Below are 103183 nucleotides of genomic sequence, written 5' to 3'. Positions count from 1 at the left end.
TAACGCGGCCTGCATGTTCGATAAAATGCCTAATAGAATAGAATTTCATGATTTGTTGCTTGTATCCGTTCATATAGATGTATAGTTGATTTATTAATGTTATTGATTAACTGTAGCTATTTAGTTAATCGGGTTGGCCAATAAATCATAAATTTACGAGGGTAACCCTATTTGCGTTAGCCGCCCCAGACTAGTTTGATTGATCTGAGCCGAACACGGATAACTGACAGTAGTTGGACTACACGGGAAGCTTGCACTCAATGCTAATTACGCCGGAGTTAATTCGAGTCTACCGAATTAGCCTAATAGCCGAGCAACCATGTGTGCCCACCATGTATCTTCACGTCTGCTTGAATCTGGAGCACCCTATACCCTGGAAAAGCCTACTGATAACCGTTAACGATATAATCCCCAAGTCTTGGGAGTCGAGCATGGTGGTATGGGACACTGTGTCCATGTTGTTGGCTTATGTTAGGGTGACAAGCTTCCTCGTAGTGACCAGTGAGCACAAAAGATGATAGATCTTTATTCGAACAACCCCCGTCAAATTACTCAGTCGATGGTTCCGTGCCAGAGTACCGTTCGAACGACTCGGGCATTAGCAGAATTGGGTGACGAGCCCTTTTCCTTGTGGTGATTTGGTTATGCGATGAGCTCACACCTTAGAATTGAGTGATCATACTCAGTGTTTGGGTGATGACTCTTACCGGGTTGATTCTCATACCTTTGGGTATCATGCCTTACCTTTGAAATTAGTGATTTGTGAGATAAATGGATGATACCTAAATTTGGATTATGGATCACAAGCTCAAAGCCGCTATGGCTGCCATAGGCCAAGTGATTTGGATAGAGCCATTGATTAAATGGAGGTGTTTCAGCTTCCATAATCTTACTAGATGAATGGACTTAATTAAATAATCAGCTAACATAAATATTCATAATATTACATTAACATAGGTTGGCGACTCGGCAGTCGAAGTCGCATTAAGGGAGTTGGTCATATGTGAACGTATAGATGGAGTCACTTGAGGGAGTGTTGGATGATGAGGGTATGCATCATATCATAATACCATACATGTGCATTAACAAGAGTGTATAGAGATTATATGCTTAAGTTGTTTTTCATTAATTATGCATGTGGATATGATAACATATGTAACTTAGAGTTCATGGAACCACTGAGTTGATCACTCACTCCTACTCTGAGACGGTGTTTTAAAACACCAATCAGACACTTTTATAGATACAGGTACTATGGAGTCTGATGGGTTGGAGGAGGTGCACAAAGACTCGAAGGAGTCCTTATACTTCCAGTTGTTAGGTGAGCCGATGTAGGACACTCTTAGGATATCAATGAGATTTTTGAGTCGATACATTTTGTATTTTTGAAACTGTATATTTTGCTCAGTTGTAATCCTGTACTCTGGATAAACACATTTTACTTGTTAGATGATTTACTTGCGTTAAAATTTACATTTATTTTAATGTACATTGCATAGTCTAATTTAATTTTATGAACTGCTCAAATGCTAGGTAAAACGAACTATAGAACCACACTTCTGCAAAGCATAAGTGACACCCGGGATATCGAGAGTTGAGTATCTACTCGGCCCCCGAAATCTGGGGCGTTACAAGATCTTTTGCCATATGGCTATGGAGATACATGGACCTTTAAGGTCTCGCTGGACCCGATTAAGTCAACGACCATTTTCAGATCTCCTCCTATCGCGAATATGAAGATCTATAAATCCGATGGGACCAATCCTATTGGATCCTGATCAAGACTTAATCCATTGGTTCCCATCTTCTTAGATATTTGTTCGATTTTTGAATCTTCGTAATCAATGCGAGAAATTTAAATGTTTCTGAGAAAATCTTCCATTTTGAAAAGATTGTGAGAGACAGCCTTATTGAGCATATCGGAATCTATAATAAGATCCTTGCCTCGGTGGGTATTTTATAAACTTACTAGGCACGTCGCTTCGGTTACATGCAATAGGGCTGTGTAGTTTGTCACTTCATTTCCTCTCCAAACGTAAGTATGGTTCTACGCCATTACTTTTGGCAAGTAATGTGTCACTAAAGGATAAAAATGCAAAAGAAATATTTAGGCGCATGTATGATTATATCATTATTAAGCTCATAGTACTAACATGTGGCGGCATCTTATTAGTTTAGGAGGGCATGTAAAAAATTAGTGTAAATAAATTGCACACCAATTGTATAGTTTCTTAGTGTGTGTATATCATCCATCACACTCTACCGAGTATTGAACTTTCCTCTTTACTCTTTTAAAGTTTTCTCATTACTCTTTCTAAATGCCTGCATGAAAGGCCGTATTTGCAAGATTCCTTTGTTTTCTTTCTTTTTGACCTTTATAAGGATGTGTCAATTCATTAGCACGTTCAGTCGCTTCTATAATTTATTTGTGAAATTGGGACCTTACTTTTAATCAATAGCCTAATTTCCCTAATAACAAAATGAGAAATGATCCAACGGTTCAGTGTACGGAAGCCTTCCGATGCACGTAGTTGCGTTTGGACTTTCCCCTTGACCGTCCATTAGGTCGGGTTCGCTCTTCTTCAGCTGTTATGCAAAACATATGTGAATGAACCTGAGCTATCTTGTTCGTCCACCTTCGTATGCCACTGAATGGGCGGCCTGGATCATCTGGTAAGTATTAATTTTTCAAGGCAACCTATATATATATGAAGAGAGAGGATTGAACTCGACAGATGGTCATGATATGTGATGTAGATACAGACCAATCCAAAGCAAATGTGTATGGAAAGGATCACATTATGCTGTTTGTATTTCAGTTTTACAAGTGGGGCCTTGTTCAGTGATCCAAACTGTTAATTCTAAGGTCCTCAGCTTCAATCATCACCTGAAATTGAGAATGTGTAGTATATCAATGAGAATCACTTTGATACACTGGATAAATGTGATGGATGATACGCAGCGCTTAGAAATTACATATCCGTCGTACAAGAGAATGGATGATACGCAGCGCTTAGAAATTACATATCCGTCGTACAAGAGAATGGATGAAACCATCTAAGTATTGGTTCCAGTTTAGATGTATTGTGAACTAAAAATTAAGATTGTCTGATTATCCGACCATTTGGTGGACATTTTAACGGATACAAATGAAAGTATCTTCCCCCATTTTATTTCAGCACAAGTGTACAAGAATCAGGAGTGTGTGGGGGTGTGTGTGCGTGTGGTAGACTCTCAGGAGTTTCAAAACCCAGTCAAGGGTTCGAGTATCCATAGGTGGTGAAATTCCACCAGCATGAGTGTGTGGGGGGTGTGTGTGCGTGTGTAAAAAAAAAAAGAAGTGTACAAGAATCAGAGGTTAAGATAGTTCAAACAATCCGATTTAGCCGAGTGGTTTCCAAAATTTAGCCAGTTTAGTTTGAGTTATATGCCTCTTGTATCATTTATGAGTTCCGGTCTATCAGGTGTCATACACAACCAGAGCATCAAATAACTCCTCCAAATAACATGGGGTTTTGGTCCAGATGGCCCGCACTGGGACATTGGGACATGGTCATGGCAGGAGCCTGTACGGGTGAGACTTAAGGATTTGTAATCATGAATATATTTTTTATTTCTTAGAGGATAAAAATGCCCCTATGTGATAGCTGCACCTCGTGAAACAAGCTCTCGTCTTGAAAAATGAAACGCCTTTTGGAAAGGCACATGGGCCCTACCAAAAAATGAAATTTGGCCCACCCCTTGGCTGATCTGATCTGTTTATTTTAATCGGACAATCCTAAACCTGAATGAGGGTTTTTCCTTTTTGAAGTTCTTTATGGCACACAACTACACTAATGTTCTGCATTAATTCTAAACTATTTTTTTGTGGTCCATCCTTCAAACCTAGGTTGAGAACATGAAATTGAAACTCCTCACATGTGGAAGGGATGAATTTACTTCAAGACAACCCAATGGGCCCCATAACAACCTTAGCGCACATTTTTCATCTTTTTAAAGACAAAATACACCTTTGTGACAGCTACTCCTTGTATGGCGCTACTTGTCTCGAAAAGAGAAGATAGGTTTGGAATGGGCATTTTCAGTCCTACCAAACAAGAAGAAGAAGGCCTGCTCCTTAGTTGATTTGATATGTTCATATGATTCGAGACTCCCTGGGTCATTAGAGGGCGTTGATTTCATCTTCATCCGAGACTGTCATGGTCATCAATAGAGATAATAGTGGCCTTTCCTCTCGGAGTTGTTTCTCTGATGTGGTCAACTTATGATGTCTTATTTCCTCATTTCTAGAGCCATGCCTTGAAATTCTCCCCCGGTTAATGGTCGTACTTGATTTCAAAGGAGATGAACCGTGAATCTCAAAGAAAGGGTCCAAAAAACTACATGGATTCCAAAAAGTCCAATTTTGGTGGCATTTGAATTTATTTTTGGTAGTTATGTTGGAGAGAGGGGAGTACAAACCTTTAAGGTAGTTAAGACCGTTGTGCCACCTCATGAGACCGTTAATATCTGCAATTTATAGTGAATATCACTATATTCGTGATCCAAGCGGTACAACGATTCATACAACCAAAAAGAGGGGACCCCCACATTATCCTCCCTTTCACAATCTCACGTCATTCGGACAATAATAAAAACCAACAACATTTATAAAAGAACCACAACATCCTTGTCCCTTCCACAAACTCCCACCATACCCTCCTCTCTTTCACAAACTCTTACTATTCATGCCCACCAGCAAAGACAAAACAAAGAAACACAAAAAAACTTACCTCTGCTCACAATAGCTTTCACTTTGGAGATTGTAGCCGAAAAACTAAAAAATAAAAAACTTCTTTTTTTGCCAGAGAGTAGTCTGAATTTCACTGGAACTTGACCGAAGATTTTCGTTATTGTCCGGAGAGCATAGACTCTGGCCATATAACTGGCAACTGTCGTAAAACCTTTGGCTTCATGTGGCCCCAAGAAGTTAAAAAAAATAAAAATGTAGAAAGCTGGAAAAAGAAAACCAAATGGTCTTATGCGGCTTGGGCCTCTTGTTTTCAATCCATCCATATCTTTAATGGGGCCTGTTGGGTTATCTTAAAGCAAATCCATCCCTTCTCCATAAAGGGAATTTTAATTTCACGTCGTTGACCCAAGTTTGAGGGCAAAACTCATCACAGATGGATCACATATGAGAAAATAGTTCATAATTAATGCAAAACATTGGGGTAGTTGTGGGGCACAAAGAACTTCAATCAAAAAATAAGAACAAAAAAAATAATAATCCTGTCAGGTTCATGATTGTCCGATTAAAATGAACAAATTAGATCGTCCAATGGGTGAGCCAAATTTTAGTTTTTGGTGGGGCTCACATGCCTTTTCAAAATGCTTTTCATTTTTTAAAATGAGAGCATGCCGCATGAGCCGTAATTGTGGCAAAGGGACATTTTTGTCTTAAAAAAATAAAAAAGTAGATTCATTACCAGAATTCCTTAAGTTTCATCTGCACGGACTCATACCGTGGCCACGTCACAGTGCGGGGCCATAGGGACCGAAACCCCCCGTGATAGGGATCTTAGTTTAATCCATACATGTCATTCAAATCCAAATGCATCACATTTAATTAGGGGTGTAGACGAATCGAGCTAGCTCGGATAGCTCGCTTGACTCGACTCGAAAAGGCTCGATTCGATTCGGTTCGAAGTTGAGTTCGAGCCGAGTCGAGCTAATTTTTTGAGCTCGAAAATGAGTTCAATGTTGAGGGTCAAATATTGCATATCAGACCCAGTTGTTGCATAGATTTACACGCATGATACCGCTTAATGGCCTGATTAATCGTGTTTGTAATGCAGAGTGTATGTACGAGCCTGGACCGAAAAGGGTGCTTAAAGCATGGACTTAACGCTCTAATGACACCAAAGCATGGGACGGACTCTAGAGACCCAAGATCAACAGAATTACACATCAGGGACCTGGAAAAATCGAGAAACCGAAGCTCAAACGGCCTGAAAGTCAGCCAGAATGCAAGATCACAGGGTTCCCACCATCCGATCAGTTCGAAACTTCATACATGGCCTGAGGACCATAAATTAACCGTACACATCGAAAATCAGCCATTGGATCTCTTTGGAAATGTCCCAACGGACAGATCAGCCCACAACTTATCAATCTGGGGCCCGCCTGATATCTTGAAATACTTCAATTTTGGTGTCAACCATTTAAATCATATGGCAACCAGGATGGACGGAGCTGATCTCTCATATACATCAGCATGGGACCTACATGTGCATCGCACTTGTACAGCATGGGTGCACCAGGCGTGCAAGGAAACTCCAGGACGGTTTGACCGTCCTGGACTCGAACTGTTTCACAAACAGAGAAGGAAACCTTCTCTGTTTTTCTTTCATGCGCAGCCGACCGCGGGAAGTAGCAGTGGGCCACCATCAGCATGGATTTAGATGATCCACACCGTTCATTCGTACAGTGGGGTAGCTATAACCCTCATCTAGGTGACCTTTTGGCCCCATGCAGATGCAAACACTAAGATCGATGCACAACATAGGATGAACGGTGAATTGAGTGAGTACAATGGGCCGCACAAGAACCTACGAAAACTACTCCTCCCCGACTGGTTTTTCACAAGGATTTCAATGGAGGGTGGGGATTTCTCAACCGATTTCGATCATGGCCTTCACCAACGTCCCAGCGCAAGAAGCGCCAAGCTCTATTGCGTGCAACCGGGATTTTCGGGCCGTTCCGTGATCAAGATGCTAATCTGATCAGCAATCCAGTCCGTTCAAATGATAGAGTAAGCGATCTTGAACCCCACCAAGAAGTCCGATTCTAATTCTGGACGATCAGTCGTCCAAAATCTCAAGCCAAATGGAGGTGTGTTTACGCATTCCGTCTGCTGCGCACGTTGACGCACACGCCTATGGACTGCGTATTTCACAGCAGCTGTTTCGGACCCGTGGATATATAAAATAAAGGGAGTTTGGCTGCTGCAGGAGAGAGGGAGGAAGGTTTTGGAGGGCTGGCACCTGAGGAGGATTGGGGCTGGAACGGGAGGTCGGTTTTGGTTTGTGCTCGGTGAGGAAAACATTGGCTGCTGGACGTAGGCTGCTGCTGAACGTGGGTTGCTGCTGCACGTGGGAAGCAGCAGGTGGTTTTTGAAGATTGGGAGCAGCGGCTCGGTTTTCTCTCTCTTTCCTTCTTGTTCTTTTCTTTTCCTTTTTATTTTTATTTTGTTGTTTAATCAGCCCATCCATGTGTGGCTAATCCTCTTAGCTAGGGCTAAGAGGTGAAGCTGTAGCGAGATGGGAGACTACTCTATGCTTTTAATGTGAATGCATGAACTGAATTTGTTCTTTGATGATTATGAAAGGACTATTATTTCAGTCTTTAATGGTCTGTTGTGACTGAAATTACAATGGGTTTGCAATGGCTTTGAATATTTCTTTTTCTCTTTTGATGTTTATGACGTCAGGAGGCCCTGTTGTTCATCATTGTTCCATAGACATGGTAGGATGATAGTACCCTTCCTGATCTTCATACATTGTTGATTGGTTGGTAATTAGTTTAATCATGTTGTTTGCTTTGTCTCCTGGGCATGGTTAGATGATGGAATCCATTCTAATTCATATACCTTTCATCTCTCAAAAACCAGATCAAGTAAGTTCAGTTTGAGTTCCATAATCCTTGATGCAGGTATAAGATCTCCCTGATCTCTACAAGTGGATCCTCTGAAACCCTAGTTTCCTTCCTCTGAATTCCTTAAAGTTTTAGATAATTATTCCACAATTATTCCTTAAACTCTATTTGGTTTAGATCACATCTTAGTCTAGTTCTAGTTCTACTTGGTTTCAGATAACGTACAGGTATCAGTCCCTGTGGATTCGACCTCGGTCTTACCGAGTTTATTACTACATCACAACCCTGCACTTGGGGTGTGAACATTCAAGCCGAGTTCGAGCAGGCCCCGGCTCGAATCTAGCTCGAATCGAACTCAGATTGAACCAGTTTGGTGACTCGGTTACTTTGCCATTAATGTTGCTCACCAAATGTTTAATAAAATGACTCAACGAAGTGTGGCCTGTGGCAAGAAAGGTATGTACATGATATGTATGTGTATCACACATGAATGATAGGCTGTATGGGTTCATATGGGCCTGAAAAAGCCTATTATTGGGGCGATAGCACCGACACTATATAAAGATAGAAGAGGACCGTTGTATCTCATATCGAGTCTCTTTGGCTACAGGAGAGGACTGCTTTAAATCAAGGTCTTAGCCAAGCACCCCTGTATCCCATATCGAGTCTCTTTGGCTACAGAAGAGAAGAGGGTTGCTGCATCATTGAGTTGCTTTACAACTAAGCAATGTTCGGCTATCTCAATAAATGGTGTTTGCCTACATTGGAAGTGGATTGGCTGGTGTACCACATAGCAGCTATGTAGCTACTGTATTGATTTTATGTTGTTTAGAAGGTATTTTGTATCGATTTTATGTTGTTTAGAAGGTATTTGATAAAATACCTATAAAACCATTGCTTTTGTTTCACATACAGAGGAATTTTGAAGGTACATCTAGGTGTTTGTGGAAATGCCTCAATGGCGAACTCGGCTCGATCTTGGCTCGAACTCAGCCTGAGTTGTTGACCGAACCGAGCCGAGCTGGTCAGGGTCGAGGACCGAGCAGAGCTGAGTTCGAGCCGAGGTCAGCCAGTCAGCTCGATTCATTCGACTTGATGTACACCCCTACATTTAATAGTCCATGTTGTGTGAGGGCATACCCAACCAGAAATTGGCGTTTTAAAACGAGAAATTTATCACTGTAGACAAAACCTTTTATCCAACGATTTTTATGAAGCAATACAAACTTAAGTGACCAACTTCGACTAGCACGTGCGGACAGTGAATTTAATTGAGGATGAAAATACCCCTGCTTTTTAAGTAAGCCGGTCTATGGCTACAGATTTGTGGCCCTTTATGGCTACGGATTATAACCATAGCCATAGGCATTGTAGCCGATCTCACAGCCGACCTTAACATTAGGACAAGACATTGAAACAGGGTCGATCGGGTCAGTGGGACAGTGACTCGGGGTTGACCGGGTCAGTGGGATGTGGCTTTTTGGACCATGCTCCATCCACATTAAGTTGATTCAAGTAGCATTTTTCTACTGCAATATGAAAGTGGCAGTTGCGATTTGAATAACATTTTTCTAATGCAAGATGAAAACAACATGAATTTGTGAATCTTTTCTTTCAAAATCATGCATCATGATGCATTCTTCTTGCATTTGGGCATCAAATACAATGGGGCAAATTTCACATGCATCATTTATCGAATCACCTATGAATCTAAACACGTATTGAACAATCATTCCTGTAAAAGAAATAAATTAGAGAGGCAAAGAACAAGAAGCGATCAATTTCTTAGAGAAGAAAATGAAAAATGATCCAACATTCTCATATGATGGTTAAATGATTTAACATGCATAAAATCTATCCCATCCCTCAGGTAGACCATTCCTTGTTTGGCCTTGATCCAAAAATCAACTGATTCAACAATCGCCCTGTTCAAAAGTATATAGAACGTCGGAAACCACTAAATTCTCATGGCATGGCCAATATTGGAATCGCAAAAGAATATGAAGAAGAAGAGACTTCTCTATCCATGACACTCTCATTCTAGAAACTCAGATTCCATTGAACTTAAGTGGGGAGTTCCACACATCCAAACAACTCCTAAGATACTTCATCGAAACCAACTAACCATGTGAGACACTGAAGAAAGGAATTGATGGCAGGTTAGGCATACTCATTCAACTAAACAAAGAGAATAAGAAAACCTAGTGATCATGGATACAGATTGTATAAATGAAAGATAAGGAAACATAAGATTTACTAAATAATGAGAGCAACAACATGCAAAGTATGTATTTTAGTACTAGTTAAAGTATGCTTTTTAATTAGTGGTAGTTAAAAATCATGTCTTTGCCTAAAGTTAGAACAGCCAGTAGTTGGGCATAAACAACCATCCACCTGTGAGATAACTCAGATTCCAATATGACTTGCTAAAAGTCAGTGCAACCAGAGCCATCACGGTGGAAGCAGCCTTCCAACAAAAGGTTAGGTTCAAATTGGCACAACAACTTAACCCATTCGATTAGTTTGCAATAGCTTTAAAAAATTGCTGAAATAACAGTATTCCAAGCATGCTACGAATTGGACTAAGCCGTGTGGCATATTGACTATTATCTTAAAGCTTAGAACAGTCCAAAAGGGTCATACCCTAGCCAAAGGTGCATCTAAAATCTTATCCAAAATCAGGACCACACACTCCTAGGAATTGAGTGAGGCAACCTAGGAATTGAACGAGGCAAGGTAAAAATTGAGCGAGGGAACCTCACAATTGAGCGAGACAACCTAGGAATTGAGTGAGGCAACCTAGGAATTAAGCGAAGGAACCTAGGAATTGAGCGAAGCAAGCTAAAAATTGAGAGAGGGAACCTAGGAATTGAGCGAAGGAAGCTAGAATTTGAGCGAGGGAACTTATAACTTGAGCGAGACAACCTAAGAATTGAGCAAGGGAAGCTAGAAATTCAGTAAGGCAAGCTAAAAATTGAGCGAGAGAACCTAGGAATTAAGCGAGGCAACCTAGGAATTGAGTGAGGGAAGCTAGAAATTGAGCGAGGGAACATAGGATTTGAGCGAGGCAACCTACAAATTGAATGAGGTAACCTAAGAATTGAGCGAGGGAAGCTAGAAATTGAGCGAGGCAACCTATAAATTGAGAACGGCAACCTAGGAATTGAGCAAGGCACGCTAAAAATTGAGCGAGCGAACCTAGGAATTGAGCGAGGGAAGCTAGGAAATGAGCGAGGCAACCTAAGAATTGAGTAAGGGAACATAGGATTTGAGCAAGGCAATATACAAATTGAGCAAGGCAACCTAAGAATTGAGGGAAGCTAGAAATTGAGCGAGGGAAGCTAGAAATTGAGGGTGAAGTCCATCTCGATAAAGATTCTACATACTTTGAATCTCGATATGCCTTTAGAGTCTACATACTAGTTTGAAGGCATGCCTATTACAAACGTAATCAAAGATCAATACAAGTAGAAAAAATATGAATTAATAGAAAAAACAAATTAGCGATAATCCGAAGTAAAACGACAATTGGGTCTATTGATGGATATGTGTGGCAACAACTCTCCTAACTTGAGCTTGATGGTTGTGGCTTTTGTTCAGTGCTGCAAAGATGCTACCAATAGATGACATCCGATAAACCTCATGTTTTCGTAATATCGGAAGATTATCCCAAGGAAGCATTTGTATTCAGCAAACCTTGGTACAAGCCTCAAACTTAACACTTCCTCTCAAGCCAGAGTATCCAAATGTTGCCCAGCTTGGTATAAGCCTACACAATCAAAACTCACATAATCAAAACTCAGTGGACTCGGTTGACCCTGCTTATCTAAAAAATCAGTGGGCCCGGTCAACCCCGAATATCTGTTCACTTACCCGGTCAACCGGGGCCCAACTCGGTCGACCCCGTTTGGATACCACTAAATAAGTTACTTTTTCTACTTGCAGCAGTAGATAAGTAACTTATTTGAGATAAGTAAGTTTAGTTTATGATATGGTCTTAATCTTTAACTTAGACAGTTGGTTGGTTTAGGTCTTCAACCTGGATGGTTGGATCTTAATTCATTATTCATATATTCAACTTGGATGGTTTGATCTTTAGTCAGGACCCTCATATGGGCTTAATCTTTATTTGCTTAGAAATGATAGTCCTTGTGGTCTCCCATTAGATGATTTAATCGTCTTTCGTTAAGTCAATATGATCATTTCACTTATGGTTGTAGCCCATGGGTGGGCTTAATAAAACCATCTATAAACTTCACCATCAATTTAACAGTGTGCGAGGGAACCTAGGAATTGAGTAAGGCAACGTAGGAATTGAGTGAGGCAAGCTAAAAATTGAGCGAGAGAACCTAGGAATTGAGCGAGGCAACTTAGAAATTGAGTGAGGGAACCTAGGAATTGAGCAAGGGAACCTAGGAATTGAGCGAGACAACCTACAAATTAAGCGAGGGAACCTAGAAATTGAGCGAGGGAAGGTAGAACTTGAGTGATGGAACATAGGAATTGAGCGAGGCAACATAGGAATTGAGCGAGAGAAGCTAGAAATTCAGCGAGGCAAGCTAAAAATTAAGCGAGAGAACCTAGGAATTGAGCGAGGCAACCTAGGAATGTATGTAATGTTTGACATAATGTTTATATTAAACCCATGAAAGTATATATTTTACCTCAAAATGAAGAAATTTCAAGTCTTGGATATGCCATAAGCAAATGATCACATCCGAGTGACTTACTAACGATATTTATCTATTAATTTACATGAATAATATTTAGACTGCGCAAATTATTGAGTGAGGGAACCTAAAAGTTAAGCAAGGCAATCAAGGAATTGAGCAGGGCAAGCATGAATTCAACGGGGTAAACTGAAAATTGAGCGGAGCAAGCATGAAATTTAGCAGGGCAAACTGAAAATTGAGTGGAGCAAGCATGAAATTTAGTGGGGCAAACATGAAATTCAGTGGGGCAAATTGAAAGTTAAGCGGGGCAAGCATGAAATTGAGCGGGGCAAACACAAAATTGAGGGGGGCAAGTATGATATTCAGCAGAGCAAGCATGAAATTCAGCGGGGCAAATTGAAAGTTGAGCGGGGCAAGCATGAAATTCATTGTTAATCAATGGTAGGTTAATATCATTCATTGCCTCTACAACTGAACCATACAAGTAATAGGCAAAACTTAGGAAAATTTCACTATTTGGTGTTTTAAAATTAAGGTATTTGTCACAGATACACATAGTTCCGACACTTGGATCATCTTCGAAACACAGAATACAATGCCAGTCTCTGATTCTCTAGCCTTGGTGAATAGATATCTAGAAGAGATTCTAGTTATTGGAAATCCCATATAATTGATGTGGAAATTGCCATTAATGACCTTAATTCTGATATATAATAGCAGATGAGAAAATAAAAATGTGGAGTAGCTGGACATTGAACGATTAAAAGCATTAACTACTTCTGTTACTTTTCTACATATATACACAAGATTCATAGGTTGAAAATTTTCCATTGAGTTTGTGTTTTATGTTCGGTTAGTACGTAGAGAAGGATAAGCTCTTTATAGCAAATGACCTACGACTGAAGAAAATTTTCAAGTAAATTGTACGAGGTTTACAGTAATCTTATAGTGCAGAAAATTTTCAAGCATGTGTATTTCAATCCGAGTTCTTTCTCTAATCACGATAGCCTTGAGAGGGTTGATCTAAGGGATGGGTTGATTGCAAAAGGGTTGATTAAAACTATATTGGGTTATCTTGCTAACATAATGATTTCAAGACTAGCAAGATAACCCAATATAGTTTAACCAGCTCTTTTGCAGTCAACCCATCCCTCGGATCTACCCTCCCAAGGTTATCGTGATTAAAGAAGGAACTCGGACTGAAATGCACAAACTTGAAAATTTTTTACACTCTAAGATTACTGTAAACCTCATACAATGTATATTCAACGATGTATATAATACAATGTATATAACATGAAATGGTACATGAGTGGGACAATAATGTACAATGTATATTCAACAATAAAATTAATACAATGTATATAATACAACATCTCTCCAAAATTTCTCCCATGCCATTGACAAATATCATCTACAGACTAAAGACAAACAATCATATGCTATTGACGTTCTCCAATCGGTGGTGAATTTTTGCGTGTCTGTTCCTACCAAGGTGAGACCGCTACACAAAATGTCAATGAATTCCATTACGAATATGCCGCAGTCATAACCATTGTCCTGCTTCGACGCCGATTCATCAACTCTGATGGTCCATTTATTCCCTTCAAGCGCAGTGCTGTCTCCAGTGACATGGAAGAGAATGGAGAATGCATCAGTCATTTTCTTCATCTTTTACTTGTACTTTAATAATGGATTTGTGCATCAACTATCCATAATAACGATTTCTTTTACTTTAGGATAGATGACTAGCAAAAACTAATGTGAATTTTCATAATTTATGGGCGCATACACCTGTCTATGATTCAAAAAATAATATATTAGTCAAAATATGATAGAACACATAATAGTCAGATATGATGTTATGTGACGAGTGCATTATCCGTTCATAACACCAAATCGCTTTGGCGTATAGTTTATCTCGCTGCTTGGCAATTGCGTAGGCCGTGGTCAGGCATATTAAGTGCATAAGCATGCGAGTAATTTTTCGTTACATTACATGAATCCGTGGAAATTCCCTATCATATTTTTATAATATCTCTGTCAAATTTATGAATTGCTCGGGAAATTTCACCAATCATGAACCGAGAAGTAGGTCAAATGGACCAAAACCTCTCGCAAATTGGATTTATAGTTTGCTCAGTACGCTCTTATAGTACTGAGTTAACTAAGTTGGGCTAGCCTTGAATGTATGTAGACTATCCACGATGTTCATCCATTTTTCCATCTAAAGTAAGGGTTTCAACCCAAAATGGTGGTGGCATATCGAAATATCAAGTGGATCATACCACAAGAAACAGTGGTTCCACCGTAGAAACCTTGTCATGCCCCCATAATGATGTTTTATTTGTAATTCATTATGTTCATAGGATGATTTTTACATGGATGAATTGAAAACCAAGATACGAGCTTCATCCAGCAGTTCAATGGCCCACAAAAAATTTACACCGTTTAGGTAAATGTACTACATTATACCTGTGGTGCGTGCTTTCTTCTATGAAGGGACCATTTTCAAAAAAATAAGAGAATGCTGATGACTGGAGAACGTGGGATCCGACTAGAGGATGGTGCGATCCAAGCAACGGAAGTCGTGCAGGATTTTTTCTTCTTTCTTTTTTTTTTAAAAAAAGAAAAAATTTAAGTGGAGCGAGCGAAGGGAGGGAGAGGAAACGCAGCAGCGGTGAAATGGAGGGGTAGTTTCGTTCTCAAATTTGTTGTCCACACTTGCTAGTCTAAGTTGGTCACTTAAGTTTGTATTGCTTCGCAAAAACCGCAGATAAAAGGTTTTGTGTACGGTGGTAAATTTCTCTTTTAAAACCATGTGCAACTTTCAAATGAGTTATTTGACATATGTTGGCAGAACACGACGATGCACTCAGCCACCGAACATGTGGTGGACATGAACTTAAATCCAAACCTTTCAAATATTGGGATCCACTGTAGATGGGACATACCCTCTGATCAATGGATGTTTTCTAAATTGCTACGGGGATAGATATATCTTTCAGTTTAACCATCCATTAAAGATTCACCAATCAACCACTTAGAATCATATGACATGTGCACTTCTGAGCCATGAGTCATCTATGGTGGGCCCCACTAATCTCGTGATTATTTCGATGTAACGTGTGTGCCTGAATATGGATTATCATCCTCTGCAAGAGTACCAAAGTATTTTTTCATCCTCCCTTCTACCAATTCAAACGGAAGCCACTACTTACACGGCACCCCAATCCTATGGAAAACAATTGTCTTGGTACAAATGTGTGCTATTTGATTCCAAAAGTGGTGAGGAAAAGGGTATCTATAAATTACAGAGCGGGTGTAAATATCAAGAATAGTTATTTGATGCTCAGGCTATGTACGACCCTTGATACGCAGGCACAATGAAACTGTGTACACGGCATCCATCAACTAAAATTGAACCGACTGAATTGTTGAAATCACTATGCCTATTTCATATTTCCAAAATCAGATTGTTTGAATAATCCTAACCTCTGATTTATGCAAACTCGTTTTTGAAATAGGTCCCACTCGATAGTTTTTATCATTAGCCGTCTAGTAAATGGCCACCAATCGGATGGTCACATATTCAAATGAGCATAGTCTTTTTGTTCACGACAGATCTAAACTGGGACACATTAATTTGGACAGTTTAGTTCAACTTACTTTCATTGCACATAGTAATTTCTAAGTGCATGCGCATTGTCCATCACACTATACCGGAGTATCAAAGATTTTTTTTGTTTTTTTTTTCTCAAATATCAATTCTCTTTCTTTACTTGAAGTCTTAAGCACCTGGAATGAAGAAAAGAAAACAAAAACGCTTGCGTGCGTAGTTTAGGTACCTACGGGGGCTACTTTCTCTAAGGTGGGGAAACAGCTTATCGTGCATGAAATCCATTCCGTCCATCAGGTGCACCAATACTTTTTTCTCTTGATCCGAAAAATAAGGATAATTCAACTCTCAGGTGGGCCAACCCATAATATTATACCCGAAACCTCTAAAATCACGTGGAATGGCCCACCTTATTTTTTATCCTGTTATTTTTGGGTAGTTCTTTAATCCTTAAGAGGAGGATCAGATGAATGGATGGATTTCATATAAAACCACCGTGGGCCTTTTACAGTACTAATGGTGGGTGTGCCATTCCAACTATTTCCTATCTTGTGGTATATATAAATTTTGGATCATCTTTATTTTTGGTTCCATTCGTTAAAATGAGGAAAATTACATGATGGACAGTGTGGATTTCATGAAAGTTACACCCATGTGGGTCTCAGTAACCGAAATTACCCCTGGCAGGTACCTAGTGCGAGGTACACTAGCATCGCTTGGAAAAGGAAGGAGCATTCCAAAGTGGGAGACAATGTCTTTTTAGGAAGGTCAAAAGGGAGGAACAAAGAGGGGTCATGAAGTACGAAAAGATCCAGATAAGACCCATCCAAGACATTACCAAAATACCCTTTTGTTAATATTAAAAAGGAAGCTGAAAATTGTATTTATAATACTATATAATACATGTTACTACACCTACAAATTGTTAAATGATGTATTATAGTGATTGATCTGGACCGTCCAACTAGTGGACCTGATCTTGGATGAGAAATAACTTAAACGATGAGATGACTGGAAGTCATTTTGTCCATTCACTATCAATAAAAGTTTAGAGAAATAATCCACAAGAAATTCCGCATGGGGAACGGTTAGAAGAAGAAAATTGCTGCCACGTTTGATTGTCGTCACAGCTTTGAGTTGGCCCATCAATTTAACAGTCCAGATTAAATAGTGATTGTTTGAGTTATAGGTTTGGTAGCATTTATTTAATGTACCCGACGTGCTCGTACCGGGCCTAGAATAATGATGATTGATGCGAAATTCTATGGCTATACTCTCACGGTTGAGATCGAGGGTTTGATTGGGGTTAAATGTACAAACGATGGACAGGATCACGAGATCCTGTCCATTCATCAGATGAATAACATCACTAGAATTCACTGATAATAAAACTCAGGCCCACCCACTCATCTTCTGAGCAATAAATTCACATTGAATGTGGACCCATGACTATGTTTCTCTAACAGCCCACTTTTCACATTACATGTGGGCCACTTGATTGCTATACCAGCATAGTTTTTAGATATGTAGTTATAAATAGAGGAGTCTCGTGATTAATGTACAGATTCCATACACACGTGCCACATGAGTCCGTGCGGAGAGAGTAGGATTCATATGGCTACTCTCGCGTGTATCATTGAACGGCAAAATAATAATTACTTAAATAGTAAACGGCCAAAAGAAAAGAAAGGAAAGGAAAGAAAGAAAGGCGGTATAATAAAAAGGATATAGAAGGAGACGTTTTGACTAACCTTTGCATTCAAGAGATGATGGGCTCTGGACCCGAGGAGACAGTAAAAATACTCGGGTTCTGATCTTGCACAAGGGGTCATGGATCAATGATCTACACCGTTGATCCTTTCTATAGCACATGAATGGAGCATACCCAGAAAAGGTTCCACACAAGAAGATCTTAGCCACTGATCAACTTGGACCGTTGTTCATTAAATGTACATTGTCTCTATTTCTCATCTTAACCATCAATTAAGAGGCCAAAAAGATCCGATCGCATAAAATTGAGGAAGATGGTCCATCAAAATATGGCCCAAAAGATCCAATTGTCTGGATAAAACAAAGCAAGAGTCCACGTGATTAAACTGAAAACCCGAGTACTTTGTAGATATCCTTGGGTGGAGGCTTCATTCATATAAAGAAGGTGTTGATATATGTATGTATATAAAAGAAGATGTAGGATCGTCGTTACAATCTCTTCTTCACCTTTCCTTCTCACACTAAAAAGCAAATGCATCACCCCTTAAACCCTAATTCAAATGGGCTTAAATCACAACCTGGGCTTATGGGCCTTTCTCTTCTTCTTCTTCCTTGTCTTGCTCATCTCCTCCCTCCCTTCTCCTGCCATGTCCCATCAAATCCGAGCCAATGCGAATGCTCCTTCGCATTTGTCAAGGAGATTCCAAGTGTACAAGATCAAGAACACAACGCCTTACTTGTTGGATGAAGATCTCAACAAGAACAGCAACAGGAGGAAGAGGAGGAAGAAGAAGAAGATCAAGCCCTTTGAAACGAGGACTTTCTCAGCCATGCTTCCTAAGGGTTTCGTCCCTCCGTCGGGATCGTCGCCGTGCCATAACGACATGCCTGACTCGATCAACTTCTATTGTGACTATTCGACAACGAATCCATAGATCTCTCTCTCTCTCTCTCTCTCTCTCTCTCTCTCACATGAGATTTTCTACATTTAAGAAAGATTAGAAGGAGATGGTGTTTTAGATCATGGGTTTTGTTTCTCTTTTCTCCTTTTTCTTTTCTTTTCTTTTCTTTTCTTGAGTTAGGTTGGTGATAAAGGGTTTGTGGTGAGGGCTTTTACCGTTGTTCTTTGTTGTTCTTCTTTGATTATGTAAAGGAAAATTTGTTCTTCTTGTAGCTATTGAAAATAACAGAGATGGTGTTGTGAAAATTAATGAAGATATACTTTTATCGAATCCTCTCTCTCTCTCTCTCTCTCTCTCTCTCTCTCTCTCTCTCTCTCTCTCTCTCTCTCATTTTCTTATTATCAGTTCTTTATCTTCCATCATCTTCTTGTTCTCATAAAAAAAAATAACATGAGTTTTGTGTCTTGATATGATCCGATGTCCAAAACATTGAATGGGATTGTTTAGAATACGAACGGAGTATCGAATGAATCAGAAGCATTTAACCATTCATTTTTTCACCATTTTAGCAGTGTTTCATAACCTTTAAAATCATTTCAATCATGAAATTCTATTTTTATTCAGGAAAAATTTTATCAATTAACAATCCTAGAAATTTACATTTTCCTCACATATTGTCTGGATTTTTAATTTACAAAGAAAAACCCATATCAAAGTTTCGAAGGAATTATAGAATGTAATGATAGATCATATCAACGGTATGGATCAATGGATAGAAATGCCCAATGGGGCTGGTAGGACATGCAAAAACGATATTTCCGAGACTCAATCAAAATGATCAAATGATATGAAAACTGAGCTGTTTTCATTTTTGGGTTTTTCTTTTTCTTTTTCTTTTATTATAATTATAATAATTATAATGGTTTTTATAGATGTGTGCCATGGTACATTGATGTATTGCATGTGGGTTTGCATCGTTTGAGGTTTTTACTTTTGTGGGTCTTGGACATTTACGTAGCGTATACTCCATGCATGCAAATGGGCTCTCTCAACGATGTACTTGAGGAACCGGATTCTCTACAACACCCGTTGTACGCCGTGGAACAAAACCCGAGATCTGTGGGGCCCATCATTTTGTGTTTATTACATCCACTCTGTCTATCAGGTGCGCCCCTACATTTTAGTCACTAAGACGAAGAAAAAAAAAGAAAAAAGAAAAGAGAGAGCTCGATCTGCAATCCTGGTGGGGTACACCACAGGGGATAATGGGAGGGGACGCCAACCACATGTTTGTGTATTCGGCCGACTGTGGTGTTTATACTCCATCCAACCCGTTCATCATGTTATAATTACGAGGATTACGAGACAACCGAATATTCATCCTGATCCAAATTCAAACGGGCCATGCTAGATGATATTAGAGATTTTAGTCGTGATTTTATATTGTTTCCTTGGTGTGGTCCAACGGAGTTTAGGATCAATCTATTTTTTTCTACGTACGGTGAAGATGAGAAGCACGACATGATGGACAAAGTGGATTATGATACAATCAATACAGTGGCCCGAAAAAGCTGGGATGTTTTGCCCGCTGATGTGCAATTGGTGTTGTAGAGGGTTCCGGACCTCCGGTCCGTATTTGTCTCTCGGGGTTTTCAAAGCCCACACGCGTGTGCAGTACAGCTAATGTACACCCATACATGTGCCAACATGACATGTCGGTCCAAAATCCAAACCATCCATCAGAAGGGAACTACCGTATTGATGCCCTGGCCCGATAATCAGATTGATTCACCAGTCATTTAGGCAACAGTTTGCAAAAAAATAAAAATGTACGGTCTTGAAAACTTGACTAACCAGTCCACCTGTTTTCAATATTGGGCCCACTTGCTCAGATGACCATTTTATGAAAATATTTAGAATTTCGGACCAATCTGATGGATGGATTGGATCTCAGACCTACATGCATGCCCAGTATGGTGTGCACATGAGCTGCATTGCACACGGGTGGGCTTGCAAAGCTCTTGAATCTCTTTCTGTCTTTGCAGGTATGGTGTACATTACGAAATTCTCTTTCGCATGTATTAAGAGATGTTTTCTTTACAGGGATTCAGAAAGTAGCTTTTTTGATCATATGGTCCACAGTATAATTACTAGAAACTTCACACGAAGATACCATTAAAGAAAGTCTCTTTTGATTGCATGCTCTGGAAAGGTCTTGGCTTTGATACTCTGTAGAGTGTGATGTATGATAATTAGGCAAGTAAAAACTACTTAGAAATTGCTCAAGTAAGTAATTCAAATCAAAGAGTCCGAATTTTGGGTGCCCATATAGATGTATCATGAGCCATAAAACAAGATCATTTCGTTATCCGAATACTGGATTGGTGGGCATTTATTGGACGGTTAAAAATGAAAATAGCGTGCTCCGCACTTTACTCGGTCTAATTTGAGTTAATCTCTGCCACTATTACGACATTCAAGTGTCTGTGTATCAAGCGCCAGATGCTGCCAGAGTATCAATAATTCCTCTATAACTCATCAGTGAGTTGCTTATTCGCGTACAAGTGGTGATTCCTTATGAGATCCGAACCGACCGTCGGGTAGGAAATGCATTAGATGGGACCTACCCAAAAGTTACACAGAATCGACTAAGAAAATAGTTTATCATAGGAAAAGTCAACCGATGTAACTTTTCTGAGAGTCCTTTTTTCTTACTAGAGAATAATCTCCGAACCCAGTGTGAGGATTGTCCAGTTGGGGTGACCCATTCGTGATAGGGCAACCTGATGACTGGGTCAGATCTGGTACACATCTACCACATGTAGAAAAAGCAATTCACCGGATTCTAGGTTTTATAACAGAGATACAAGCCTTGGTAAGCTCGGAAACATGTACAAGAACACCCTTCTACAAGCTACCCATGCACGTACCAAAATGGCATACACGTGCGAGATCCAAGCCCTCCATCAGATGGATCCCACCATGAAAATAGTGTCTGTTCACTGATTAGTTGGGCTATATTCTACAAAACAAATGGACGGCCGAAAATATTTTGCCCAAGCCATCCTTCTATTTCTAACATCATGGCCTGATTGAGGCACTGGACTGACTGGATCTTTAGGCAGGGCATCTACACTGTGATGTGAGACCCACCTGACGGATTGCTTTGATCTCAACTACATTTTCCCCGCTGGCACATGGAGTGGCGTATATATGGGTTCTCTTGTACATACGAATGGGCTTAGCAAGCCTACGAAAATAAAAACTAAAGACTCTTCTTTTATTGTGTAGTCATGGAATATGATTCCTACCTTAACCAAGACTCTTCTTTTACTAAAGTCCCACTTGGGACTCTATGGTTTTCATAGACTTGGGGAAGAAAATCATTATATTTGGCGTATCTTTTTTTTATTTATTTTTTATTTTTTATTTTAATCTTATGCATATCAAGAAGCATTATCAATGCCTAAGTTTTCAAATTACATGATCTTATTTGAATGTTATTTGAGTGGGATTTTGATTATGTGTGCTTTATCCATGCTTATGATTAAACCTAATTGTTAAAGTGTTTGGGGAGGAGATGCTCATATCCACCTAGTTGACAATAATTTACTGCACAACCAATGGATAAGTTCCAAACAGTCATGTGTACGCGATACCCAACCATCCAATTGGTTGGGCCACCATGAAAATCATATAGTGAAAAAATCATCCCTATTCACTCATTAGGTGGGCCATAAAATTGAAAACGACGAATAGCTACTGATATAATATAAAAATGTGAGTGTGGCCCAGTTGATGAGTGGATCAAACTAATTTTTTGTACGAAGTGATTCTCATGGTAGGACCAACCTTTTGGATGGGCTGGATGCTACACACATATGACAGGTTGAAAATTATTCACTGGTTGGAAGATTGTTTAGCTATCCAACCCGTTGGATATGAGCAGTAAGCATCTCTCCTGAATAGGGACCCATTTGAAGATTTTTATACTACACCTTGCAGCTATAGTAAAGCTGTGCATTCATCCGAAGAATGGCAAGGGCAGACGCGCGCTTGAGAAAAGTCAAGGCATGCGTGTCTTGATTGGTCCACCTGAGCAACGTGCATCTGGTATTGATCGAGAGATCCTAGTCATCTGGGTTACGCGGGTCCCTTGCTTACGTGGACCAATAGCTTTGCGTGCTCGGGTTGCTATTTTCACAAGCTCGAGGAGCTTGTTAGGATTCCTCCCAATCGATTGTTAAACGTTCTTAAATCCCTAATTATAGTTTGACTAGTGACCAAGGAGTCCAAGTTTCGAGAAACGGACCCGAATTTCCGGAGCCCGTGCAACAAAAGCTCTGTGGGGCCCACCGCGATGAACTGGAATCGTCTACAACAACTGGTTTCCAGAGCTGCATAATTCTATGGAGCCCACCATGTTTTATATGTAAATCCGTCCGTTCACCGGCTGAGAACCATTATTTTAACCATAAGTAGAAAAAATCATCCCGATAAAATATCGGGTGGGACACACTAATGGAAATAATTTAAAACTTCTCCTAAAACCTCTAAAGTCCACATGGTGTGGCCCGCCTGATATTTGTATTTGGCTGACATTTTTAATATTTTTACTTCATCATCATGAGTTAGACCTTATTTACAAGAGGTTTGATGAAAGATATATACCATAGTGTCCCTACATGCAAACCTATGGTTGGCATCCTATCCCAATTGCTCCCTGTAGAGTGGTCCTCCTGGGTTTTTGAACTTCTGATTTTTCCATATGTCTTTACATTGAGGGCGCAACCTGATGGACGGAGTGGATTTTACACATACAACACGGTGGGCCTAGCAAACTTGTGTTTTGGGCAGTGCATATGTAGAGGATTCCGGTCCCAAGTTAATTTGTCGTGACGATTAAAAACTCAAGTGGGCCACACTACAGGGAAAAGTCAGAACGGGAACATTGATACATTCTAGTGGCCCACTGGAGTTTTGGATGAGCTGATTTTTTGCTTTTGCCTTAGTGGAACTCACTCTATGAACGTGTTGGATCGTGTATAAACATCAAGGTGAGGCCCTCGATGATTTTGATTATTGGCATGCTTGTGGTGTGGCCCACTTAAGTTTTATATCGATCTTATTTTTGGGCTCATGAATTGAGCTGGTGCTGATGATGGAGTGAATATCACACATATCATAGATGCTTGGCGCAAAGGAGCTTTATGTTTCATGGGCTCCGGAAAATTTTCCAATTTAGACCGTGTTTTAACTTTATGATGGCCAATTGGCATTAACATCATCTCCGTATACAACACATGCAGTGTTGGGTCAATCTTATTTAGCTGGGGTAATATTCTCTTCCAATTACATTGATGCAGGTATAGCCCACTCCCACTTTCCTCACTTTCCTCTTATTTAGCTGATCATAAGCATAATAGTAGGGATATCATGCAAGAAAAGGCTCTTTGGACCCGTCATGATGACTGTATGACATCTATTACATTTATTGTGCTGGTCATGTTAGTATGTCTGCGGAAAAACTAAGTAGATCTAAAACTGGACTAGATTATGGCATTGGAAAAAGTGAAAATGGGTTGCCCACCATTGTATATTGCATTTTGACTTATCCCTCTCTCTCTTTGCGAGTAACTCAGATGAATGTAAGCATAGCCACATCCTTTCCCTCCATCGCTCCCCCCTTTCTCCTATTCTCACTGTGTATGTGTTGCAACAGCGAAATTAGTGGCTGTAATACATTTTTTTCATCATAGCACTATAAGTTATAATGCTCCTAGTTGTATTGGACACTTAGATTGTCCAATCCATTTAACAAAACGTTCATTATGTCCAATGCACATTTCATACTACATACAAACATCGCACCAATATGACAAATAATAACCATTTGATTATCGGCCTTTAATATGGACAATGAAGATCATTTACATAAAAATAGGATCCACGGGCATTTCGATCCTTCCTTTTGTTAGGGTTGAAAACGGACCTACGATTCTGAAACTCACTTTTATTAGTAGTTATAGCCATCTCATCCTTGGCTTAGAAAATAGATGGCTATAGAAAATTAATTCAAATCAAGGATAGATAGGATCTTCTAATTATTGCAATTTTTGCTCGATAATATTCCAGCAATGTATTGAGATTGGTTGATTTTACTGTCCAAATGATGTGGACCCCCCTGACATGATCCAATGAAAACGTGTCACATATGTATTTCAAGTGAACTCCCTCTGATGAAAATGTGCCACATACGTTATAGGCAATTCGTATACATATCCATGAGAGACAACCTTTCATTGTAAGTTTGTAATGATAACCCATATAGAGTAGCATCTAGAACATGAACATGTGGACCCCAACAGCGCAACACATTATTTTTTATTTTTTTTTCTTCCCATTTTTGACTTGTTTTGAGCATGAAATTTTGGAAACTACAAGTAAACTCCAATCCATATTTCTTGATATAAATCATCTCATAAACTAAACTATAATCCATATTTATTGATATAAATCATCCCATAAAGTGTTAAATAAGTACCAAAACCGAAGTAATTTAGATACAATATAAGTGTACTTTAATGGACTTCTCTTTAGATTGCATTAACATCTTCCATATCAACCATCATCCATATCTCATTCACTCTATTTTTGAACTCGAATGGCGAATTATACTGCGCGACTGTGTAAGTCGATGTGGGATCCGCAGCCAGGGCTTTGTCGATGAGAGTCGACCATCCAGACTCAACGAGACTATTATACAACGCAGCCGCTTCCTGGCCAACGCCGTAATCAGACGCGAATCCACTGAATTGCCTCACCGCTACGTATTTGAGGCCCCATTTTTGGACATGGAGGTTTTCGGCGGGCGGTGGGTCAGCCTGGTTCTTTTGAGGCAAGTAGAAGCTAACGACGAACATCGACGAACAGAAGGGTCCGTCGCTTGGGACGACCTGAGTGATCACAGGAGCAGTCATCTCTATCTTCTCTTTGTAGTCGTTATTCCCTTGAATGTAGTTGAATAGCCTGAGAGAAAAACGTTACAATGGTTTTATATGTGCACGTCTGAAACCGGAGTAGACTCCATTTGATTGGAGCCATGTAGTAGGGCTACGTCAATCTACAAAGTTTTGTTGGTTAGGTTTAATCTATAATGAAATACGTGGGGCCCACCATGATATTTTCATGACATCTAATCCGTCCATCATGTGCACCTCTTCATGTTCTCCTTGATGCCTCAAGATCAGGCTGATCTAGAACTCGAGTGAATCACAATATAGGAAACAGTTGGGGTGTGGACAGCAGCTATTAAAAAACCTTCCAGACTGTGTGTAGGCCCACTGTGTTTTGTATACTCCGTCCAGTCCATTCGGGAGATGAGACCTACCAGGACGAATAGATACTCAAAAAACTAGGCATTCTCAAAGTCAGGAGTGCTTGAGGTGTGGCCCACCTGAGTTTTGGATTGGACAGATTGTTGGGAAGCAAGGAGAAGATGAGGGGGTGCACATGATGGACGGATTGGATGTAATGCACACATCAAGCATTCCTGACTAGGCTTACCCATATATAGAATTAGCAATGGGCTGGATCAGTGTCAATGTGAACCCAGCCCATGTAGTAATGAGGCTAAAACTCGGGCCCAGGCCAGCGCATGTACTAACTGGGCTTTTGATTGGCCATAAGCCTGCCCGTTAGATGATAAAAGCCTGTTTTTAGGTTGAGGTCTGTCCTCAACAGAAAATTCTGCAAAAATCGACTCCTGGAATGACCCTGGCCTATTTATTAATTGGGTTTCAAAAACCTAGGAATGGGCCTCAATGGTGCGTCCAACCCAACCCATATCTGGCTGATAAACCGATTGTGGCAACTCATCGTTCATGCATGTTAAATGTGTAAGCCTATCTGGACCATCGGATTGTTGGTACATTTGGATGGAGAATATCTTGAAAATCATACTGATCAACCAATTCTAACCATCCTACTAAGGTCAGGTTTGGGGGTCTCAGCCCACACCAGACCGACGGCCCAATTATCCCAAGGCCCTACTGGACCCATTTAAAATTATAAGCCCAAGTCTGACCTGACCCAACCTGGCGTGACCATTACCCAGGTTTAAGAATGGGATATTGGGCTAAAGGTATGCTTTGGGGATACACACAAACATACATTTATGTATCATGTCTATGTATCTGTACTCACTGCCTATTAATGTATGTTGGGTTTTGAGCTGGGTCATCTGGGCTAGCCCTTTGATAAGCTACATGGACGGGCTGCCTTGGGTATGGTTCAACCCAGCCCAACCCATTTATTTTAACGGGCCAACAATTTATAACTTGAGCCCAACCCACTACTGTTTAGATTAGCCCATATCCACCTAAGAAACGGGTTGGACTACTGGACCTATGGGCCTGACCAGTTGCCTCACCCTAGCCATAATGGTCCCCATTTTCTAAGCCATCTTTACCTATAATCGGTGAACATGCCCATCAATCTGGACCATTCAATCAATCACCATCTTGATGAGCCACGGCATAAAATGGCAGGGATCTGACCTAAAGCATAGGTCCAACTCTTGAACGGTCATCCAAATTGAGTGGAAGCCCAAATGAGAGCATTGATTGAGTTACAATAATTTGATCGTTGTGATTTTTAAGTGATGGCCCACTTAGAATGTTCCATTTATTGCACTGTCCTGATCAATGGGCAGAGCCCTGGCATTTTGGTGCTTCCATGTCAATTCGGAAAAAGGCATCCATGGATGAGATCGAAACCAGAACTTTCCAGTTTTGGATGATTATAACCCTCCACTAAAGGTGCCTAAGTTACCTAAGTTACTTATGCCTCGAGTCTCTTATTTTAGTTTCTACTTATTAAGTAAATAAGTATGTTTGGTAAACAACATACTTACAAATGGGCCCTTAGTGACTTACAAGTAAACACTTTTTTTTAATAAAAAAAGAAGAAGCAATGTCTCCCATTTAGTGAGGGAAGGCCTACTAATTAGACTAATTAGATGGATAAGAAAGCTCTTTCAAAGCTGATGTATGACAGGGCTAAGGAAAATCATAGGGCCCACTAGAATTGAAGGAGACTGGGTTACAAAGCAAAATCCAAGTATTTATTGTGCACTATAGCCTCTAACGGCCATAACTTTATAATTGATTACCTGTTTCTCATGTATACTATGTTGTTGGAAAGCTATTAATGAATTCTTACGCACCGGCCAACAATGCCAAAGGCTACCGTTAATGATTTTTGAAAAATATATTGTTTTTGGTGTTAATTTTGAATTTGAAGTGAAATCTAGTACTAGTTTTAGTAAGTTATAATTTTTACTTTTTTTACTCTATTTTTATAGATAAAGAATCTTAAATCCTTGTGAAAAATAGTTTTAATTAATTTAAAAGTTGTTTATCATTTTTAAAAAATTTATTATTTTAAAAAAGCTTATTATTATTACAAGAAAATTACAAATTAAGCAATTAGAACTTATATAAGTTGAAAAAACTTGTAAACTAACTTTCATCAATATTATTAATTTTATTTTTTATTTAGGATATTTTTAAGAGATGAGCTTGAAATTTTGGTGGTAATCTCTTCTTTCTCCATCGGCCCACCACGCTAAAACTGAATTTTGACTACGTGTAATAAATAGCAGAGCTCTTCAGGATACATGGTTTGGATGATCATCATACATATGTGGCCGATGTCTGCTACCAAATCAAGAGGCATGAAAATGCCTTGGCAGGCAATCCTCCATATTAGATTGGGTAGGGACTCTGTGGCACAAATGCCAACGTGGTACCCTTGTGCGAGATTTAAGCCATTCCTCAAATGGGGCCATGCCAAACACATCAAGTTAGTCCACTGAAAATTCATAGAGCTTTGAGCTTTCCATGCATCCATGAAAATAAAAATAAAAGGCATGAAATCCTTACTGTAAAAAGCCTGTTCTGGTCGCCTCTACCAATGAGATGTCTTGAATCGGCGACGTCGAAGTCCACATAGTCAAGTTGTATCGCCGGATTTCGAATCCATTTCCTACGAGAATCACCTCGAATTTTGGACATTCGATGCGGTTACAAGTAGGAGGAAAGATTCCAACGCTCTTTCGACCATCCAACGGTCCCGATGTCGACGAACTGCGCCATGATAGTGTCCCAAAGGCAAAGGTTGAGATGAGCAGAATGAGAAAGGGTAGCTTGAGAGTGGGGGACATGGTGAATACAGGATGTTTGCCAAACACTATGCCGAGGATGTATTTCAAGAGATATGGAATAATGAGAATTGGGTGATTTTTGGGTGTGGCTGCTAGGGTTCCACGTCGCCATAACGTTATCTACTTTGAATTACAGCCATTAGTTACAAAAAGCATATTCTCATACGTGAAATTTCATCAACATCACATATGGGAGGTTTGCGTGGGAAATCAATGCCGTGCATGAGGTGGACCCTACCACGAAGGTGGTGTAGTACAAAAATCTGGCTGGACTACTCGCCAGTAAGGACACACGTTTGGATGTATCTGAGTGATCCATATGGATGAGTACAGCCAAACGTGTGTGTCCATTCAAAAACTCAAGTGGTGGGTCACACCACATGAATTTAGAGGTTTTAAGGGTGATTTTACATTGTTCATGGGTGTGTCCTACCTGAGCCATGGATCGACCTGATTTTTGTCTTGGAGAGTAAACATGAGGTGGGTCAATTGATGAACGGAGTGGATATCACATACACAAAAATGTGGGCCGCACAGAGCTCGGCGAGTGTTGAAGAGGATGACGGTTTAAAAGAAGGATGATGCCATTCGCATGGACAGGAGCCTCTATACGCAAGCAGTACTTTTTAGTTTTAGATTCCACGGTTGATAGCTCAGGTAGATGGCTCAGGTAGATGTGATCCTCATGTGGGCCACTCGTTATTATCCCAATGGGGACTGTCAGATGAGTGGCTCTGATCACTCCCACATGTTCTTCATCTTCTAGCATGAGGGGTGTGCAATTTGGAAGGGAATTCAAGGGAGTATATTTTATGGTCGTTGATCTGGACCATTAATCATTTAAACCCTACTTTTGTTCAACCGTAGGAATCCCTTAATAGAGTGATTCTATCATGCAGGGCCTCGCATATGATTGATGGTCCTGGGAAAGATCTTACCACTGATCTGGACCGTCTATCACATTGGCCCATCCTCTAATTCACAGTAACTCTCAAGAATCACGTGAAAAGGTAACGAACGTTAATCTGGATCATCACCATCTAGGGTCTACCTTCAATTGATTGTGTCCGTCAAGATCCACTTTCATCTGGATCATCCTAACCACCACTAATAGCAGGTAGTTGGATACTCGGGTCGATAATTCTATGAAAGATCAAATCATTAATTGAACCGTCTATCATGTGGGTCCGCCTTTAATCACCCATGAGTCTCAATAGTGACCTTGATCAGATGGTTAGAACCATTCCATCAATGGCCAAGAAAATGACCTGTGTAAACTGGTTAGATTTAGGTGCCTTTCTGTAAACCGTCTGAAAATTAATTTCAGTGATAAAAACTTAATGCGCTGAATTTTAGTATGTTTAGTTACTACCAAATTTGTTTGGTAAAAAAATACTGATATACGAAATTTAGTACTTTTTCACAAAATTTATTTGATAAATACAAGTTATAAATGTTTGAAAATTGATAATTTATCATATTTTCATTTATTGTCTCAATTTCTATCTTCTGTAAAATATGAGATAAAGTTTCTTTCACAAATTTCACACACCATGCCTAATTCATATATATCCCTCAAGAATAAATTTTCGATTGATGTACTCCGTATCATATCTTTCTTAATAAAATAATTATAACTTTTCAATTGATATCTTTAAATTGGACAGCTAATAAGAGAAGCACAACCTTTCATATTTAACTGATACTTGAAAGGTAGGATCATTTAATATTTATTTATTTATTTATTACTATTATTTTGCATGATCCATTCACTTTGGGGGCCATGTCAATAGTATCGTTGATCATGAAACCAAAGGGTTCACTAGTAGGAATAAAATTCAAGATATGACCGGTATTAGGAAGTTTTTAATGGTGACAGTTCAATCACTACTTTTCATGTTGGAAAGCAAGCAAGAAAAAAAGAACTCTCTTATCATTATTCAATCGCCAAAAGCCTGAAGTGAATAGAAGCAAAAAAGAATTTAAAAACAGAAAGGAGGAGAGACGCTAGAAAGAGAAAGAGAGAAAAAAACTATTCAGACCTTAAATTTGAGAGGAAGAAGAAGAAGAAGAAAGGGGAACCCACATACCGAGACAAGGATGGAAGCTCACGCCAAGGATGAAGGAATGAGAAAAATGAATATCAAATAAAGTAAGGTAGCTCACTAATGAGAATAATACAATTGTCACAACATGTAAAGGAGTAGTTGCCAATTTGAGACTAAGGGCATTGTGTTGTATCCCAATTACACGAACTTGATACCCAACACTTGGTGAGCAAAAAGACAATCTTTCATAAGGACTATCTCGGATTGGCACCCGAAATATGGACAGGGTTAAGGTTAGAGATGCCAAGGAGAATAGAGGTTTTTGTCCCAGGGAGATGCATGTCCATTGTCAAAAAACATATATTCCCTCGGTAGCTTTTGCGGGAAGCAATGAGGCACCTCTAGACTTACTAATCTCACTGTATGAGATTCCAGGCTAATGAGATGGAATGACAATCACGTCAAAGGTGAACCATTCACATTAAAAGTAGCCCCACATGATGGAGGACTCACAATGAAGGTGGGGCCTACATTATGAAAAATCCACATTAAATGTGAGCTCTACATGATGAGCAGTGGACATTGAAGATGGGCCCCATATGATGGACAATTAACATTAACTGCGGGTCAACATGATGGATGACCCATATCAAGGTGGGTGCCACATAACGGGTGGTCCACATCGAAGGTCGACCCCAATGATGAATGACCTACATCGAAGGCTAGGTTTGCATGATGGACAACCCACATTGAAGGTGGGCCCCACATGATGGATGACCACATCAAGGTGGTGGCTCCACATAATGGACTGTCTACACTAAAGATTTGGCCCCTAATGACGAATGGCTCGCATCAAAGGTGGGCAACTCATGATGGACGATCTACATCGAAAGTGGGCCCACCATTGATGTTAACTGACCATCATGTGGGCCCACCTTCAATGTCCATCATCCATCATGTGGGGCCCACTTGATGTGGATGGTCCGTCATGTTGGGCCGCACTTTGATGTGGGCCATCCATCATGTGGGGCCCACCTTTGATGTGAACTGTGTGTTGTGTGGGCTAAATTTGATTTGGACTACTTCATATGGGGTGCCACCTTCAAAATGGGCCATTCATCATGCAAGCCCACCTTTGATGTCTACCATCCATCATGTGAATCTTACCTTTGTTGTGGACCATCTATCATGTGGGGCCCACTTGATGTGGATAGTCCGTCATATGGGGCCACATTTTGATTCAAGTCATCCATCATGTTGGACCCACCTTTGATGTATATCACCTATCATGTGGGTCCTACATTTGTTGTGGACCGTCCATCATATGGGGCAAACTTGATGCAGATGGTCCATCACGTGGGGCCACATTTTGATCTGGGCCTTCCATCATGTGGGACCCACCTTTGATGTCTATCATCCATCATGTAGGTACCACCTTTACTATGGACCATCTATCATGTGGGGCCTAACCTTCAATATGGGTTATTCATCATGTGGGCCCACCTTTAATGTCAACCTTCCATCATGTGGTCTCATGTTCAAAGTCCACCATCCATCATGTGGGTCCCACCTTTGATGTGGACCATCCATGGGGTAGGGCCTGCCTGATGTGAATCATATATCATTTGAGCTCACATTTTGACGTGGGCCATCCATTATATGGGCCAACCTTTGATGTGACCGTACATTATGTGAGCCTACCTTAATACGGAGTATTCATTATGTGGGCTCCACATTTAATATGAGTAGTTCATCATGTAAACCTTAAAAATGAGCTAATAATATTTATCCACTTAAACTAAATAAGCTCTTTCAAAATAAGTGACCTTCACATTACTTAACCGGAGCATCTTCACTCGTTGCAATCAAAGGATGATGCTTGACCATCCAATCTGTGGCCAACCGAAATGCATTCTCAACCGATCCTTACCATCCATTTGGTGGGACATACCGCTGTAACAATTCTAGCGGTTTGATTCTACCCCCTTGAACATGAACAATTATTTATTTCCATCTCCTAACCCTGATTTGATTCGCTGTTGATCACAGGGACAGATTTGAGTCCGACCAATGCTGTCCATATATCAGGGGCAGATGGACAGCTCAGATCATTCCACCCGTTCACGTGGACCGGCCATCATCGATGGGCCAAGCAATTCTGCAAAACATCCTGGATGGGTGAATACACAAAAGAGAGTAAAAAGACCAACGGTCTGTATTCAAAGCAAACACGTGTGGCCCATCAGACCTTTGCCTTCATTCTATTCACAAAAGCGCGCTCCAATCTCTCTCTCTTTCTCTCTCTCTCTCTCCAAACAACAGAATGCCTCTTTCCAAACCCCTTCCCTTTCTCTCCAACACCCTCCATTCCCTCTTCAGACCCATCACCTTTCTCTCCTCCTTTCTCACTCCTCTCCCAAATTCCCCAAAACACCCACAACGAGAACGACAACAACACCCACAACAACAGAAGCAGCAGCAGCAACAACAAGACCCCTACTCTCTGATTAAAGAAGACCCCATCCAGGTATGCTCCAACCTCTGGCTTCGAACCTTTTCCAACCCCAACACCCAATTCTCAAACCTCACTGGATTCCTCAAGAAATTCGACCTCTGGATCCTCGCCTACCAGCGCTCCTGCGCTCACCACACCGGTTCCTTCCCCCCCAAGAACGCCATCCAAATCCACGTCCTCCGCAACCTCCTTTCCCTCCAATCTGCTGTCCTCGACGGCCGATTCCTCTGGAACACAAAGGCTCACCTCTACATCCGCTCCCCCAGTGAACACCCCATCAGCCGATTGCTCTCCAAACGCAAGCTCAAAGCAATGCTAGAATCCGACGACACCCCTTTCCAGGACCTCGTCGTTCAAGAGGTCTTGCTATTGATTCTGGAGCCCATTTTTGAGGCTCGCTTCTCACCCAAGTCCCATGCATTCCGCCCCGGTCGGAACGCACATACTGTTATCCGGACCATTCGGAGTAATTTCGCTGGGTACCTTTGGTTCTTGAAGGGGGACTTGAGTGACATTTTCGAGAATGTCCATACGGATGTTTTGATGGGTTGTTTGGAGAAGGGTGTTACGGATAAGAAGGTCTTGGGTCTGATCAAATTGGCCATTAGAGCTCCAGCTAGATCACGACCGTTGGATGATGAAAATGCTGATGTTAATGGATTCAATAAAAGGAAGAAGAAGAAGAAAAAGAAGAAAGGTGGTAGGAAGAAAATATTGAATGAGAACGAACCAAAACCCGACCCGTATTGGTTACGTACTTTCTTTAACTTCGCGCCTGAAGAAGCCGCAAGGGTCCCTTGCTACGGTCACTGCGGGATTCTTAGTCCTTTGATTGCCAATGTATGTCTTAATGAGTTGGATGCTATGATGGATGATAAGATTGTGAAGTTCTTTCGCCCGTCTAAGCTTGACTCTATATGGAAAGAGTCGATTACAGATGGCTGCCATAATCCCTCTTGGCCAGAGTTTGTTCCATCAAGCGGGAGAGAGAAGACGAGGAAAATGGACTATATCCGGTATGGGGCCCATATCTTGATCGGAATACGTGGGCCCAGAGAGGATGCTGTTGAAGTTAGGAAGGATTTGATCGAATTTTGCGAAAGCAGATATGGGTTACGATTGGACAATTCAAAGGTACAGATTGAGCACATCTGTAGGGGCATTCAATTCTTGGATCATATAATATGTCGGAGGGTGATACGTCCCACCTTGCGTTATACAGCCACAGGTGGGACAATCGTGAGTGAGAGAGGTGTTGGGACACTGCTTTCAGTCACTGCTAGCTTACAGCAGTGTATTCGGCATTTCAGGAGGCTCGATTTTGTCAAAGGTGATAGAGACCCTGAGCCGCTGCCTTGCACTCCAATGCTCTATGCGGGCCAGGCTCACACCAATGCTCAGATGAACAAGCTTCTTGAGACAATGGCAGATTGGTATAGATATGCGGATAACCGCAAGAAAGTGGTTGGGTTTTGTGCTTATGTGATACGGAGCTCTCTGGCCAAGCTCTATGCTGCAAGATACAGGCTGAAGTCCCGTGCGAAGGTATACAAGATTGCATCCCGTGATCTCAGCCATCCATTACGAGAGAGCAGTAGAAATAACGCCCCGGAGTACTCAGATCTTTTAAGAATGGGACTTGTTGATGTCATCGATGGTGTCCAGTTCTCTCACATGTCATCAATTCCTTCTTGTGATTATACACCATTCCCTAGAAACTGGTCACCCGATCATGAACGAGTATTGCGTGAATATATTAGGATTCAGGACCCAAAATTTTTTTGTGAACTGCATAAGTCAGTGAAACGGGAGGGATTGAGTTTGCCTCAGGACGACATATCAAAGATTGTATGGGACTATAAGGTTCATGGGGTTCGGGGCGATCGTCCCCGTGGCAATGTTAATCAACTTGGGAGCTTTGGCAAGAGTGATAACGACATTGGAAATTCTGATATTGGACAAGTATTTTGAGATTCTCTAATGTGCTGTCATTGTGCTATTTATCATTGTAACCAATATACAGAACAGTAACTGCATGGTTTTGATCGTCCGTGGTCATTTAGGTAGAAGAATGTCAGGTCATAAAAGGATTGAGAAAAGACCTGCCAAGTGCCAACACAACTTGCTTTTGTTCAAACAAGCGTCAAGTGCAATTCAACTATCTGAAATAGAAAGGTAATGAGAATCTTTGTATGTGGTAACAATTCCTTGTTTAATATAGTGTTAGTCACTCCTTTGATTGATGGTTGGTTCTGAGCTAAGCTCCTTTAAGTTTTTTCTTCTACGTTGGTGGTTGAGTTTATCTGACTGCCAATAAGCACTCTGAAACTATATAGTTTCATGTAGTTGTCAAAAAATCTCATAATTTATATTATTTCAGATGGTTAAACATTCTATCTGACATTCAATTATTTAGTCTAGAATACTTCTACATCCTTGCTGAATTAGAGCTTTAAACATCTGTTGGAGTTTTAATAACTAACCCCCCCCCCCCCCCCCCAAAAAAAAAAAAGTATCTTTTGCTTTTTGGTTAGAGCATCCTATTGTTGCTTCAGCCATATCCACTCATCAAGTGCACTGTACTTGTATTTTTCTATTTACTGATGGCTAGAAATTGTTTTCTATGGTGTGGCCCACTTGATGAGTAGACAGGATTGATTTTTTGCACTAGGTGATCTCATGGTAGGGGCCAACCTATTGGAAAGGTTGGATGTCACGTGAACTTAATAGGTTTGGAAGTTATCTGCTGGGTGGACCATACCTTGTGTTCCAATCAGCTGGACTTGGACCTTCTCATTTTGTAAAGTGCAAGATTAATGCTTCAGGGTTACACAAAACTAGTGGTACTGAACCACAAGTATAGTTGATCGGGTGCTGCCCATTTTCTATATATGAATATTACTAGGGGTAGAAAAGCTGAGCTGCTTATCAATGAACAGGAATGGTCAGCTGGACATTGGTGGTTGGAGCTACCGTGGGAATCTATTCTTGCTAGGGGATCATTTTGCTAGACTTCCAAAGGACATGTGAATGGAATTTGAGGTGCCTCTTTCAATGAAGTAGAGCATGCAACTTCTAGCTTTTACAACTGTAAGGCTTTTAAGCTTTATGTGGATTTGTTATAGAATTTTTAAGTATACCTTAGGGCTTGTTTGGTTTTCTGATTTCCTATGAAATGCAAAGTAAATGAGCCATCATTATCATTTCTAGGTGTTTGTTTAAACAGGAATGATGGCTCGTAAATCGAGATTCAAATACACTTGTAAAGGAAATAGGTAAAGTGTAATAATTACATTTTCACATTATAAAACTACCCATTTTATAGTGATTTCTGGGTGAAACAAACAATGTAGCAAAATCCTCATTGTAGTCAAATGTATGTGATGTCACCACACAATTACAAGAGTAAATAATTATTTCCCATTTCCAACCATTTACCATTGTAATTGAAAAACCAAACAGGCCTACAGATATTACTTTTTAATTCTGCCTTTTAGCGATCGTGCCAGCTGATCTCCAGCTCGGGTAAAGGAGAAGGGTTTGATGTAAGGTGGCAATCATTCGTCAAGCTTTTGCCAATCAATCATGAGAATTCTTGTTTTGATTTGCAAAGTGACGCGAAATAGCTGGGACAGGCTATGATGATGATGAGAGATGAATAATTTTGGCATCGTGAATCTGCTATGATATTGGGATACTTTGTTATAAGCCATATTTGCTGCTTGCGGTCTAGAGCAGCAGCTCTGTCAATTTGTTGAGTATCTTTTATCATGGTTTCGATATTGCTGTCTTTTATTTGATGGTTGGGTTGCACCACGTTGTATTTCCTGACATTTGTAGTCCATCCAACAATCCTTCAAGATTTTAACAGATTTTCCATCCTTGACCAGCATAGAATTGCCTAGGGTGTCAGGCTCCCTATATGTAAATGTTTCTTTCTTTGGAAAAAAATAAAATGAAATGGGCCTAAAGTGACGAGAAGATAATAATGTTTACTGCCAATTCCATTCAATAAGCTTTGCCGTCACCAGTTTGATGAAAAGGACATCAGTTTTCAAAGGATACATACAGGAAAAGAAATCAGTTTTTGAAGGATAGCTTAGAGCCACACAGGAAAAGAATATGGGTCTTAGTTGCATGAACAGTTCATCTTTACCTCTGTTTATAACCTGGTTGAAGTTTCAAGAACAGAGTTGCACTCTTTTCTTTGGTTATTGTTGAGCATGTTTTGTTCCTGTGAAGTTTTTAATAGTATATTATGATAGAACTGATTGCCTACAAATGGTCTACAACCCTTTTTTCTATTAGCATTCTGCCCTTGTCCAAGGGCAAATTGGAAATGGAAATTCTGCTGGCACAAAAGATAGATTGTAGCATACAACAAGTTGTAGTTATATATAAGATGTCTGACCCATATGTAAAGTTGACTGCAAAAAGCTGCGTACTGGGACATTGGTTGATGTTAAATTGAAATGTTATGGATAAATACTGATTGAAAAAATAAAGGGGTACAGATAACGCAATTGTGGGGAAGCTTTGATGGCATGTTAGAATACCTATATTGTGTTGAATTTAGCCTCTGGACAAGGACATACTTTCTCACTCAAGTATGTGGTAGAATGTACGTGCAAGCTAAGAATGATTGATTTCTAGCTCTAGGGGAGCATTAGGGACTAAAGTCACGTGAAGCCCAGACTGGACCCTGACCTGTTTTAAGTTAAAATGGGTGGTTCCACCAGTCCAAGTGTTCAGACCCGTTTTGACCCATGATGTCTACATAATATAAAATAGAAAGAAAAAATCAAGCACCTGCGTGCGGCACGACAGTTTGGACTATGCTTGGGTAGCAGAAGTTTACAGGTATGACCTAGAACATGATTCATATTTTACTTTATTCACAAAAGGAGTCAACCATCAGTCGAGCAGGCTTTTAAGGGACCAACCCATTTTAGTGTCTCTGATCCAAACCAGAATTTTTCATAAAGGGAGTTTTCCCACTTACGATACTGATGTACTAACTCTCTTTATTGGACCCAAGTGTAGTGTATCCATCCCCACAAGTGCTTGGAACTGAGATCTACTTTTCATATATTGATATGATTCTTTGTTTGCATTTTGGTTTCGATTATGGTTTCAGTTTGTAGTTTGTTTTATAACTTAATGCTTGCTCTTCTCTTTTCCCATCACTTTAAATTCTGCAAAGAGTCTTGTGACCTTTGATTTGCGAATCATGAACCCTTGCATTCTGTTGACGGTAGGCCTTTGATATGCGTATTTAGTTGTAAATGAAACTCCTTTACATTGAACCATTCTATTGATATATTTTCCCCTTTGGAAGTTGTTACTTTCTTAAAGCAAACTACTCAGATTTTGAAGTTGGCTCAATGGGGTTTGAAGATAGCTCCATCTGGAAACTCATTGACTCCTTATCAACTTTCCAGTTTTTGAACCTTGGTTGAGTCTATTAAATGCAATTAAATTGTCCTTAAAAGAAGATCGATTCCATTCTATTTAGAGGGTTAAGGTCAGGATGCTTACTGGAGGACCTTCGTTCCTAGATACACTCCTTCGAGCCTAGTTGAACGATGACTGAATCACATCTGTACCTGAACTAAGGTATTGCTCAGAGTATAAACAGGTACTGTTTGAACTCTTTTACTGAAAACTTGAAGAAGAATATGGTGATCTTTACCATGTGATCCAGCTCCTCTCCTTAGTGGTCAGATTTCTCAACATATTACTGGTTTCATTATGAAGGCTAAAAAGTTTTGGTATGGAGATTGAAGGTGATTGCTATAAATTCTAAGCTGAATGCCTAGCTGCTGCAAGAATTCTACAATGGGTCTCTTGAGTATAGAATCAGTTTGGGTAGCTGTTTGCTACTTCAATGCCACGGGCAGCTGTTGCAGGAATGACTGCATGAAGATTTCTGGTGCTTATTTTGGGGAGTGGAGCCTGTGTGCTGAAAAGTCTGTATCTCAGTGGCTGTCCATGACCGGGCTTGCACTGCTGAATATGATTTTTGCTCATGGTTGGCTATTGCTCAATGACATTTTGGGCAGATGAGTCAGTTCTGTGATCCATAGGGTAATATAGAGCGTTTTAGGCTGTGCTACCTCCATGCATAAGTCGGGAGCTGTCAGATGTGTTGTGTCTAGACGCAAGAGGCTCATGGCATGGCTTTTGGCAGAAATGAAACTAACTACTGTGGGCAGATTATATTTGTTAATCCCTGCGGCTTGAATCCTTTTAGCTGCCAATTTCCTCCCTTTGCATAGATGTGTTGGGGTTCAGAACTCGATCTGGTCCCAGCTTGTTTTTCATCTCAATGGATAACAGATGTATATATTTTAGGTGTGAATCCCTGGGGAATCAGAGAAATCTCAGGCACCAGTTGATCACACATTATCTGTCATGATTGTTTGGTTTCCAGATTCGAAGCCTTTCTGAATCAACCCTACTGCTCTATGTTCTGGTCATGTGTCAGGCAGATTAGGGTGGGATTGTGCTGATTTGGATGGGGTTGAGGATTGCGAACTCAGATTGCAGCCAGGCAGCTATATGGTTTTGCTGATGCTTTAGGAGGATATGCCAGGAATTTTTCTGTACACTCGCTGCTGGTTGAGAGTATTGTTAATCAATGATCATTGCCATGGAAAATTGGGATTGGTGAAGGATTTGGCTTCTGTGTTTACTGTTTCATTGTCATTGGTATGGGTTTTTGGGGTACAGTGGATGTCGTATCAGTTTGATAATTAGCTGTTGCCAGATTATCTGCGGCAGAGCTATTGGGAATTATCTTGGGACCTGGTACTTATTTGTGTTGCTGTCCGCTTTTACCATTTGATTGCTAGCTGAGTCAAGAAGTTGGTTGGCATGGAGTTGTTGGTCCAGGATCTTGAAATTGGATTTTTGGGATTCAATGAAAGATTGGACTGCTATTCATGAATCCAGATTGAGGTCAGTATGCAGCAGCTGCTTCCTGGCGTCAATGGTTGACCTTTCAGGTGTGGGTTGTTGGGGTTCCAAAATAGCATCAACTGAAGATTGCTTTCTCAGTTGAAGCTTGGCTGCCTGCACTCATGGAATTGTTGGTCCTGCTGTCTATGCTGTCAGCTTGATGCCAGGCCAATTCATGGGGTTTATTGCATTGAGCTTACTTTCATGCGTGTTCCAGATTCTGCATCGTTTCTGAGAGTTTTTAATTCAGGTCATGATATTATCATTTGGTCCTTGTGCTTTGATCTGTATTCTCTCTGGGGTCAAGAAGCGTGAATGGGCCACATTTTGCTCTCTCAGTGTGTATGTCATCCTTATCTGCTTGGTGGCTTTGGTTGTAAGGGTAACTGGGTTTTGGCTGTCAGCCTTGTATTCCATGGTTGTGGTTGATGCGGGAGCATGTTGGTGTGATTCCAAGGATGCACTGTATCTCTACGTTGGCGCAGGGTGGCCCACGAGGTGGGGTTTGTGAGATGCAGAATGGCCATGAGGTGGGGCCCATTGTGAGACCGTGCGATTCGGGGACCCGTGCGAAGCGGGGGTTGCCCACGGGGAGGTCTCGCCTGGGTTTGCTTGACAGAGCTTGCATATAGGAATAAACCGGTCCTTCCCCATCAGCTCTAGAGCTTTTAGTGCATTGGTCGGCTGTCTACTATCAAAATGGTATCAGAGCAGGAGACCAGTGTTCGAGTCACTTCACCAGCGTGGGTGGATGATGTGGGTGTGATTCCGGGTAAGGTGGCCCACGAGGTGAGGTCCGTGAGATGCAGAATCCCCACGATGTGGGGCCCACTGTGGGATCATGTGATTCGGGGACCCGTGCGAAGCAGGGTTTGCCCACGGGGAGGTTTCGTTTGGGTTTGCCTGGGAGAGCCTGGAGCTTTTGATGTGTTGGTCGGTTGTCTGCTATCAGTAGTTGTGTGGGGTAATCTGGTTTAGCCATTGGTTTTGGCCTTTGGACCTTTTATATGCTGGCTTTTGTCTTTGTTCTAATTCTAGTGGGCTTTCTCTTTGTTTTTTTGTTTTTTTTCTTATCAATAAAAGGATGTCTCAACATTAATCGACATAATTCAAGAAACTTGCATTTTTTTATTAGTTTTCATAGTGAGCATATGATCTAAATCTAAAGTCTGATAGTATAGTATTGGGAATACGACAACATAGAAATTCCCTCTCTCTGGAACCCACCTGCTGGACAAGATGGATCTGATTTCAGAAATACAAAAAGTATTACTCCAAGGGCCATTTTCATCATTGAAGGCCCTTGGTTGCGCGAGTCTCATTTGATGGCTAAAACTCCTTGAAAAGCCACAACAACACATAGCCCTTCTCTTAGGGCCACAATCTCCACCACATTAGATCCATGCCACAATTACTGGAAAAAGCCATTAAGATATCACCTTTGCATTTTTAAAAGCATATCTCTACTCTAGACAAACCAGGTTCCCAAGTGAAGAAAACCATCAAAGTTTAGCTTTAGGTGACCCGTGGGAGGCAGTTTCCATGTGCCAGGATTGCAACTTGGGCTTGGGTCAACAAGAACCTGACGGACCTAACCCATAGGTTTGGAAAACTCCAACCCGATTTGAAATCAGGTTGGGTTCAAGTTGAGCAAATTTGAGTCAGGTTAGATCGGGTCGGATGGAGCTGGGTTGGGTTGGTTTAGTGTTGATTATAGAGGAGTCCAGGTTTGGCACCTCGTGTTGGAATTCAGGTCGGGTCAGTTTGTGGGTTGGGTCATCTTGAGGTCAGGTTGGGCTAAGGTTAACCCTCTACCTGACCCAACCTACCTGAGTTTCACCCTTACATGTGACTTTACTGGTCGAGTGCTTCGACATAGTTGTCTTCCAATTACAGGTGAAATCTGCTCCATCCCCCACAATTCAGGGCCTACATCCCCCACCCTGACAAACAAAAAACAATTCTTCTTTCAATAGTTTCTGCCGAAGCCATTTTGCCATGAAAAATTATTCCATTTCTTTTGTTTCCATTAGCCTTAAAAATTGCATTGGGAGCCATTTTCAATAATAACTTTGCTCCTTGGAGAAAACTACCCTGTTGACCACATAGTTTAAAGAAGTTCCACACAGCCATTGCAGAATTCGTAGACAACAATACTTTCTCTTGCTTATTTGACTTGGGTTTTTTCTTGAAACACTATTCTTTCAGTGCCCATGGCCTTAACTGCACCATAGTATAAGATGCTGTTCAAGCTCTAGGGCAAGTGCTTGTGATCTATATGCTATTGTTGGGTATATTTGGATCATTGAATGCATTGTTCTTGGAATTATGTCATACTTCAAGCAGATATTCAAGTGATTCAGTATAGTTCTCTCCTTAACCAATGTTTTTGTCATCATAGCAATGCGATGATGTGCTGTGTGTTGTGCATTGAAAACTCGCATGCATGCATCTGAGTTTCAATGTGCTAAAAAGACACTTCCTGCTTTCACTGGACATTTAACAATTTTCATTGCATGGTTGTTTGATACTCATAGACTGCAATGTGTTTTAGACTTTTAGCAAAGAAAATCTAAAAGATTGCTGCAGTCTTATTTGGATCTTTTAACATATTTCTCTAGATAGGGTTCTATTTTACTTATTTATTTATTCAATTTTTGGTAATAAATCTTTATTTGTTTGGGTCCTTACTCTTACTCCGGTGGTAGACTTTCAGGAGTTTCAACACCTAGTTAAGGGTTCGAGTACCCATAGGTGGTGAAATCCCACTAAGGCGTGAGTGTGTGGTGGTGTGTGCGCATGTGTTTAAAAAAAAATAAAAAATAAAAAAATCTTTATTTGTTTTGGTTCTTTTGCACTTTGCTTGCTTAGCTCACTGTCAACCTTTTCCGTAGATGCCCCATGATATTGATATTGAATTTGTTTCAAGAAGCTGGCAGCTATTGGGGGGGGGGGGGATTGGGCGTGTTTTTTAACCTGTTGCAAGTGCCACATAGCTTTTTTGTTGTCATTATGCTTGCTGAATCCATTAATGAGATGGGGAAACATCTATGGAAGTTGTTATACCTCATCATCTTTTTCAATTTGGACATTCGATTGATTGTCGAACTCCAAAATTACCATTGATATTTTGCATGGGTTGGCATTTCATCATGTTGTTTTTTAACTTGTTGCAAGTGCCACATAGCTTTTTTGTTGTCATTACGCTTGCTGAATCCATTAATGAGATGGGGAAACATCTATGGAAGTTGTTATACCTCATCATCTTTTTCAATTTGGACATTCGATTGATTGTCGAACTTCAAAATTACCATAGATATTTTGCATTTACTGATATGAAATGCATGGTTATGTCATTTAACATTCTAACCAATACCCAATTCATTTAATTTCTGTTTCTAATTAGTTGCTTCTTGGCAGCTTGGATGCTCAAATTATTTAAAATCTTTGCCCAATGAGTTGGGTGGGCCGTCAATTCACATGATGGTTGTTTGACAACTGTGGGTGTTAGGTATGGGAAACCGTTCGTTCTACAAGGTAAAGATCTTTAACTTCCCACTGACACTCTGTGCAAGATCCTTAGCAGATTGATCCAGGCTGGTTATCTGGCGGGTTCCATGCGCCATACACAAAAATCAGGCCTGTCCGGTAGTGGGCCGTATGCATATTTCAAATATGGATCATTTATGCAATTCTTGGCAACCATTCGTTTGTTTGGTTCATGTGTGGCCCACCTCATGGATGGGAAGACCTGATTTTTTAGATGCGGACATACACTGTGGGTCCTACCACAGGAAGTGATGCTTATCAGTTTTTGGCTATGTATTTATTCTCCCATCTGTGCTTTTCAAGATCAAATGTTTCTGCTTGGTGTGGTGCCTACATTTTTACCGAATGTATGAGATCACGGCCATTTTGCTGATGGATTCAAGACCAGTTTGGTAGACTTGAATTTTATTTATGTTACTTGTTCCATTCGTATAAACAAAATGGGCCCTCATTCAGTCGGGACTGCAGGTTTGAATTGTTTCAGTGAAGCTGCAATCTAATCAATGCCATTCTATTATTTTTCTAACATTTTTCACCCAGCTTGCTGTAGGTGGGACCTGCCTTTTGGCTATCGTAAGTGCTGATCCGATGAGCAATGACGTAGGAGATTTCCCAACGTGTACTTTATCAGATGATCCCAGCAATCCGATGAAAATGGACACCTACAACAGGGGGTCCTCATGTGACAGGAACCAGATTATCTTATGGTAGGATCATTTGATGCTGGTGATTTTGGGGCATCTTCCATCCTGCATTGGGCTCATCTGTGTAACCACTGGAAGTTGCACAATCAATGGTCTGTATATAGTATGATGGGAAAGATTTTGTGGGCATAAGATGATCCTGGCCACCCAATGGAAATGGACAACGAGGGCAGCCAATGGTCCACATAGTAAGGGATCAAATCCAACGGTTGGGATCATCTGATGGAGGAGATTTTGGCAGTTAAACCAAATGAACTGCATTTATATGAGGCCCGTTCTATTGGGCTGAGTGAAATCTCCTCTTCAATAAAAGAGGTAGCATATGAACGCAGGCGGGCATGATCTATCAATGGGAATTTAGATTGCAATAAATACAAGCCAAAGAAAACGCAAGGAACTCCCCGTACTTTATGAATGTTGGTCAGTTGTATCACGTGTATGGCCATTTAATATCTGTAGCTGACCACGCGCATAATCCAATCCGGGCCGTTGGATGTGGTTGGTGGCAGTGTACAGTTTGTTGATGAAAACCGGTGTAATTTAAGAGGAATTGTACAAACGTGCATGTGGGGCCCACTACGGATACTGGCTTGCGTGAATCCAAGCAAAAGATAGGGTAAAGAACTGCTCAATAAATACGACAATGACCCGTAAACCGAAACCAGCCTTTTCTAGAAAGCGTCTGCGGTGTCCTATGCCTCCGTTATGACGATGGGTATCCATGCCGGGAAACGAATTGCGTCTTACCTTCGCGCGTCTGTAGCCAGGAACGGGTAGATCTGTGTGGTGGGCACCGTGATGCATCGCAGTCCATCTCTTTTTCTCATGTCATTTTAAGGTATAAGCCCAAAAATGAGGCAGATCCAGGGCTCAAGTGGACCACACCAAATAGTAAGCTTGGGTTGCATTAAATGCAAGAGTCATATATGGTACGGTTCGCTTAAGCGCCGGATGTGCCTCATTTTTGGGCTCATGCTTTGAAATGATGTAAGAAAAAGGATGGATGGCACGGATAAACAGATACATCACAGTAGGCCCCACATAGATCTGCCCGTTCCTGGCCAGAGGTAGGACGCAATCCGCTTCCTCTTGCCTTTTCATCGCGCGTTATAATGGTTGGGGCCAGCTGTTATGATGGCCTCTCGTCCATTTTTGTATGGTCCAAAATTCATAACCTAGTAGGATTGCATGATCCGTGAGGATTGAGTTGCTTATCCATCTGTCGGTTAGCTCACTCGACTCAAAAAAGCTCGGTTTGAAATTGAATTTGAGCCGAGTCGAGCTGATTTTTTAAGTTCGAATAATTTCGAACCAAGATCAAGCTTGACTAGACTCGGATTGAACCTAACTTGAATCGAACCAGTTTGGTGACTCGGTTACTTTGATATTGATGTTGCTCACCAAGTATTTGATGAAATGACTTAAAGAAGTGTGGCCAGTGGCAAGGTATTTACTTTAATATGAAACAAATGTCCTTTTTTAAAATTTTTATACTGCTTACAAGGTGTTTTGTAACATCTTGAAATTTCATTGTTTTGGATTTCAAAAATCCTTGAAATTTTTTTTATGTAATTAACTTATAATGTCACTTACTAACCATTAACACTTAATGTTAGTTTATACATGCGTGGAATCAGTAAAGAACCACACAAGTTCGTTTAATCAACCGTAGGAAGCCGACGAATCCGTCCGATCATTTGAACATCAAGTTTAGCCTTATGATTTACTTACATAGGGCTCAAATTTAACCGACTCATCGCTAACAAATCAAGACAATCATAACTAAATTAAAGATTTAACTGAAGCCGAGTCAGATAAGGCCCGGATCTTGGCTAATAGACCAAATCAACCTTGTTACTCTTTTAGCCTAAAACCGACGGCTTAGAGTAGTCATGACCAAATCTCCACTTTCACTAGTTATAGATAGGTCACACTATGAACATAATTAATCCAAACCTTAATCATTGCCCACGAGAAATCTCACGACAAAATTTATTCCAGAAATGTCCCGATTTTTCGAATAAGCTCTAGACCGCTCATTGGCAGGCCACTAGTTCCAAAATTATAGAGAAATGTCTGTCTTATTGAGCTCGACGTCCATCGTGGGAGTCGGACATGGGAACGGTCCAAAACCGCTCAACTTGAGCCAAAGGACGAGTGCATGAGAAGTGCAAATACCTTAAAAGAAGAAGCTGAAACTTAAGTGAATTGAGTCATCCACTCTTATGCAAAGTTGAGAATTTCAGACTATCGATTTATGACCAAACTTCACACGTAGAGTAAAGATATTTCCCTACTCATATCCGTATAGCCGCGGCCCCAATCAACCATCGGTGACCATTGAATAGACTTCTAATCATATTTGTTGATCGGCGCATTCAAATGGTAGGCCAATCATGTCCATACGTAGATCATCATTAGGGCTAACTATCCTACGGTGTATATCAATATGTACACCCCATAGTGGGCCCTAGATGCTAGAAAAACTCTCCCATAGGGCTAGTATAATAAAAATTCAACACTTGGGGCCATTTGCACCAAATCTAGCATTATAAAAGGGGCTTCTTTTGGGCACGTCTCTCCCCATACGAATTTGCCCTAGAGAAAAGAAAGAGAGAAGAGAGAAAAGGGAGAAAGAAGAAATGAAGAAGAGAGGAAGGGAGAGTGAAGAATGGAGAGAAAGTGGGTCATAGTTGAAGTGGGGCCCAAGGGAGCTTAATCTTACAACTCTTTACCCCTCCCTCTTCTTCAAGAAAATCCTCCACCCCTCACTCTTCTTCAAGAAAATCCTCCACCATAACTGCAAGAACCGTTTCCGTTGATTGTATAGGTAAATCTCTCATCCATTTTTCTTAAAACCCTTGTGTAAGAGAGGATTTGCATGAGATTCTAACATGCAAGTATATGGTCATAGGATTTCGGCCGATCAACACCAAGTTCGGCACTTCTAGGTCGTTTTCCAAGACCTCAGCGATCCATAGGTGCGGACTATTGTTCTTAGGCGGCCTAGCATCAATTTTTATATGAGTCTAATGATTTTGCTTAGTTGGTGATGTACTTTGATAAATCTAGAAAACCTAGACAAGACCTTACACCTTAGATCCCCCCCTCAAATTAATGTGGAATAATGATGAAATGCTTGATATTTTCTCAACATGATTGGGTATGCAATTGATGATTGCTTGTGCATTCCTTGCTTGAACCCTGTATGATGTTTCCTTATAACTTGCTCGATGCACTATCCTTTTGTGAATATTTTGGTATTAGGAGATATATGAAATGTTTGGCTTCCTCACTAACCTACACAACACACATGCACATTCATTTCATAATATTGTTAGTACTTATATTTATAGAAAAATTTGAATTTTATGTTAGAAATATGTATGCATGATATTACTTATGCTAGTCGATAACCCTGATTGTTGACATGTTATGGATTACCATCAAAACCCTTGGCCTGGTCAGGAATCCGAGGAGAGAGACGATGGTCCCGTTGGTAGGACTATCCTGAGACCAAATCCGTGAATTTGGGTGGGTGCGTATGGGCGACAGTAGTTAGACTACATGGGTTGCTTGTACCCAATGTCGTTTGTCATGTACTCGCCTAAGCCCGTGCGATCTCGACTACTTACTGACCAACCTTGTTTGTTAACCCTGTCTGCTCACATATGTATGGAACCTGAAATACCCTTCAACCGCTGTAACCCATCGACAACCAAATTGAAACTGATCCACCGACTCGTGAGCCGGGCATGGTGGAATGGGACACTGTGTCCGAGCTGTCGGCCTACGCTGGGGTGATGAGCTTCCCCGTAGTGACCCCGAGCGATCCCTTTTCTCAGCACTCCTCATGTGCTTGAAGTCGGGGATGGGGAACCCGACAGGATCAATAATCGCGGGGTCCTGGCCTCGCACGTTGAAGGATCTTAGCCTTGCAACTAGTTGAGGATATTGATACGTGGGGTGTACCAGTTTCTCCAAATCTGCTGGATGAACAGAACTAATTAAATATTCGGTTAACATTGTTTATGCATTGCATTAGATAGGATTTGGCGACTCGGCAGTTGAGGTCGCAATGAGGGAGTGCTGGTCATGCGCGATCGTTAGATGAAGTCGCTCGAGAGAGTGTTGTTGCGAGGGCATGCATTATATCATAATACATGCACATGCATTAACAAGACTAGTTAGGATTTTATGAATATATTGTCTTTCATTAAATTCATAATATAATTGATGTTTGTTACAACTTAAGACTAATAGCACCCACTGAGTTGATCACTTACTCCCACTCTGGGACGGTGTTTTAAAATACCAACTAGACTCTTCAATAGTTGAAGGTGACGCTGAGTTCGAGGAGCCTGGCGGTGTGAGTCTTGAGGAGGAGGATGAGTTGTTGTACTTCCAACTATTGGACGGTCCTTCATCAGCCTAGCGGACGGGTTTTGGATTGCTAAGTGGTGGACTCAGCGCACTATTTTTTTGGACTTATCATTTTTTTGTGATTTTGTTGAGCAACGCCTTAAAACGACCCATTTACATTCTTTTGGACTTGTATATATATATTTGACCTCTTTCATTTCAGTAGACTAGTCGTAATTATGTTTCATGTTCCAAGAAATTCCATGCTGTGCATTTAAACCTGATTAAACGCAAATTAATAAAATCGGTTATAAGTGATATTCGGGAACTTAGGAGTTGAGTATATGCACGACTCCCAATTTTCAGGGCATTACATGTTTGATGAAATATTTGTAAAACTACCGATGTTGTTTTACATAAGTGAGATTTTGAAGGAACAATTCACGTATTTGTGAAAATATTGCACAGGCAAACTTGGCTTGATCTTGACTCACTCGCCTAATCTGCTGGAGTCAGCAAGTGGCTGAGCCAATCCGAGCTGTGCCAAGCTCGACTCAGTTGGATTAGTGTACACCTCTATCTATCTGGACCAGGAAATTGGTGTCAATATTCCGAGCTGTGCCCACCAGTTTCTATAAATAAATCAATGTCATTATCTTGATAATGACCGAAAAAGAGCGTTTGATTGGATAGTGCATGATGTCCCACCACCCAATTTGACGAATTTACGAATGGGCGTGTAAAGCATCACGTGTAACCACAAGTGTCCCATCCATTGAATGGTCTAGATGAGCGAGCATGTGCATTCATCGCGTCAACGGGACTATATCATGAGAACTGGTCACCAACACGAGCCTGGCGTGGCTAGAAAAAAGCTCAAATAGGGGTGCATGTGCTGTAGGTGATCTGTTCTCCTGTAATACAAATTAAGGTCCGTCCAAAAGGCTCGCATGTGCTACCATATCTGTAATAACCATTCATCAAGTTCATGATGGCCCTCTATTAAACTGCTATAACGACTAATTCATCTTTACCATTGATTTTTTTTAAATTTTTTTATATTAAAATTTATTTTCTTGCTTCACTACATGCCAACCTGGACTACAAATTATGGACCGCGTATCAGATGGTCCCAAATGGGGCCCAGCAACTCCAATGTGGGTACAAATTTATGCTACGTGTACGCTGGGATTCACACGATCATCTCCTTTACCTAAAAAGTAAAAAAAGAAAATTAAAGCAACATCTAATTACCATTTATTTAATATGATCTAATCCGAATATTACTAATTACTGTCATCACCGTCCATTCATCCCTGAATATCAAAAAACTAAAAGTACTACTACACCCAAAACGCAGGCCCCAATTTACGGTTTTACCCTTTCTCGTTTCTTCAGTTCTTCCCTTTGTCTTCCTTCTTCTCCTCTTCGGGCTCGAAGGCGGAGACGGGAAAAGTCCTCCCGAGGCCAGACGGCGTCTTGAACGTGATCTTGCCGGACGAGGGGTCGTCGATGTACATGTCGGAGAGAGTCACCCAGATCAGGAGCTCCTTGCTCTTGACGCCGGTCATCTTCTTCATCCGATAGTTCTCGACGAAGGCCGTGACCTCGGGGGCGTACGACACGGTCCGTCCGATCTTGCGGAAGACGTGATCGCGCTTCTTCTTCTGGCGGAGCCATACGAAGCCGGCGGCTCTATTGTAGCCGACTTCGAGGATGTCTTCGAGGGGCAGAAGGCCCTTCGGCAGGTGGAGCTCTTCCAGCAGCTCCATGGATTTCTCCTTGCAGAGGACGTCTCCGTGGTAGATTTCCGCGTTCTGTCGGTGATGTTCGATGGACTGAGATGCCATTCTTCTTTTCTGTGGATAGAATATGAAAAAGGGTTTGAAGAGGAGGGATAGGAAGACGATGGAGAGAGGGGTATTTTTTTTTATAGAGGCGGAGAGGATCTTAAATTACTGGAATGCCACTCGAATTAGGAATTAGGTGGTGTTGTATATTGATAAGGAAGTCGCGCGAAGGTCGGGTTTTGATATGATCAGGCGCTGGCTTCCCTAGTGCCGTACGGAGGTGAGTTTTCACCCCGATTGCATTTTTAGATGATAATCTGAACCGTTCATGTTCTAAGTAATGCCTTGTAGGGGACGCGGATTTCCTGCGAAAGGTTTCGCTGGAAGTTCCTGCGCAAGTATGCTGGGTGGGACCCTCCGCCATGTTTGTGAGAAATCCACCCCGTACATCCGTTTTATGAGCTCATTTTAGGACTTTCGACCAAAAATGAGGTGTATCCAACGCTCAAATGGGCCACACAAGAGGAAACAGTGTAGATTCAATGAGCACCGTTGAAGCATTCTCATGGCCATAAAATTTTGTCTTAGGCTAAATTTTTTGTGTTTTCACTTAATCCTACTGGGAATGACCTTATAAACGGTTTGGATAGCATATAAACATCAAGGTGGAGCCCAGGAAGGTTTCAACATTAGGAATTTCTTTTCCCAATTTTCCTTCTCGTGTGACCCACTTGAGTTTTGGATTCACCTGTTTTTTAATCTAACGTTCCAAAATGAGCTCGAAAAACGGATGGACGGAGTTGATTTCTCACATACATTGCAGTGGGCCCCACCTAGCATCCTTGCGCGGGAACTTGCAGCAAATCCGCGTCCCCTTAATAGGAGCTATAATCTTCTAATTATATTTAATCTTTAACACTTAGATTTGAAAATGAGCCGTTGAATATTTCGTTTTCAATGCTCCGATGTTGATCTTCGTAAATAATCAATAATCATCCGTTCAACAAATCTGTCGTTGGATGGCACCTGTAGCGTAGAATTTAGAATATGAACGGTCCAGATCATCATCCAGTTGCAACGCGGGGTAGAAAACCCAGCCCTATGGTCACTGTATGGTAGGCACCCCGTAATCTATCCGGCAGTGTCATACGTGTGATGACCAAAGGTCATTGATCATGCATAGCCTACTGTGGACATACTCTTTCCGGAGATTAGGCCTGTTCTCTCTGTGGGCTGCAGGTCGCAACTGCATCAGAAAAATGGACGGTCGAAAATTAAAGAGTGATGATCTGGACTAATGGGCCCATTGTTTGTTAATCTAGACAACCGTTATCTTCTGTCACGCTGTGGATGGACCATTCCAAAATAAACGGTTAAGGTGAGAACTCCTCGTTGAACATGTACGTATGGCCCACCCGACGAGAGGACATGTTTTATATTTTCTTTCAATGGATGGGCCCCCGTGATGAATGGCCAGGATATCGTATCGTGTCGTGTTGACTCCGCGAAGTCATCCGCTCATCTCATGCGAGCGAGTAGTCAGTATTCCTGTGAGTGAGATTACAAGCTGGGCGTTGAAGCGGTGAGGGTTAAGATGGGAATAATGAGGGGTTCTTTACGTCGGTACGGGGCGAGTGTCCGCTTTAAGTAAAGTTTGAGAAAGATTAAAAAAAAAAAAAAAAAAACATTGTTACTCTTTCAAAGTATGATGCTTGATACTTAGGCACTAAGAATTGTACACGTGGCATACAACTAACTCAAATGGAACCCATTCAAATTGTGAACCACAACTGAGATAGGATGCAATCGAGAAATCAATCTGATACCCTGACCAACCTAGCCGATGGGTGCACAATTAATAGATATTTGAAAGAAAAATATCCAATGGTCAGTATTCAGTGGACATGTCTCTAACCAGACGTTACAATCGTTCAATTAGTATGATTTTTAGACGGTTGACGGTGGGCCCCATGATTGGACGCTTTAGTTTGAGTTAACGCGTACCACGTTGACACTTGATGAACTCCCACGTAACCAGGTTCAGACTCCGCCAAGTATAATTTACAAGCAAAAGACTCGCTAACCTCGTGCGTCCTTGGATCCGTCGATCAACTGCATTCGGACGCAGATTTCCTGCCAAAGGCTTTCCCACGAAGTTTAACATTTAATGTTGTACTAAACTTTTGTTGCCATACAAATGTTTAAACGGTGGTCGTCCCATCTCCACTACTTTTTACTCGGTAGATATCCTTAATTTTTCGGTTTGCTTTATTTTTGGTCTAATGTTATAAAATGATATGAAAAAAAAAAACAAAAGAAAGAAATGATTTTTCATAAACACCATGGTTAGCCTCACGTAACATCCAGCGCAGGATTTCTTGTGAGACTCTTTAAGGAGTAAATATGCATCCACTGTATGTTGCAATATTTGGTTGAATTAAATAAACTATAGAAAATTGAGGGCTAAAAAAGAAAATAAAATTTTGAGAAAGAATATTTATTGAATTGAGTTGAAGCGTGATTGAGTCACTCGGTTTGAAATCGAATTTGCTCCCCTTGGAGAGTGTCCATAGTGCAATAGGTTTTCAGAGCAATTGACCTTTAGGATACAACGACTATAACCCGGTCCCAGCAGTGCACTCACTGTACACGGGCTCAAACCACTTGCAGTTTAAGCCAAAAGTGTTGAGTTGACTTAGCGACAAACTTAAAAATCAAAATGTTTAAAATAGAATATTAGAAAGTGTTTTATAAGAGAAAATGATTTTCGTATTTGCAAACATAAATCGAAAGTCTTTATATAGACTCTGAAGTGGTGCATAAGCACCCTTTACAAAGGGTTAGGTCCGTTGGGTTTAAACCAAATAGATGCGATCAGCTGAAATTCACAAATAAAGTCCTGCGAGTACCCATACACACACTCACGCGAGTACACCCACACTCGTGCCCACGCCCAGCCCAGGTCATCCCGTCGCGTCGCGCACATGCACATGCACACGAACTCAGATTCGGACTCGGACTCAGACTTGGCTCAGCACTGTTCGGCTTAGCGTGCACGCGTGTGTGGTCAATGACATAGATTAGAGCTATTGGCATAGCCCCCCATAGGACCAAATTCACATGCCCCCTGAATGGGGCTCAAGCCCAAGGCAAAAGGTCTATCTTATATACAAAATATATTTCTTTGTCAAATCTGATATGGGGTAAAATCCACAATTCAAAAACACCAATAATTCCAAAAGCAGAGGGAAACCAAAAATTTTAAAATCAAATTTTAGTATTTATTTTAAAACAAAATACAACAATTTCCCACATGTTTTAAAATAAAACTCTTTCGGGTTAAAGCGTAATAGTTGTACAATGGTACCGATGTCACCATAAACCTGAACCGACATTAGAGTAAAGAAGATAGGTCTACAAGAATCAAGTGACACCATAGTCTTGAACTTGAATCTTTTTAATATAAATCGCAAATACATGTCACTCACACAACTCTTCTTCTGCAAGTGATTATACAGTTCGGTGCATTTCGGTCATACACCATTGTCTGGATTTCATGAGTACTTTATAGAATTCGCCTAGATTCTCATAAAAGCAGCCTCCACCTCCACACCCATATAGGTGAATTTCATCAAGTGTATGCAGCAACTGTATACACCAAATATATGGTCATGGATCCATTAAGAGTTCTAAAAACACATCCTTCTGTGTTGTTGCTCGCACTGTATACCATATAAGGGGCTCATATAACTCAATGCAATTATCTATCTCGTGTCTTGTTGTTTAACCATTGAACATATCTCATAGGATCTCCACTTATATAGGTTGGATTGCCGACACTGGCAGCTCATATATTAGGCTCAGCCCATTCCCTTCGATATATCATTGACTAACCTTTTAAATAGTCCTTTGGTCAGAGAATCTGTCAGATTATTTTCTGACCTCACAAAATCAATAAATATGACTCCATCACGCAACATGTGTTTCACTATGTTGTGTTTGAGTCTAATATGCCTGCTCTTTCCATTATATATTTTACGCTTTACTTTTGCTATAGTTGCTTGACAGTCATAATGAATAAACACGACCGATACAAGCTCTAACCACAATGGAATATCAGTTGAGAAATTTCTAAGCCACTCAACTTCTGATACAACATTTTCTAAGGCAATAAACTCGGATTCCATAGTATACCGAGCGATATATGTCTGCTTGGTAGACTTTCATGAGATTACTCCTCCACCCAAAGTGAAGACATATCCACTAGTAGATTTTGTCTCATTTAAATCACTAATCCAGTTAACATCACTGTATTCTTCTAATACAGCAGAAAAACCATTATAATGTAAACCATAGGCCATACTACCTTTTAGGTATCTCAAAATCCTAGACAAAGCATTACAATGCTCTTTTCCAGGGTTATATGTGTATCTACTTAGCCTTTCCACTGCAAAAGTTATGTCTGGTCTAGTGCAGTTTGTTAGATACATGAGGCTACCAATTATTCTGAAATACTCTAATTGATACATACTATTTCATGTATTCTTCATTAGAGTCACACTGTAATCATAAGGAGTACTGTCAAGTAAACAGTCAAAATGGTTAAACTTTCTCTATAACTTCTCAACGTAATGAGATTGTGATAATACAATAACACCATCTTTCTTGATTACTTCAATACCCAAGATTATACTAGCCTCTCTTAAGTTTTTCATGTCAAATTTAGATGACAAGAATTTCTTAATTGTAATAACGAATTTAATATTAGTTTCAAAAATAAGCATGTCATCAATATAAATGCATATAATAATATAATCATTTCCAGAAATTTTATTATATAATATATATATATATATATATATATATATATATATATATATATATATATATATATATATCTACATCATTTATATAATAATCATTTGATTTTAAAACACCATCAAAATTTTCATGCCATTGTTAGGAGCTTGTTTTAAACCATATAGTGATTTAATAAGTCTATGTACTTTATTTTCTTTACCTAATATCTAATAATCCTCAGGTTGCTCCATATATATTTCTTCTTCTAAATCTCCATGTAGGAAAGTTGTTTTAACGTTCATCTGGTGTACCATCAGTTTATATATAGAGGCTATTACTATTAAGACCCTAATAGTTGTAATCCTAGTTACAGGATAATATGTATCAAAGTAATCTATTTATTCATTTTGTTTAAAGTCTTTCGCTAGCAACCTAGCCTTAAACTTATCAATAGTCTCATTTGGTTTTAGTTTATTTCTAAATACCCATTTACAACCTATTGGTTTGTTTCCAAGTGGTAGGTTTACAAGTTCCCAAGTGTTATTAGATATAATAAATTTCAGCTCATCATTTATTGCTTCCTTTCAAAAGGTTGCATCTGGAGAATTAATTGCTTATGTATAGTTTGTAGGATCATCTTCTACTAAGAAGGTGAAAAAATCATCTCCTAAGTTAGTTTCTGTTCACTCCCCAAGTATAGGGTTGTGATGTAGTAATAAACTTGGTAAGACCGAGGTCGAATCCACAGGGACTGAAACTTGTACGTTTCCTGAAACTAGGCAGAAATAGAACTATCTTAAGATGCAATCAAAATCAAATGTAAATTGATGAATAATGGTGAGAGATTAATCTAAACTTAAGGAATTAAGAAGAAGGGAAACTAGGGATTCAGAGGATCCACTTGTAGAGATCAGGGAGATCTTATGCCTGTTCCAAAAATCATGGAAATGAAACTGAACTTCTTCTGTTATAATTTTAAAGAGATGAAAGGTATGTGAATTAGAATGGATTCCATCATCAAACCATGCCCAGGAGACAGAGTAAACAACAAAATTAGACTAATTACCAACCAATCAACAATTCATGAAAGTTAGGAAGGATTCCGCCATCCGACCATGTCTAGGAGACTATGGTGAACAACAGAGCTTCCTGACATCATAAACATAAAAAGGAGAAAGAAATACTCAAAACCATCGCAGATTCATTGTAATTTCAGTCACAACAAACCCTTAAAAATAACTGAAAGTATTCCTTTTAATTTAAACAAAAATCAACATCAGTCCATCTACACAATAGGCACAAGCTAAGTTTCTCCCATCTCGCTACAGGCTTCACCTCTTAGCCCTAGCTAATAGGTTTAGCCTAGCATGATTAGCCTGAACCCAAAGCAAATTAGAATAGAAAGAAAACGAAATAAAACAAAAATACCAAACTCTACTGATTGTTGCTCACGTCCCTGCCAAGCTCTTCACGGCGGCTCAAGATCCCCCCCCCCCCCCCCTTGAATGCTTCCTCCCTTCTCTTTATAGGATTCCGGCAGTGGTGGCTGAGTCGAGCACCGACTTCTCCTTCGCAGTCTGTTTACAACGGAGCCGAACTCCCTGTTTACGCCAAAAAGAAATAAGGCCTTGCATCTGTGATGACTGGTGGGCCTAGGATTGATGTTGGACGAAAAATTCGACCCGTCCATTAGTTTCCCCTCGAAAAACCAGTGAAACCTGATTGGTTTTGGATCTGCTTCGTGGTGAACCACGAATTAGTTCAATTCACCGTCAGTCTTCCGATTGGACGATCGAAATCCAATTAAAGCTCTCTTCTGCAATTCCACCACCTAGGCGAGGGAGGTAGGGGGAGTCCACTGGACGGTCCAGATCGGACCGATCACTTCAAAGGGTGGCCCACAACAATCCACCGCAGGCTCTGTTGTGAAACAGAGCCTGCGCGTTGTGGCGCTGTGATGGTCGGCGGACCACTTTTTGAAGCCCGGTGTAGAATTCACTCCGACCATTCGATTCTTGTCGAAAAACCACTAAGATTGGGCTGGCTTCATGTTGGATTCGGTGTGGCCCATACGATCTTTGCTCCCACCATCCATACCTGCGTTTTCATGCAATCTGCGTGTGTTTGCGTGCATGGGACTAGAAGGACATCTAGGTGAGGGCTACGGCCCACCTATTGATCGAATGGATGGTCCAGATTGTCCGAATACCTGATGGGTGGGGCCCACAATCATAGCCCGGACGACACGTCGAAGACGCTGTTGCGTCTTTGAAAAATTTTTTGAAATTCATCGGTCAGCGCAATGCTGACCGATTTGAATTCTTGTGGTGCGCGACGGTGCATGTACAAGCTGTGCACATGCACCGCGTGTGTGGGTCCTATGGTGATGTATTCCAGAGATCCGATCCATCCAATCGTTGTTCCATCTCATTTTAACCGTGGGGACCAAATTTGAAGTGTATCCTGATAGCAGGTGGGCCCCATATCACTGTTTTGGTGGCTGATCTGTCAGTTGGGCCACTTTCACAGAGATCCAGGAGCTGCAATTTGACATGTACGGTTTATTTATGGTCCTCAGGCCACGTATGGAGTTTCGAACTGATCAGATGGTGGGAACCCTATGATCTTGCATTCAGGACACTTTTCAGGCCACTTGAGCTTCAATTTCTCGATTTTCTTGGATCCCTGGCATGCAAATCTGTCGATCTTGGTCTCCTAGGGTTCGTCGCTTGCCTTGGTGACTTCAGACCGTTAAATTCATGCTTTTAGTACCTTTTCCCAGTCCAGGCTCGTGAATACTTTCTGCATCACAAACATGATTAAATCAGGCCGATAAATAGTACTATGTTTGTAAATCCTGGTAATAACTGGGGTCTGATATGTAATATTCGACCCTCAACACAACCCCCAACCAGCATCTTGCTAGTCCCGAGCAAGGTATGCGAAAAAATAAATTGAGAATTACAGGACAATTTCTACAAACTCAAGAGATTTATGAAAAACAATTCAGATACTCGAATTCTAAGATTCATAAATGTTGGCATTACTTTCTCCTGAAATCAAGCTCACAGTAAACTTCATAATCAAGCTCAAATATTAATCCATTAATTAGAACAATTCTAAATATTGAGTTCCATGGGTGTATCGTGTAATCTCGGTTTATCATTAAGGTTCACTTCTTAATTTCATGACATTATCGGTAAACATTAAGATAATTCATAATAACTAAAACTTTCCTCACGGATCATCTTTTCATTAACCGACCTTTGATATATTTTTTTCATTAAAATACTACCAATGGGAGGAATTAAATCTTCACCTATAAGGAGCAAACCTATGATGAAGACCATTGCCCACCCATTTCCGCCGGCTACTTTTGGAAATTGAACCTTCACCTATAGGGAGCAAACCTACGGTGTAGATTATTCACCCAATCCTTTCAATTTTCTCAGGTCGGTTCCTTTCATGCTTAGTGAGTACCAAGTAAATCCTTCAATATCAAACTGAAACCTTAATATGAAAGCGAGATGTGACATGTGAGATCATAACTCAATCAATGTGTACAACTTCTAATTATGGATTAACAATTCAAACTTAATTATGCAATCCAATCGATACTGAATCCAAGCGTCTTAAATTTCCAACATCATGTATCTTGAAATTCCAAGTGCCCTAGATGGCTGTCAAAATTCCTTCGAATTCACTAGAAAGTCCCGAAAAATTAAAATTTTTCACAATTTTTGTTCAAGACCAAGAAAATGCTGATTAGTAAACCTAATCTTTCACCCCCAACCTAAAATCTACATTGTCATCAATGTAAAAGAAATAAGCATGCAATGCACATGGAACAACGGAAATATAAGAGGAGCGATGGAAAGATATTACCTGGATGAAAGAATCAAGAGGCTTTCCAAAGATATCTACGTAAGAGCGGGTCAGCACAAAAGAAAAACCAATAGAAGTAAAATAAAATAACAAAAATAAAATCCTACCTATACAACTTTCGTAAGTGCTCTCGATTGCATTTAGCGTATGCAACAAGCCTTTAAACCCCTAAGTTGCCCCTAGTGGACGAGTTGTAGTCTCGTGAGGGTTTGCAGTAATGTTACCCACAAACATTAAACTAACTAACGAAATGAAATGAAGAGCTGGGTTGCCTCCCAGGAGTGCTAAGTTTACCGTCTTCAGCCAGACAAATAAAGCAACTACCCTAGTCCTATGAAAACGATAAACCTACTTATACCTCCATCAGACTAGGAGATCAATCCTGGTAAACAGGAGCAGTTAGGGACATGGACATGTCCTCTGAATCAAATTTCTCGACAAATAGTTTCAATCGATGTCCATTTACTTTAAACTCCTTGCCATTGTCGGGATCTTTTATCTCAACAGCCCCATGAGGAAAAACAGTAACAACAATGTAAGAGTCGGTCCAACGAGATCGAAGCTTACCCAGAAAGAGATGTAATCGAGAATTGTACAAAAGGACCTTCTGACCAGGCGTGAATGATTTTTGCAAAATGTGTTGGTCATGAAATGCTTTCATCTTGTCCTTGTAAATTCTCGAATTGTCGTATGCATCATTCCGGATTTCCTCAAGTTCATTCAATTGAAGTTTGCGTAGCGAGCCAGCGTTGTCCAGATTGAAATTAAGATTTTTGATCGCCCAGTACGCTTTATGTTCCAGCTCCACAGGCAAGTGACAAGCTTTCCCATAAACAAGTCTAAAGGGAGACATTCCAATAGGGGTTTTAAAGGCAGTACGGTGTGCCCATAAGGCATCGGTCAATCGGATTGACTAATCCTTACGATCAGGGTTAACCGTTTTCTCCAAAATGTGTTTAATTTTTCTATTAGAAATCTCGGCTTGCCCACTTGTCTGTGGGTGGTACGGGGTGCTCACCTTATGAGAGATACCGTATTTCTTCATTAAGCTCTCAAATGGTTTATTGCAAAAGTGTAAGCCCTCATCACTAATGATGGCTCGAGGCGTTCCGAATCGAGAAAGGATGTTTTCTTTTAGGAATTTAATGACCGTGCGATGGTCATTAGTTCGAAATGGAATCACTTCGACCCATTTAGTGACATAATCCACAGCGAGCAAAATATACTGATTTCCAAACGATTGGGGGAATGGTCCCATGAAATCGATGCCCCAGCAATCAAATGCTTCAATGATAAGAATGGGATTCAAATGCATCATATTTCGACGGGACAATGCTCCCAATTTCTGACAACGCTCACAGGTTTTGCAAAACTCATGAGTGTCCCTAAACATAGTGGGCCAGTAAAAGCCATACTGCAGAATCTTAGCCGTGGTCTTTTTAGCAGAAAAGTGACCACCACAGGCTTGTGAGTGACAGAAGGAGATGACGCTCTGATGCTTATCGTCTGGTACACATCTCCTTAGAATTTGGTCTGGGCAATATTTAAATAAATAAGGATTATCCCAGAAAAAGTTGTACACCTCGGTGAAAAATTTCTTCTTATCTTGCGCATTCCACTGTGTCGGTATGGTACCTGTAGCAAGATAATTAGCAATATCAGCGAACCAAGGTGAATGGGAGACTCTGAACAGTTGTTCATCAGGGAACATGTCGTTGATGTGGGGCGTCTCAAGGGAATCAGAGGTATTAAGGCAAGAAAGGTGATCGGCCACAACGTTTTCTACTCCATTTTTATCTTTAATTTCCAAATCGAATTCTTGGAGTAGAAGGATGTATCGTATCAAACGAGGCTTAGAATCATTCTTAGAAAGAAGATACTTAAGTGCCGCATGATCTGTGTAGATAATAATCTTGGATCCGATCAAGTAGGACCTAAATTTGTTCAAGGTGAACACTACAGCTAGGAGTTCCTTTTCCGTAGTCGAGTAGTTCACCTGGGCAGAATTTAAAGTTCTACTTACGTAATGAATGACGTAGGGCCTCTTATCTTTTCTCTGGCCTAGGATCGCCCCAAAAGCATAATTAGAAGCGTCGCACATAAGCTCAAAAGGAAGGCTCAGTCGAGTGGCTGCATGATAGGTGCAGTGGTTAACGTGTCCTTAAGCTTGGTGAAAGCTTCTTGGCATTGCTCAGTCCACTCGTACGAAGCATCCTTTTCAAGAAGATTACATAAAGGACGAGAGAGAAGACTAAAGTCCTTTATGAATCACCTGTAAAATCCTGCATGTCCTAAGAAGGATCGCACGTCTCTGATGTTCTTGGGTGGAGGTAGGTTAGAGATAAAATCGATTTTTGCCTTATCTACCTCGATTCCCTTGGACGAGATGATATGCCCAAGGACAATTCCCTTCTGAACCATGAAATGACACTTCTCCCAATTAAGTACCAAGTTCTTTTCTTCACATCTTTTCAGCACATATTTAAGACTTTCCAAGCACTTGCTGAAAGATGGACCGTAAACAGAGAAATCATCCATGAAGACCTCTAGATATTGCCCCACCATATCAGAAAAGATACTAAGCATACATCGCTGAAAGGTGGCAGGGGCATTACATAGTCTGAATGGCATCCTTCGATAAGCAAAGGTGCCGTAGGGACATGTAAATGTGGTCTTTTCCTGGTCTTCAGGGGCTATCTCTATCTGGTTGTAGCCCGAATACCCTTCAAGGAAACTGTAATAGGAATGACCAGCTAACCTTTCCAGGATCTGATCAATGAATGGTAAAGGAAAGTGGTCTTTCCTTGTGACGGTATTCAACTTCCTGTAGTTAATGCACATTCTCCAACCAGTAGTGACTCTAGTTGGCACGAGTTTATTATTAGCATTGGCTACGATGGTGATTCCGGACTTCTTAGGGACCACTTGAGTTGGACTCACCCATGGACTATCAGATATAGGGTATATGATACCAACGTCTAATAGTTTAAGAACCTCGGCCTTAACCACTTCCTTCATGTTTGGATTTAGTCTACGTTGTGGTTGCCGAGCGGTTTTTGCATTATCTTCAAGATATATGCGGTGAGTACAAATCGAGGGATCGATTCCTTTGAGGTCCGCTATCGTCCATCCCAGGGCTCCTTTATGCTCAATGAGAGTAGAAATGAGCATACTCTCTTGTTCTTTCTTCAGGTGGGCAGAGATCACCACCGGGTATGTCTCATCTTGACCTAAATAGGCATATTTCAAATCAGAGGGCAAAGGTTTTAGGTCAAGCTTCGGCGGCTTGAGATTAGACAGTAGAGGCACTACATTGGTTTGTGGCAATTCTTCAAATTGTGGCCTCCACCGGTTAACTTCAAGTACCGGTGCAGTATCAAGCAAGGCGCACGTCTCCCTAATCATGTCATCATCAAAATCATGGGAGTGGGCCAGGCACGTCTCTAGATGGTCGGAGGATAAGGTTAGAGGTGTCGTATCTTCCACGAAAGAGTTAATCATGTTAATGTCGTGGAAATCGTCATCCTCCTCTAAGTTTCTGCCGTTATTAAAAAAGATGTTTGACTCCAATGTCATATTCCCAAAGGACATAGTCATGACACCATTCCTGCAATTGATAATTACATTTGAAGTAGCAAGGAATGGGCGGCCAAGAATGACGGGGATCTGAGTGCTTATGTTATTGATGGGTTCGGTGTCGAGGATGATAAAATCTACAGGGTAGTAAAATCTATCAACTTGGACCAACACATCCTCGATTATCCCTCTTGGTACACGAACAGAGCGATCAGCGAGTTGTAGTGTGGTTAGGGTGGGTTTTAATTCACCCAAACCCAACTGTTTGTATACCGCGTAGGGAATCAGATTGACGCTCGCTCCTAAGTCAAGAAGTGCATGATCAATTCGATGGTCCCCGATTACACATGATATGGTTGGGCTACCAGGATCCTTGAATTTCTGTGGCACGTCTTGCTTAGGATGACACTCACTTTCTCAGTCAAGAAGATCTTCTTTTGAATACTCTGCCATCGTTTGGTCGTGCATAAGTCTTTCAGGAATTTGGCATATGAAGGTATCTGTTTAACGACATCAAGTAGAGGAATGTTGACTTTCACTTGTTTCAACACGTCTACGATATCCTGAGAGTTAGAGAGAGGTTTTGGTGAAACCAACCGTTGGGGGAACAGAGCAACTGGCTTCTCTAGAAGTTTCGGTTCTAATTTTTGTGGGGCATCACTGGATCCATCGTTGCTGTCCTCTTCTGGTTCTTGAGGCTTTTCGGGAATAACCGGAAGAGTTTTATCAATGATCTTTCCACTCCTAAGAGTGGTGATGGATTTAGCGTGCCCCATCTGATTTGAAGAGCTGGGATCATTAATCTCGTACTGTGGTTTAGGATTGGGGAGAGGTTGTGCAGGAAGCATCCCCTTTTCTATAACCATCATACGAGAATCTATCTTTTGCATAAAATCTGTAAATCCCCGCATGGCCTGAGCCAGCTCTTGTATGGAATTTTGAACCGGTTCCTCTTGAGGTTTCACTTGATTTGGATTTTGATTGAAGAAACCTTAAGGGGTAGCCGTTTGTCCATTCCTCCAACTAATGTTTGGATAACTTTTCTAACCAGGATTGTACATATTGGAGTTAGGTCCAGTAAAAGGTCTTTGATAGTTGTTTACGGCATTAGCTTGTTCATTCAACACTCCTCGAAAGGCGGGTATTGTAGGACAATTTTTAGTTGTATGAATGTTGCAATCACAGATGCCGCAAACAATTTCATTAACCTTATCCTTCTTTCCTTTCATGGCCTCAACTTTCCTCATGAGCGTAGTCACTTTACACTTGAGATCATCCTCTTCTTTTAAGAGATATAATCCACCTTTCTCCTTTAATTGAGTCGGCCTAGACGTGGTGTTCGCCATTGGGTAATAGTCCCATGATTGTGTTTTTTCAGCAAGACTATCGAGGTAATCCCATACCTCGTCAACATCTTTATTAATGAACTCTCCATTACACATTGTCTCGACCATTTGGCGCATGGAAGATGTCAGTCCATCATAGAAAAAATTTGTAATGCGCCACGTTTCAAATCCGTGTTGTGGGCATGAACTGACCAAATCTTTGAATCTTTCCCAACATTGGAAGAATGTTTCATCTTCCTTTTGGGCAAAGTTCATGATTGCTTTTCTGAGGGTAATCGTTTTATGATGTGGGAAGAATTTTTTTATGAATTCCCTCTGCATGTCATTCCATGTGCCAATGGATCTAGGACGCAGTGAATGTAACCACGTCTTAGCTTTCTCTTTTAAGGAAAAAGGAAAGAGTTTCAGCCTGATTGTATCCTCAGATACATTAGGAAAACATAATGTAGCCATAATCTCATCGAACTCTTTCAAATGCAAATATGGACTTTCTGATTCAAGTCCATGGAATTTGGGAAGGAGTTGGATAACTCCTGGCTTGATGTCCATTTGTCCTGTGTTTTCAGGAAAAATCATGCATGAGGGCGTACTCACTCCCGCCGGTTGTAGATAATCTCGTAAAGTACGAGGCAGGGGTGCCTGATGCACCTCATTCTCATCTTGGGTATCCTCCACCCTGGGTGGAAGTAGAGGAGGTTGGTCTTCAGCCATAACTTCAATTAACTCAGGGGATTTCGAGTGGTGTCTAGTCCTGCGATGGATAGTCAACCCCTCAACCAATCCTCCTTCAGTCAAGAGACGTCGAGTGTTGTCACGGGCCCACTTGGGCATGAAACACTCGTAGCCCTCAATCAAATTCAAAGCCTAATCCTAAGAAGGAAAAGAAAATCTAGAAAGAAGGAGAGAGAATTGGAAAGAAATTACCAAATTGAAGCCCCTAAGTTAAGGACTTGCAAAAGAAAACAAACAAGTCAGTTCTTAAAGAGAATGTCTAGAATTAGAAAACCCTTAAAAAGGAAGAAAGTCCTAAACTAGGAAGTAAATTAAAAAGAGATACGAAAAATAGAAAGTAGAGAGGAAGCTTACTGAATTGGAAATTTCTATTTTAAAGGCCTACAAAATAGGAAGGTTAATTTCTAAACAAAAAATTTTAAAACTAAATTAGGAAACAAAATTCGATTCTAAAAGAGTTAAAATTAGAAAGTAACAAGAGAGGAAAGTTTCTAAAAATAAACTACTTCCTAAAAATAGAAAAATACTAGAATTAAAAATTTTTAAAAATTAAACCCTAATTCTAAAAAGTTGAAAAAGTAGAGAGATTAGGAAGGAATTACCAATTGAGAAACTTTATGTCAGGATCCTATAAAACAGGAAAACAGGTTAGTTCTAGAAATCAAATAAAAGTCTACAACTAAAGTTAGTCAAATTCTAATCTTAAATTAATTCTAAACCTAATTAATTTCAGAAAATCGCAACCGTCAGTCCCCGGCAACGGCGCTAAAAACTTGTTCACTCCCCAAGTATAGGATTGTGATGTAGTAATAAACTCGGTAAGACCGAGGTCGAATCCACAGGGACTGAAACTTGTACATTTCCTGAAACTAGGTAGAAATAGAACTAGCCTAATATGCAATCAAAATCAAATGTAAATTGATGAATAATGGTGAGAGATTAATCTAAACTTAAGGAATTCAGAGGAAGAGAAACTAGGGATTCAGAGGATCCACTTGTAGAGATCAGGGAGATCTTATGCCTGTTCCAAAAATCATGGAAATGAAACTGAACTTCTTCTGTTATAATTTTAAAGAGATGAAAGATATGTGAATTAGAATGGATTCCATCATCAAACCATGCCCAGGAGACAGAGCAAACAACAGAATTAGACTAATTACCAACCAATCAACAATTCATGAAAGTTAGGAAGGATTCCGCCATCCGACCATGCCTAGGAGACTATGGTGAACAACAGGGCTTCCTGACGTCATAAACATAAAAAGGAGAAAGAAATACTCAAAACCATCGCAGATCCATTGTAATTTCAGTCACAACAAACCCTTAAAAATAACTGAAAGTATTCCTTTTAATTTAAACAAAAATCAACATCAGTCCATCTACACAATAGGCACAAGCTAAGTTTCTCCCATCTCGCTACAGGCTTCACCTCTTAGCCCTAGCTAAGAGGTTTAGCCTAGCATGATTGGCCTGAACCCAAAGCAAATTAGAATAGAAAGAAAACGAAATAAAACAAAAATACCAAACTCTACCGATTGTTGCTCACGTACCTGCCAAGCTCTTCACGGCGGCTCAAGATCCCCCCCCCCCCCCCCTTAAATGCTTCCTCCCTTCTCTTTATAGGATTCCGGCAGTGGTGGCTGAGTCGAGCACCGACTTCTCCTTCGCAGTCTGTTTGCAACGGAGCCGGACTCCTTATTTACGCCAAAAAGAAATAAGGCCTTGCATCTGTGATGACTGGTGGGCCTAGGATTGATGTTGGATGAGAAATCCGACCCGTCCATTAGTTTCCCCTCGAAAAACCAGTGAAACCTGATTGGTTTTGGATCTGCTTCGTGGTGAACCACGAATTAGTTCAATTCACCGTCAGTCTTCCGATTGGACGGTCGAAATCTAATTAAAGCTCTCTTCTGCAATTCCACCACCTAGGCGAGGGAGGTAGGGCCCGTGGGAGTCCACTGGACGGTCCAGATCGGACCGATCACTTCAAAGGGTGGCCCACAACAATCCACCACAGGCTCTATTGCGAAACAGAGCCTGCGCGTTGTGGCGCTGTGATGGTCGGCGGACCACTTTTTGAAGCCCGGTGTAGAATCCACTCCGACCATTCGATTCTCGTCGAAAAATCGATCTTTGCTCCCACCGTCCATACCTACGTTTTCATGCAATCTGCGTGTGTTTGCGTGCATGGGACTAGAAGGACATCTAGGTGAGGGCTACGGCCCACCTATTGATCGAATGGATGGTCCAGATTGTCCGAATACCTGATGGGTGGGGCCCACAATCACAGCCCGGACGACACGTCGAATAAGCTGTTGCGTCTTTAAAAATTTTTTCGGAATTCATCGGTCAGCGCAATGCTGACCGATTTGAATTCTTGTGGTGCGCGACAGTGCCTGTACAAGCTGTGCACATGCACCGCGTGTGTGGGTCCTATGGTGATGTATTCCAGAGATCCGATCCATCCAATCGTTGTTCCATCTCATTTTAACCGTGGGGACCAAATTTGAAGTGTATCCTGATAGCAGGTGGGCCCCATATCACTGTTTTGGTGGCTGATCTGTCAGTTGGGCCACTTTCACAGAGATCCAGGAGCTGCAATTTGACATGTACGGTTTATTTATGGTCCTCAGGCCACGTATGGAGTTTCGAACTGATCAGATGGTGGGAACCCTATGATCTTGCATTCTGGACACTTTTCAGGCCACTTGAGCTTCAATTTCTCGATTTTCTTGGATCCCTGGCATGCAAATCTGTCGATCTTGGTCTCCTAGGGTCCGTCGCTTGCCTTGGTGACTTCAGACCGTTAAATCCATGCTTTTAGTACCCTTTCCCAGTCCAAGCTCGTGAATACTTTCTGCATCACAAACATGATTAAATCAGGCCGATAAATAGTACTATATTTGTAAATCCTGGCAATAACTGGGGTCTGATATGCAATATTCGACCCTCAACAGTTTCTCTTTTGAGTCTAGAACTTTTTCTTGGTTGTATCTCTTTTACTATCTGCTCGTAAGCACTTTTACTAGTAGACGCGATATCTGATTCATCAACTTCCTTTATTCCTATAGATTTAGATTTCATAGGGAATACGTTCTCAAAGAATTCTGCATCCCTAGCTTCTATAATTGTATTAAGATCTACAATATTATCCTTAGTTTTTAAAACTAGAAACCTGTATGCTGCACTGTTTTGTGCATAATCTATAAATACATAGTCGGTCGTTTTAGGACCTAATTTTCTTTTCTTAGTTTCAGGTAATCCTACTTTAGCAAGACACCCCTACACTTTAATATTTTATAACTAGAAACATGATTCTTATAAGGTTCATAATGTGTTTGTTTAAAAGATTTAGAAAGAATTCTATTTAGGATATAACAAGCAGATAAAATTGCTTCTCCCCACATATTTGAAGGTAAGCTTGAACTATTTAATATAACATTCATCATCTCCTTAAGAGTTCTATTCTTATGTTCTGCTATTCCGTTTTGTTCTGGTGTATAAGGAATTATATTTTCATGAACTATTCCACTCTTTTCACATAATTCTCTAAATTGAGAAGATTCGTATTTATCTCTTCTATCCGTTCTAAGTCTTTTAATTTTTATATTTAATTGATTTTCAACTTTAATTTTGTATTTAGAAAAAGTATGTAAAGCTTTATCTTTGTTTCTTAACAGATAGACTTTAGTAAGCATAGAGTAGTCATCTACAAAAGTTATGTAATATCTTTTTCCACCTCTAGATATGTGATTTCTAAAATCACCTAAGTCACTGTGTATCAATTCTAATTATCACGCGCCAAACTCGGAAAATGGGCTCACAAAATTTTCTATCGCCGAATCCGGCGCCGACAGCTTCCGTAGTACCCCATTCTCAGATTCCGACACTTACATGCCAGATTCCGATCCTGGGATCCTACAAGGAGGATTTTCAGTATGAATTTTTTTTTTGTAATGGAGCATAACTACAAGCATAACCAAGTCACAAAACAACATCACCACATATCCACTATATCAAAAACTTTTAAGTACAAATGGAAAAGGGAAATACAAGGTGATAAAAAAAACTCCAAAATAATCAGATGCGCGCTCCTGCCTCAACGCTGCTGCTGTCCAACGACACCTGTACGCAATGGTCGTGCATAAGCTTACAAAAGCTTAGAGGGTGGTGTAAGTGTGTGTGCATGGTAAGCGCCAAGTGTACAATATCAGAGTAATGTGGAAGTATGTGGTAAGTCCATGAATGCTATCACTTGTACCAAAGCTATATGATGCAGGACATGAATGCTATCGGCCATACCAAGGCCATGTGATGCGAGGCCTATGTAGCCAAATGTCATATGCGAGATGCAAAGCAAGCGTGCAAGTACTCGTCAAGTACACATATCAGTACAGTTCCTCTCTGGATATCACCGGGGTCTAATACACCTCACACTGACTGCCTCCTCCCTAGTTGCACAGTCAAGCAAGTGGAAGAGACCACACTATCCGCCTGACCAGTAGTCTGCCAATACCTACCCGGCTCGTCGATAGCGGACTCATTTGCGAGCTGGTCAAACTCAGCCTAGCTTATAGCCCCTCACTCGGGCGGATAAGGCCACACCCCCTTCCAACCGACCACGACACAGTGGGAGACGCGGCTTACTGGTATTCGGTACTCGGGCGTTCGGGAATCCACTCGATCTCGACGTTGGAGCATCTCCTGCTACCAAAAAGGTTCTGAGATTTTCACCCAAGGACATCCTAAGTGCCTACAATGCTAGAGCCAATATTTTCGGTATCCGATACGACCATCCACGATGTGCCTGTGGAGGCCACGGCCCTGATGTCGCTAGGGCATGCAGTGATCAAGTCACACATATGCAGAATGCATGAATCACATCATCAAATCATGCAGTAATCTTGTGCGTACCACGCACTCATGTGGGGGCACTCCATTTCATAAGGAATCTCGTAAATGCCTCAGTCCAACGGCTAATGCTATGATCAAACATTCCTCATATCAAGCATACATATGATGCGTATGGGCATGTATCATGGAGCTGTACTAAGCATGTTATAAAGTGATGAATTATCCTTACAATGCAGACGGCCTAGACGGCCTACACACAACAAGTACGACCTATCAAAGGGCCCTAGGGAGAGTCGTAATGCGGACATTTAACCAACATTATACTTACAATGTGGACGTCAAACCAACATTGCTCCTAAGGCATAGCCTGCCACAAACCATGGAGAAATCACGCATTGCAATGGACCCTAAGGACAACCCATTGGGCCTCGACCCATGGGCCTCAGGTACATCAAATGGGCCATATCACATGGGCCTTACATTCGTCAAATGGACTGTATTAATGGGCCTCACCAACGGGCTTTATGTACATTGCAATGTGCCATAACCCATGGGCCTTAGAATACACCAAAATGGGCCTAATCACATGGGCTTTATGTACATCAGATGGGCTACCCCAATTAGGCCCCATGTCTATACTCAAGTGGGCCCCAACAACGGGCCATAATACATCAAGATGGGCCTAATCCTATGGCCTTATATATATACCAAGGTGGGGTCCACTTAGACTATAGATTGAGCTTTCAAAATGGTTAGACAATTTGGATGCAACACAAGTATCATGGTGGGGGTCCACATGAAGGCCCACCATCCTTTATACCATATATAATATAATATATAGTTTATAATATATCAATATATATATATATACAATACTGTATATAATATTATATATATACACACACACGCGCGCACACACGTGCACACGCATGCACACACACGCACACCACACGCACACACCGTCCCTGGACGGACGGTGTGAATGAACCCATACATCACTGTGGGTCCCACGTGGGGCCCACCATAATGCTTATATGTCATCCGATCCGTTCATAAGGTCACACCTACCTGGGTGAAAAGGGAGAACAAATTTCGTCTTGATCCAAAACTTCTGTGGCCCAGAAAAGGAATTTCAAGGGTAAACGTACAATCCCACTGTTTCCCATGACGTGGGCCACCTGAGTCTTGGATGTGGCTGAAATTTTGAGGGGGCCCACTGATGGAGGTGGCCCACCATATGAACGGGTTCGATGACAAATATACATCAGGGTGGGGCCCACGGTAGGGGCCGTGGGTCAATGCTGTCTGCCAGCCCGCCTGGCGCTGTCAGCGCCTCTGACGCCACAGCAGCAGCAACGCTGCTGCTGGTTTAATTTATTTTTATTTTTTTTGAAAAACCTTTGTTCTCAAGGTTTTGCGTACGTGGGGCCCGCATCAGGGAAATCCGACCTCGCCATCGATCTCCATAGCTCAAGACAAGTAGGATGAGCTCAATATTCAATATATTTAGGTGAATAAAAATAGCAGTTGGTTTTTTAACGGTAACCACCACTGTTTCTCATGCTATGGCCCACCAGATACTAGGGTAGCTTAGGTAGGCCATGATTACTTGTAAGAGAGGGTGGCTAGCAATAAATGCTTGTAAGAAAGCTAGGGGGGTAGGGTGGTTGTAGCTAGGGTAGGGTGGTTATAGCTAAGGTAGGGTGGCTATAGCTAGGGTGATGTCATCCATCACCCTCATGATTACCTAGAGATTGGTGCCACATGGGATGAGTGGGTCCTGCAATATGCGGTCAACGGCCATTAAAATTCACGGTCCACATCTTATGATCTAAGCGTCGGGTTGGCGCAAGAGACGTGGCGTTGGAACCGCGGCGACGGTGCGATCGTAATGGTACGGGTCTCGGGTTAAGCTGACTCAAATCTATAGGATATGACCTAAGATCGAGCGCAAATGTCGATGATAGGTAGCATGATACTGGAATTTGACGGGAAGAATCGCGGCAGTCGACGGAACAATACGGACTAAGATACGGGTCTTACACTAATAGAACAGATGATCTTTCTATTCGTTTAAAGAGTTTTCTAATGAATTTCGATTTTACACATGTTTCACATTTATCGAATTCTTCATTAGATATATTCGGTAATAAACCCAATCTTTTCATTTTCTTTAAAGATACTACATTCACGTAACTTAATCTACTATGCCATAGATAAAAAGGCTCAACGATATAAACAGAACTAGATGTCTTCGTATTATTATCATTGGATACATTTACAATAAATAAACCATCGCTACAGTATCCCTTACCAACAAAAGTTACATTCTTAGTCATTACAATCTTATCTGAATCAAATACTAACTTGACACCAACCTTATTGAGGAGCGAACCAAAGACCAAGTTTCTTCCAATGTCGAACACATGTAAGACATTATTTAATAACAGAGTCTTCCCAAAAGTGAGTTTCAGAAGTATTTTCTCTTTCCTTATAACTGAAAATGTTCTAGCATTATCCATGAACACCTGTTCATCATCTCCTGATACTTGGTAGGAGGTAAATATGCTACGATCCTTGCACACGTGCCTAGTTGCACTAGTGTCTAGTACCCACTCCAAGTTGTTTACAAGAAAGACTTCTGACATCACAGCTACTACCGTGTCAGACTTATTGCCTGTTTCTGTAAGATTAGCCTGTGGCTTATCTTTGTTTTTCTTAAACCTGCATGTTTTAATGTGATGTCAGACTTTCTACAGTTGTAGCAATTTTCCTTTTTCTTGAATTGATTGTTTGCATTCTTTTTTTAGCCTACATTCATTTGCTTAATGTCCAAGTTTGCCACAGTTATGACATTTGTCATTTTTCTTATTATTTTCCCGACTTGATTTCACAAGATTCGCCTTTCAATCTATCTCATTTCCATTTTATTTTTAGTTCCTAATTCTATCGGCCTCCTCTATTCGTATGTATACGATAGTAGTTTCCAAAGAAATATCATTCTTTTTTATATTTCATTCTATTTTTATATTTTTTTAGGAGGGCGGTAGCTTTTCTATTAGCGCTACTAACAGAAACACTTCATCCAAGTTAATTCCTTCAGTTGACAGTTCGTGAACTAGATTTTGAAAATCATGAATCTGATTTGTGACAGGTTTATTGTCTGTCATTTCATAATAAAAGAAATTAGTAATTGCATATTTCTTAGCACATGCATCTTCTAATATATACTTCTTTTTTAAAGCAGTCCATATGTCTTTAACAGATTCATAAGAAGCATACACGTCATATAGTTCGTTGGACAAAGAGTTTAGAATATAGTTTTTACAATTATTTTCATCTGCTACTTCGGTTTGATTTGCTAAATGTATAGTAAATGATTCAGAGAAAATGTATAAAACTTTAAAGGTGGTTGGTGCTCAATGCGAACATCAATTTCTGTTTTCACCGTTTAAAACATTATCCAGCGAACGGTTCAATTTTGTCTACCTCAGCAGAAGCATTTACTGTTACTGTAGTCATAGTCTATATAATTCAATAATTTCGATTTCAAGATTGTTGGAATATTTGGTTGAATTAAATAGACTATACAAAATTGAGAATCAAAAAATAAAATAAAAATTTGAGAAAGAGAACTTATTGAACTGAGTCGAGGTGTGATTGAGTCACTTGACTTGAAATCGAATTTGCTCCCCTTAAACAGCATCCCAAGTGCAACAGATTTTCAGAGCAATTGACCTCCGGGATACAACGACTATGACCCGGTCCCAGCGGTGCACTCACTGTATACGAACTCGAACCACTTGCAGTTTAACCCGAAAGTGCTGAGTTGACTCAGCGATGAGCTTAACAATCAAAATGCTTAAAACAAAATATTAGAGAGTGTTTTATAAGAGAGAAGGATTTTCGTATTTGCAAACATAAATCGGAAGTCTTTCTATAGACTCCGAAGTGGTGCATAAGCACCTTTTACAAAGAGTTAGGTCCGTTGGGTTTAAACTCAACAGATGCGACCAACCAGAATGGACACACCTCTTTGATTTAAAACGAAAAGACGCAAGTGCGAGTACACTCTCGCAAATAAAGTCCCGCGAGTACCCATACACACACCCATGCGAGTACACTCGAACCGCATCCCGCACCCGCACCCGCACCCGCACCCGCGCCCATGCCCAGCGCGTCCCGTCCCATCGCGCATGCATGTGTGGTCAATGATATAGATTAGAGCTATTGGTATAGTTCCCCACAGGACCAAATTCACATGCCCCTTGAATGAGGCTCAAGCTCAAGGCAAAAAGTTTATCTTATATACAAGATATATTTTTTTGTCAAATTCGATATAGGACAAAATCCACAACTCAAAAACACTAACAATCCCAAAAGTGGTGGGAAACCAAAAATTTGAAAATCAAATTTTAGTATTTATTTTAAAACAAAATGCAACCCTGTATTCATGGCCAAGTAAATACGGAAGTGGATTGCATAGTGAGTAATTCATTATGCTTAGCTTAGTAGGTAAACTCTATGAGGTACACCATGATTTATGTATTTTATCCGCTCCATCCATCCATTTTAACAGATAATTTTAAGTCTTGAGGCAAAATGAAGCATATACAATGTTGAAATGGACCACACCACATAAAACATTTTAATTAAATGTCTATAGTCGAAAAATTCTTGAGGGCCACAAAAGTTTTGGATCAAGTTTATATTTGCTTTTTCCCTTCATTCATGTTGCATGATATCTTGAACATGTTTGATGACGAATAAATATCACTGTAGGGCCTAGCAAAGTTTCAACAGTGGAAATCATTATCCCCACAGTTTCCTATAGTATGATCCACTTGATCTTTGATGTACTTCAATTTTGGGCTCAACTCCTTAAATTAGACGTAAAAACAGAAGGACAGCGTGGATAGACATCATACATTCAAGGCGGGTAACTTAGTTTACTCACTACTATAAGAGGGTACCAAGTAACTCAGTACGCAGTCCGATTTTAGTAAACCCGGGAGATAAGATATCTCAGGATGGATCCCAAAGAAACGTAATATGTTAGATCCATCTCTCCGCAGTACACGTGGCAGGATGATTATCAACTGGGGGTATCTATATAGGGGTCTAATTACTTATGTTTTAAAAATACGTAATTTAGACAAACCAACTATCACCTTTATTTAATTTTCCTTTCCCTTGATGAATGCTTGATCATTTAACCTTGGGGTCCACTGATCAGATGAATAATATCATCCTTACATATGCATCTGAACCATTTGCTGCTCGATACCCAGGGGAAACAAGAGGGCAGGACGCAGATTGCATCCCATCTCTGCCTATCTCTACTAACGGATGGGTAGATCCAACGCTAAAGTGGACCACACTAAATAATAAGCTTGGATTGCATTAAATGCACGAAGCATTAAATAGTGTGGTCTACTTGAGCGTTAGATCTGCCTCAGTTTTTTCAATAAAAGGAAATGGATGGCGTGGATAAACATACATCATGGTGGTCCTCCGCATATGGGGCGCATATTTCCTATGAAAGCCTGTCGCAATAAGTTCATACGCAATGAGGGGCCCACTGAGATATTCGTGAGAAATTCACCTGTCAATTCACTTTTTTAGCTCATTCTAGGACATGCGGAAAAAATAGAGGTGGATCTATAACTCAAGTGGACCACACCGAGGAAACAGTGGGGATTCAGTAGCACCTTTGAAACAATCTCACGGCAGTAGAAGTTTTGTATAAGGGTTTTTTTTTTTTTTTTCCACTTCATCCCAGTAGGATTGACGGTGAAAACGGTTTGGATGGCAAATAAACATAGGGAGCCTAAGAAAATTTCAATGGTAGGAATTTCTTTTCCTAATTTTCCCTCCCGCGTGTCCCACTTAAGTTTTGGAACGACATTATTTTTTGTCCAATATCCTAATATAAGAAAAAGATGATAGACAGGATAGATTTCTCGTAAACATCACGGTGGCCCCGCCCCGCACCTTGTGCATGAACTTCTTTCGCAGGAAATCCGCGATATCAGGTGGGCCCATCGTGATGTTTGTTAGAAATTCACTCTATACATCCGTTTCTGAGGTCATTTTAGGACATGCGAAAATGAGATTGACTCAAAACTCAAGTGAGCCGCATGAGAGAAAACAGTGAGTATTCAGTGAGCACCGTTGAAATACTTTTATGGTTATGAAAGTTAGTGATCTGGATAGATTTTTTGTATTTTCACTTCATCCCAATGGAAATTACCTCATAAACGGTTTGGATGGTATATAAACATCAAGTGGAGCCCAGGAAGGTTTCATCGGTAGAAAACTCTTTCCCCAGTTTTTCCTCTCAGATCCTCACTTAGTTTTGTATCCAACTCATTGTCGGTTACATACATTAAAATAAGCTCGCAAAATGGATGGACGAGGTGAATTTCTAACAAACATTACGGTGGACCCCACCTGGCATCCCAGCGCAGGCTGCGTCCGGGAGGGATGATGGATCTACCATGTACCGTTCTTTCGTCTCCACCGTATAGAAACAGGACGCGGATTGCGTCCTACCCCTGCCCAGACGGGTTATCCGTCCCGGCAGGGATCTGTGGGGCCCAAAGTGATGTATTGTTTAATGCATGCCGTTCATTGTTTTTATCAGATCATTTTAAGGTGTGAACCAAAAAATGAGGCAGGTCCAGTGCTTGATGGACCACAATGTGGGAATTGAACTTCCACCATTAAAACTTCTTAGGAGCTGGAGAAGTTTGGGATCAAGCTTATATTTGTTTTTTCATTTCATTCACATCTACATGACCTTATGAATAGGTTTGATGGTGAAAAAACATCACGGTGGCCTTTAGAAATGTTTCAACGGTGGGTGTCATTATCACTACAGCTTCCTTTGGTGTGGTCCACTAGAGATGTGGACCTGCTTCATTTTCATGGTAATACTTTAAATGATCCGAGAAAATCGATGAACGGCGTGGATAAAACAATTACATCAGTTTGGGCCCCACAGAGCCCTGCCCGGACGGCCGTCCGGTCGGGGGTAGGACGCAATCCGCGTCCGTGGAAACAGTAGTCAAGCGCCGAATGGCAGATAGGACAGTCCACCTAATAGACGGTTGCTCTTTTATTTCTGGAGATCCGATCCACCGGTCCATCTGACACACTCACTTATGTTCGCCCTGAAACCCAAAAATCATAATGAGAAAAAATTCAGTTTGGTCATAGCGTTGGAAACGGTTGAGATGGAATGTCCACCGCGATTTTTATTTTTATTTTATGCCGTACCATGGTGTTTAGACTCCATACAACCCATTCATCTCATGTGCCTCATCAGGATGAAAAGATTTCTAAAAACACCAGTATTTAAAAACTCATCTGGGCCAAACCACGAGAACTTTTGAATGATTTTAATCTGGTGTTGAATCAACCGCCTTATATGTGGGACCAAGTCCAAACAAGTGTCGGCATACCTGATGAACGGTATGGATTCAATTCATATTAAATCGTTTCCCCACTTTAGAGAAAGTTAACGTGGGTAGTACACGGGTAACCTGACCCGCGATCTATCATCCAAAGCCCTGCAACGACCCACTCGAACAAGCTAACTTCACTCGAACAAGCTAACTTATTTGAGTTATATCCAGGTTGAAAATCTCACCAGTAGATCTGGAGAATGGTTTTGGTTCATTTCTTACGATCCAACATGCGAATGGTTATGATTTCCAAACCTAAGGGCATGTGACTCAAGGACGCATGTGTTTGAGATAAGGGCTTTTCATGAGTTGAAATATGCTTTTTTTTTTCAGATACACTAGCATAAAAATCAGAACATTTCACACCTTAGGTGGGCATAGCATATCAAAACAAACGAATATGTAGGAAAAGAGTTTTTAACCATTTAGTTTGTACGTTGTCACCTAAGGTCGAATCTGGCATAGGTGGGCCACACCTAGAATGCAAAAGGCTTTCATTGGGAATGTGGGTCTTACAATGCTCGAGAGTTCATCACCCTTTTGGAAATGGTAGTAACTCATCTTCATGTGTAACTTATGCAGGCAATTTAGATTAACTAAATAGTAGGGTTGATTGTTGATGGAACATGACTCTAATACACTCTAGGTATCCAAGGCATAAATAACTTATCTCAAGTAACGTGGGCCCTGAATGTGAAATCAATGGCCTCTCTTTGATGAATTTTTGTAGTATCATTTAGGCTTTGAGTTCGTACAATTTGCCCATTGTCTTGCTAGGGCAGCCGTTGACATACCAAATCAAAGCCTATATATGCACATCCAATGGATGTCCAAACAAACATAAGGTGAAGAAAGAAAATACCGAAGAGTACTGTACATTCAACTGTTAGGATGCTTCAATCACTGAGAAATACATGGGCCATCCCTGTATCAATGGATTAGATCACGCCATGGAATCATATTAGACAGGCTTTCGTCTTTCAATTGAACTCTCTTTGAAGTAGTTGAATTGAAAGCCGATCATCTTAATTACGTTTGAATTCTTTCGGCTGCAAATCGCTGGAATGTTGACTTTCAACTGCTAAACTCAGCAAGTAGCCAAAATCCATGTTCTCTCTCTCTTATTAGAGGGACGTTCGGATATTACACCAAGTGGACAGTAATGACGCTGTCCATTGAGCATGTAGGCCAACTTGTCATGTGTACATGAAATCTGAGCCGTTGAAAAGGCATCTTGAGGTTCAGTTGTAGAAAATATGTTCGATCTACTCATCGTCAGGTGGGGCATAGGTACATTCAATCAATCCATTTTTTTCTGTGTCTTTCTGAAGTAGGTCCTACTTGATGCCTGAAGGTCTGATTTCTTCCAACCATTGATCCCAAGGTGGGGTCGACCTTCTTTATGGTTTGGATTTTGAGTGTGATGGACATGTTGGCGTATGTAAGTCATTGGACAGTAACTTTAGGGTCATCGAGATGGATGTTGATTTCTCATTTGAATCATAATATGAAATTAATAAATATAACAGTTTAGGCTATGAGTCATGTCTATTGATAGCAATCTCACATGGGATAGTCGAGCCGGTGAAAGATGGGACCTGTGAACCGACTATTGTGAATTTCGTTTGGACACGAAAACTAGCTATTTTAGTGACATTTGCGTAAGATCCGAACCATTCATCAGATGTGCCCCACTTCGGATGTGTCCAGGTGTGAGAATGGGGTGCTCTGTTACCAGACTGGAGTGGTCGCCAGGGGAATGATCACGTACTTCCGAATTTACGGTATTTGGTAAGCACCATAGGTTCAAGATGTGTGAGGCCCACCGTGATTTCAGAGAAACATCTAAACCGTCCATTATATTCGTACCAATATTTTAGTCGCAGATATAAAAATTCAGCATGGTAAATGACTAAATCGGGCCACACCCAAGGGAACAATTGGGGACATTGGGAGGGTGACGCCCACCACAGTAACGTCCGCTCTGTTGTTTATATTCCATCCAACCCAGTCATCAGGTGCGTCCCACCACGATGAAATCCCGTACCACAGATCAGGTCATTTGGGAACTCAGATGGGCCACACCACGTGAATATATTGGCTATAGGCCTGTTTATATATTGCTCCGCATGGTGTGTAGGACATGAGTTTTCGATCAGGATAGTTATTGGAATGTGCAGTGAAGATGAGAAGGTGCACCAGATGGACAGTTTGGCTCTGGACACACGTGAAGGGTGGGCCCCACACAGCTCGAACATATGGTGATATGTATGTGATCGTTCCCCATCAAATAAAAACTATCATTTTCTGTTCCCTATATCACATAAGTGAGGCACGTGTGATGATCAAAACTAGTCATGCATGCATAGTGACAAAACTAGTCAAACCAAACTTGGAGAGAATTGAAGGTGTTAGGGTTTTAATGATGACGGGTAGATGGACAGTTGAAACAGGAAACATGGGTGGTGGGACCCACCAAATTTAAGCTAGTGGATGGGAAAGAGGGAGAACAGAAACTTAAACAGAGTGGTGGGTCCCACTGAGTTGGCTGCAATCGAGTTTAATGAAGTGATGTGAGATGTATATATAAAGGGTGAGCTTGCTACAGGCGCCGACTATGCACACGTGTTCTACTTTGGAGCTTCGTTACGTGGGACGCACCAAATCGAGTTTAGTGTGTGGGTGGCAATGGGTCGGCTGAGGTTGGCTCTAGCCCGGCCCAGTCCTCTAAGTCCTACGTCTAACCTTAATCAAGCCGACGAGGAAAAGATGTTAACAATCAGAGGTTGTAAATGATTCTAAAGTTTTTTTTTTTTTGGGTTCGTAGGGGTTGTTTGAATGCCTGTAAATGAATTAGGTTATAAATGATTTGCAAATAAGTCATTTACACCTTGCATTTGAATGACCTTTCTTTGCATGTAAATCATTTATTACTCATGTTAACCTTATCTATTTATAAGCAAAAAGATTCGGATTTAATTTACTAGCTTTCTATTTACAATATAAAGGGTGTTTGATTTTTCAATTCATTTATAAATACTAGCAAATAGCTTGTTATTATTATTTACTTTAATTTGAAAGTGATGTAATATTATCACCTTTGGTTCATAAAAGACTGATTTAAATTTTTGGAGTCCACCGTGATGTATCACGATATATCCATGCCATCCCTCCATTTTACCTAAACATTTTAGGGCATGAGCCCAAGAACGATGCAGATCCAAAGCTCAGTGGCCCACACCATAGAAAATCGTGATCATAAAAGGTTTTTAATGGTAGGTGTTCAACACATTATTTCACGTGGTGTAGCCCACTTGAGCTTCAAATCTACTTCAATTTCGGTTCGTGCCCTAAAAGCAGCCCTCAAATTGAATGGACGGCGTGAACAAGCCACATATATCATAGTAGGGCCCACATGAAATTCACACAGTCCATTTTAGTGTGCAAAGAAGTAAGCTGTCATTGTCAGCATTTTAAAAAATACAGAAATTATATTAGTAATAACCTTTACTTATTTACATGCAAACAGGAATTACATGCTATTCAAACACAAATAACCATTTACTTATAAATCATTAATGGCTCAAAGCCAAGTGCAATAGGTGGTAGATGATTTAGTAAATCATTTATACGTTTAAAGCCAAATAATTTATACCTTTAAAGTCAAACAACTTACATTTGTAAATAATTCATAACTTAAAACATTTACAGGCATTCAAACTAGCCTTTCTTTTATAACGTCTCTGATATATATATATATATATATATATATATATATATATATATATATAAGTTAAAAAAATAAATAAATAATAATAAATAAAAAAGAAAACGTCTCTCAGTGTAAATAATTTAAATTGTCCAAACATAATCTAAGGTCTAAGTAGTGTCTTTATATGATGAATGCTAACTACTCAGAAATGCCTTTGAATTGTCCATTATATTTATATAATGGTGGCTCACTTGATGTTGAAACTGAGCCATCCATCATTGGCCCAGGGTCAGGCATTAAAGTGCTCTAGCCCTGGCCCTGCACAGACTGCCCTGACACCTGGCCCATTGCCACTCCAAATTTTATGATTATGGAAAGAATAGAATAAGAGAAATAAAACAGAAAATAGCCAGCATTTGATGCTGCTAAACAGAAAGGGCGCACCTGATTACAGTAGATGTCCACCATTCAACTAATCATGACCATTCTTTCAATGTAAAGCTTGGGCTATGATCCATCTATAGTGGGTTCCACTATTTAGACGGTTCAGATTTGAGATACACGAGTGAACGGCAGGGATCTCAATTGTATGCCAGTTAGACCAGTCCAGTGGGCCATGTTAAAACCCCTTATCAGTTTATAGTGGCTTGTATTGTGAGTACAACGTTACCAAACAACTTGGTGTTCTTAACAGCCCGCTTCAAGCCACTTTCAACGGTTAGGATTGGCGGGAAAATTTCCTGACGGTCTCTGTTCATGGTAGTGTCCGTTGATCTACGGCCTCGATCATCAGATGATCCAACCATTTTACCATGTAGCAGATGATGGTGCTTGGTAGTACGTAGTTTTATGCGTCCTTCCTCCGAGTACCTTTGTCTGCGAGAGATGATACGGTAGTAGCAGAACCGAAATATGGTAGCGCCATCACTCGATTGGGTCAGAACTTTAATACATGGGCCATCGATGATAAGGCCTACTATATGTACGGATCTCCATTTCATGTGTGCATTCGCAAGATGGCTCTACCATATTCTCTTTCCTCATGCTCCAGTGTATCCGGAGAGACTGATTATCAGTGCACTTGCTCGGTCGAGATAAGTGTGCCACGTGGCACACAAACAAATGATCTGGGAAGGTGGTGGGATCCACTGAGCTTTTTGTTCCACGGGGTCCATGACGATTTGCATTTTAGTGGGTGAGTGCAGGATAAGGCCCGGTTGGTGCATAGGATTAGGTAGTTTGGAATTGCATTTGGTCGCATGCAAATCACATTAGCGCCTGGAAAGGACTGAAAAAATTGTATTAATCCTAGTGTCATATTATTCGGGCCAATAGTAAATATCTTAGGATCTATGTGGATTTTGAAGTCCACTGCACGTGTTGGCTCCACATTGATATATATGTTTTTTTGGGGCATTTGTTTATGCTTTCACATGTAACATTAAAGTTGCGTATGTGTACACAGGTAATTGACATTAGTTGTGAAATGTAATCCATTTAATATAATTCTATGGTCCACCAAACACAGGCTTCATTTAATAAAGTATATTTCGAAACAGGCTAGAGAGAAAACGGGTGTCATTGTGCAATAATGGTATTAATTCTATCTAATGCAATTCCATATCATTTAATCCTATGATCCAAACAGGCTAGAGAGAAAACGGGTGCAGTCATTGGACATGAAGAAAAGTAAATGACGGAAATAGCTGAAGGTTAAAATTTTCTCCAAGGCATTTGTTACTTCTTAAAATTCAGGATTTTGGGTAGTTGAAATTGAAATTTAGAATGTTGGTTTGAAAATATACTATGGCACTTTTCAAAATCTTGGATTTCAATTCCAACCCACAATGAAAATCTTGAAAATGTACTAATTTTTTAAACCTCAAGAACTAGCTTAGTCGTGAAATCCATCGTTTCATTCATCTCCAACTATTATAAGTATCATCTCCCCATTCTTTTAAGAAACTTGTAAAATACATGTGGCGTTTGCACATAGAGACTCATCATGATTTACGTGTGGCATGGATGTATGGTAGTTGCACTTGTGGCTAATGTGCTTGGTAGTTGTACTGTCCAAAATTTAGGCCCACTTATAGGTGGATCATGGCCCAAAACTCGCATTAATCACAAATCATATAATTTTATCTTTGAACTTTTAACTCTTGGCTTTTTTATTCGTAATCATCCTTCTAATATCTACTTAGATCATCACCATCATCCTCTAACTCTCATCCAAACTAATTGGGTTGGGTAGGTGAATCCTTTTACAACATTCTACTCTATCAAGAGTCATAAATTAAGTCTTAAAAAATAAAATAATAATAATTAAGTTTTTTTTTTTTTAACTACCTCTGCCTACCATTTTTTGAGCCTTTCCCTTACTCTTTTAGAACACTCAATTTATAAGAGCTCACTCTTAACTTGCGCAGACTTTGGTAACCATTGCATATAGGCAAATCATTCCAATGTACTGTCACGTTCATCTTATTGCCGGTTGGTACAACACCTAGGTAGTTCTTGTGCAAGGATATTGGGTGGGGCCCACTATATGTACGTGAGAAATCCATTCTATCCATCAATTTTGTGTGCTCATTGTATAACATGTGATAAAAAAAAATAAGGCGGATACAAAACTCAAGTAGGACACATAAGAGGAAAAATTGGAGAAAGAAATCCCTACCATTGAAACCTTTATGAGCTCCTCCTTGATGTTTATATGCTAGTCAAACTATTTATAAGGTCATTCCCAATGAGATGAAGTGAAAAAACCAAAAAGATAGCTTGATATAAAACTTTTATGGCCATAAGAATGCTTCAATGATACTCATTGAATGCCTACTATTTCCTCTCATGTAGCTCACTTGAGTGTTGGATAAGCCTCATTTTTTTTTTTTTTTATTCCACATCCTAAAATGAGCATGCACAACCGGTGAACGAAATGGATTTCTCACATACATTGCAGTGGGCCCCACCCAACATCCTTGGGTAGGAACTTCCAACTAAAGGCTTTCTCATAAAATCCCAGTACCTCCTAAATTCTGTTGAATATATTTAGCTATAATTCTATAATTTCTTATCTTGTCACCCATCCATCTCAAATATCTCATTTCCGCTGCACTTATTGTTGCAAAAAATATTGATTTTAATAAAAGATATTTTAATAATAAAATAATATATAATATAAAAAGTTGTTTTGAAAAAACACTTTTCTGCGGGTTTTTGGGAATAGTCCCACATGGAAAAGAGAAGAGAAAAACCTGTGGTTTATATAAAGGATGTGGAGTATTATAATATTTACCTACCTAGTCCGTGGACTATGGACCTTGCGTGTTCTAGTGCGTAGCATTGGAACACCCGCGCGCGCGCTCGGGCACGGGCACGGGCTCGGACTCAGACTCAGACTCAGACTCAGACTCAGACTCAGACTCAGACTCAGACTCAGACTCGGTCTCGGTCTCGGTCTCGGTCACGGGTTCGGGCTCGGGCTCGGTGCGATGGCGTGGGCATGTGAGGCAGTGTGGCTGTAGTGGCACACTTTGCATGTCCGCATCGTGTCACAGAGGGTCGCTCCTTCGCGACCTTGAGCGAACCGGAGCGAGACGTGTGCGAGTCGCGGTGCGACTAAGTGGCTATGACGGGTGGCTGGTTAGCAGAGAGACTAAAGGACTGGGAGAGAAATCTCTCAGTATAAATAGAGGGACTGAAAAGAGCTGTTGCAGCAGAAACTGTAACAGCTGAGCCATTAGTGCAGGGTCTAGCTGTAACTGCTGCATGGCTAGCCCAACAGCTAGAAAACGGCTAGCTGTTGTCTCACAACAGTCAGCATGCAGCAGCTTAATGGTCCATGCACAACAGTCAGAAAACGGCCATAAAACGGCTAGTTTTCCAACAGCCAAAAATGGCTTAATGGAATTTAAGTCTCTGGACCATAACCCCCTAGCCACCATAACCTATAAAAGGAGGACCTAGATGGGTTTCCAAACCATCTCAACTCACTCCAACAAACCCATACAAACTGAGACAGTCAGCCTCTCTCCACTCATATATTCTAGTGTTTTCAGCAACATAGCAAGGCTTAAACCTTAGCTTGAAGAACAGACCAGCGGTGTGGTATAGAACGGTTCAACTGAACTAGTGGCTGAAGATTTGAATTGAACTGTGCAGAAGTCAAAACTCTTTTTCTCTTCTTTTCTTCTTCTTTTGAGATTTTTTCCTTTATACTGTAATACTGCCAGAAAGCGTGTAATTGAGTTCCATTTGGTGGGCCTTCGTGTTTACTGAACGCAGACCTACACCTGGCTCGTCGTATCCTAGAAGTTATTTGCTTGTAACCTATCAGCATACTCAATTCACTTGAGTAGGGGCAAATAACGCTTTAAGGACAGCGTTTCAGACGTACTTCAGCCTGTCCTGATTTTTGATTATTTTGCACTTTTCAGTTTCCACATTATACAGAAATACATTAATCTGTATAATTTTCAACAATCTTAAGCGTTATTTTTCTGATGGAAGCCGACAGTGTTTCATCCATCAAGTTGATGAATCAGGACTTGATACGTCTTGATTGGTTCGATGGAACCAATTTTACAAGATGGCAAGACAAGCTGAAATTTTTCCTGACGGCGCTGAAGATCTATTACATATTAGGTCCAAATTTGCGAGCACTACCTGAAGCATCTGACAACGACACACCTGAACAAGTAGCTGCCCGCACCAAAAGAGCCGAAGACGAACTCTTGTGTCGAGGACACATTCTGAACGCTCTCTCCGACCGCCTGTACGATATGTACCAACCGACTTCATTAGCAAAGGAAATCTGGGCCGCTCTGGAACTCAAATACAAGGCTGAAGAAGAAGGTACCAACAAGTTTCTCATCGTCAGGTATTTTGACTTCAGCATGGTAGATAATAAACCGCTGTTGCCCCAAATTCAAGAACTACAGCTAATAGTAAACAAAATCAAAGCGATAAAAATCGATCTTCCTGAATCATTCCAAGTCGGGGCTATAATCGCCAAATTGCTACCGATGTGGAAAGACTATAGAAAGAAGTTGCTGCATAAAATCGATGACTACACACTGGAACAAATCCATAAACACCTTAGGATTGAGGAAGAATCCCGTAACCGCGATAGAAAAAATGATAACGGGAATACCTCGTCCAAGGTACATGCTGTAGAAAACACTAATAACAAACGTCCCGAGAAGGATGATTCCCTGAAACCTAATAAAGAAAAATTCAAGAAGAACACTCAAAAGAAGAACGGAAAGTTCAAGGGCCCATGCCATGTCTGTGGAAAAATCGGCACTATACTCGAGTATGTCGCTATTGCAAATCTAAAAAAGAGGCAAGTGCAGTAGAAGAAGGTGATATCGTGGCTATGATCACTGAGGTGAATACCATCCAAGGTAAAGTTCCAGGTTGGTGGTATGATACTGCCGCTACTGTACATGTGTGCTACGACAAATCAGCCTTCAAAACCTATGAGGAATTGACCGATGGTCAAGAAGTCCAAATAGGTAATGATGTCCGATCGAAGGTCGTCGGTAAAGGAATTGTCGAACTGATATTCACCTCTGGAAAGAAAGTGATTCTAACTAATGTACTGCACGTCCCAGGCATGAGGCGAAACTTAGTTTCTGGGGATCTTTTGAGAAAACCAGGCATACGGGTGGTGTATGAGTCAGGTAAACTGATTCTGTCCAAAAATGAGAATTTTGTCGGAAAGGGATATGCTCACTACAAGAAAAGGGGGCTTTAGCCTCGGTTCAAAATTGAGGCTAAAAAGGTTCAAAACTGAGGCTAAAGCCTTTAGCCTCAGTTTTGCCTCAGTTATCCAAACCGAGGTTGAAACCCCCGTGGCTAAAGGCTTTAGCCTCAGTTTTAGCAACCGAGGCTAAAATGACTTCTATAGCCTCCGTTCTTCAAGTGAGGCTAAAAAAACCTTTTTAGCTTCAATTTTCTCGAAATGAGGCTAAATTTTGATTTAGCCTCACTTGTTTCCAATTGAGACTAAATCCAAATTTTAGCCTCGGTTGCCTCCAATTGAAGCTAAATCTATTTTTAACCTCGGTTCTCAACAACCGAGGCTAAAGCCTTTAGCCACGGGAATTTCAGCCTTGGTTCTCAACAACCGAGGCTAAATCCAAGCCTTGGTTACAAATTGAGGCTAAAAAATGTTTAATTTTTTTAAATATTTATTTAAACTACTAATCCATTCATTCAATCCACTCATGAAACAATCAATCATGAAAGCCATAATACCAACAAAATAGTTAACAACTCAATCAAACAATCAATCTCACATGTTTACTATTTAAAGTTTTCAAAACAAACTCAATCAAACTATTACATAACATTAGGTTTCACAAATAATACAAAGTCACAACGCAAGATTTAGGTATGACTTTTGCTTGGCTGATGAACAACTACAGCTTGTTCAGTTGTCTGAAAGCATCTGCAAAGAAGAAGAACTCGCCATTAGTAAGCATCATACCTTCTTCACATTATTAGGTTCTGATGCTTCCTTCAGTACCTTTTGCACACAAAGAAGCTGAAGAACATAGCTTTCGAGCATCACCCGGTAAGATGGGTCACCACTGGCATGCCCCTCGCTCCCAATTTTAGTGTTAACAGCTCTAGAAGGTTCTTTCTCTGCATTTAAACGTCAAAGAAAACAAAGTTACCAAATGAAGTCTAAAATAGACTTGTTTGACACATGTACAAGCACATGGATATCCAAGCAAAACCATATGAGAGCAAAAGAAACAAAGTAAACCTTCATTGCCACTTTGCAATAAAACAGGAACATCAGCATCATTGTTATATCTGTCAAAAATGGTACAGATCTTCAGCGGGGGAAAAAAGTTCTTCAATCCAATGGTCAGAGTTACTTGATGCTAGCAGAATATATCAACCTGTATGCATGCACACAAACACTTTACATGTGGCACAAGTATGCAGTGTTACCTGGACATGACATATGTTCCAAGTGTCGAAGTGTCTTGAAACATCCAACATGGGGAACTCCTAAAATCCAGGCACAGGGACACTCGGTACATAATTTATTTATTTTTTAATAAATAACTCAAAAAAAGAAATAAAAAATAAAAGGAAAATTGACAAGAACATTCATATTGTCTAATAAAAAACAATTAGTAATGGGGTAGACTTACAAAAAGAAAGATCCAAAATCATGCCATAATCATCTCAGTATATAGATGTTTGCATGAATGCTACTATCAACATCACCTGTTCTCTTAAAAGACCAAAGAGACCAAGCAAAAGAAGAACAATGCAAAAAAGAAAAAGAGTTGTGATTTTGTTTATGTGAGTTATAGTAGCTAAAATTTATTTACTTTAAATATCGAAAACCTAGAGCATAAAAGGGAGACCTCGTGAAGAGTCTCTTTCATGCCAAGAGACTAGAAGCAAGCTGAGGGCAAGGTGTGAAAATCTGCAGCTTGAAATGAGAATACCATGCATAAAAGGTCCATGTGCATGGTACGGTTGGTGTTCTAGTCATAATTGGAGTCTTTTGGTTATTTTAATTTCCATTCTAATCCTACATTTCTAGAAGAATTGTACATTTCCAGAAGAATATGCCTTATCCATAAGTTTTAGATATCACTAGGAGTCCAGAGATAATTGTCATTTCTAATTTGATGCAGTTGGAAGTCCATTGGGTTTCTTGTATGCAAAAATGTCTATATCTATATAAAGGATAAAGGGTCTTATGTAAGGACTGATTTTTCATATCTTTCTGGGAAAATAAAAGAAATTATAAGTTTCCTTTTTTGTAGAAGAGAGGGGTGTGTGAATACTAGTCGCAACTAGTAGGTTGCTGGGAATCCTCCCACAACCATTTACCGTTACATTCTCTACTTCTTTCTTGGAGTCTTTCTGGTGGTCTTTATGCTGCAGATCTGGTAAACACTTTAAACTTCGCTGCAGTTAGTTTTCTTCTTGATTCTACTTGCATTAACAATTTGCCAGAACACATTTTACCATGTCATATCATGTCGAGGAGACCCAAGTGTCGGCACGGGGAAAACACAAAAATTAGAAAGTATGTAGTTAACACTGTATGTAACTTAATCCAAACTTTCAAAATTATGGACCCAACTGAAGATGGGCCACAACCCAAAATTCACACTGAATGGATATTCCCAACTGTCCGATGGTGATTATTAAATGGACAGTTAAATGGGAAAAAAATAGTTGATCAGCAGCTACTCCCATAAACAGAGTAAAAACAAAAAATATCAGATTCTCACCCTGCACAAAAAGAAAAGAAAATATCAGATTCTTGCCCTACACAAAAAGATGAGACCTAGATATGTGGAGCCACAAGAAACTATGTAAAGAACAAAACAGTGAAATTCAAGTAAGCTAACATGTTCAAGGTTTGCAAGATCTGGAAATCTGCCTCACGAAAGTGGGAAAAAAAAAAGAAGAAGAGAGAAGCTAAAATATAGTGAGAATCAGCAAACAAAATGTAGAGGAGCTAAAAGACCCTGGTTACAAGTTCCAAAACCCAATTTCAAGTTCAAGATGATGACACTGAACCATGCACCAAAAAAATCTACACCTAAGAGATGATTGTCTTTAAAGATGAATTGGATCTAGGGACTCTCACTTCTTGCCAAGGAACTGCCCCATACGAGCTTCCCATTGGCCACATTTGTGCAGTTAAATAATGATGGAAATCTGGACAAAAAAAAATATTCACTAGTATTAAAGAAAGCATCAAATGACCTTGCTTTTGTCAGATAAATAATGTTGGCCAGTCTCTAAAGTTGTTGCCATCGGATATACTCCAACGGTCATGACCATTATAACAGTCATCCCATCGTAAATTGCCAGAAAACCATGAAAAATCAATTTCATCTGTAGGCACCTCATCCATAACTTCAGCTGACAAACAATACTATGATTAGAAGATCATTGGATTGTAGAAATGAGGATCTCATGTCAAATGGACTGAATAGAAAGGCTCTAGAGTAAATATACCCAACCTGCCTACTCGACAACACTCTCAAGCCTAACTGTGTGTGCCTGCGATATGAATGAAATCTACATTCAGACAACAAAAAAGTCCAAGCAATGTGAGAGAGGCAGAACACAAACCTCTTGTTCAGGCCCAGCAATTTGAAACTCTCCATCCATCATTAAGTTTTTATTGACAACATTTATTTCATCCATAGATGGGCTAGGCAGAACTGTAGGCTCCTGTGATTTCTGATCCTTCTTTGAAGGATCAGAATTTGAAGTCATATTGGAAATTCTTCCCCATGCGCCCCTCCAGTGCAACCGCTGCACAAGAGCCAGAACCGCGACTAAAGATCTGCAGCAACTTCAGCGGATTGGAAATTCTTCCCCATGCGCCCCTCCAGTGCAAGGAGCAGGCAAGCGGATAATAAGCAGACACTGCACCATTGTTCCAAGGGATGGATCGGATTGTCTCTGTCCTTCTCAAACATGCCAAATGCCTCCTTGAACTCAGAGATCTGATCATCCCCAAACTCACCTCTATCAGCGTCGATGTCGGCGTGGACGGCAAACCGACCATCTTCAATGAGAGAGAGAGAGAGAGAGAGAGGAGAGAGGAAAATCGAGACTGAGAGCAAGAGAGGAACAATCGATTGAGGAGTGGAGGGTCGTTGGAGAGAGAGAGACTTTGGGATTTGGGGATGGGGCGATTTGGAAGAGAAGAGGGAAGAAGGGTTTTGGGAGAGAAATATTGGCGCGTGCACAATTTGGGGATGAGACGATTTGGGGAGAGAAGAGGGAAGATGGTTTTGGGAGAGAAATTTTGTCGCTCGGATTTGGGGACGCGGGAGGTGAAAAGCCCTTTCTGTTTTTGCAGCGGCGGTGGCTTATTCGTACAGGGGCAGCCACGTAAAAACGCCCCTCATTTGCCGTTTACACGGGCGGTTCGTTGTGGCCGCCTGTGGACGTGCGCTGTTGATGCGCACATTTCTTGTAGTGCAATTTTCTAATTATAGATGCAGTTTTCTCTCAACATTGCTGCAATTGTTTTTGTTTCAAGTCCAACTTAAAATAAATGCAATTGCAACTTGGAACATATCACTCACTAAATAAAATGGGAGTAATCCAATTTTGGATATCTTACTTGTTGAAATTTAATTTAAATCAACTGCACATCCGAATGTAGCTTAAGTTAAAAGTATGGTTGTAGAAACTGCTATAGCGGCATAGTCATTTGAGTGCCATGATCATCTGAGCACACATTACTACCACTAGATTGTAGAATATGTTGTCATAAAGGAAAACTGAGAGGCTTGGTAAAGCTGAACCAAACAGGCTTATGCACATCACTACAGTAGATCGCTACTTAAGTATCATGTACAGGAGTATGAGAGGGTCTTCCGTGAGAAATTTCCTGCATGTTCAATTGCGGCAAAAAGGCGCATTAATTCCACAACAACGATCATGGATGTTCATGGCCTGGTATGTGGCATGTTTGTTCCTTTGTTGCAGTTGGCTTTTTGCATTTTGAATACACTTTGTATCTTTTACATTAGAGGGATTCTCGTCTCTTTGGAGATTCGGGTCCATTTGCATCAATATGGATGACACATTTACCTCACATGGGTTCATTTGTGAGACACAGGGGACAAAAAATTTAACAAAGTGTGCTTGGGACCTCCTTGCTGGCATGCAGAAAATTGATTCGAATTACTATCCTGAGGTACCTAATTCTTTTTGTCACTGGGAATGTTCATGCTCCAAAAGTTTTTTGGTGAATTATTTAACCTATTAATTTATTTTATGCAGACATTACATCAGATGTTCATTGTTAATGCTGGTACTGCTTTCAAGATGGCTTGGATGAGTGTAAAGAAATTTCTTGATCCAAATACTATGGAAAAGATACAGGTAAGAGACCTTCCTTTGGGGACTGTGCTGATTTTATAGCTTTCTGCCGCTTTGGGCGAATATGTTTGGGTGCTAAATTTGCAAGTGTTAGGATCCAAATTCCAGAGTAAATTACTTGAAGTCATTGACTCGAGGTATGAGCAGAGATAATTTCTAACAGGAGATCAGAGTCGCATGTACTACTAGTAGATAAGAAGCAATTGAAGGTTCCTAAGAATCTGTATTTTATTGCAGGTTCGTGTATTTCAAATCACCAAAAGAAACAAAAAATCCAATGAAATCTCAAAATGTATTTCAAATACATGATATTACATAAATCAAAGATAAATCTCTAAAATCTAAATACAAAAACCTTAATTACAACTTAAATCAGCAAGAATCGAAACAAAATCCAACGAAATCTCTAAGAATAAAGAGACATAAGTTGGATCAAGATCAAAACAGATCAAGCACTAGAAATCAAGAAAAAATTACAAAAATCAAACCCTAAGTGGAAAATCAAAGCTCCAAACAATGAGATCTGAAAGGAAAACAGATCTATCAGCAAGAATCGGATCAAAATCCAACGAAATCTCTCAGAATCGAGAGACATGGATTCATATTAAAATAGATTAAGCACTAAAAATTGAGAAAAAAAATCCATAAGTGGAAAAAAGCTCAGTCTTTTGAGGATCTGATGATCGGGGGAGAGAGAGAGAGAGAGAGAGAGAGAGAGAGAGAGAGAGAGAGAGAGAGAGAGAGAGAGAGACGGTAGATCTGATGAAGACGACAGAAATATTGGAGAAGACAGAGAGAAGAGCTAGGGTTAGTTTTGGTGAGGAGTTGCAATCGGTGTATATGCCCCTTGTTTATCTAGCCTGCACGGAAATTGGCAATGGAGGAGCAGATTTCGCAGCAGAGAACAAGGTTTTGCTCTCAAATCGAACACCAAACCCTAATCGCTGATATTGCAATGCAAAAACGACAGAATTTTTCACTTCTTGAGCAAGATTTCAGTGAAATCAGCAAAAAAAGTCCTCAGATCAAACCAAAAAACACGGAAATTGGATTTTGAACGGCCAAATGGGGAAAAAGCACGAAAATGAGAGATTTCTGCCCCGATTTCTGATTTTCGAGAGAAATCAGTAGAAAAAAAAAAAAAAGAGATCGAGTACCTGAAATCGGCGAAGAGATTCAGAAGATGAAAAATTAGGGCTTGAGCTGCGGATTGATTGGAAAACGTAGCGACTGCAATGAAATGCGTCGGCTTCGTTCTTTAAAGACTGTTAAGCCGACACGCGTGTACAACTCATCTAGTGCATAAGCCACCACGTATGACAGCATGGCATATAGATGAAATCAATCCATTCCATTCATCATGTAGATCTCACTGTATATATGCTTTTATAAGGATATAAAGGTGGTCCACTCATTTTTTGGGCCACTAAATCAGAAGTAAATGGACGTGTTATAAAACTTCAGTTGATTTTTTTCACAATGGTATTTTTTTCAATTAATTGTGGCCCACCTGTCTAGTGGACCGATCTGGTTCCAGGGATAGTGAATCTATATAATGATGCCCTTCCAATGAATGGCTTGGATTTTGCAATCGTGTGTCATGCTGGTGTATTTGCTGGCATGTGCGTTAGCTGAGGTTTACACGTGCATGGGCTTAGCAAAAATAAATATAAATAAAAGCAAAGAGGGGTTGAGAAGCTGGACTGTTGCACTTCAGAGTGAGGTCCTTCATATCAACGGTTTGGATCACGGAGTCAGCCACTCTTGTAAGAAAAAGAGTAAAAGCTGTGAAATAGTAATACTTTCTTTTTCATACGAAGTAAACTTTTGGCCTCGGTTCGTGACTGAGGCTGAAAACGTAGAGTTTTGGCCTCGGTTTGTAACTGTGGCTAAAAGTAGGGTTTCGGCCTCAGTGTCTCTACAACTTAAGCTAAAAAAATTGACTTTTGGCTACCGTACCTATACAATTTAGGCTTTAAAAAAAGGCTAAAAAGTAGGTCTCTCACCATGGTTCCTATGCAATTGAGGTTAAAATCTAGACCTTTCGCCTCGGTTCCTATGCAACTGAGGTTAAAATGTAGACCTTTTGTCTCGGTTTCTATGTAAAGGAAGCTAAAAAGTAGACCTTTCGCCTCAGTTTTTATGTAACTGAGGCTAAAAAGTAGACCTTTCGCCTCAGTTTCTATGTAACTGAGGCTAAAAAGTAGACTTTTTGCCTCGGTTTCTATGCAACTGAGGCAAAAATGTAGATTTTTCGCCTCGGTTCCTATGTAAATGAAGCTAAAAATTAGACCTTTTGCCTCGGTTCCTATGCAATTGAGGCTAAAAAGTAGACTTTTCGCCTCGGTTCCTATACAACTGAGGCTAAAAATTAGACCTTTCGCCTCGGTTCCTATGCAACTGAGGCTAAAAAGTAGACCTTTCACCTCGATTCCTATACAACTGAGGGTAAAATGTAAAATTTTCGCCTCGATTCCTATGCAACTGAGGCTGAAAATTAGACCTTTCGCCTCGGTTCCTATGTAACTGAGGCTAAAAAGTAAACCTTTCGCCTCGGTTCCTATGCAACTGAGGTTAAAAAGTAGACTTTTAGCCTCAATTACCTAGCAACTGAGGCGAAAAATGAACTTTTAGCCTCAGTTCCTTAACAACCGAGGCTAAAAAACACATTTAGCCTCCATTTTTTCAATTGAGGCTAAAAAATTGAGGCTAGCCTACTTTCTTGTAGTGGCTTGTAACGGAATGATTAAGTTTTCTCTGAATAAAAGTAGCACTTCTACGTATATGGTTGAATCCGCTGGACTGTGGCATAATAGACTAGCCCATATAGGGTATAGTACCTTGAAGTTCATGGCTAAGAATGGTTTAATCTCATACACAAATAATGAAACCGAAAAATGTAAAGTGTGCATAAGATCCAAAATGACAAAGAAACTTGTTCCAAGTGTTGAAAGATCGTCTCAAGTATTAGATCTTGTGCACAGTGATATCTGTGAGTTAAATGGTATTCTTACTCGTGGAGGTAAACGGTACTTTATAACCTTTATAGATGATTGCTCTAGGTATGTGTATGTGTACCTATTAAAGAACAAAGATGAAGCATTAAACATGTTTAAAATATATAAAGCAGAAGTTGAGGATCAACTGAATAAGAAAATAAAAACTCTCCGTAGCGATAGAAGAGGAGAATACTTCTCTAATGAATTCGATAACTTCTGTGAAGAAGATGGACTGATACAGCAATGTACAGCGCCATACACATCTCAACAAAACGGAATAGCTGAAAGAAAGAATAGAATATTAGTAGAAATGGTCAACTCATTGCTGATAAGAGCAAAGTTGCCACTAAGTCTATGGGGAGAAGCACTGCTTGCAGCATGCCATATAATAAACAGAATTTCATCTAAAAAATATAAAATATCTCCATATGAAACATGGAAAGGTAGAAAACCTAATCTAGGATATCTAAAAGTGTGTGGGTGTCTTGCATATTACAGAACCCCTGATCCAAAAAAAACTAAGTTAGGACCAAGAGCTATTAAGTGCGCCTTCGTAGGGTATGCACAAAATAGTAAAGCTTATAGACTTCTAGACATGGAGTCTAATACAATAATAGAATCAAGAGATGTTGAGTTCTTTGAAAACTCACTATCCTTGGAGTCAAAGGATAATGAAATTCAAACTCCTAATAGAGAACCAGATAGCACAGCTCCACAGATGGTGGAAGCTCCTATTGAGCCTCGTAGAAGTCAAATGACAAGAATAGAGAAGAGTCTAGAAGATGACTATATAGACTCACAACGTGTTATTTTCTATCTTGTAGAGGGAGATAGAGAAAATGTTATAAGAAAAATATCTATAGTAATGACTATAGAAGATGATACTAAAACATATAAAGAGGCCATATCCTCTAGAGACTCAGATTTCTGGAAAGAAGCTATAAACGATGAAATGGAATCTATACTATCAAATCAAACATGGGAACTAGTTAACTTATCTCCAGGTTCTAGACCCATAGGTTGTAAGTGAGTATTTAGGAAGAAATATCACACTGATGGGACTATCCAAACCTTTAAAGCTCGACTAGTAGCTAAGGGTTTTAGACAAAAAAAAGGGATAGATTACTTTGACACATACTCTCCTGTAGCTAGGATAACATCCATTAGGATATTATTTGCGCTAGCTTCCATACATCATCTTCACATCCAGCAAATGGATGTAAAGACTGCATTCCTGAATGATGACCTCAACGAGGAGGTATATATACAACAACCTGAAGGATTCGTTCTACCAGGAAATGAAAACAAAGTATATAGATTAGTCAAATCATTGTATGGATTAAAACAAGCACCAAAACAGTGGCATGAGAAGTTTGATTCTAAAATATTTTCTCATGGTTTCATGCATAATGTAGATGACAAATGCATATATTCTAAAGTAGATAGTAGTTACATCGTTATTATTTGTCTGTATGTTGATAGCATGTTAATAATAAGTAATACAATGGAAGGTGTAACTGAAACAAAAAAGTTTTTATCTTCCGTATTTAAAATGAAGGATCTTGGACAAGTTGATACCATTCTTGGTATCAAAGTTAAAAAACATTGTGGGGGTTATGCTTTGTGTCAATTTCATTATATTGAGAAGATACTAAACAAGTTTAACCATCTAAATATAAAAGAAGCAAAGACCCCATTTGATCCAAGTATCAAGCTAAAAGAAAATACTGGAAGAATAGTTGCACAATTAGAATATGCGAGTGCTATAGGGAGTCTTATGTATGCTATGCAATACACTAGACTTGATATCGCATATGTTGTGAGTAAACTTAGTAGGTTTACTAGTAACCCCAGTATTAAACACTGGAATGCAATAAGTAGAGTCCTTGATTACTTAAAAGTAACCAAAAACTTAGGACTATTTTATTCAGAGTTTCCTGCCGTATTGGAAGGATATACCGATGCGAGCTGCATATCGAGTGTAGGGGACAATAAGTTTACTACAGGGTGGGTATTCACCCAAGGAGGTGCAGCTGTATCTTGGGGATCCAAGAAACAGACTTGCATAACGCATTCGACTATGGAGTCTGAATTTATAGCCCTGACTGCAATAGGCAAAGAGGCTGAGTGGCTAAGGAATCTTCTATTAGAAATTTCTTTCTGTGTAAAGCCAATATCGGCTGTGTCACTACATTGTGATAGTGAAGCCACATTAGCTAGAGTTTATAACGGCACTTATAATGGTAAGTCTAGACATATTAGTCTTCGACATGATTATGTCAGACAATTGATTCGAGATAGAATCATTGTTATTTCTTATATGAAATCAAGCAATAACCTGGCAGATCCTTTCACTAAACCTCTACCGAGAGAGGTAGTAAAGGCTACATCTAGAGGGATGGGGTTGAAACTCTTCAACCAAAGTTCCACCAGTGATGGTAACCCAACCTAAAGTTAGAAAATCTCTAATTTTGGGTTTAATAGGTAAGAACAAGTCACTGATATGTGAAAAGTTTTCAGCACTAAATTATAAAACCTCATCCATAATAGATAAGTGCTGAGCGTTACGATAGAGGGTTGAGTCTTACTACTCTTAATGAAATCCAGTCTATAAGGACAAGTATCTTATAGTAACGGAGACACTGGAAAAATTTCACCTATATGAACGTAGAGATGGTGTCGTCTCTCATGAGAGTTAGGAGTTTTCTCTCGGAATTGTTCACGAATTAGGATAAGCACATGGCCATTAATTGTGCTGAGCAAGATTGTGAGAACTCTAACAAACACATAGCGAATATGTGTGTGGTATTTCCAATTCTGTTATCTAGGAATAACTGGTTCAAAGCTACTGCTACCAGTCATTTCGACAGAGTTTTGAAACAGTCAGCATGCAGCAGCTTAATGGTCCATGCACAACAGTCAGAAAATGGCCATAAAACGGCTAGATTGTTTAACCGAGAAAATAATTTTATAAAATCAAGTGGGGGATTGTTGCAAAAAATATTGATTTTAATAATAAAATAATAATAATATAAAAAGTTGTTTTGAAAAAACACTTTTCTGCAGGTTTTTGGGAATAGTCCCACATGGAAAAGAAAAGAGAAAAACCTGTGGTTTATATGAAGGATGTGGAGTATTATAATATTTACCTACCTAATCCGTGGACTATGGACCTTGCGTGTTCTAGTGCATAGCACTGGAACACCCCCGCGCGGACTCGCCCTCGGGCATGGGCACAGACTCTGTCTCGGTCTCGGACTCGAACTCGAACTCGGACTCGGACTCGGTCTTGGTCTCGGTCTCGGTCTCGATCACGGGCTTGGGCTCGGTGCAAGGGCGTGGGCATGGGCATGGGATGCAGTGTGGCTGTAGAGGCGCTAGTGGCGCACTTTGCACTTCGCATGTCCGCATCGTGTTGCGAAGGGTCGCTCATTCGCGACCTTGAGCGAACCGGAGAGAGACGTGTGCGAGTCGCGGTGCGACTAAGTGGATATGGCGGGTGGCTGGTTAGCAGAGAGACTAAAGGACTGAGAGAGAAATCTCTCAGTATAAATAGAGGAACTGAAAAGAGCTGTTGCAGCAGAAACTGTAATAACTGAGCCATTAGTGCAGGGTCCAGCTATAACTGCTGCATAGCTAGCCCAACAGCTAGAAAATGGCTAGTTGTTGTCTCACAACAGTCAGCATGCAGTAGCTTAATGGTCCATGCACAACAGGTAGAAAACGGCCATAAAACGGCTAGTTTTTCAATAGCCAGAAATGACTTAATGGAATTTAAGTCTTTGAACCATAACCCCCTAGCCACCATAGCCTATAAAAGGAGAACCTGGATGGGTTTTCAAATCATCTCAACTCACTCCAGCAAACTCATACGAACTGAGACAACCAGCCCCTCTCCACTCATATATTCTAGTGTTTCCAGCAACATAGTAAGGCTTAAACCTTAGCTTGAAGAACAGACCAGCGGTGTGGTATAGAACGGTTCAACTGAACCAATGGCTGAAGATTTGAACTGAACTGTGCAGAAGTCAAAACTCTTTTTCTCTTCTTTTCTTCTTCTTTTGAAATTTTTTCCTTTATACTGTAATACTGCTAGAAAGCGTGTAATTGAGTTCCATTTGGTCGGCCTTCGTGTTTGCTGAACGCAGACCCACACCAGGCTCGTCATATCCTAGAAGCTATTTGCCTGTAACCTATCAGCATACTCAATTCACTTGAGTAGGGGCAAATAATGCTTTAAAGACAGCGTTTCAGACGTGCTTCAGCCTGTCCTGATTTCTGATTATTTTGCACTTTTCGGTTTCTACATTATATAGAAATACATTAATCTGTATAATTTCCAACACTTATCTTATGAACATGTACTTCCCTTAATTGCCCAACATCATATCCAAGAAAACGTAATTTGATCCCTTATAAAGACCCGGATAGCCATACATATCAATATATGTAAATCATATGCAACATACATTCATCTTCGAATTGAGGCCACTTTACACACCAATCATATATTTCATACCATTGACAAGTTGCCGGGTGTAAAATTCCCTAGACTTACATAAACACATGCAAATAGAAAAGGTTGAAACTGCTAACCCGACTTGTGTGAATATCCCTACCATATACATGCCTTGACATAAACGCATGCAACACATGCACAAAATCGAACCAATCCAATCTCTGGATCCAAGCTCGAAGATGCATTTACCCATTAATCAAGAATTTTATGTCGATAGATGAGGTTATACGTGGGATTGAACGGACCAATGGCGAACATCATTTTTATTGTTCGATATTAACCGTCAGCGTGTCTTGTTGGACTGTTGCATCTGCATGTTTGGAGCTCTCCTAATGGATGATTGGGCCTCACACACATCCATGTGGGTCTCACATGTATTCATGATGATACGTGTGCTAAACACGTGCGGAGTAAGAGTAAGGACCCAAAAAATGGTAAAGGCAGTTAAAATAGAAAGAGCTACAGTCATCCATCAGCTTATCTTTTGAACTATTGTAAAAATCAAGTATACTGTTAAACTGTTTTCAAATACCTGCATTTCATTTCAACCGTTAGTTATTTTGGTGCCTACCATTCAGATACCGTCAAGTATAGTATAATGTATTTTTATAAATGATAAAAATATTTTTTTATTTTTTACGAACCCTACCATCTCATGCTCCTCTCTCTCTACCAAAGAAGAATCCAAAATCCTCTCCATTTCTCTGGTCGTCTCCACCGAACCTTTCGCACATGTAAACCACATGAGCCTTATCACGAAGGTTGGATGCTCCGAAATTTAGGCCCATCCAACCATCGTTTCAGTTCACGCATGAATTTAGTGGTTATATACCGTTCAACCCAAGCATTTCCTCCACAATTATATGGTAATTCCTAACTTGAGCCTATGCAGTCATTAGGTGGGCCACACCATAAAAAACAATAGACATCCATACAAAAATCACAAAATTCCAGTGGTGGCTCCAATGACGGTCAAAACAGCTCAATTTTTTAGGCTTCCAACATTCAGGGTGGCAGATCCTGCAGGACATGTGGGATATCATGCACACACTCCGGTGGGCCATGTAATCTCTATAGAATGACTTACAAGGACTTGTAGTCGTAGGGTGACCGGCCGTCCATAGAAATGTAATTTCTGTGCTGGGGCTTATCCGACAATTTGGCAGTGCATAGCTCTTCATACACAGTCACTCCTACACTCTCTCATACATCATATTAGATTACAAAGGCTGAATTTGAGGAGCCTATCTTATGCAAGCAATGTCCCAAAATCAGATGGTCCAAGCTCTCTGATTCGTGATTACTTGTTTTTGTTGAAATGTGACCCATAAATATTTTTCATTTTTAAACGTCTAACAAGTCTAGCAATCCAATATTCAAATAATCATATAAAGCGTTTTTTTTAAAAAAAAAAATAATTATACATTTAAATGAGGTCCCATAATTTGGACAGGCTATTTTGAATTTTTGTTGGCTCAGAGCCTGCATATCATGAGCCACACTCTGGTCGAGTTTCAAGAATTTCTTCACTCCATGGGTTGTGTTGCGCGCCTACAACTGTAGGTCGGTAACGTTGGGATCCCCTGCAACACTATTGTAGGCACTGAATAAAACACTCAAGCTCGTGGGGTTCACCATTAGAGTTGGGCATCAAGTCGAGTCAGACCGGATTGGGTCCAACTTGAGTCGGTCCGAAATTTCTATGGCCTGACCTGAACTTGATCTGATTCGGGACCGAGTCCGGGTCATCTGACTCGATCCAACCTGGTGCCCTGTTGGACTGATTTGATCCGAGTCCGTCTCGGTTAGGAAAACCAAGTCGGATCGGTCCTAATGTTTTTCTTTAAAAAAAAATAAAAAAATAAAAAAAATTTCCAAATGAAACCTTCAGTACCTACCCGATCAACAGTGATGATGAGTGGGCCGAGTTACTGAGTGGCCAAATCGAGCCCACACATCCTTCGGATCATTCCGCTTGGCCCGGCTGAATAACGAATGAAAGGATATTCGACCTTTTCTTATCTAAAGAAGACATCTCAAGCAAAATGCAGTAGAGATTCTCACAAACTATCAAAACCCTATAAACCCTGGAAATGTTTTGTAGTTTTAGAAGAGATTTTTTCAAAAGGAGAGAGACCCAGAAGAGATTTTTTAGTGGGGATTGGGAAAAAAAACAAAGAAAACCTAGAAATCTTTGGTGTTTTGGATGAGGTTTTGGAAAAGTAAAGACACCCGAACACGATTTTTAGGAAGGGATTGGGAAAACCAGAGAAGACCCAAAAATATTTGGGGAATTAATGAGATTTTGCAGAAGGTTGGAGTCCTTGTATGTTTGGAAAACCAAAGAAGACCCAAGATCTTTGGCGCATCGTAATCAATCTCATGTTTATTTGGGATTTAGGGTTCGGGTGAGGGAGGGGTTGGCGGGTAGGTAAAAAGTTTTTTTTTAAAAAATCTAAAAAATCACTAATATATACCCCACTTGATCGGATCGGTCCGAATCAGATCCATTGGGATCGGATTCCGGATCTGATCGCTTCAAATTGACCACTGATTCAAACTTGATCTGATCTACGGTTGGATATGACTGGGCCAACTTGATCCAACCCGATCCTAGCCTTCGGTTCGGGTCGGATCCGCCGTATCGGTCCATTTCTGCCCAGCTTTACTCACCATATTGTACATGTGATCCACTCCGCCCATCAGGTGAGAACCCTTATCTTAACCGTACATAGAATAGATAGGGTGTGGATTGGGTACTACCCCCATCAGGACCTAGCTAGACACGAATGGCAATGTCGGGGGCTCTGTGAGGCCCACCGTGGTGTGCATGTTTTATCCACGCTGTCCATCTATTTTAAAAGATCATTTTAAGGCATAAGCCAAAAAAGGTGGCAATTCTAATGCTCAAGTGCACCACACCACATGAAGAAGTAGGGATTGAACTCCTGATGTTGAAAACTTCCTAGGGCTTACCGTGATGTTTATTTTCCATTCAACCTGTTCATAAGGTCACATAAAGCTATATGAAGGGGAAACATAAATATCAACTTGATCCAAAACTTTTGTGGCACTCAAGAAGTTTTCAACGATGAACTTTTAATTCGCATGGCTGCTTCTCATAGTGTGGTCCACTGAGCCTTCAATCTACTTCCTTTTTTGGGCTCATACCATAAAATAACCAGTCAAAATAAATAGATGGTGTGAATAAAATATATATAGATGGTGTGAATAAAATACCTATCAATCTTTCATTATGGTAGGCCCCACAAAGCCCCCAGCATGGTTGTTAGGCTCTAGTGAGGTCTTGGTGGGTAGTACCCAATCCACACCCAATAGATAAGTCTGATATTAAAAACATGGGCCACACCTGTGGGAATAATGTATAATTGCACGTAAAACCTCATATATAGTTCATGTAGTGTCGCCCACTTGAGTTTTTGACCCCTTAATCTGATGCATGAGTTTAATGAAAGATATATCTTATAGTGGCCTCAAAGACAAACCCATTCTATACCATGGCCCACCTAATGATTTTATAAATTAACCACTTACTCTAAAAACTCGAGCTATCAGAGGATGATGTATAAATGTATATCAAGTGACTTTAACAATTATCACGTGAATATCATCATCATCATAATCTAAGCTTTATCCCAACTAATTGAGGTTGGCTACCTGAATCATTTTCTATCATTTT

The 103183-nt window shown here is 40.4% G+C and overlaps 4 protein-coding genes and 1 non-coding gene across 6 annotated transcripts; 3 read left to right on the top strand and 2 right to left on the bottom strand.

The window, feature by feature from the left end:
- Positions 1-18197: 18197 nt before the first annotated feature.
- Positions 18198-18572, top strand: LOC131239104 (uncharacterized). The gene has a single exon (XM_058236661.1). The coding sequence runs from the start codon at positions 18198-18200 to the stop codon at positions 18570-18572; it is 375 nt and encodes a 124-aa protein (XP_058092644.1).
- Positions 18573-25021: 6449 nt separating this feature from the next.
- Positions 25022-28841, bottom strand: LOC131240846 (uncharacterized). Its single transcript, XM_058239345.1, has 2 exons — positions 28484-28841; positions 25022-25568 (listed from the first exon to the last, which is right to left on the bottom strand). Exons 1-2 carry the CDS (start codon positions 28762-28764, stop codon positions 25136-25138), a joined length of 714 nt encoding a protein of 237 aa, XP_058095328.1. The 5' UTR covers positions 28765-28841; the 3' UTR covers positions 25022-25135.
- A 4266-nt stretch (positions 28842-33107) lies between these two features.
- Positions 33108-44221, top strand: LOC131240845 (nuclear intron maturase 1, mitochondrial). Of its 2 annotated transcripts, none has more exons than XM_058239343.1 (2): positions 33108-35502; positions 43708-44221. In XM_058239343.1, exon 1 carries the CDS (start codon positions 33136-33138, stop codon positions 35296-35298), a length of 2163 nt encoding a protein of 720 aa, XP_058095326.1. In that variant the 5' UTR covers positions 33108-33135; the 3' UTR covers positions 35299-35502; positions 43708-44221. The 2 variants fall into 2 exon arrangements, with proteins under 2 accessions (XP_058095326.1, XP_058095327.1); XM_058239344.1 differs by lacking the exon at positions 43708-44221 and adding an exon at positions 39682-41418.
- A 5915-nt stretch (positions 44222-50136) lies between these two features.
- LOC131240844 (uncharacterized) lies at positions 50137-50819 on the bottom strand. The gene has a single exon (XM_058239342.1). It carries the CDS (start codon positions 50750-50752, stop codon positions 50297-50299), a length of 456 nt encoding a protein of 151 aa, XP_058095325.1. The 5' UTR covers positions 50753-50819; the 3' UTR covers positions 50137-50296.
- Positions 50820-64465: 13646 nt separating this feature from the next.
- On the top strand, positions 64466-64572 carry LOC131241580 (small nucleolar RNA R71). The gene has a single exon (XR_009169139.1). It is a non-coding gene; the product is annotated as a small nucleolar RNA R71 (small nucleolar RNA).
- The last annotated feature ends 38611 nt before the right edge of the window (positions 64573-103183 follow it).

The sequence above is a fragment of the Magnolia sinica genome, chromosome 3, assembly GCF_029962835.1.
Source record: "Magnolia sinica isolate HGM2019 chromosome 3, MsV1, whole genome shotgun sequence".
Taxonomy (NCBI): Eukaryota; Viridiplantae; Streptophyta; class Magnoliopsida; order Magnoliales; family Magnoliaceae; genus Magnolia; species Magnolia sinica.
Note: the sequence above shows the minus strand (reverse complement) of the source record. Positions and strands in the feature narration are given on the sequence as shown.

What these genes read in the sequence shown, in the direction of transcription:
- LOC131239104 (XM_058236661.1), top strand. Translation starts at nt 18,198, where the DNA reads ATGGGCTTAAATCACAACCTGGGCTTATGGGCCTTTCTCTTCTTCTTC.
- LOC131240846 (XM_058239345.1), bottom strand. Translation starts at nt 28,764, where the DNA reads ATGTCCCCCACTCTCAAGCTACCCTTTCTCATTCTGCTCATCTCAACC. An exon ending in ACCAGAACAGGCTTTTTACA is followed by an intron (nt 25,569 to 28,483) that starts GTAAGGATTTCA and finishes TTTTTCTCTCAG; the next exon opens with GCTATTCAACTACATTCAAG.
- LOC131240845 (XM_058239343.1), top strand. Translation starts at nt 33,136, where the DNA reads ATGCCTCTTTCCAAACCCCTTCCCTTTCTCTCCAACACCCTCCATTCC.
- LOC131240844 (XM_058239342.1), bottom strand. Translation starts at nt 50,752, where the DNA reads ATGGCATCTCAGTCCATCGAACATCACCGACAGAACGCGGAAATCTAC.